Source organism: Psammomys obesus, unplaced genomic scaffold (genome assembly GCF_907164565.1).
Source record: "Psammomys obesus unplaced genomic scaffold, mPsaObe1.curated_primary_1811, whole genome shotgun sequence".
Lineage (NCBI taxonomy): Eukaryota > Metazoa > Chordata > Mammalia > Rodentia > Muridae > Psammomys > Psammomys obesus.
Genome location: NW_026596166.1, coordinates 10,123,908 through 10,251,299, shown reverse-complemented (window position 1 = coordinate 10,251,299; position 127,392 = coordinate 10,123,908). Strand labels below are relative to the sequence as shown.

The 127,392-nt window shown below is 44.2% G+C and overlaps 1 protein-coding gene and 1 pseudogene across 1 annotated transcript; both read right to left on the bottom strand.

Annotated features, from left to right (window-relative positions):
- Nucleotides 1–5,914: 5,914 nt before the first annotated feature.
- Trim9 (tripartite motif containing 9) lies at nt 5,915–68,952 on the bottom strand. The gene is made up of 5 exons (XM_055595316.1): nt 67,764–68,952; nt 18,834–18,929; nt 16,828–16,950; nt 7,246–7,356; nt 5,915–6,127 (listed from the first exon to the last, which is right to left on the bottom strand). Exons 1-5 carry the CDS (start codon nt 68,583–68,585, stop codon nt 5,915–5,917), a joined length of 1,365 nt encoding a protein of 454 aa, XP_055451291.1. The 5' UTR covers nt 68,586–68,952.
- Nucleotides 68,953–70,499: 1,547 nt separating this feature from the next.
- On the bottom strand, nt 70,500–97,545 carry LOC129667648 (heat shock protein HSP 90-alpha-like; annotated as a pseudogene).
- Nucleotides 97,546–127,392: the final 29,847 nt, after the last annotated feature.

The window sequence follows — 127,392 nt, the reverse complement described above, 5'->3', positions numbered from 1 at the left end:
AAAAAAAAAAAGATTTTTATGGTGGATGTTATGTTACCATATTTCACTTTATTAGGTATGAAATAAATAGTTTACAAGGAATGCAAAGCATTTTCAATCATTCTGTATTTTATAGATTCGCCATGGATAGAACACAACAGTTTCAAGATTGCTTTACTTTATTGAAACTTTTGTGTGTGTGGTTCCCTTACTGTTTCAGTCTTTGGATCTTGGGTTCATTCTGAGATACCTTTGGTTTTCCCTTTACTATTTGTTTCTCCTGGTCTGATCACAATTGCAGCATTTAATATTCTCTTGGCTTATAAGCACAAGCTACCAACTGAAAAGTCTCTTGGATACAGTATGCTTCTGTGAAAGTCCACCTGGTAGAGCTGTGTCTTAAGGCTATATGTCCTACCACAGTGCCTTCTGTCAATATTTTCAAATCTCGCCATTTGAAGGCTGCTCTCTCCTTATTTAACTCTTCCTCTAATTCTCCAGGTCATGAACACTGACACCCTTCCAGAATTCCTCTATGAAATGAACTGGAATGTGTGTGGGGGGGGACAAGGGAGAAAGGAGGCTGGCTCCCCACTCCCACACAGACCACACACCTGAAAGGATGTTTTATGAATGAATACTCAGGGCAGGTAAAAGGCTTACATGTATTCACCAATGGGATTTTTCTCAGCCACCCTCTTCTATCTCTGTTTCATAGTCAAAGAAACTGAAACCCAGAGAGGTATCATGGCTGACAAGTGGTGGGACTGCGACCCAGAGCTTAGCTGGCTGGTTCTGAGGCTGTGGGTTTGGAACACCATCAGCAGCTCCTGCAGCTGGGGCTCAGGGGTTTTTACTAGAGCAACAGCCCTAGGCCTTATATATCATTCCAGATGTTTCTTTCTGTTCTTATATGGTGGATGGCAAAGGTCCCCAAGCATTGCTACTGTCACTGTACCATTCAAAGCTACAGTGGTCAGGAACCCAGCTCACAGCCTCATCTTCTCTGACGGTTTAACCTGTCAACCATTCATTCCTCTCCTCTCTACGGTGGCTGAACAATATAAGTGGCATCTAAGCTTTAGAGCAGCGGTTCTCAACCTGCGGCTTGTGACCCCTTTGGGGTTGCATATCTGATATCCTGCATGTCAGATATTTACATTGTGATTCGTAACAGTAGCAAAATTACAGTTAAGAAGCAGCAACAAAATAATTTTATGGTTGGCGGCCACCACAACATGAGGAACTGTATTGAAGGGTTGCAGCATTAGGAAGGTTGGGAACCGGTGGCCTCAAGGATGCGCAGGGCCTTTCTAGAAAGTTCTCACTGGTCCACTGGAAAGGATGACCATCACACATGTTCTGAGGGCATTCACGTGCGCCAAACCTCTGCACAGGAACAGATTGAGTGTGTGTGCTCACTCATCCTCGCCCCTCCCCCGCCCCAGCTCTTCCCCTGCATCACAAAGGCAAGTCTGTTCAGATCACTCTGTCCTTGACTGTGACCTTGGAATATATAAGGGCTGTTGCATTCAAGAGGAGTTAATGAAGATTGACGTATCCTCGGGGAGGAGAGGCACTTAAAGGAATTAACAACTCTTTGTTCTATGTGCTAAGAGGCTGGTGTTGTTTTGGGGCACAGCTTTGTCCTGGCATGGATTTAACATGTGGTCATTTGATTCCAACAACATGATTTTGCTGCCCTATGCGCTCACGAAATGCTAGGGTAATAGTCTTCAGAGAAAGTAACGTCTCAAATGTATTTTTACCCATACAGCAGAACCTTTACATGACCATGGAAAGACTCTCAAAATTCTATTCCCATGACCCAGGAAAAAGCTGGCAATACCAACTGAGAATCTGGAAAAAAAAAATCTTAAATGATCTCTGATAAAAGCAGGTGACAAAACTTGGTGTGCTGTTTTTTTATGCAGTTGAATACAGGGAGCTCAGACCCCGTTCCCAGTGGTTTGGGAAGAAGGTGAAGTGGTTTTCCAGTCAAGGTACGGCCAGAAGCGGGCCAGACAGTTCAGGCACCTGAACAATGAAAGGCCAGTGTTCTCTAGATGGAGTTCAGGGTAACAGAGTTCAGGGCCATGCAGCTAAGTCCTGAGCTAGTGAGGCAGAGGCCTCGGAAGCGGCTAAGCACCAGCTGCCTGAGAGAGACCTGTGGATTCCCACAGGAGACTATCTCCTTCCACAGCAACGAAAGGAACAGCTGCGATGAGATTTCAAAACCAGGAAGGTGTGAAAAAATTTTTTGTCAGGAAACAAGCAGATATTGTCTCCATAAAAATGCCAGAAGTTTAAATGCACACTTTAAGTTACTTAAAAAATATTTTAAGTTTCTACTGTGTCCGTGTATCATCGTCAGAAAACTGTGTCTAATGACATTGTTATTTCCTAATGGTCAGATTACATTAACACTGTTCTGAGAGCTATTTAATTTGGATCTTTTGTACTTGGACATAGGATGCAGTTTTGGGGGACTATTTTTTACTGACAGGTTGTGAAGGGGTGGTTCATTAAGTAGATTAAGAACTCCTTTAGAACATGAGCAAGCTAACAATTCAGTAGGAGCAGCTGTCTGTGTGTTCAGACACCCCAAAGGCCAATGGTGTCTTCAGCAGCAGCCTGTCAGCTGATAGTGTGTCACAACCTTGGGCTTTTTCTGTTTGTCTCAAGTATCTGACAGGTAGAAATTATTCAGATGAAACAGGACCAGGCTATCACTGAATTGATTAAGCTTAATGAGCACAAAGCAAGACACACAAATTAACAAGGCAGAGAGAAAATAATCAAAATTGAATTCAATTAAGGGAAAGTGTTAAACAGAAAATTTACTCTCACACCAAATGTTCTTTTCTATTAATGTCATAAAGAATTGTTCTGGATGTTCTGTGTACCAGGTCAGTTGCTGCACTTAGGGTGTTTTGCTTTTTAGCCTGAGGTGCAGTTGGCATTCCCTGCTGTGCAGACAGACTTGAGTAGTCTACACACAGCTTCTCCCACCTTACCTCTGTGTGCACTACTAGGTCAACACGTGACTGTTCTTAGAAATGTGGTCTGTGATACCCAGCACACGGACCTCAGTTTTTTCATACCAGCTGTAGGAACTGCTCACTCCAGATTCATTTTGCCACCTAGCTTGGACTCCACAGGGGTCAGATGGATGGACCAGACTCAGAAGGGCAGCCTGTTCTGCCAGCCAACCAAAGCATCTCAAAGTCATGAGGCTTCTACCTTCTAACTTCCTCCCGCCCTGTCAGCAAGGAGAACTGGGTTTTCTCCTCTTCCACCAAAAGCCTTTCCACTGCTCTTTTATGGTGTTACTTGAGACATCCCTTCCTAATGGTTTCACTATGTTGAAAAAGGATTGGAGATAGACAGAGGCTGGATAGGGGTAATTAACCCGGGGCTCTATATTCTGCAAGAGATGGATTAATGGCTCTACCATGTAGGTGTCTGAGGAAGCTTTTTAACAGCCATAAAAGACTGTTGCGATAAACACACACACACACACACACACACACACACACACACCACAAAATGTATAAAAGGAAATTGTCTACTATTTAAAGAAACTACACTGGAAGGCACTAGTTTTGTAGAAAAAAATTGCAAACAACACTAGTGCGTTGCTCTGAGGTTACTCCCTGGGGCATCCTGGCCCCACTACTTGCTGTGACATAGGCCTCCTGCGCCCCAGTTTCCTCAGCAATCGACTATACAGAGGTGAGAACAGAGGTGAAAAAAGTCACTGGCACTTGGAATAATGTCTGAGTTGATTAACTTTCCCTAAGTGCCCGTAGGTTTTGTTGCTACAACAAAACATTTAAACTTACAACTTATGTATGAGATAGGCATTATCTCAAAGCAACGCCTATCAATTAAAAAAATGAGGAAACTGAGAAACCAAGAGCAAAGGGTCATGAAAAGAAAAACGTATGAGCGCCAAATACATGTATGAGTTCACCCACAATGGCAGTCCTAATGGTATTAAAACTTCTCTGGTTGTAGGACTCTCCTAGTGATACGTAGAAATAGGTAAGATGTTCTTTCTAACATACACAGTTTGTAAAGCATCTACTTTTAGGATTAATATTATGTGGACGCTTAAGCTGAGAGGTGAAGGGTGAAAATAAATTTCTCCAGTTTGAAAAAAAAAACAACTTTACTTTTATTTTTACCTATGTGTGTGCGTTTGGGTTTGTGATGTTTCTTCTGGCTTGCAGAGGCCAGAAGAAGATGTCAGATTCTCTGGAGCTGGAGTTTCTGACAGCGGTGTTCTGCCTGACTGGGTCCTGGGAACCAAACTCTGGCCCTCTGCGAGAGCAGCACAGCCCTTAATTGCAGTCTCCTCTGTGGCCCCGAAGAATATTGTTTTCATTTTTGAATTGTTGGAAAGGTTTATATCTACTTTGAGACCAAGCTGGCCCGGAACTCTTCTGCCTCTTGAGTGCCAAGATAGGGAATGTACCACCATGCCTGGCCCAATTTCTTCAGTTTTTCAATAAAGGAGAGAGTGTTGAAACAGTTAATGGTAGGGTTTTAGGGCAGAGCCACAGTGGCCAGGGGTTTGAGTGGGGGTGGGGGTGGGCTGAGTTGTGATGAAGGATTTCCTTTCTGTTTTGTTCTTGAGATGGAATCTCAGTTTGCGCTGGTCTGAAATCTCGAGGGCCCTGCCTCTGCCCCCTTACAGCGGGGGCTACAAGCCTTTGTCTTTTCACCTGGCTTTGGAATAGATCTTTCCCTTGATTGCAGTGGTAGCTGTATGAGTCTGCATGTATCATAAGATGTCACAGAATTATGCATACACTCCCTCACTGTCAACTTTAACTGTTTTGTTACCGTGTTGTAGTTATGCAAGATGTAACCACTGGGGGGTGGGGGGGGAGATAAATGGTACAGAGACCCTCTTACTATTTTTGCAGCTTTCTATGAATGTGTTTTGAAACATGAAAGTACAAAAAAAAAAAAAAAAAAAAAAACATCAGAAATGGTTTTCATAATGGTTGCCATAAATAACACCATTGCTTAGCTGGCTTGAATTTCTAACGGAAGTACTTACACTTCCTTTTGGTGTCCAACGTTAAAAACAACAACAACACAAGAACAAAAACTTTAAGCAGATCTTGCCATAGTGTTTAGTTCCATAAGCTAAACCTTTAAGTTTACCTCAGGTCTTTATTCTCTCCCAGGCTCACAGTCATCCTCTTACCTCCTCAGCACCTGGCTTACTCTCTCCATCCAAGAGGAAACTTCCATTTCAACGCCAGATTTCCTTGATATTTGACACAATTTTGGGGTCACTTCTTGTGGGAAGGTCCTAGCTATACACTGTGACATCCCTCCTCACAATCTCTGTGTCAACTCTTCAGAGTTGATTGTCAGTGAGTCTAGAGTTGAGTATATTTGAGTTTATCTGACTTGCTCAGCTTACAAGCTAGAATGGAGGTGTTTTCATTACCTGGTAGAGGTAATTGTCACTCTAGATTTTAAAAAGATTTTATCCAAGGGGAAAAAAAAAGATTTTATCCGAGTGTGTGTGTGTGTGTGTGTGTGTGTGTGTGTGTGTGTGTGTGTAAGTGCCCTCAGATGCCTGAAGGAGGCATTACAGGTAAGCTGCCCGAAGTGGGTTTTGGGAACTGAACATGAGTCCTCTGCAAGAGCAGCAAGCTCTCCTTTTCTTTTCTTTCTCTTCTTCTTCCCCTTCTGATTCTTATTCCTCTTTTTTAGGCAAAGTCTTACTATGTAGTCTTGTCTGATCTGGAACTCTCTGTGTACAGCAGGATGGCCTTAAACTCATGGAAACCTGCCTGCCTGTACCTCCTAAGTACTGGGATTACAGGAGTGCACCACCACACTTGGCAGCAAGTGCTCTTAATGGCTAACTCCATTTCTCCAGGCTCACTCTGGATGTTAAAAATCTTTGTCACAGGGTCACCCACAGTGCTTCAAGCAGCAGCACCCGCTCAGGACACAAGGACACACCTTTCACTTGCACAAAGTCCAGCTGGTGAATGGACTGGAGCAGAGGGCTGTTGTCCAGGCTCAGGTCAAAGTCCGTGGTCATTCTGGGAGTGAGTGTGCCTTTGCCCCACTGGTCCTCAGTTAAGTGAACCCGCCTTATGAGGGCATCTGAAATCTAATCACAAAGACCACATCCTAAGAAACACAGAGTCATCTTTAAACCACAACACTGCTGCCGGACTCTTTGTGAGTGTTAACACCAAGCCACGAGGAGGAACCTCAAGCTCTTGCCATCTCAGTGTGCTTGGTGAGAAAGGCTGTATCATGACTGGGGTAGCCCACAGTTTCTGAACCAAAGCTGAACATTTTTTTTCTTGAGTCACAAGGAGGGCACTAGAAATAATTAGCAGCTGTTAAATGACTCATGCTCATACATTTATTACTAAGATTCCAAATGCTGTCAACTCTGGAAAATATGATACACAATGGAAACCCATTCATCCTATAGAATCAACAGCTCTACTCTTCTGTTTCAAGGTGTGGGCAGCCAGACAAAATCCAGGAATGAGGTTCACAAGCCAGAAAGGCTGCTCCGTGTCCTCTTACATCTTCGTGTGACTATCCCTTGATTCTTGGGAAAAGACCTCTTTCATTTCTCACACTCAGCCCCATCTGTCTCTCTCAGCTGGTTGCAGAATGCACTGGAAAAAAAAAATCTACACGTCCAAAAAAAAAAAAAAAAAAAGCTCCCTGTCATTGGTATCAAAAATGTAAATAACCCCCAGGCTTACACCACAGCACTTCAAAACTGACAATGAAAAACAAACAAGCCAAAACCAAAACAACCTCTCTAGTACCACTGAAAAAAAGAAACTAATTTGCTGAACAGAAGCAGTGGCAGCAAAGTAGGAAGGAACCCTGAACATAAAGACTTCAGCTGACAAAACTGCTCAAGATGGTTAGGGTGAAGGCCCAGTTCTCGGGCGAGACAATACTTTCTTCTTTGGAGGAAATCACAGAGAATTATGTTTTCATGATTAAGCCTAAGAACAGAACCTTCCCATGCGCCCCTTCTGCTCATGCGCTTCCTAGTCTTGTAGCGCAGGATGCCAGAGACTTCCCGGAAGTCGGTGGAGCTCTGCAACGGGTTCCCCGACACTCACTGCGCATGCGGGTAGGTTCTGCTATTGAGGGACTCGTGGTAAGCCAGGCAGCTGGGTGCCCCATCTTTGTGTCCTCCACTCAGTGCTATGGGATATCTGAAATGGGAGGCAGAAACTAGTAAATACCGACCTGCAGAAAGCCGCTGGGGTCGTTCTCCTTAATCACTTCCAAGCAGTACTCCATGAGGCCCGTGGTCTGGCGCAGTTTCACTGTGCAGTGAGAGATCTGGTCCCGAACCACCTGAGGTTGTTGAGACAACAGAAAGGTGGGTGCGACACAGCAGAGGGTAGAACAACGGGGCTTTGGAGAGCTCCCTCAGAGCAGAATCCAGGGACCTCATGGGAAGGGGCCTACATGGGGGAGAATGCTTTGTGTCGCTCTCTGCGAGGACACAGGCCCCGGAGGACGGGTGGGTGAGGTCCTCACAGGAAGTTGCTAACAACAGGACCCTTCATAAGAGAGTGACAATATTGAACCTGTGGATCTGGTGACCTTGGTGCACAGGACCTTGCGGACGTTCTTCTCTGAAGTCGACACCGTCGTGAGCTGCTCTTGGGGTGAAGGCCTGAGCTGGCTGTCAGGGGGCTGCAGCTTCCCCGCAGGCAGAGGCCCGGCCACTGGCAGCTCTCACCGTCTTTGTTGGCCCGTTATCTCATCTAAAGGGTTTCCCCACCTGAGCCCCAGGTCATCTGAGTCTTTCCTGAGTGGATGGGAGGGCACTGGACGGCTGGGCGGGGCCTGTACAGCACGGAGATGATGGCAGCAAGTGACAGGGACAGAGGGACCTAGGTAAGAGTCACGGTGTCATTCGGGGAGCGCCTCTCCTGTTTGCAGACCTGGGGGTCTGTTACAGCCCGCGTGGACTTTCCTTCGGCACGCATTCTGCCTCCAGGAAGCAGTTTTTGCCCAGGGACGGAAGCACGGCGCTTCCTCCATTAGAGGAACTTGGACGTGCGCCACCTCCGCCCAGCCAGAGGCGTTCATCTTTGTGACCTCTGCCAGTGAGCTGAGACCTGAGGGGCACTTGAAAAAAATGGAATGAAACCGCAAGTTTCCCAGAAACTGCAGACACTTGCTTCCTTGATATTAATACAGCTTTGTCGAAGCCCCAGAGTTTCAGCGTTTTAAATTTTACGTATACTATGGAAAGGGTTAACAAGTGTTAAAAGCTTTTCCTTGCTCCTTTTAATTTCCGGTTTTCAGTTCACCTTCCGCTAAGGATTATTACACCTGTTTCCCAGAAGAGCCAAAAATAGATGGAGAGCATCTCAAACCACCTCAGCAACCTGATGGAAAAAAAACCTGCAGCACTTCGATACTTCCTGTTAGTTTTTCCCTGGAACCAGACTCACTTATATTTACAGACTCAGCGTTTGACATTTTACCTCCCCACACTCAATACTGTACATCATAGGCATTTCGGTGAATGCTGCTGGCTGTGTAAATATCCCAGTGAGTGGGTAATAATGATTAATTCCTATTCCTCTGTTATAGGGCATTTAGTGTCTTCATCATTTTCTACCCACCCGTTCACTCGCTTCTGGCTTTTATTCTTGTATTGTGACAATTTATGGCATGCGTGTACTGAAATAAGGATGCCATTCAACACCCTAAAGTTCTGTGTCTGCTTTTAATTTTTCCTTAAGGTGGTACAGACAATGGTGGTACATGCCTTTAATCCCAGGACTCAGGAGCCAGAGGCAGGCAGGCCTCTGGGTTCGAGGCCAACTCGCTTTTAAATTATCCTTCGTAAGGAAGGTTGATTTGGGTTTGTTTTTTGTTGTTTAACAAGTGTGCAGCTCTTTGCCAACTCCCCCAAAGCTCGTAGCTCTGCCCTAGAACTGGTGACTCTTCAGCGTGCAGAATAGGAACGGGCTCCCCAGCTGCCTCTCCCAAGGACTGATTTTGTTCTTCTTGCTACATTTTCATCAGCCGTCCAGAAGAGCGATGAAAAATCACTGCTAAAAATGAAGTCAAGCAGGGTTCTCAGGACAGTGGTTTGGGGGTATTCTGAAATTGACTTTCTGAACTGAGATTTCCTACCTTGTGGAGATCAGCCAAATAGTTAGATATTTAAGGAGTATAATCACTTTGTAAAATCTAAAAAAAAAAATCTTATTTAATTTTTAATTGAAAAATTTTCAGCCAGGCAATGGTGATGCATGCCTTTAATCCCAGCACTCAGGAGGCAGAGGCAGTTTGGTCTCTTGAGTTCAAGACCAGCCTGGTCTACAGAGAGAGAGAGTTCCAGGACAGCCAGAGCTACACACAGAAATGGGTCTTGAAAAACTGACCAGTCAGCCAACCAGCCAACCAACCAACCCCCTCCCAAAACGAAACAAAAAACCCCAACTGCATGTATGTGCATGAGGTGTGTACATGTGTGCATACATTTATCTATGTACATGTGCCTATGAAAGCCAGAGGCTGACGTCAGATGGCTTGAACCCAGAGATCACCAAGTCAGGTAGTCTTGCTAGGTAGTCAGGTAGGCAGGCTTGCTAGCTTACTCCAGGAAATCCCACTGTCTGCCTCCCAAGCTAACATTAGAAGCCAGCCAACACACCCACCCAGCATTTTATGTGGGTGCTGAGGAGCTAAACTCTGCTCTCCACACTTGCACATCAAAGTCCCTGGTGCATTAAGCTGTCTCCCCAGCCCTAGGGATGAGGCTGTATTTTACCCTGTGGTCAAGACTTTTCTCAGCTCTTTTACCTCTTAGCTTTCTGGTCAGGCTGTTCTTTCCACTCTTTATTGTCCTGTATTTTTGCTCATGGTTTTGTTGAAGTCCCTTCTTAGGAAGCAAGACTGTCTCCCCCTCTGCCCCTGTTTGAGTTACACATTTTTTGGACTTTGATGTTGGTGCCCCAGAGAACCATTTGGCACTGTTTGCAGCTGGCAGGAGTCAAGTCCCTTTCCTTGGGTACAGTGCAAGTCACAGGAGTGACGAAACTAGGTCCTGGGAGAACAGTCCCCCCTGTTTTCATGTGCACTGGCACCTAACCCAGTTCCCACGGGAGAGGGGGTTGGATTATACCCCATGATTCCGGGGGATCATGAGAATTTGAGAATTTGATCAGAAGAGCAGTGGTCTCTACAGACAGCAGGTATCTAGGGATCATTTTAACGGTTTTATTTTGATAGATGGCAAAAGTAACGAGGGTCACTCCTCTGGTCAGGGTGTGACACTAGCACCTGTTTGGGAAAGGACAGTCTAAGAAAGGTCTGTTGTTTCTCTGGCCTCTCGGGCTTTTTCAGTAGCGCAGAGCCACCCAGGGGACTGTATATACACACAGGCAGAACATGTTCTGACCACACCACATCCCCATCAATAACAGGCTGATGGGATTCCTGCCATCAGCTCATGTGGTACAGCCCGCATGGAGGCATGGTGTGGGGGAAGAGGATTCCACTGTGTCTGAATGTGAACAAGATAAGTCCCGACTCTTGAATTCCATCGACCTCTCCATTTTTCACATGTCTATAATTATTTCTCTTTATTTATTCTTCAGAATAATTTTAAGTCACGCTCCCTTTGTGGATGCTGGAGGGAGATCATTTAGAAGTTGTCACCCTGAGTAAATGATAATATTCTTTTTCCTATTTCACTCTTTTCAAAATGTAATCTATTATTTCTATCACAGTTTAACCCCCCCCCCCATAGCGTAGCCCTTTAGCCCTTCTTACTTTTTCTTTTCTATCTAAGCACATGAGCTTTCAAGACTCAAGCCTAAAGGATCTGCTTCCCACTGTTTTTGCTGGTTGGTGGGGAAGTTTCTGTGCAGCCAACCATGTTTTGAAGAACAATGACCAACTGAGGATGCTCTGAACGGTCTCACTAGGAGTTAGAGGTGAAGTGTCCTAGCTTGATTAACTAAACAGAATTCTCCTGTTCCCCACCCCTGGAAGTATATTATTTATCATTTTATCCTTTAAAGAATAAAATAATGTATTCCTTAAAACTTGGAGAAATTTAAATTAAAAAAGAATGCTATATATCATTACTTTCCCACAGGGTTTTGGGCAAATGTTTTTATTTTATTTATTTATTTATTTATTTATTTATTTATTTATTTATTTATTTATTTATTTATTTTTGGCCAGAGTGTGCTCCTTACTCACAGGGAGCCCTGACTGTGTGTGGTGGCATCTTGGTGATTCTTTGGGGACAGTGGGAACTCTGTGTACACAGACTTTTTCAGCTCTATTCATATATGGGAAGCAGAGGACCATAGAACTTGCCAAATGAAACTTGGCAAGTAATTCTGCATTAACGACAGGCTTGATTCAGTGATGCCTATAGTTAGGTTATTAGTGTTGAGCCTTCTCAACTTAGGGTGGGTAAAGATTTCAAGTTGTTCTAAAGACTGTACACAAGTCTTTATTCCAATGTCCAACTGATTCTCTGCATTGGTCTTATTACATTTACCATACTGGGCTGGTCCTTGGGGAATTAATCTCTTTTTCTTGCTGACACTAACTGTACCCTTAAATTTCCTTATGAGTGTGCTTATATTTCCTTTCTTTCTCCCATTCCTTAATCAAAGGGTCATCTTTCTGCTGGGAAACAATAAGAAAATAGCCTGATTCAGCAGTTTTATAAGCCAGTAGCACTTATCACTCATGATGGAAGTTTTGCTGTTTAGTGACATGGCCATATAATGGATTGTTTTCTTTCTTTCTTTCTTTCTTTCTTTCTTTCTTTCTTTCTTTCTTTCTTTCTCTCTCTCTCTCTCTTTCTTTCAGAACTATTCTAAGAAAACAGTACAGTAGGCTTGAAAAGGAACCATCCTACATATAACCATGGTGCTATATGGAGGCCCTACACCAATATGGAGTTAACCCAGCAAGCGTTATCATTACGGCTTCGCAGAGTGATTTTTCGATATCCAAATTCACCAACTGTGCAAGCACTTTGAAGATTAGACTGCCCCTCAAATAATTGTGAACAACCATGCTTATTGCTTCCAAGGCCTCTCACTGTTGGTAGGGAACAAGGAGATGTCTATCAGCTTGTACTTTTCAACCTGAACCATTCTAAAATGCTTGAGAGAGAGAACACATTTAAGATGCTTTTAGAATGAAATCAAGTTTTGAGAACATTATAGACAAAATTAATTCCCAGGGAGCACACTGAACTTTCAAAAGGAAGTAGAAATGTGTAATTTTTATAAAGTGCAAAAAGTATTGATCTCATTAATGGCAAATTTCGATGTTGTCACAGACTCCCTGTGAGGCTGTCAGGAAAGTGGGGACAGTTTGGGGCTGTGCCCAGCAGAGAAGGACCTGGGAAGGATGATGACAGAACACCCTCTGCTGATGTCACAGCACTGCACAACTGATCCACACACGAACAAGGAATCTTTCCTGGAAGGCCACAGAGACTTTTCTGTAATGCCTTTCTGTCATTCTGTCATTCACTTCAGCCTATCACAACCTGAAGCAGACACACAGCTCCGTGCACTTTTTTCAAACCACAGACAATCAGTAACTTCAATTTACATCTCAAGCAAGTCCCAAATACAGCTGCACCCGCACATCTCTCATCTAAGCCTCCCTGCTTCCCGATTTTCATAAAACATCTTAAACAGCACAACAAAACTGCCAAAATAGCTCAGAGAATAATCAGGCCACCGATTTAGTGGCCACAGGCCACTAAAAAAGAATCCCATGTGTTTGAAGGGAGTAACGGTCTGTAGTTAATTCTGCCTACGTACAGTGTGTGTGGAAAATAAGTTCTTCAGTGTGATACGTGGTATCATAAGTCCACTTACTCTCCCAGCAACAGAGGTGAAAGTTAAAACTTGTGTACTCTGCAAAGTACTCTACAGTGCTGCAGACTGAGCACAGTCTTAAGTGCTTTCCAGTGTCTGATAGTGAGGACTGTGCTAAGCACCCATATCCTTTCGAATTGTTGAATACTGTGATAAGTGCTTGACCATAGCCCACACGGTGAGAACAGTACACTCTCTGTCTCACACACAGAGAAACCACAGCTTCCCCCAAGTCAGAGAGCTAGTTAGTGCCAAAGTCGGACCTCTCACCCAGCCTGGTCTCTGTAACAGGGATTCTAGACTTTTCCCCAGCCGACTCCATCTTGTCTCACCAGAACCCTTACATCTGTTCAGGCTGGCAGTGCTCTAAGAGATGGGCATGAGAGAGCACTAACACCCATAAACACACAGTGGCTTCCCAGAATCCCACAGCTTTTGAATTGCTCGCGCGCGCGCGTGCACACACACACACACACACACACACACACACACACACCACGCATTGCCTCTTTGTCAGTGGAGAGCAGCCCCTGGAAACAGAAGAGCATGAGACTGCTGCCACACAGCCAACAAAGAAAACAGCGCTGGGGCTTGGTGGGGATGTCCTTCAATGGCCAGTCTCCCCTCACAGTCTCAGCAGCGACAAAAACAACAGGAGAGAGGACAGGCAGGACCAAAGAAGAGACCTCCTGGAGGCTGGGATCAGTAGCTATGGCAGCAGTGGCACCGGTGGCGACAGACACAATTGGCTGAAAATGACAGAGCCGAATCGTGGAGACGGAAGACAGAACAACAGCTTTGCTGCCGAAGGCAACAATAGGCCACCTGCCTCTTCCCATCATTCTCTGGAGTCGGAGGAGGGTGAAACGAGGGCATCGGTGTCCTCTGCCCAGTAGCCCTGTGGCAGCTGTGTGGCCCACAGCACAGCCCTTCTGTTGGGGGGGGTGATGAGGACAGTGGGAGGACATGGAGGCCCCGGGGTGTGGTAGATGCCATTCCTAAGCATCTCCTGCATCCGGAGCAGCTAGCTACTGCACAGGCCGTGGGTGATATTCTCAGTCCCATCCTGCAGAGATGGTACCAAGTAAGGGGCACAGGGGCCTGTCCTGCCCTCTGATGTTTGCTGACACGATGTAGATCAATGACACTTTTCCAGTCTCTGATTCCTTCTTCCATAGAGATTACGGGCCCGTGTTTCTCCCAAACAGAGCATCAATAGTCACCTCTACAGGGACTACACAGCCCCACAAAACACTCACTGTGCTCACGGCTGCAGGGCCAGTGTTGGCTATGTTTAATAAAAGGAGACTCCACTGAGGAGAAGGTGAAGTTTTTACAGCCCTGGTTCTCTGCAGGGTGACAACAGCTGTCCAGCCCGTGCCCCAGTGACAGCCACAGCTTTATTCTACACACATCAGCATGACTTGGATGGTATTTTGAAGCCAGGTCTAGTGACACAAGTTGTGAGCACCAGTAGTCTAGGGACTGAGGCAGAAGGGTCACAAGTTCAAGGCCTGCTTATGCTAGAGTGTGTACAAAGCCAGCCCGGGCAATTCAGCAAAGACCTCTGTCTCAAATTTTTAAGAGGAGGGAGTGTGGGGAGTGTAGATTGGCAGTGGAGTGCTTGCTTAGTGTGTGATGCTGTAGGTCCAATTCTCAATAACACACACACACACACACACACACACACACACGCGCGCGCGCGCGCGCGCGCAACCTCCGAAATGCACAAGATACTCTGAGGATTGCTGTAAAAGCACATTTCTGCATTTCTATAGGGAATTAAGGGAAGGGCTCCAGTAAAGGTCACTCAGTGATGTCAGAGCAGGGGATGGCAACAGAAGTCTCCATCAGTGGTGGGGACTGACGGACGGTGAAGATCACCCCCATCTTCCCGGGCAGCCTCCCTCCTACAGGCAGGAGTGCAGGGCCATTAGCACCCACCTCCCACAGATTAGGCAAGCATGACGCCAGCTCTCCCACAGGGTGTCCTGTGACCGTTACAGTTGCCTGTGTTTTTTCCTCACAGCGTCTATGGCACTGACCACTTCTCCCCCAGAAGCTTGCTGCTCACTTGTGCTGGGGCCATGGTGGGTAAAGCTCAGTGCTTCCAGAAGGTCAGGGCTCACCCTGGGTTACCACTGTATCCCCTGACTCCTCTGTACCCCTTCTCAGCACTCTAACCTTGCATTGGCTGGCTGCGGGGAAATGCCTGGTCTCTGCATGGAACTTTCATTATGAGCAGTGTGGGGCTTTTGTTCAGATTCTGGGCCCTGCAGCTCCCTGGGGCCAGTCCTTAATTCACAATGTTATCACTCCCTCCTCTCTGGAATAGGAAGAATGGTGTTTGTGACCTCATAGAGCTACCATGAAAATTATTGAGGCGATCCCTGTAACATAACTCGTATATTCTTGTTGCAAAGAACATCTCTCCAGATTTTCACTTTTGCTATTATCAAAGGCAGGGCCTGCTCATCCAGGGTGCTTTCCAGTGTTGCTGCTGGGTGACTGCAGAATCATGTACCACAGAAGGCTGAGGTTCGATTTCAGAAAAAAAAAAAAAAAAAAAAAAAAAAAAGAGTCTTTTAAAAATCACTCAGATCTAACCTGACTGTGAGAGAAAATGTTTGTCAAGTCAAGCTGTTTTTCAGACTCGGTAAACCTGTAAGATAGATACTCACAATAACACTTATCCAACAAACAGTTGGGGAGGGGCAAGTGCGGGGTGTTCGTGACTTCCCTCAGTTTCTCCTGCATTTAGGAAATTAGTATACAGTTTGCCACAAGCCCCTTTAAGAAATCCACAGGTGAGTAAGTAGATACCGGAAGAGGTGGTGACACCCAGCCAGCGGACATGGCCAGGAGAGGGCTGTGGGGACTCCATCATCCAGGACTCTGTGGGCTGCCATGCACAGGCCACAGAAGGTGCACCCCGGGGAAAGCCTGGCCTCCATTCAGCAGTGTCCCCTAAGTGACAAGCCAAATCAAAAGGCAGGGGAGAAAGGTTTTCATTCCCACTGCACTGCCGTCCTACCCTGACCTTGGTCAGGGAAGCAGCATCTTTGTAGCTCTGAATGTATCCTTGGTTCACCCACCAGGATCTGATTTGGGAAATAATATTTCTCGTGTTCTCAAGGATCAGGGGTTAGGTAACTGGTCTGCTGGGTAATATTTGTCACCGAGCCACTGACCTCCCTCAAAGTGACCCGTGCACCTCTTGACACGAACACAATGGCTTTGAAGGTGGCTGCTTCTCCCACTTTAACCCCAGCCAGTTACTGCACACCCTGCCCCTCCCCAGGCCTGAGGTTTGCTGGCCATGTGTGTGGTCCTGAGCTCACTGCCAACCACTGGACTCCCTTCTGCTCCCACTCCCCATCTTGTTGCCAGTGGGTGACAGGCAGGTTATCACAGGCTGCAAGATCCGTCCTGTCAATGGGACTTACAACACATTGGTTTTACTGTGTGGCCAACGTCTCTATTGAAAAGTTTACAGACAAATTTTATATGTTTATTTGTTTTAGAAAACATATATTCCAGTTACCTCCTCAAGAATACATTTTGCCACCCTCATCTAAGCTTTCAATCCAGTTCCTGGGATTCATAATCTCTTCTTCTTGACTTTGAAAAAAACTAGCCTACGGTATACTTTCCTTGGATGCCTTTCTTAACATTTGCCCCTCCTGGGAGAGTAGAACGAACGCAGATATATATTTTTTTATCTTGTTATTTCCATACCCACTGCGTATCCCAGCCCAGAGAAGTCACTTAGCAAATGTTGGTTAGGAAGCTGAAGGAGTAAACGGAGAATGAAGGGATGTGCCTGCTCCTGTCTGGCCAGACCATGCGGGTGAGGCATGTTACCCTCCCATGACAGCCCACCACTGCCCCGGGAGGTTGGATGGTTGCTCCCCACTGGCCCTGGGCTGCTGCTCACCTTCAGCTTGTGCTCATGCTCCTTGTTGACCCGGGCCAGCAGCTGAGCCTTCCTGCGGTTCAGGGCATCAATGAGAGCATCGCACTGGGCCACCAGGCAGGCCTCAAACTCCACACTGTTTTCCTGAACAAGAGAGCACACGTCTCAGGCACATGGACGGGGAGCTTGGGTATTCAGAGAAACCACGGCACCCTAGTCCTCCCTACTGAAGAGCCTGGAAGGAGCTCTGTCCTTAGAGTACATTGAGTGTTTCCAAACTACCAGCAAACTGTATTCTATAGTGCAGGTGTTTTGCTTTAAATTTTGATGTGAAAAGGTAGGTGTTTGTGACTTAAGTTGACTTCTATCAAAAGAAACCATCTCCACAGGTTGAATTATAATAAGTACGGTAAAGCTTTGGCTTGTACGGTGGTACGTAAGTCCTTCAGTGGGTGTTTGCACTCAGCTCTGCAGGCTGAAAAGTGGTACCTAGGAGGAAGAGGGTAGAGTCAAGGCAGGAGAGAGAAAGGATTCCTAAATGTAACAGAAGAAAAAAGAGGGGATGGGAAACAAGGATCCAGTGTTGCCGCCCAGCGACAGCAGAAGTACATGAGGTCTAAGAATAATGGGCGAAAGTAGTTATCCTTTGCATGAAGAAAGGCAACAATGGAGAAAAATTTATATTGGCAACAGCGTTTTCTCACTATAAAATCAGATAGGACATACAGCTTGCTGAGGAAAGGGGGCTACAGAGAAAAATGAAAGCAGTGTGGCCCTGTGGTATTTAAAGTAAATGCTGGCTATAGCATTTTTACTTGACTTTAACCCATATAATTCTTTTTTTTTTTTAATTTTTTTTCATATAATTCTCTTAATTAGCAATTCTGAGTTCTAGGCAATTACTAAAGGGCCTCGGATACTTAATTCAGCAACTTTCTTCAAATACAGGGTCTTTGTCTGAGACAGCATTAGGTTGAGCAACAGCTCCTATGGATGCTAATTTCGGCTCTCCTGGCAACAGTCTTTGAATTCTCAGAGAAAGTCCTTGAAGAGGACTCTCATCATTTAAGAGCCTCTTTCTGTGCCTTGTATGGGGAGGGGGGTACAGGGGTGGTGGTGGTGGTGGTGAGAAGCCTATTGTTTTCTTATGGAAAGAACACTCTGATCTGATGGAGAGGCAGGGCAGGGGCAAGCCTGGAGCTGCATAGTTTGTGCCAGCAAACGCAAAGAAAGGGCTGATTGATAAACTCTGCTGCTTTGGAAAACAGAAGGAAGTATACAAGACTGCTAGGTAATCAACAGTTTTAACACAGGCATGCATATAAAAACAGGCCAGCGGAACCAGTGTGTGAAGCTTTGAAAGGCCGGCTTACATTAAAAACCCGTTTCTGCTTTGACTCGGGTTAAACGGTCTTTCAGAAAGCCAATTTCCCGGAGGGCAGATTTCTGTGAGGCAAACCTCAAGACATGTAAGAATGGTAAACAGTGCAGAAGGGTCATTATTTTAGCGTCTCATGCGTTTTATGGTTTCTCCCTTTCGGAAATGTATGTGTTCTCAAGTGCTGGCTGGTCACTGTGTCAACATAAAGCGATCTGAAAGTAAAGTCACCAAGGGGACCGAAGCTAGAAAACAACCAGTGTTCCAGAAGAGAAGAAAGAAGCCTTAAGACGGGATGGGGAGAAGGGAGTGTGAGAGAGGGAAGAAGACCAGAGTTGATTAGTGAAATGTTACGTAAAATGGGGTTTGGAGACATCTTTGCAAACAAACAGGCCTCTGTCTAAGTGCATTGCAGTAGCTACTCGGGGGTCTCAGAGCGGATGGCCGGAAGCACCTGAGGCAGACAACACTGGCTTGTGGACCAAAAAGCCTCCTCAAGAAGGGGCACGTGTGAGGCCGGCCTCTGTGTGTGTTTGCCAGTGCAGAGAAGACGGAGCAGAAATAAAGAGGGATTTTCTCGGAACACACTGTGTCAGAGGGCCCCTCCTCTCTTTGGCGCCAGCTCCCCGCACCCTTCCCACTGCTGTACCTGGATCTGTTGCACCATGCTTCGGAGTTGCACCAGGAACTCCTTGGCTTCTTTGGCCCTGTCTGATAATCCGTTCAGTGCCTGGGAGAGCTGGCTCTGTGGAGAGAAGGAAAAAAGGTCTGAGCTGCCGTCACACAGGGCCACGTGGGGCTTACTTCAAAGCCACAGGCCCCCAAACCCAGGAGCCATTAGCTTGCCCTGAGTCCTCTTGTCTGGGATTGGGCCTTTGAGGTAACATGGGGTGGGGGTAGGGTTCTGGTAGACAGGCAAGCAGTCCTTCCCTTTTGCTCCTGAGAAATTTTTTTTTCTCTGAAGCGGTAAGTGTTCCTGGCCACGGGAGTAAAGGCCTTACTACCTAGAGAACACTCACCTCTTTAGTTAATGGATCATTTATTTGATCTGTTGTGGGTAAAAGAAAAGCTTGTGAGTCAATTGAGCTATTGACAGTCCATTGGTCTGTGGTGGGGCGGAAATAACGAAGCCGCTCAAGTGCAGGAGGAAGAAGGAAGGGTTGGGCTCTGGTGTGACGCTCTGCAGCCACAGAAAATGTTAACCATAGAGATGAAGGCCAGGAAGGTATTCCACCCTACCAAGGCCCTCTTCCTTCTCCCAAGCACACATGCTCTAGTCCGCCCCACACAGGCCTCCTCACCAAGGCCAAGGCCTGCCGGCTTCCTAACTCTTCCACCACCAAACTACCTGGCAAGGTGTGTCCAGCCAGGCAAGCACTGCTTTCCAGCCTTGGCCTCTGCTGAGGTGGCCAACACCCAAGCTGCTGATCAGCGAGACATAGGGGAAGGCCTATTAGGGGAAAGGAGGGTCTAGGAAAGCTGACGTGGGAGCAGTGTGGCCCTGTAGCGTCTCCTCTTTGGCTTCTGCGTTTGATGCAGATCAGTGTCTTCTGAAGAATAGGTCAGTGCACTAGACATGGAAGGGTAAGGACACAGGATTCTGAGTCAGTATCTGAGACCCTTCTGTACCTCAGGCAACAGCAGGCCTTCCTTATCTCTCCTCTTGAAAGTCCAAAACCCATTCTTCTCTTCAACCAGCACAGTGCCTTCCTTATCCTTTCAGTAAAAAGACAAAAGCCTCAAGATGGTATCTTTTGGTCCCGTGACTTTTTTTTCTGTTACATTTGTCTTATTAAATATGAAATGGGACACTGCCTTTTCTTTAAAATATGCAGGCCGAATGCTGGCTGGGTGGAAGCAATATAGGAGGGTAGAAAAAGCAGGATTTGAAGGGGTTAAATTCTGGCCCCACTCTTTACTAAGTGACCCTAAGTAAACCACCTCTATGTGAAATCTAGTGGGTAAAATGAGCGCTGAAGTAATACTTTGTCGTTGGGCTCTTACGAATACAGGCCTGTTCTTAAGGGAACTATTCCATTTCATAGATGCTGCCAACTACCGGCTGTTTAAGCATTTATACATAGTTTTGCCTCCTGCATAAAGTGAGAATTCTGCTTACTCTTGGATGGGATGGGCCTCACCCGATATACTGTATTTAATGGCCAGGACCCTGTAAGCGCAGGTACATACTTCATACATGTTGGGTGGCTTTAACTCATGTTTACTTTCTTCATTTCTATGCACGTAAATACCCGATGAAGAGGGATTCAAAGGACAGATTCCTCACTAAGAGCTGCTGGGAAACATCTTTGTTCACGCGTCCTTTGCTGTGTATTTCAACCCTCAGAGAGCATTGCCAGCGCAACCAAGAGAAAGAGCACAGTGAGGCTCTCTTTGCAAGGGGCCATTCATCTCTCGTACCGTGTCTTGGTAGTACCATCATGTGGGGATAAATTTCCTCTTAAGAACTTGTTTCCAGGATCTCAGGAAACAGAAGAAGAAAAAGGGGTTCTCCGTAAAAAGCATACTAATAAAATGAGAGACCGATTTTAAGGGAATGCTTGGTTTTCACTGTTTTCCTTAGAACTCCTGTTTCTTCACCTTTCCAAATGAGTGAAGGTTGGCTGGCCTACAAAGAATTTTTTTTTTCCTCTCCTTAGTAAATGCTCTTGGAGCTTTGGGAGCAGGAATCAATCTCGTCTGTCTTTATATGATAGGTATTCTTTGCTGACAAAATGAGCCAATTCAAGCCAAATTAAAGTATAAAGGCAGGTTTATTGTGGGCAGCTCTTGGGCAGATTCACAAGTCCCAGGAACAGGGTACAGAGAGAGAGAGACAGAAAAGAGAGAGAAAGTGCATGCAGAGAGAGAGAGAGAGAGAGAGAGAGAGAGAAAGAGAAGAGAACCAATACTGAAGACCTCCAAGCAGAGGAAGCCCAGCCCCTGGGCTGGAAAGTTCAGGTAGGGAGTGAGGGATGCTGGGAGAACCTTTGGTTAGATGGGCACCTATCCCAATGATACACACATTAAGCTACCTGATTTACATTCCAACTTCAAAATTTACCATATTTGCATAATATATATTATTACATTAAGCCATAAAGGTTTGTTGACTGCATACTGTTCCATATTATAGAGAAAGCTATGGCAGGGGTCTGGGCACAACTCAGTGAGCAAGGTACTACTCAACACCTACAGAAAAAGCCAGGCTTGGCGGCACATGTCTGTAATCCCCCTGCAAGGGAACCAGAGATGGGAGGACTCCTGGGGCTTTCAGGCAAGCTAGTCTAGCTGAATTGATGAGCTGGAGGTTCGATGAAAGCCCCTGCCTCAAAAATAAATAAATAAACAAACAAACAAACAAACAAATAAATAAAGACGGGAAGCGATTGAGGAAGCCGGCCAGCATCACAGCTGGCCTCTACACGTTTATGTGTGCGCACCCCAGCCAACACAAACATGTACAAATACCCTCCCCCCACGTTTTAAAAATGAGCCCCCAAATCAATTTTTCTTCAGATTCTGTCTCTTTGTGTCTGCGTCAGAGGCTGCGTGCCCTCTGCCTGGCTAACAATCATTCAGTATTTGAGAAACAGCTATGCTCTAAGACAGAGATCTATAAACCTTTCTCAAGCTTTGTCCACTTGCAGAATTTTGCAGCAGAGAATAACCCTGGGTGGCTATTTATCAGCAGAAAGTATCGTACTGTGAGGACTTATATGTGTTGTTTTCATAGGATAACTTTCTGAGCATGTTTATAAGTCAAATCTGATTAAATGTCATTATTTATTGATTTTTTTTTCTTTTGAAAACATCTGTATTCAAGCCTGTGCTGGCAAAGGTGTTCTGTATTCAGGACTGCAGAGCTGCAGACCTGTGAACTTCCTGCCAGTACACCGGAGGTGCAAATCCCAGGTGTGGGTTCTTTCTTGGCATCCTCGGCTGTGTGTAGTCCCGAGAAGAAAAAGGTGCAGTTCTATAATGCCTAAGATGAGGCTCTTGGCTATCTGGGATATTTGTTTTCTAATTTGCAATGGTTTCTGAAAGTGAAGGATAGTGTTAAAATGAGGCAGCTACCGATACCCTGATGGATTTCTGGGCTTAGGACATGCTTGGAATAACCAAGGCTTCCCTGGAGGAGGCATATTGTTTGAGCCTGAACCAAAGAAACACAACACAACAAAACAAAACCCACCCCTCCTTTCTTGCTCGCCTTTCCCTGGTCCTCTGAGATGTTTGTGTGTGAGTTCGAAATGTGTGCAGTTGTAAGATAGCCCATAGGTGGGGGGAGGCTCCTGGCTTTGGGGGAAGCTGCTGTCACAGAGGTGCTGTGGCTGGAGATACAGTAAACAAATTTTACCACGCCTATTGTGAATCTGATCCTGAGCTGTGGGTAGATCCAGGGACTGCATATCACATACACTTTTCCCAGTGTCTCAGTTACATTTCCCGTTGCTGTGATGAAAAAACAAAGAGACAAAAACCCTGCCGCCGTGACTTCTTAAAGGAGAATGCTCTTTTTGTTGTTGTTGTTGTTGTTTTTTTGGTCTTTCAGTTTGAAGGCACAGTCCATTGTGGTAGGGAGTTCAAGGCAGCTGGGCACACTGCATCATAGTAAGGATGTGGAGATCAACAAATACATCTACTCACTTTGCTTTCTCTTTAAATTAAAAAAGTATCTCTGGTTGTTGTTGTTGGTGGTGGTGGTGGTGGCGTGCACGCGTGTATGTTTGCACATTTAGGCACATGTACCACCATGGCACACATGGAGCTTGGAGAACAGCTTTGTGGAGTCCATTCTCTCCCTCTGCCTTTTTATGGGTTCTAGGGATTGAACTCAGGTTGCTGGGCTTATGGAGCAAACCCCTTTCTTTACCCATTAAGCCATCTTGCCAGCCCATTTCCCCCTCTCATACGGTCTGGGACCCAACCCAGGGAAACTGTGCAGACAGCTTTTAGGTTGTGTCTTTTGATTATGATGAACCTATCAAGGTTACCCTCTAGGCTGCTCTGCTAGATAACTGCAGGTCATGTCCAGCTCACAATCACACCCATCTTCATTGCTAACTTGATTGTGACAAAGACTGTCTTCTTGCTCAGCTTTAGCAAGGCTCCTTGGAACCTCCTTTTCTGTTAGGCCTCAGCCTTGGTTTGTAGGACTTGGGTCAACACAGTTGTCTTGTATCCATATGATGAACCCCTCCACCACCGGAAGCACTTGCTTGATAAAACCCAAGGTCACAAAATACGTTATCCAACACCTGCAGACAGATCCTCATCTATCAGTCTTTGTGGCAGGGTGGGGGCCGGGGCTGACTAACTGTCCGTGAGCAAACCTGGATGGGTTTTGTATAGATTAGCTGTCTCCTTGCTACTTTTTACAGTTTTTTTTCCTTACCTTGACTCTACTGAGCTCCTGTTCACCCCTCTCTGCTCCCAACTTCTCCCTTTAACACCATCCCTCAGTCACCTTGGTACAAATGAAAGTTGGGTTTAGTTCTTGCTGGGCTGTTTTCTCTGTTGCCCACTAAGAACCTATCGCGTCCTTAACTAGCTTCTGGCTTTGTTTCCTGTTGGCAGTTGCTAACCCTGGTGTGACCCAGGAAGATCCTGCAGTCCTTGGGTGATGAGCTTCCCCCCAGAAGGCACCTGAAGCATGTGTGAGAGGGCATCCCTACAGAGGGATGCCAGCTTCCGATCAAACCCTCATACTTTACACTTTTCTCACACATCCCACAAAGCGCAGCGTGCTTATTACAAACCCGACTCTGACTTGTGTGTGGGGCAGGCAGATGGAAGGCTTTTAACCTGATATGCCCTTACACATATCCTCCTATCTTTATCCCTCAACTTGCATACATAAGCATACAGCAAAAGCTGGTGAACGCACAGTTCCATTTTCTTCCCTTCCTTCAACAATTCATATCCGAGTGTGCCAATGTCTATTGTGTGATCACAGTCACATTTCTGCCATGTACACTGAGGTGCTCTGCCCAGTGTTTGCTCTCCTGGTGTTTTGTGTGTCCTCAGAGCTGCTGGGAGCACTCGATGCTCACCGATTGCAGAAGGCAGTACTCCCGTTGCCATAGGAACCAGAGCTGCTGTGATATAGGCTGTGCTCCCATCCACAGGTGTACCAATCCCAAAGGACTACCCTTCCTGTAGAATTCCTAAAGATTGCCTGAGGTCACTAGAGGTCAACTCCCAGCTCTGCTCAAACCTGGCTTCTCCACCTCCTTGCAGATGGAGATGCCGAGCAAGAGCACTAAAGAATGGCACACCTAAGCAGTTCTCGGCGTCGGTGTAGGGAATCCAATCTCAGCCTCAGACTCTTCATCATCAACACGAGGACAATAACAGTATGTTTATCGAAACAGTAAGATCAGGAAGACAGCCAGGCAGGCAAGGGAAGTGCTTCTAGCAACGCTGGGCACATCAGAGCATTCACTACATCACGTTCCTTTTCTAAGGATAAAATGAAACGTACATCCAGGAACCACTGGGCACTTGCACCGAGTGCCCCTATCTGGGTTTCAGTCAAGAACAATTCTTCAAACACTGAGGTATGTGGTGGGTCTTTGGTCATATGACCTGCAGTACCTCCTGCAGAGCCCTGCCCCACTGTTGTTCTTAGTGAGGTGACTTCCCTCGGCTCTTTTGTGACACTGTGGTTTTGTGCAGCTCTTTTGCTTGTCAACATTCAAATCAGTGTTGTATGGCTAAATCCGTTCTCAAAGATTATCTTTATTTGTAGCTTTTGACGGTTTTTATATGATAAAGAGCTGACTTTACAAGATGACACCGCTGGAGCTGGTCAGAGACGTTTTTGAGTTGTGAGCTGGTGTACGCCAGCTTAGCACAGCACTGGTCTTATCTCAGAGACTGGCTGAGAGCTTCAGAATGAGGAGAGGTGTAGGACAGAACCTTAGGCTGCCTGCCACACAAAATGAGGAAGAAATTAAGGCACTGTGATGGTTGTGCCTGAATCAAGACCAATGCAGAAAGCAATTATAATTTTTCTTTTTATTATGTATTAGCCTAACCAATGTGTATAAAATATGACCACGGCAGATAGTAACTTGTGCCAGGAAAAAAAAATAGCTAGGCTCGATAGCATAAGCCTGTTAGTCCTAACGCCGCAGGCTCTAGGCCAGTCTGGAATTTAGAGTAAATAGGGAGAACCTGAGCAAATTAGTGAGACCCTTTCTCAAAAGGGTAAGTGAAAAGAGGCAGGTCTTAGAGTTCAGTGGCAGAATGCTTGACTAGCATATATGATGCCCTAAGTTCAATCCTCAGTACCACAACAGCACACACAGACACACTCATGAACACACACACACTCAGGCACACACAGACACACAAACATCCACAGACATACGTGCATGTACACACGTGCACACAGACAGACACATAGACACACACACAGAACAAGGAAATCAGACATAGGCGAGGGCGATGGAGCACAGCTATCGCAGCTCTTGGTAAGTAGAGTCAGTACAATATAGAAGCCAGCTTGGGCCATAGAGCAAGTTCACGACCAACCTGAGTTACAAAGGGAAACTGTTTCCCCAAATCATGAGCTGGGCATATAGTTCAGGCATGGTGTGCCTGCCTAGCATAAACAAAGCCTTGGGTTTGGATATAAGCACTGAAAAAAGTAATTGTAAATAAAAATTATATTTATTAGGATAGTCTAAAAATCAGACACAGAGCTATAGCTTCTTCTCTACCTCTCAGCAAAAGCAAAAAGTATTATAAGTAAATAAAATAGCTGGGCAGTGGTGGTGCACAGCTTTGATCCCAGCTCTTGGGAGGCAAAGGCAGGTGGATCTCTGAGTTAGAGTCCGGCCTGGTCTATAGAGTGAGTTCCAAAACAGCCAGGGCTACACAGAGAAACCCTGTATCAGAAAACTGATGATGATGATGATGATTAAATAAATAAATAAATAAATAAATAAATAAATAAATAAATAAGGTGCCCACTTTTCCAGCAAGACACAGCCAATTCTGATAAACAAAATTGTACTCCGGATATATTCTTCAGGCTCTAAAACTAGAGACCTATTTCTATATGAGAGAGGCTTTTTTCTTCATAAAGATAAAAGGTGTTACTTCTGGGCTCAGGAAACAATAAAAACAAGCTGCCACTTTGCTCAGAGCTTATAGTTTCTTAGGTAAAATTGACTGGCCAGTTTCCTTGGCTCCTGGCCTGGCATGCTTGGGGCAATAAGTAACTTTACACAGGGTCTGCTGTGACAGAAGGCAGGAAACTAAAAGAGTGTCCGGGTGCAGGCTGTGACAGCAGCACTTCTCCCAGAGCTGGGCAGTCTTCGGATAGTATAACCCAGATATGTGTGCTGCTGGGCAGTTAGCAAGAATGCACAGCGTGGGCTCAAAAATGTGTCCCTCTTGGGCTAAGAGGTGTGCAAATGCTGGATTTTATTGCTCTGGAGAGAGGGTCACCACTTTTCCACACATGCTGCCTTCTCCTGTGGAAAGCTGTCCCCAGCCGACTTGGATTTCCTCTGGGTTCCCCGGGCCACCCTTGCTGCCTTGTTGTTACACCCTACACACTGTTCCTGCAGCTGAACAGCGTTGTGTTGTCTGACACTGTGGGGAACAGTTCTGAGATGAGCAAACAGACTTAGAATGGTAATTCCTCAGCTCCCGAGATGAAAACTCCCCGTTAGACAATGAGGACTTGTGTTGACTAATTAAAAGCTTGCTATTAGAAACCACTGTGATGGAAATGTACTTTTTACATAGGAAGGCTTTCCCTGCTTCCTTCCAGACTCAGGGTTAAGTGTTAAAACAGGGAAACCTACTCATCAGCCACTTGAGTTTCCAGAGAGGGAGCTAGCTAGCTAGAGTTTTTATTTAAGAAATTGATTTTTTTTTCTTATTTTAAAAGCAGAATTCATTTCAGGAAAACTAACTAATGAATTTGGAAGCACAACCTCTCAGTTTAATCAGAGACAGAAGAAATAACTTTGGAAAAACATCTTGATACTTACCTTTGAAACCTTGTATATGTTTATATGCAGATCGACATGTCCCTAAATAATGAATGCCATCAAAACTGGGGTCATGCAGGTTATCAAATGCTGTCTCAAAACCTCCCTTTTGATTTAGTGCAACACAAATATCTTTCTAGTTTTGCAATAGCTACAAAACACTTACCCAATAGTGACTATATGCCAGTACTGTCTGTAATATTTTAAATATATTGTCTCATTTGGTTTTTGAGACAACACCAAACTGAAAGGTTAAGAGTTCTGAACTCATAATACTGTTAAGCCTAGCAGGACTCCCAGGGCAGGCAGTCTGGGTCCAGAGTCAATGCTAGCAACTTCAAAGCTACAGTGTAATAATCACTCTACACATCAGCAGAATTTCCATAAGTAGTTTCTTATTTCACAATTTAGATTGCTTTCACATCGTTACAAAGAGCTGAAATGAAATTCATGTTGTTACTGTTTGAATACATTGTAAATCATTCCTACTTCTAGAGGTGGACAGGCCTGATCAACAACCACTCATATTTAGAGAGTTTTGAAAATCAAGTTGCCAAAATTCCCCTCGAGGAATTACCATTTTCATTCCCACAAAAGGTGGTAAGAGTGATCCTTTCAGACAGTACCAGTAGCACCTTTGCATGTGCAGTCTGATAGGTAAAACAAATAAATGGAAGAAAGAAAGATCAATCAATCACTCAACCAACCGAACAATCAGTCTTGGGGCTGGAAAGAGGCTCTAAAATTAAGAGCACTGGCTCTTCTTGCAGAGGACCTAAGTTCAGTTTCTAGCACTCATGTGGTTCACAACCACCTGTAACTCAAGTTCCAGGGGTCCAACACTCTCTTCCTGCCTCTGTAGGCTCCCGCCACACACACATAGACACTCAGCCCCCCCCCAACAAACACACATAAAATAAAATAAATCTTATAAAAACATTAGAAAATGGAATCTCAGTTTTCAAATTTACACTTAAACATTGCTGGTGTGATATTTAATATACACATGGGAAAAGAAATAAGCTTTGTGGGAAGGTTTCCTAATCTTTTCCTTGGCTAAGGGGATATCTCACTGGTGGTATTTGCAAAGCATTTGAAAGGAGTCCTGGCACACAGAGCGCTGCCTAAACATTTGTTAAACAAGCTCTCCAACCTGTTCCCCACTGTTACCACTCTCAAGACTGGCTTTGTGAGCTGGGTGGTGGGGCTGAAGCCCTTTAATCCCAACATTCAGGAGGCAGAGGCAGGCAGATCTCTGAGTTGGAGGCCAGCCTATTGTACAGAGTGAGTTCTGGGACAGCCAGGCTAACACTGAGAAACCATGTCTCAATAAACTAGAAAAGGCTGAGCACTGACTTGGAAGAGGCAGTGTCTGTTGGAGAGGAACTGAAGTCATGGTGTTCTTGTTTTAGCTGATCATGGTCAAAGATCTGGTCCAAAGAAACTCATTATTTTGTGGATAGATGCATGTTTATGATCAGTTCCAGTAGGCACCCAAGAATAGGTTCTCCTCTTACAGATGGGCACATGACACATGCTTCAGAAATATCACTGAACTGACTAGTTGGGTTACTCAGGAAGCTTCAGTTTTTCTCTTCTGATTTCTGAGTTTTAATAGATATCAAACAAAACCTTCAAGCCTCTTAGAGAGATTCACTCATCTCTTCAGAACTGGGTACATGGAGCAGTCCTAGTCAGGAGTCAGCTGTCCAGAGTTATTTGAAGGATTCTCAATTTAGGGGATAGCTCAGATCACATTGGCCTCTGGCCGTGTCTGTAAGGAACTGTCTGGATTGATGATTAATGAGGGAGGGGTCAGCATGCTGTGGGTCCTACCATCCCAAGGCACGTGGGCCTGGGTTGTGCAAGAATGCTGGCTAAGCATGAGTCCAAAAGCAACCCACTAAGAGCATTCCCCCATGTTTTCTGCTTCTGGCCACCCTGCCCTGACTTCTCTCAGGATGGATGGTGACCTGAGAGTGTAAGCCAAACAGACCCTTTCCTCCCCAAGCTGGCTCTGGTCAGTATTTTATCACAACAACAGAAAGAGAAGTAGGGCAGAAGCCTTCCTCGCAGAGGATATTGCTGCCTTCAATCTTTCATCGGATCTTTCATTGGGGTCAGCAAAGAGGGAATTGGGAAAGGAGGCATTTTCTCAATGAGACAACCTACAGCTTTCAAACGCTTGTGTTTCCTCAAGCTGTCTGCCCCTGGTGAGTTAAAACTAATCTGAAGAGCATCTGGGGACCCCAGACTAGCCACAAAGCTAGAGGGCACATCAATGACAGCAAATACAACTAGCTTCACCTCCCTGGTTCAAAGCTAACCAAAGCGAAAAGTGAACTCTCAGTAGTAAATTTAGTTGGCTATCTCCCGCCTCAAATACGCATCCTGGGCTGGAGAGATGGCTCAGAGGTTAAGAACACTGGCTCTTCTTCCAAAGGTCCTGAGTTCAATACCCAGCAACCACATGGTGACTCAAATATGCATCCTGAACTTGGGGCCACAGAGAACATCCTGTAAGTGACAGAAGAGTTAAAACTGACAGAAATGGAATGCGGTTAATTGTTTCTTCCCTGGTTGGCCCATTTGGCATAGATAGAAATCATCTTGAGCAGTCTCAGTTTTCATCTCTACACCAATAAAAGTCTCAGTGGACAGGCTGAAGCACCAGGCTCTTTGCTATCTCCTGGTATGCCCATTTTGGCCCTATAAGGTCACTCTTCTAGTTGAACTCTATTTAAGTTTCCCATCTTTTCCCTCTGATTTCTAGTTTTTGGAAATATGTTATAGGAGAGGCATTCTGATCCTTAGGTAACCTCACCCAAGAACCAAGCTGATGCTCCAATTTCTGGGTACAGTTCCCCACACCAAGCTGCTAGCTCTCCTTCTGCTGCTGGGACCCAGAAACATTCCAAACCTAGTCACATAGCAAATGTTGTTTCTGTGAGGCTGAGTCTCTCCCACAAACACATGATTTTACTCATGCCTAATTGGAAATGTGGTTGTGATCCTTGATCTTGACTGTCAACTTGGTGAGAGTCAGGGTCACCATGGATACAAATCTCTGGATATGTCTATGAGAAAGTATCCAGATTAAGCTGAGGTAGGAAGAGCTACTGTACATAGGAGTGGTGCCGTAATAGGCTAAGATCCACAGTTGACAAAAAGGGGAACAAGGCGAGTGCCACATTCATCTTTCTTTGCTTCCTGACAGTGGATACAATGTGTCCACTGACCTCCTGTCTCCCTGTTTTTTTCCTACCATCTACTCCAGGTGTTCCCTACCATCTGTTCCCTACCATCTGCTCCAGGTGCTCCCTACCATCTGCTCCAGGTATTCCCTAAAATGTGCTCCAGGTGTTCTCTACCATGTGCCTCAAGTGTTCCCTACCATCTGGATTGTGTCTCCTTCCTTCCTTAAAAGTTGTATTTGTCAGATGTTTTATCACACCAATGAGAAAAGTGACTATGGTGGAGGCAATTCTTTAGGGGGTCAGGAGAGTCTAGACTCCAGAGTGAGGAATGTCACATGTACACACCTTCACCCACCCTGAGAAGTGAGTATTCTACCCCTCAGAGTGGTGCAAACACTGTAAGGCCTGTGCCACAAAAGAGTCCCTCCTGGCCTAGTCACGATGCCACTAGTTTGTAAGGAGAGTGTGTAGACACATGGGGTTCATTCCTGCCTTTGCCTATGAGTCGAAGACATTTGTTCCTTTCCTATCAATGGCAAAATGCACACACTTCTTCTCTGACAATCCTAAAATTAAATTTAAGAAGCTCAAATAGTCAGAAAGTCAGTCGTTCTTAACACAATTCTCCCTCCAACCACCATTTCACAGACAAATTAAAACACCATCTTATTCTAACAGCTGACAAACTTTGGATGTCTTAGCTACTGTGTACATTAGAGTTGGGTTTTGCCTTACTAGGATTGATAGCTTTGCTAGGATCCAGTATTTACAGGCTGATTTCTTTCTACAATGGCACTAATAGAGACCATCAATATTACCCAGGAAAATGGATTTAACGGTGTCTGACTTTTTCTCCCTTCTGTTCAATATCTCTTATCAACCTGTTTCCCTGCAAGTGAACTGCAGCTCCATCCTAGTGAAAATAGGAATGGTTTCCATGACAACAGTTTTCTCTCAGTGAGGTAGAATCTAAGGTGTGGCTCCCATGGAAATGCATCTTATGGAGGGACCTGGCTGATTCTGTAAGTGACTAAATAACCGTGTGATGATTTCCAAAGAAGAGCCTGCAGCAGGGTGCCCAAGCAGGGGCAGGTGAGGTGAGGTAATGGTTGAACCTACTGCTGACATCACACAGAAATATGCCGGATATGTTGGGTAGGTGGCAGCTCTGCTTCCTCCCTTCTAGGATTCGAATGAGAACTGCAGTGATGGTTCGATCTAAGATGGAGAGAAGGTTTGCTCTAAGGATATGTTACCCACCACGTGCCTTTCCTCTTATTTCCTCAAAAAGACAAGCGCTTTCCAGCGCTTTCCAGAGCTGTTCTGAAGGCAACCAGGAGGCAAGAATTTCTAATTATCTGCCGCTCAGTTAAGGGTGTCAAAGGTTATGGGTTACTCCTGTGTGTTTACCTCCATTTCTTCCTTTTAGCAACCCCTGTTATTTCATTACATTACTTTAAAAAAATATATCAAAACGCCTCATATTTTTAATTGAATTAAAAGTCTAGAATGGTAATAAGTGTTTAAATGACAAAGAGTTAAATGATGGCACATACACTAAAAGGATGGCTTTAAGCGCTTCTGTGAGCAGTTACCTAACCTGTGCTGTCCCCACCCCCCAGCAGAACACAATGGCTTCCATGAGTGATAAGTTCTGCCCTCTCCACATGGCATCATGCCCTTGTCCTCTTAGCCCATCCCTTGGGGACATCTCTACTCCTCCACTAGAATCCCATTATCCTTTCAAGGAAATTCACATGAAATTTTTATCTAAACCAAAGACTTCCCTTTTTAAATCTTTCATTCTGCTTGTCAAATGAGACTCTGTAGTTCAAAGAACTTCCAAGAGTTGGAACACTGTTGGTGAGAAAAGGAGCCCTTGAAGTCACTTTAATGTCACTACCGGCTAAAAGGCAAGCCTGACTCAGTCTTGTAGGATGAAGTCTTTTTTTTTCCTCTGACATCTTCCTCTTTGGGCAGGGATACCCTTCTGAAACCACTGGCAGCCTGGTCCTACCAGAAATGGTCACATCTGCTATTGTTCTTCTTCATCTGAATGTTTTCATCAGAGTACATTGGGTTTGCTTGTTTTTTTTTTTTTTTCTTCTTTTTTTTGACAAGTGTCTTCTTGGTTGTTGTGGTCACTTAAATATGAAAGGTCCCTCACATCTTAGGTATTTGAATGCTTGCGTCCTGGTTGATGGCATTGTTTGGGAAGGATGTGGAGCCCTTAAAAGGCAGAGAGTTTTGTGAGAAGAAGTAGGTTCCTGGGGCCCACCTTGGAGTTTTATAGTCTGGCCCCACTTCAGTTCTCTGCCGAAGCTATGTGACCAGCTGCTTCCTGTTCCTGCAGCTGGCAGCTGCCATGATCTCCTCATTATAAGGCAGAATGAACCCTTCCCCCTTCAAACTGTTTCTTGCTCAGGTGTCTGGGCACAGCGGTGAGAGAAGTAAGTGGTAAATACTTCTATCTGCTCCTTTAAAATAAACTCAGGTTAACTAACGGCCAATTGAATGGAGTTAAGTATGAGGAATGGAGGGGAAAGGGAAAAGGCAGGATCTAAAAAGTGTAGAATATATTTTATTTTGAGTTGAAAGAGGCCAAAAGGAGGAAAACAGGGATGCAGGAGAAATAGAGAAGAAAGAGTGAATGAGGCAGAAAAAGAACCAGGCGTGGGACCCTGAGGTAGCACTGTGGTGTTTAGTGACCACAGAAGATCAATTCTGAGTTCCAGTCCTGGCCGGTTTGCAGCCCAGAAAAGCTAGGTAGTGTTAATGCAAAACAAACAGACAAGGACAAACCAAACCACCACTAACAAAACCATAGCGTTCACCTTAAAGGGAACAATAGATATTTGTTCTGTAGCCATTTTGAGTGACTATGGCCCAGGGACACAGATTTAGGTTACCCCAAGTTCCATGTCACGTGGAAGTAGTTTCACGAGGTTTTATAGTTCTGCAGAACAAAGAAAGTTATAAATCGAGGCGAGTTTAGAATACATTGGTGAGTACATCAGAGAGGCAATTACAGCGAGCTGTGGGAAGCTCTTCTGTAGGCCCAAGATGCTATCTGATGACATTTTTAGCTTTGGGGCTGGTGAAGCCAGTGGCTCTGCTGAGTTAATACATCCCAGAAGGTCTTTAGGATGTTAGTTCTGACACAGAGGTGGGCAAGGAAAGGCCGTTGGGAGGGTGCTGAAACTTGCCCAGGGTAAGGCAGACTCCAGACCAGTAGCATTCCAATCTCTCCGAAGTACTGTAGTTGCAATCAGTGTCTACAGACAGTCTTCTCACATTCACTCTCCCTTGGGGTCTGAGGCTGAAGAGCCAGAGAGGAAGGGAGATGGCTAACACAGGAGCATCATATGAAACTGGCTGGAGGAAAAACATTAGGCAGGTGCATGTGAGTGCGTGTTTGCACACGCTTGCACGGGAATGTGTTGGTACCATGAAAGAGACCCCAGAGTCTACAAGACATTTTTATCACCTCACTGAAGTGCTAGAAGTGAGATGGGGTTTAGCCCATCCTCAGGGGCCCCAGCTGGTGCTTGTGTGTGTCAGCTTTCTCTCACTCTCCTCCACGCCACACCCATCTTTCCTGCTTGCCCACCCACTCACTCTGTGGCCTGCAAGCTCGCAAGATCACTGTCAACAGTTCCTCCCTCGGTGGCATAAAGTAAACCCGTGTCAGTTCTTCTATTCCCACCCCTCTTTCTTCCCCTCTGTTCTTTCATCTTGCCATTTAGTAGATCTTTTACTGGCTTCAGTTCTTTGACAGAACCCTACCCAATAAAGAAGGATAAGATGGTGTGGAATGCTCCAGTAGGTGGCCTCACGCCAAGGGGTACGTGGGTAGCACAGATCAGATATGATGGGTCCCTTGAAAAAAAAATAGAAGTTGGGCATGGTGGTACATGCCTGTAATCCTGGCACGTGGGGAGGTAGAGGCAGGTGAGTTTGAGGCCAGCCTGGTCTACAAAGTGAGTCCAGGACAGTCAAGGCTATACAGAGAAACCCTGTCTCAAAAACAAACAAAAAAAGAAAAAAAAGAAAAGAAAACATCATGTATATATGTATGAAATTCTCAAGAAAATATAAAAAATATGTACTTTTTAAAGGGGCATGGAAGCCATCTAATTCTAGGATAAGCAAATTCACCGTGCATATAAATAATTAGAACACAAAGCTCACTTTACAGCCACTAGGATGGAGACAGTAAAGGAGACAGACAGGATGCTTAGGTCTTACCAGTGAATGTGTAACAGTGCAGCAGCTACAGAAGACTAAGTGGTGGGTTACCCCAGGGAGATAGAGTTAAGAGACGACTTAGCAATCCATTAAGGTTTTACAGTAGCTAAAGCAATCCAAATGCCCTCTAAGTGATGAATGGCTCAGTACAGCGGAATGCACTACATCACATGTAGACAGCCGCACGGATGACTCTTAAGAGCGTGCTGAGCAGAGGAAGCAAGATGCAGAAGGCTGCAGACCCATAGTTCTGAGCAGGTCAGATGTCCAGGAAAAAACAAGTACATGAGTGGTCAGCCACAGGGGAGAGCGTTTCCACAGAAACAGCTGCTCGTGGACACTAGGGTTTTCTCCAGGGTGGTTGAAAAGCTCCTCATTTAGGTGGCTGTGATATTTGTCCAAAGCAGTGACTATTCTAAAACCTACTAAACTAGTGACTTTTTTTTTTTTATTAAGTGAATCATCTCTGTAAAGTGATTACAAAAATCTGGATGTCTCCCTGGTGAATGTAACAGGCTCAGAAACAAACAAACAAATAAACAAACAAAAACCTAAATGCGATTGGACAAGTGGGAGGCTCCACTTTCCATATGAAGCGGTCAGATCACGAAGCCTTGAAGCTTTTGCTGCGAATAGAGCTCTGCTCGCTTAGAATGAAAACTGCAGTTCCTGGAAACCATTGTGAGTTCACACGAAATAAACACCACCAAACCAACTGTCATGTGGTTACACGAAGATGGTAATGAATCTGGTACAACGTCCTTGTGGAAGAAAGAAAGCAGATTTAGCTAGCTGAGTGCTTTTCCGATGGGTTACTGCCTTTACAATGGCAAAGGGAATTTATGTGTGTGTGTGGTACATGCATATTAGTGTGTAAGCGCACTAAGAAATTTATCAAGGACTTTAGTGTATTACTTCATACAATTGCATCTGAATTCAAAAGGAATATCACCTCACTTTAAAACGAGAGCAGGCTGGCAAGGTTGCTTAGTGGGTAAAGGGACCTGATGAGCTGAGTTTGGCCCCCACAACCCATCTGATGGAGAGATGCAGTTGCTCCCTGACCACAGTAGACATTCTGTGACGTGACATGCCTGCATTTCTCCCATGTGTATATGTGCACACACATGCAGAGAGAGAGAGAGAACACCTCTTCAAAAGTGAAAAGACTAGAGCTTCGATAGTCTTGGTCTTCTGTTTTGCAATAGAACTTTTCAGTGTTTTACAGAGGACCTGGGAGGCCATCAATAACAATTACTTTTCGGGTTGAGGAAGAAGAGTGCAGGTATAGGCTGCCTGGAGTTGAACCCTGGCTCTCCTATGTAATATGAGTAACTCTGGGCATGGGAAACCTTGGTGTCTTGGTTCCTTCCAGCTGGGCTAATGGGAATGCCCATGGCATGGAGTCCTAGAGATGAACCAGCTCAGCATTCGTACGGGGTTTGCAGTAGCACTGCAGAGCACACTGAGTGCCCAGCACAGTGTGGGGAAGTTTGAAGACAGCAACGGTAGATGGTTTACTAGGGTAGACATAGGAAGAGAGAGATTGCCCAAAAGGCGTGGGCCAATAAGTGATCCCAGATACCGTTTGATGCCCAATGGGCATGGTGTGCCATTGCTCAAGTCCTGCCTGTGGGCCATATTCACCCGGAAGGGGCTGGTGGCCTTGAGGCTCTGGGCCTGTACACACTCAGCCTCTTCCCGGAGTTCCCTCCCCTGTCTCTTTTCACTGAGCTGCTGTCCTGGCTTGTCCCAGGTAAGAGGTGCTCACCCCTCCAACAGCACCTTCTTCTGCCTCTGCTGCTGCTGCATGCCTTTGCCCATTCTCTTTCTCAGCACAGTTCTGGGGATGAAGACGAGTGTGCTGCACAGCAGCTGACACAGAGGCATGGACACAGCTTGGAAAACCATTCTGTGGACGCTGTGAACATTGTCCCACCAATGGTACTACAGAAAGCTACCCGACTTCCTCTGCTTCCGTGTTCACAATGCACCCAGTGCCAGCAAGGTTGAGGTCTGACCTTGAAGGGCCAAGAGAAGCAGGATGGCGTTTGACTCAAGGGCTATGAGGCCTCATTTAGGAAAGGCATGTGTGTAGACATCTGTAGCTGGTAAGGAAATACCATAAGAGAGGTACATACCAATGCCAAGGGGGAAACTAGGATCAGTTTATAGTTTTATCTTTGTTTTAACAAGGGAAAACATACAAATGTTGGCAAAACTTTCAACTGGGAGGTATATGGCTTTTAGTGTAATTTTCAATATCATTCACAATGAAAGAATGATTTATTTTGGATACATACATACACACATATATACATACATGACAATACATGACTTGAATGAAAATTGACGTACATGACATATACATGCATACCCCCCCCACACACACACACTGAGAATTCCTGAAAAGAAGCTTTGCCTACAAAGGCTGATGGATTCAAACTCCAGTGACTGTGGACAGTTTGGAATGTTGCAGTTCCATGGCCTTAATTATACTTTTTTCCTGGGCTGGGCCTTTAACTTTTCTAAAGAGCCATTCCTTTTCCATTTCTGAGTCAGGCATAACCTTCTGATATAAAGATAAAAATCTATTGGAGTGTATTAACTTAGAAAATCCTATCCTACTGCAATCAAATGGCAAAGGATGCTATCAGATTGCATCTGGGGCCTATCTGCCTGGCTGTATCTGCCTCTCTAATGTTTTTACCGATGTGTTTTTAAAATGTCTTGACTGTTCTGTTCTGGGTCTATTTCCACAAAAGCTCTGTGAAACTCTTTTCATGCTAGAACATTGAAATTGGGGGTAACCTAAGTCTGTGTTCCTGGGCTGTGGTTACTCATATTTGGCTCCAAAATAAATGACCTCTTATACCCACTGAGGTGAGACTTGTGTTTCTGCATTAACTTATTCCAATTGAAAAATACACTTTACAAACCTTGTATCTGCATGTTATACACTCCCACGGGCATATTTTCCTCTCTGATTTGACATCTTGCTCCAAAATGCCATTTCCTAAATTTTACTCACCCTTGTTAAAGTTCAGACATTGAAAACTCAGCCGTACCAAATTACACTCACCAACTGTTTTGCAGAACAGAGGGCTTTGTGGTTAAATGATTTTCTAGCAGCTTAAGGGGAAACCATTGCAGTTTTGAGCAGTCTCTGCCTTTTGAACATTGCACGTCCATGAAGGTCAGACTGTGCTGAGTGCAAAGGCCAGCCCTGGGGAGGCTCGCCTCAGAGGTCTCACAGACGGGGACATGTTCGCCCTGACAGTCTAGGAAGAGAGCCACCAGTCCTTTCCCCAGCGCAGAGTCGGGGTGCTGAGGGAGCTTTTCATGCTTTCTTCCTGAGGGGATGCAGTTAGGAGAACTCACGTGTGTCTATTTCCTTCCTGTCTATTTTGGATCCTTCCCCCAGTATGTCCTGAGTGAAAGTCATTGGCTCATTCCTTTAAGGCCCAACAGAACCCAGGAAGAGGCGCAGGCAGGCAGGCACACACACACACAAAATGGTGTATGAGTTGTGCAAGCATCAGTGACTGAGAGTGGCCATGTGTGGTAGGCACACAAGGTGCTGTCAGGACAGCATAAGACAGCAGCAGGCTCTAGTTTGCGGACAGGGTTTCAGAGAGGCCTTAGAGAGAGCTGAGGCTCAAGAGATTTCCCAGAGAAGGAAGCTCAACAGGAATAGGCAGGAGGGTAAGTGGACTAGCCAGGTGGGGGCTAGGCCATGGAAAGAGATGGTGCAGAGGTGCCTGGATGCTTCTGTTCCCTGAACCATCACCATGATTAACTTGTCATCAAACGTCTCAACTAGCAACCACACACACTATTCTTGGTTCGTATTGTGCTAGCTCAGGGAAGGTCTGGAATACTGCCTCACTAGCACAGCTCACCTGTGTCCGGGGCTCTGCCAGGCAAGCCTTCCAGCCCACTGGAATACCTACTTACCCCAAATGATGAGTCCTTTGATGATTTTTGAGTTTAGCCTGAGTGGTTGAGAAATTTGAAAGCAGACGACTTTGCATCCAGAACCTATAGATTAATTCTCATCCCATCTCAGCATATCACTTCCAATAACATAGCTTGCATAAACAGCATGATAGACGTTTTGAAAATATTTGCTTCTCCAGTCTGAGAAGATCACTTCGGGGCTCACAGTGACTTGCAGCCGAGTGAGGGCTTCTAAGCAGTGGGCTCCTGGCTCAGTGGGGTCCTGCCTCTCTGGTCTCCCCATGTGTTTATTCCAGTGCTACGATAATCCTTGAAGCACCTTGGAAACACCCTTAAAAAGAGCAGTCCCCATTGACTGTTCATACTTGATTTTATTAAAAATATAGTATTAATTTATTAAAAGTATAGTATTTCAATTATTGTTCATAATAAAAAAAGAGAGTATGTTTGGAAGAGATTATGGGTGAAAGTCTTCTTCTGGAGACTGGTATGACACGAATTAACAGTTAAACAGAATTACAAGGATCTGACTCCTGAAAACCTGGCCAAACAGAGTGTGGTATTTTCTGAAGATGCTCACACACAGGTATTAATCCTTTTCCAACAGGGAAAGGATTATTTCCAACAGGGTGTATTTCCAACAGGGTGATCCACCTTCAGGAGGGGTATGTGTTCTGGAATTTTGAATCTGTTCCAATCTAAGAGATGTGACAGAAATAACCTTATGTGTCTTCTAAGTTTGGTTGCAAATCTCTCTCCTGAAAGCTACATACAAGGGTGCATTAGAAACTCCGGTCCACACAAGGGATGGAGAAGCTGGATATACCTTGTGGGTGAGTCAATTGAACAGGCCAGCTCAGGTCCACCATGCTGCAAGCCAGCGAAGCCTTATTAATGCTAGGAAGGGCCCTTCCCCTGCAGCCCTTTCTTGGGGGTGGCTTTGTTTACATGGGAGCTCAGCTTGTTTCCATTCTCTTAAGTTCTTTCGTATAATAAAACTCCTTTCTAAACACTCACCTCTTTTCATAAAATTAATTCTTCAAGTTTTTAAGATGATGGACCTGGAAGCCACTGGTACGGGTGGCTTCAGCGGCTGTTGGTTCCATGATGTTCACCGAAGACAAGAAAGACTCCACTGGACTTGGGATTCCTGCTTTTCTCCCCTGATATCAAGGGACCTGTGTTGTTCTGAGCCAAAACTGTGGCCGTGGAGACAAGTTATGCAGCGGAATCAGGCTGGGTTGGATAAGAGATAGCAGGCCTTACCTGGAATGCCTCCACTGCACATTGAGGGTGGGAGGATTTTTATACAATGCCCCCTAGAAGACGTACATTTACATAACTCACTAGAATGGGTGTAATTAGCGGAGGAACATAATACAAATAGCTTAATTTTCCTAAGCCACCATTGTTAATGAGCTATAAATACGGACTTGCTAAAGAAAAAGATGGAATAGGCAAGCTGTCCACATTTAAGGTCTTTGATATAATAGTTGCAATGATCCAGCTACTGAATGCCAATGAAACTCTTATATAGTTTAGTGTCCAATTAATTCTCTCAACATTTTTTTTTTTTCAAAATCACCAGTATGGTTTAAAAGAGAGAGAGATGTTTACCTATGGACATTGTAAAGCAAATGAACTGACTCCATAACACTAGAAGCTTTTGATAGTGGCATGATCCAAGGTCTGTGCCTATAATTAGGAGCTAACTTTTGGAGTTAATAACATGTGTTCAAAAACCTTTTTCCATTTCTACTGAGTGCCTGCTAGAATTTCTCTTCTCCTGGGAATTAAATTTGATGATCAACATTTCCAGCCCTTGGAGTTATTTCTGGTTACTGTTGCTATTGGCAACATGAAATTTATCTTTAATCCCTATAGATTTAATTTTGAGAAGGAAGGAGAAAACAACTGCTATGGCCCGTTTGCCTTTCTGAATGAAGATCGAGCATCTTACCCAGGGTCCTCCTCCTTGATTAGCTTCGTTAGGTGTACAGATTTCAGTATGATTATCCTATAGTATATGTCTAATATCCACTTATAAGTGATAGAATCTTATGAGACAACCGTCACACATAGTCTATTGTTGGCTGCATGCCACTCAATGACACACAGCTGTTTCCTTTAGAGTCTTTGGGGGGGGGGTTAGGTCTCTGAAGAACAGGGAAAGTGTGCAGTGCACACTGATCTTTGGGGACGCTGCCTTTCAAATGCAGAAAAGTCCATTCAGCACTGCCTAAGAATCTCTCAGACATGCAAGTTCAATGGGAAACTGGCCATACAGGTATTCATATGGATGAGACATTATTATCAAAAGGTAAAGATTGGCTATAAAGTGTAAAAAGGGGTTCAGGAGGTAGCTCAGTCAGTCAAGTGCTTGTGCAAGAATGGGGCTCTGATTCTGATTCCTCAGCATCCAGTTCTTGAGAAATAATTCCTCAGGTTTCCCTTTGAACCCCACATATGCAGACATATGACCTGTAAAAACAAGCCACCCCCCAAACACACACACATACACACATACCCTAAAAAGAAATATTACAAACCAGAGTTTACAAGGAGCCTATTGCCTTAAAAGTCTATTCAAATGTACATCATCACCTTAATGAGCTAACATCACTAGAGAAAACTGAGCGTCCATCTGAAGAGTTAAAAACTGCCTGCTTTAAAATTTGGTAATTGAAGTCCAGGAACTGAGCACAGAATGAACTTATCTTTCTGTGGAAATAATTCTGACACCTTAAGACAGTGATTTATGATTCGAAGAAGAGAATTGGATCAATCCTTATGTGTGCTCGTGTGACTTATTACTTTGAAGTTACTATCTCATGGAATTTGGGAGCCCTGAGTTGTGGAAGTCAATCTTACTTTATGTTCTGATAAGGAGAACGTTGCCAATAAACCGTGAAGCAGCATCTTAGCACGTTTACTGTAAAGCATGTCGTTTTAAAGATTTATTTTATTACTTTTAATTGTGTATGTGTGTGTCTGGGTTATGCACTTGAGTACAGGTGCCTTGAAGTTCAGAAGAGAACATCAGGTCTCCTGGTTGGAGAGACACCTGATAGGTGCTGGGAGCCCAATTCTGGTCCTCTGCAGGAGCCACACCTGCCTTTAACCACTGAACCATCTCTCCAGCCCCTGTCCTACACATTTTGATTGGTAAGATTATACAATAGGGAAAAACCTGTAGTAGGTAGAATAATGGCGTTACAAACATGCCCATATCCGAATCCATGGAGCCATGAATATGTTAGGTTATAAGTCAAAGAGGAATGAAAGTTGCAGGTGAAATTAAGTCTTATGGAGGAAGAGAGGAGTGGGGTTAGAGGGATATGGAGGGGACAGGGGTCCCACAAGGAGACCAACAAAACGAAAAGATCTGATCCCAGGGGGTCCTGTAGAGACTGATAAACCAATGGAGGACCATGCATGGAGAGGACCTAGACCCCCTGCTCAGATGTGGCCAATTGGCAGCTCAGTCTCCATGTGGATCTCTGAGTCAGGGGAGGCAGGGGCTGCTTCTATCATGAACTCAGTTGACTGCTCTTTGATCACTCACCCCTGGTGATGCAGCCTTGCCAGGCCACGAAGGAAGAGGATCCAGGCAGTCCTGATGAGACTTGACAAGCTATGGGCAGATGGCAATAGTGGAGAACTCCCCCTTTCAGTGGACTAGGGGAAGGGGATGAGGGGAAGAGGGAAGGAGGGTGGGACTGGGGGAGTTGAGGCAGAGACGAGGAAACCAAGACAAAGTAACCCTGGAACCCATGCGTACAAATTTGAGGCGACGATACTTATATTTCATTTGGTACTTAAATTCATGAACTTTACACAGTTATTATTCACTAAGTATTTTAAACAATCATGAAAAGCATTACAATGCACTCGGTAAAGGACAGCTTCCCATGAGGTCTATAAAATAAGATGGGCATGTTTTGACACTAACCTATGACCCAACACTCCACTTACGTCTTGGGTGTTCAGGTCACTTTATTACAACTGTGGAAGAGCAAACCTTTACCAGAGAACACAATTATGCCCATGGATTAATCATTTTTTATTCAGATTAAAAATAGAATATTCTAGAAGAGTTTTTTTTTTCCAAGCCCACCTCTCCAGGTAGATCGGAAATTAATTTGTAATCAGGGACTAAGCTATCAGGGAATAAAAAATAGTGATATTTATTTGCTTTTAAAATTAGAAAAAAACACAAATTTTTGTCTTAACCTTGGGTCCCAGTACATTAGCCATTAATTCTATTCAAATCTGCTATTCTCAAAGGCACGAAATCCAATGCTGAGTGTCTGAAAACAAAACAAAATAAGGGAATTTAACCTGAAATAATCCCTCTCATAATCTCACCTATAAAGTTTGACATTCACCACACAAGGTCAAGCATTGTCCAGCAGTTTGGAAATGCCATTTCACAGGTGCGGCTAGCTTTCTGGCAAGGGCTGCCCACTTAGGAAATGAAGTAACTGACCCAGGCACTTGCATCCACACTTAGCAGATGAAATAAGAAAGGCTTGACTTCCCTCTTCTTATGCATATTCCTGCTTTCCAATCTCAGGGTTTCAGTCTTTTAACGCATCCCGTCTTCAGACAGTCTTGCTTTTTCCATCAGCTTCCTGCCCCACCCTCTTCATTTCTTTGTTTCCTTAGTCACTGCTGCCCTGTCCAGCTTAATGCAATCTGCTGGAGCCTTCTCTTATATTTCTTCAAATCAAAAGCATTGCTGCTTTAGGTTTTAGGGTGAGGAAGCAGATATTCATTAAGCAAAATCGAGATTTGAGGCCATGTCTCACACATGGTAAGAATCATCCTGCCCTTGGCCCAGCTTTCACCTGTCAAATGAAAGAGCGAGTAAATGAATCTGTCTCTCGTGCATTAACAAAATTACTTTGGCGCCTTCTTTTTTGGAGCAGTCATTACTAAAGCTCTTTGGTAACAGGACTCAGCAGTGCTAGCTGTGCGATTGTTGACGCTGTACAGGGCTAGGCCTCCCAGTTCTTACAGGCATCGCCAGCCATGAGATTCTGAAACCCCCGATGCAAAATGCTGCCACTGCTTTCACTGAGATACAAACGACTGAGTGGCCAACAGCTACAGAATTATTCCGCCGCTGCTGCTCATCTCGTTATACCAGTGCTGCTCTTTTTTTTTTTAAACAGAATTGAGATGTGTTTATCTTCTAGAACAATCAGGAGCAATTCGAAGAGTTCCTTGAGCTGCTCATATCACTTCCTAGGGGAGGCGGGACTTGTTTCCTAGCAGTCACCATGATTAGTATTCTTAGAATCTGGATTTTTTAATCTCTTGTAGTGGGACATTCTACCCACTGAAATAGACTACACTGATGTTAAAATACTGATCTGTCATGTTTTAGTTTTTTCTTAAATTTTGGAAATTTTATTGCCAACTGTTAACTTGTGACCCACTCAAACGGTGAGAAACAGATGGAAATAGTCCTGTGCATGAAGACACTTCAGAAGGCATGAAAATCAGGTTGACGTGCCCCATTTTTATTGTAAGATTAAAAAAAAAAGGTATTTTAATCTGAATTTATTTACATTTCTCCTAGTAATGTGGACTGTTGACTAAAACTTCAGCCACACTTATAAAATCCATATGCTCTAAACATTTTGACAAGAAACCATACATATAAAAGGCTAGAGCTAAAAGTGAAAAATATTTGCAGAGAGAAGTGGACACACACATTCATCCACGAAGATGAACCAAAGATCGCTTACTCAAAAACAGACCTCTGGGCCCAAAGTCCAAGCCAATTTTACCATAGTTTTAAATCAAATCCCAACAACCGAGATGATTCAGTTTTTAAACTCACAACTAATGACAGAGGGTGAGCCTCTAGACCGATGACAGCAAGAAGTGACGGCCCGGCAAGTCACCACAAAAGATGCTGGGGGAAAGCGGAGAGCTGAGAAGAGTGGCTGGGGAGTCTTGGACGGTGGGCTAGTCCCTGTCACCTCCTACCACAAGGCTTCCTGCGCTGCCCCATACTCTGGAGCTCAGAGCAAGGCTCAAGCGCAGCCCACACATTGTTGGCACTTTCTAGCTCGTGCCCTTGACCGGGTTCCAGGCGCTTTGACCTTCACACCCACATGGGGAAGTCTGTCTTCCCAGCAGCGATGCTTCTGCCTGAGGAAGCCAAACGAAAAACCAGGTCTATAACAGATCTCTTTACCCAGCACAAAGACTGCATTTCTAAGCCTCTCTTCAGCTGTGTGTGGCCCTGGGACTAACTTCTGACCAAAGTGATTAGAGACAGAAGTGGCACATGCCACCTGTGGGGCATGTCTTGTTCCCCTTCACCTAATGTGGAGGTAAGAAGGCAGATTTCACTGTAAGCCACCCTGGACCCTGAAGGTGACAGAGACAGACTGAAGATGCTAGACCCCCAAAGATGGCTTTAACAGGACACTCGGCTGAGTGTTACAGGAAAGTAATGATGTAACCTTCTTCAGTAGACACTTATCACACTAGTTCAAGATGACATATGCCCTGAAGATCATGGAAGGGATTTGTTATGATATTTTATAGAATGTAAACAGTGCTGCTGCTTTTACATTTATTGAGACGTGCAAAAGGAAAAGTGTTCATATGATCAGCATTTTCCCTCAGAGGCTGCAGAACCTGTGAAGTGTTTCCTTGCTATGTACTGTGTCTGTGAGGGAAGAACTGATAGCAGCACAGCCTCCCTCCCATCCCCCCACTCCCACCCCTGCCCCTGTGTCCTGGGAAACCGGCTCTTCCCTATGGGAGGAAAGGAACAGGGTGGAGAATCAGAGCACAGGGAAAGGAAAGATTTTTCCTTTCTCCTAAACACTCCTGCAGCTTGCCCCCATGTTACTATGGTTACTACATGGCTTCTGAATTAGTTTCTACAGAAACAGCCATTGTGGGAGCCGATAAGCCTCAAGTTTGCCCAGGTGCCTTCATTAATAACAAGAAATGCTGGCCATCTGTTGAAAATGCACCCACTTGAGGGAGGCTTTTCTTTCAACGTTATTCTTTTTCTGTGTGCTCACAAGCATTCAAATTGGGGCACAGAATGGGAGTGCAATGGAGAATGACTAGATGATTGCCCACTCCTGCCGAGGCTGTCTAAGCCCCAGGCAGCCTTCTTTAGGCTCCCAGGTTAGGGCGTGGCACAGTGGTAGTGCCACTAACGTTACTGCCTAACATACTAGGATCTGGGTTCCACCTCCAGCGAAGCAAAACCAAACAGCTAAATAACAATAAACAACAACCACAGCAAAAGTGCTACATAATGTATTAAAAAGAGAACATGGAGTAAATTCTCTAAAACAAATCTGTTCTAATTTTAAGATTTTTGTGGGTCTTTCATTCATAGATGAACCAGCTTCTCTCTGGAACATGTCAGAATGAGAATGACCTTCCCAGGTCTGTGTCTTCCTTCCCCACATCAGGCTGTCCTTGTTATAGAATCACCGTGTTATTTACCTGCTGAGATTCCATTATTAGTTTTTATTTGCTCATTTCTTTCCACCATGGCTAAGTCTTCAAAGCCATATGTCAGTTCATCTTCCTGTTGCCGTTTATTAGGTCAGTGTTTTAGCAAGTCTGTGCATGTATCATACTAAAGAGCCAGCTTAGAAACCTTCTTATGGTAAAGACAAACTAGATTCATTTCTGTTGATGATTAAACCTTTGCAAGGATTGGGCTATGTCCCACCTGTAAGCTCAACTAAAAATGGTTCTGTACTTCATGTTCTAGGAATGGCAATCATGTCTTTGTTTCAAAAAGCTGTTTCTAACCATCCTGCAACCCTACCTTGTTTCAAAGTTTATGTGACTACCTTGTTATGCCCACCTCACAACCATGTCTTTGTTTCAGGAGGTCATTAGACTTAACTTGTTATGCTTATGTTCTGCTCCTGTAACCCCACCTAATTTGCTCACCAAATCCCCCATTTGGAAATCCCCTACCCCTGAGCTATAAAAGCCTTGTCTTCCTCACATCCAAGGCTGACCTATCAAACCCTGCCTTAGGGGGAAGCAGCCCATGAACACAAATAGAAAAGCTTGCTTTAATTGTTGCTTGTTATAATTAATTTGGCCATGGTCTGTGGTCTTTCTCCTCCCATCTTTGGAATTAGCAATGCCATCCTCACTTGTACAGAGCCAGACAGTATGTATAATGTGTGAGTTGCTTTCACTCAGTGTGATGTTTTTGAGGTTCACACACTTTGTAACTGGACTGGACTGTAAGCTCACTCTTTACTTACATTGGTGTTCCATATTGAATTTTTTGGTGGTGGTCTCCATCTTATGAGATAGGACCTTTGGCTTTGAATTTGCATAATCCTTCTTCCTCCAGAGGGCTGGGATTGTGGGTGTGACCACCATGCCCCAGCTTCTTACAATATCCATCTACCCATACTTCTGCTCAGATGCTTGGGTTTCTCTGGTGTTAGATCCTAGTATTAATACAGCTGTGGACAGTCTTGCAAGTCTTTATGAATGTATATTTTCATCCTTCTTGGGTAAATTCCTAACTGTGGCTTTATTAATTTTTTATATAAAAAGTAAGTTTTCCAAGAGGCATTTCATTCTCTTACAATAATGAGGGTTTCCTTGTTCCGTGTCCTTTCTATTATTCATACTTGGTAATGGCTAGTGCTGAGAATCTGTTCATGTTCTAGGTGACATTCCTGTGTGTATATATATATATTACAATGTGTGTAATTCCTTAATATAATATCATATTATTCCTAGTCTATACCTTCCTACCTTCCTATGTCCTCTCTATGGATTTTTTGCTCATCCCAAATTGCAAAAATATTCTTCTGTGTTTTTCTTTATAACCATAATGGTTATACTTACATTTTTGATGCTATGATCTAGTTAAAATTAATGTATGTATATATTAATATAGCAATTGACATCCTTGTTAATTATTATTTTCCACAAACTACTTGGTTATTTTAGCCTCATTTATCCTATCTGGGATTCTGTTCACTTTTTAGATCTGAGCATTGAAATAATGTACTAATTTCTGAAAATTTCATAATCATCAGTTTTGTTTTTCTTTATCACCCTCCTCCTCTACTTTATGGAGTATAATTATATTTTATGAAGCTAAATATATGATATAAAATATGTGAGATGAACTATTATTGCTGTTTGTAGTGTGAATGAAAATGGCCCCATAGGCTCACAGGAACTGACACTGTTGGGAATTGTGGCCTTATTGGAGTATGTATGGCATTGCTAGAGGAAGTGTATCACTGAGGGCAGGCTTTGAGGTTTTAGAATCTCAAGCCAGGCCCAGTGGCTTCACGCTTCTTCCTGCTGTCTGCTGATCCAGATGTAGAACTGTCAACTACCCCTCCAGCACCATGTCTGTCTGCATGCCACCATGCTTCCCGCCATGACAATAATGAACTAAACCTCTGAACTGTTAACCAGCCTCAATTAAATGTTTTCCATTATAAGAGCTGCCATGGGCATGGTGTCTGTTCACAGCAATAGAAATCCTAACGAAGACAAACATGCATCAGACAGTAGGCCACACAGACTACAACTCTCCATCTAAGATGCTTGTTCTCACATGTAGAGTCTAGATTTAGCTATATAAAATGTATACACATGGATGTATCTGATATATAGGCACATGGTAGATTCCTACAGTCAAAGATAAACAGAAAACCATGACATTTTCCAGGAAAGACACACGGCATGAATGAGGGCAACAAATAGCAGCTGACATCCTAACAAGAGCAAAGAAAGACAGACTAGAAATAAACCATTAAAATGCTAAAGAAAAAATTTCCAAATTTTTATGTCCAAGAAAAAAATAACTTTCAAAAATGATGAAAAAAAAATAAACATATTTTGAGTGGGACATGGTGGCACACCCCTTTAATCCCAGCACTTGGGAGGCTGAGGCTGGAGGATATCCGTGAGTTTGAGGCCAGCCTGGTCTACAAAGTGAGTTCCAGGACAGCCATGTCTACACCGAGAAACCCTGTCTTGAAAACAGCCACAACATTTTATCTTATATTTAGTGTATGTGCATGCATGTGAGTGTGTGCATGTATGCATGCGTGTGTGAGTGTGTTCATGCTACAGCATCTGTCAGGTCAGTGGACACCTCTCACAAGTTGGTTCTCTATTAACACCTCATGAGATCTGGGCATTGAACTTAGGTTTCCAGGCCCGGATGCTGAGCCATCTCTGGCCCAAAATAAAGGCATTTTAGAAAATAAACAGCAGCTGAAAGAGTTTGTCTCCAGTAGACTTTCACTGCAGAAAATGTAAGGATCTTTAAGGGTGCAGAGGAATGATGTAAGATGGCAATTTTAATCTACCGGAAGGAATAAAGCACCAAAAACGGGCATAAATATTCATGGGTAGCAGAGGAAAAGACTACATGTTTTCTCTCCTAATCTACTTAAAAAGCATGTGATTGCTAAAAGCAAGAATGCAGGCCTCTGCTTTGAGGTTTACAGCATATGACAGTATAATGCACGTGAGAGCAATGGTGCAGAAGGCTGGAGAAGCCACCTGAGCTGCAGCAAGGCTTTAATGATCTACGTGGCTCTTGGCCTCTGCCGCAGGAGTCAGTCAGCAACTACAGTAGCCCTGTAACACACTGACCTATTGGCAGCACATTACATAACACCCGAAACAGCCACTAAAAATAAGCTCAGACAAATTCACCAGAGTTTAAGAAGAACAGAGACAAATTATCAGGATCCTCACAAGCAGGCACATTATTTCCAATGTCCATTTACATGCAACAAAAATGAGGTTCAGCAAGGTTAAGAAACAGTGCCAAGGCGGAAAACCCCTGCCCCAACCAAGCCCATGAAAAGAAAATATAAACAGTGGTCCCCAAGGCAAGTCAGATAGAGTGAGATAGAGTCTGTTTCATGGTGGTGTTGTTTACACGTAAACATTCTGTGTGTGTGTGTGTGTGTGCCTATGTGCACATGCAGAGGCCATTGTCCAACATCTGGTGTCCTGTTCCATTGCCCTCCTCCTTATTCCTCTGATATAGGTTACCTCATTGAACCTGGAGCTAGGCTGGGGGCCAGGCAGCCATCCTGTCTCTGCCCTCACTGGGGTTACATGTGCAGGTGGCCACTTCCGCTGGGAATCCAGACTCTGGTCTTCATGCTTAGGCAACAAATGTCTTACCCACAGAACCATCTCCCAGTCCCTTAAATGAACACTCCTAGAACAAGAGAGGCCCCATTAAGATTAGCCAGACACTGGGCTAACCTTGGAAGGTCTGCATACCGAGTCCACGTTTCTTTGAAGCAGCATCTCACTGTAACTGGAGGCATCTCTCAGCTTGTCAGTCTTACAGCCTTCATTTTCTCTCCAGTCACCAAGCCCCAGCACCATGTTCTACTTGTTGCTGTCCTTGTACTGTTATTTTCCTCAGACTGAAAGAACAGAGTCAGTCTTTATCACTTGCAGAGTCTGTGTTTGCAAATGGCCCTCTTGTGAAGTGAAAATTTCCACACGGCACTCCCGTGGTTATTCACAGGTAAAGCAGTGAAACCCATGCTGCTCCAAGCGTCCAGCTGGGGATGGGTGTGTACTCTGCCTTCTGTGTACCCTGCCTTCCGGCTTTGGCTCCCCCAACAGTAATGAAGGCAATCCAAAAGCTAAGAATGCCATCAGATAGCATCTTGAGCCTACGAGAAAGCTTCCCCCATCTCACTGTACCTGCCTCTCTGATGTACCCTTTACATGGACCCAAATTTGATGTATTTCGAACTTGCCTTGATTTGTGACTTTTTCTATTCTGGAAAAAAAACCCACAAACAAACAAACAAACAAACAAAAAAACCAAACCAAAACAAACCTTCATGCAATGGCTTCTACATTGGAACACAGATTTAAGAGTAACCTAAGTCTGTATTTCTGAGCCATGGTCACTCAATATAGCTCCAGAATAAACGATCCCTCATTTCCTGTGCTTTTTGTGACAACAAGAACAGGGAAAGTGGTCATGCTATTAGAAGTGGAGGTGTTGCCAGGAAGTGGTGGAACATGTCTTTAATCCCAGCACTCCAGAGGCAGAGGCTGGTGGATCTCATGAGTTCGAGGCCAGCCTGGTCTACAGAGTGAGCTCCAAGACAGCCAGGGTTACACAAAGTAACCTTGTCTCAACAACCCTCCTCCCCAAAAAATAAAAGAAGTGGAGGTATTGGATGCCTCCACTGGGGAAGGGCTGCTGACTGGAAGGAGGATGAGAAGCCCTTCCTCAGCTTCGGTTTTCTGATCCAGTGCTAATTACCTAAGCGTGACGGACTGGTAAAAATCCCTCATACTATACATTCGTGGTTTCTACACTGAAATTTTCTGACTTTTTTTTTTCTTTTTTGCAGCTGCAGGCTTCAATAATTTTAGAAAACTTGCAATCTTGCATTTCCTTCGGTCTGATGTAAACCTAAAGAGTAACAAGCTGTGCTAGGGTTGGCTTATCTCAGTCCTTCCTAACTCCGGTGATCTCGGGCAGGTGGTCAGAGGCCAGCCAACGTGCATGCCAGGATCAAGGAGTTTTTGACACTGAGTATCAGCAACAGGCAAGGACAAGGACATTAAACACAACGACTGAAGGCAAAATATTTGCTCTCTACGATGAACATCACTTTATTCCTTATTATTATCATCATCACCACCTTATCTATTCTTCGTCTTCTTATTGTTATTACCCCAAGGAAAAGGACACCAGGTTCACAACCCAGCTCAGTACTAAGTCTCCTGCTCAGAGGGACAAGGCAGGCACATTTTTACCCATTTTGCGTTCACTCTTTGCTTTTTTTAAAAAAAAAATTATTAATTACACTTTATTCACTTTGTATCTCCCCTGTAGCTCCCCCCTCCCCTCCCCTCTCTGCTTCTTATTTTAGAAAGTAAATGGTCAAAAACAGTCTTTTAACTCCCTTCTGCCTTTCCTGTGCCTCCGTCTTTCCTTGTAAGGCAATGACAGAGGGTATGGTCTATTGGGGTCATTACTGATCAGCCTTTGGGTTTTAACTCTGCAAGGAATGGGAACCAAGTTCAAAGTCAGTTGGCATGTGGCCTCCTCCCTCTGCTGGGCTTCTTTTCTGCCTCCTCTCTTTCCTTCCCTCTGACAAGGGTCCAACAGGGCTGGAAAGCCCTCTGGAAACTGCCAAGCCCAGGTGAAGAAGATGCTGCTGCCAACCATCCTTTGATCCCCAAGAGTTGAAGCCCCCTACTGAGAAACTTGAAACACTGGCAATGTGATGTGTCTTCACAAAGACAGCAGCAGCCAGCAGCAGGCAGTTTTATCTAAGAGACTCAGAGAAACATCAGCACACCCAGATTCTAAAGACACTGGCCTCTGGCTGAGACCTCCCTCTTCCTTTTGTTGTTTCTTCCTAGGGAAAAACATTTATAAATCTGTTGCTAATTTGTTGGTGTCTTGGATTCAAGGTAATGTATTTATGTGTTTATTTATATATGCAAGCATACAGCAAAGATGTATTCATACCGAGATGGTCTCCCATGAGGTTAAATCCTCCTCCAGTCTACACAAAGGGTTTGGAAACTCACACTGTCTTAGGATTGCATTCCAGAAGCACCCTGTTAGCTGACAGCTTGCTCCTGCTGATCCTTCTTTCCATTTTTGCTGCTCTTCTTGAACCATGGGATAAATCTTTAGCAAACCCATTGGTACACATGAGTCAGAGATCTTGAACAGAATTCAAGGAAGGAAAAAAGAATGTCACTGGCGATGGCTGAGCTATCTAAGCTCTCTAAGATTCTGGAGTTGGGTGGCTAGTCTGATCTATCTGGATTTTTTTTTTTCTTTCTTGTTATTGGCCAACTTCTGAGTAACGTGTCTTCCTGCACGTGGTACAAAACCTACTGGCTGCAGAATCTATTGTGGGCTCTTTTGCCAAGTAAAAGCTAAAAGGATATTCTGGCAAGTGAGTATTAAATAGCCTTTACTTGGTGGGCAGGACTTTAAAGATCTGTTTCCTATGGTCTGCTGCTAAAGTCAGTACGGGAACACCAGAGCACCCATATAGACAACAGGTGAATGGTTTTAATAATATGAGCTGTTGTTTATTGAAAACATACGAATGCCTAGGTTCTCAATGACACGCTCTGGGGCCTGCTTCAGCAGGTCCATCAAACTCACCTGAGGCACAGACCAGTTCTGTCAAGTAAATAAAGAGGTTTCCTGGATCCTAGGTCCAGGCTTCTCAGAACTCACTGGCCTGCTGTATTCAAAAGAATGGCAGCATTCACGGCCAAGGGTGACCTTTTGTCTCTTGGATCCCTTCCCTGTCTGTATCTTCACCTTTTGTGTGTGCTCTGTGAAAAGGACTCTGCCTGGCTACTTGATTTCCCCTCATTCCCAGAGGAGGGACTCATCTGCTCAGGAAACCAGCCATAAGCAGTGCGCGCTATTCTCTCCAGGCTTTGTGTCGACAGAACATATCTAGAATAGAGCCTATCTCACAGGAAGGAATGTTTTACTTTAGCTCACAGTTTCAGAGTTCAGTCTGCACTAGCTTGGTTCCATGTTAACGGAGACTGTCAGCATCATGATGGACAGGAAGCGGAGAACAAGGAAGTGACGTACGAAGGCGTGGCCCTGCAGTCTACTTCCGGCCAGACCCCACCTTCTGAAGTTTCCAGACAGTCCCTAAATAGCGCCACCTGCTGGTAATCTAAGCTTTAACACATTAGCCTACTGGAGGCCGTTGACCTTTCTTCCTCATCCCAATGCTTGGAGGTGGCATCTGATACAATTTCCATTTCCGAGACAAGGACTGGGTGTCTGCTGTTTTCATCAGGACAACCCTCTTCATCAAGCCCTAGTCCTTTGGCCCGAACTCTGACTTTCACACTTGCTATAAAATGACTCAACCAGAGGTTAAATTTTGCATCTCTGCCGTGTCCATTCTAGTCCCGGTTTCTCATATTTTCTTGTGGGTTCATCTGAATTCCTGAAGGATATCTCATGTTCTCCTAGTTATGTAGAGTGTTAAAGTGCTGGTTGTGATCTGTACTCAGTCAATAAGACTCCAATATATAAGACATTCTATGAGTTTAGGCGAGGCACCTGTGACCTGTCCGACTTAAGCACTGGCCCTCCTCAGTCTCCGCATCACATACACAAAGCCCTCCTATGCTGATGCTATCGAGCTGCCCTGCCAAATCATAAAGAAGTCCACGGTGACAAAAACACCAAATGAGATCACATCTGATGGTAGAACCCTGCTCCCAATCTCAGTTTTAGTATTAAAAGAACCAAGTTCTCAGAGGCATCTGGGATTGAAATGGCCATGCACCATATTCTATGTAAGCATTCTCCATATTATTATAGGAAGACCATGTAATATATATATATATATATATATATATATATATATATATATATATATATGTTATAGCTTCCTATCCCTGGGCGTATAAAAGTGTGTGCTTGTGTAATCAACTAGACACCCCTGTCACTGCACAAACTTCTAAGCAGCTGATCAACCTGGGGAGCAACGCCTGCCACATTGCCCGCAGCCTTGTTACCAGCACCTGAACTTGCATTAACAAGAACTGAGCTAAGTGTAGCCTCAAGTTAGTCACAGTAAGTTTCAAATCCAATATCTGTAGGTTTTCTGTTGATCTTTTCGGGTTCAATAATTTCTTCAAAAAACATTCTGGGATTCACATGCACAATAAGGTATGGAAACCAGCTAAGTGTGCACTAGTATACGAAGAGATTTTAAAAGCAGTGTATACACACACACACACACACACACATACACACACACACACACACACACATTACTCAGCCTTGAAAATTAAATTCTTCCATTTGCCACAATATTGGGTGGGTCTGCAGACATTGTTCTAAGTGAGATAAACTAGACACAAAAAGAAATATAGTACTTGGGCTGGAGAGATGGCTAAGTGGCTAAGAGTATCCTCTGTTCTTCCAGAGTTCCTGAATTCAATTTCCAGCAACCACATGGTGGCTCACAACCATCTATACTGGAATCTAATGCTCTTTTCTAGCATGTAGGTATACATGCAGAGAGAGCACTTACATATGTAAAAATAAATAATCTTTTTTTTTAAGAATATAATTTCTCTAAAAAAAAGAAATATATTGCCTGTCTCACATGTGGAATCAAAAAAGTCATGGATGCATAAGTAGAAGTTAATACACCAAGAGGAATTAGGATGTGTGGGTCAAATGATAAAATATAACAGATTCACAGAACAAGTGAGTCTCAGGATTTAGTGTACAACATGAGAACTGCAGTAAAGAAAACTGTGTTATGTAGGACCTTTCGCTAAAGGAGAATTTGCTGGGGTTTTTGTTTTGTTTTTGTTGTTGTTCTGAGAAGTGCTTCTCTGTCTAGCGTTTGATAGACCAGGCTGGCCTCAAACTCACAGATATCTGCCTGCTTCTGCCTTCCAGAGTACTGGGACTACAGGCGTGTGCCGCCACACCCAGCTGAATTTGCTGTTCTTATCACAAAAAAGTAACAATGTGAGGTGTCAGGCATATCAATCTGATTCACTCCAGTTTAACTGTGACACGTGTCTCAGAACATCATGTTATGAACCCTAAATATACAAAAAAAAAAAGTATATCTAAACATAGAATAAAATATTCGATGACTATTTTACCATATAACCCTTTATACTTACCGGGTTTTATAAAACTTAATAATCGGCAATCTCAAGCTAGACCTTGAAAATTAAATAATGGAATGAAGCTGAGCTTGATGGTGCACACCTATAATACCAGCACAAGAGGATTGTGTGCGCCTGAGGCCAGTCTGGACTCCATCAAGAGATCATGACTCAAAATAAAGAGAATCTTAAAAATACATTGATAATATTGTTATAAAAATTAGCTGATTAATGGCATGAAAACATAATTGAACTCTTTGGCTATACGCAGAAAGAATAATTAATTGGCCAGTCTTTATCAACCTTCGATTTAGCTAATAATGCACTATTGACTAGTTCAGTCATTTCCCACTTGCAGATGAAATTATGAATTTTTTTTCACTCACAGTCCTCGCTTAACATAAGCAGAATGTCCAGGTTCTACTCAGTGTCTGCTCTAAGGTGAGCAGCGTGGCGTGCGCCTCTACGCCCAGCCACTTCGGGGGGGGGGGGGGGGGACTGAGGCAGGGAGGAGAACGGGAGTTAGTGGCTAGTTGGAGCAGCTTCGCAAGACTCTTGTCTCCAAATAAAAGAAAAATGAATAGGGATGTAGGTCAGTGGTTAGCGTGCTTGCCTAGAACCCATGAGCCCCTGGGTTTAATCCGTAGAACCATCACCACGAGCAGCAAAAATTCTATCCTATTTCATACTTAGCCACGTAGTAGCTACATGTTATAGATTCTGTGCTGCATTTAGTGCTGCTTTATGACACCTTTCAAACTAAGACGTATGTGAGCACATGTTAAATGACCCCGATGTGTACATTGTAATCTCATTTTATCATTACATGTTGTTGGCCAAGTATATTACAATAATATATTGCCGGGATCGGCGCCAGCCCTCAGGCTGCTGCGCACTAGATATGATTTGAGGAGCTGTCATCACTTGGCCCTTCAGTGGGAATGAAGCCAGGCCTGAGAAAGCCAGTGGCTAAGTGAAGGTAGAGGATGCACAAGCCATGTGTGGTGGCTAGGGGGTCGCCCCAGAGGCTCCTGGGTAAGCATCCAGCAGCTGGCTGAGTACAGACAGGCCACTGAAAGCCAGCCTTGGAGAGGACTAAGAAGTCAGGCTGGGGCTTGGGATCCAGCTGAGGGCGACAATGCTTGCCTAACATGCTGGCAGCCCTGTTTTAGTCCCAGCGCTGCAAAACAACAACCACGCTGAGCATGAAGGAAGGTGGCAGAAACCAAAACATTCACGGAGGACCACGGGATAGTGGATAGCGGGGAGGAATGGCGGAAGGACTAAGGCTAATCCTTTTGACAAAGGTTCTGACTTACTGAAAGTTAATATCCATAGAAATAGGCTATGTTAGGATAAACGACATCAGTGTAATGCCATACAACAACAATAACAAAACAAAGTTAGTAAACTTTAGTGACTATAGATATAGAATACAGGAAACCAACAACAAAAAAAAAAAAAAACAAAAACAAAAAAACAAACACCTGTGATTACGTGTCTAGAATCATGGAAGAGTACCCCAAAGGGAAAAATCCTGTTTCAATTGAGCCTCACTAAATAAACAGTCAGACAGACACACACACACACACACACACACACACACTCATGCATGTGCCCAGTTACACACACATTCACATATACACAGAAGCAATTAAAAGTAGGCTCTTGGGTATTCAGAATTCTTAATGTAAATTTCATAAAATAAAGGGGGTTTTGTTTTGTTTACAGTAAGATTGTACCACGTGACTGGTAATTTAAAAAGTATTCAGTTTTTTTTTTTTTCTGAACTGGGAGGGAGTTGGGCAAAAGACGCGTAGGACCTAGTGCCCCAAATCTATCAGTTTATAACCTTCAACGGTGCCGGAAGAATCTTGCACTTTGGCACCTTAACCTGCTTTTCAAAATACCACAGTGGTTACTCTCACTTAGCAGAAACCACAGCATGGCTAGAGCTTTATGGTGTTATACAAAGTAAACTTCATTACTACAGGCAGGAGGTGTGGAACTTGGGGTGAGGAGGAAGGCTGTGATGCCCGGGGAAGCATCTTCTGGTGATGTTCCTACACTTTCTACCAAAGCCAGGCTGGATAGAGCTCACCCAAGCTCTACCTTGGATCAGAACTTTGAGGTTTACTAGACAAGGGACTTGTTGTGGGTCCTGACAAGAAAGTCTACGAATCCCCCCATTCTCAGCTCTGTGTCTGCTCTACCCCTGTATTTTGGAGAGGTAAAAGGTTCACAGTTCTCCCCCTTATGTTTTGAAGCCAAGCAAGTGCTGGGCACATAAGAAACTCTCATAATTCAAAAATAAAGGATAAATAGTCAGACTGAAAATGGGCAAAGGATGTGACTAGGCATCTTCTTAAAAATAAGGAGGAAAGTAGAAAAAAGAGGGGACGAAAGCAAAAGCAAGTGAAAAGACTCCCAACAATATCACCAGTCATTAGAGAAATGGAATTCAAAACCACAAAGATACACACCTTCTAGGATGTCTATAATCGAAGGTAGACAGTAACATATGTGAAAAGGATGGCGAAAAATTGGAATTGCATATACCGCTGATGGAAAGGAAAGAAGATACAGTGTCTTCGGAAAACAAAACACTGAGTCTAAAATGACTCAATAATACCACTCCCAGACACTCATTTCTACTGTTTTCTAATATCAGTAGGTTTTGATCTGAACTGTCTATGTCAGATCCACAGCCTGCCCTCACTTCAGATGTCAGTCACAGGCCCCAGGCCCCTGGCTAACCTGGACTTCTCTCTGATTTGGTTGCAACTTTGGGTAAACTCCCTCTCAGGTGCAACAGTTCTCCAGGGTGACTCAGGGAACTCAGGGAAACGCCATCCTTCAGGTTTCACTTGGAACTGGGAACTCAGAAACATCCGGATGCAGGAAATGGACAAGGCAAGAAGAGAACTGAGCTTGCATGTTCTCTTGGAGTGCTGTGTTCTCAGCACCTACGTACTCACTGACTTGCAGCCCTGAATCTTGCTGTTCAGGAACTGTTACAGAACTTAGCTTTCAACCTCCTTCTATTCCTGTGGGTCAGAAGCCAGGGCGTGGGGTTGGGAGTGGCATATGAAAGTTTCACATTTGGTCTTTCTGGGAGCTGTGTGAGGCTCACCTCATTAGCACAGACTCAGATGTGGGCAAAGGGATTTCTATCATTTAGGACATTTGAGGCATTATGAGCTCTAGGCTAGGAACCGAAAACAAGATCCAAATACGTCTGTTATTGCACACTCGAGATAACTAAGAACATATCCACACAAAAGCCTGTGCACAGAGATCCAAGTGGCACTATGTATAACTTCTGGGACACGAGCAACCATGTTCACGTGTGCGTACTAAGCAACATGATAGGCCTAACTCTACGATTATTAACCAGTAACAAAAAAGGACAAAGCACTGATGTGCGCTCAAAGCAGATGAGCCTTGAAAGCATTCTGAGTGGGAGAAGGCAAAAGAAAACATATCCCCTGACTAAGTTTGTAGGAAACACCTAGATTATTCAAGTCCACAGATGCAGAAAGCACTCGAGAAATCTCCGGGTGCTGGGGACGGAGCGGAGCGTTGAGGGCGTAAACGGGCACGGGGCTTCGTTTCGAGCGATGAAAACACGGACTTTGGGGTGGCGTTGGTTGCGCGTCTCTGTGAATAAGTGGACTGAAAGCTACTGAATTACAATGTAGAAGGGTGAATGCCACAGTGAGGTTTTTGTCTACTGAGAGGGACCGGCTGTCTCCATAGGAAAGTTAGCATCCCTACAGGCTGAGGGTGAGCTTGGGTAGAGCAGAGAGGGCTCCTGTATACCACTGTCATCGCAGTAGTCGATGCACAAAGCCGGGAGCACGGCTCCGCGCCCCTGTGAGCTGGGGGTCTCTTGCCTTCTTAGTCTCGGCTTCATTTGTAATGAGGATGGCCATGGTGTCTGCCTCCTGACGTGGTGAGAAGTCCATCTGTGACTGTGTGGGAAGTCCTCAAGACAGCTCCTAGAGCACCATGTGCTTGGATGTAAGCAAAGCGTCCGGGATTCCCTCTTGGCCTCATTTCCTCGTAGATGACTCTAGAACCTGACTCATTCCTCTACCACGTGAGTCGTTTAGTTCTCTACTGCTGCCATTCTGAAGCACGTTCGAGGCTGAACTACTTAATCTGGTATCTTTAGGTTTGAAATCAAGATTCCTCACTTCGGTACCAGCAGATCTGGAGGGGGGGGTTGGTGGAAACATCTTGGGGGATTACCAAGTTCTTGTACCCCAGATCTAAGGCTCAGAGAGCGACTCGAGGCCTGCAGATAGTAGCAAGCAAGCCGAGAGCACTTACTAACGACGAATGCACTTGAAGGAAGGAAGCACGCCTAACAGAGGCGTTGAGTGGCTCAGAGAGGAGTGGGGGATACAGAGGAGCTTTTAATGGCACACACAGCCTGAGCTTAGCGTGGGCTTTTCTACACACGCCCTGTTACGTTCAGTTCTACATACAACTCCATGTGTCATATGCCTCAGCATCTTAAATCTCCACATAGAGGTGTTCATTTTAGAATTAAGACAACCACAGGCAACTCCGAGTGCCTCTTTACCTAGGCTAAGGGCTCCAGCTAGTTTTAGTTGACAGGCATGCAGCTGGGTGAGAAGGAAGGGCCCAACCCTCCTTCTTCCCAACTTGCTCCTTTCATATGCTAGTTTTTGTCAGGCTTTGGGTGAGGCCCTCAAGGCCTCACTCTGCTCCCCATTCTCTCGTCTCAACTTGACTCCACCATAGAACAGGACCCTTCAGAGCATATGCAGAATAAAAAGAGGCAATCAATGGTTACCAGTGTGAGAGAGACTAGGAGCTCTGCTCTGGGCATGCTAAGCATAAGGCAGCTGTGGTCCATCCATCCAGACGAAGGTTTCGGTGGACTGTAGATGTTAGAGTCAATGAAAATGTTGGATTAATGGCTAAACATGAGCTCAACCATAATCCCAGTTCCTTGAGAGACTGAAGCTGAAGGATCACAAGTTCAAGGCCAACTTGGGTAACTTAGTGATACTCTGTCTCAAAACAGAAAAGAAAGAGGCTGAGGACATAGCTCAACAGCAGAGCACTTGTCAAGCATGTGAGAGGCCAAAGGCTCCATTCCCAGAGGCATCTTTCACATAATCCATGTTCTATGCTAGAGATACACTCGCATGTGCCATTTTGGGTCTGCAGGGAATGGTCAAATATGGCACCCTTGAATAACGAGCTTGGTAAAGCCAGCCCGGAAATCCAGTGTTCATACAAGTTTCAACCCTCTACTTTTTTTGTCCCTCAAAATGGAAGAACACATATTTAACACCATCCCATGTTTTCGCTCCATCAACGTGGAGTGCTTCCATCACGGCAGAAAATGTGCCAGATACCACGGGCAGGTTGTAAGCCGCACACTTCTCCATGTGTTGAAAGCTGTTTATCGTATTTCCTTGCTAAACCTTGGCTAGATGATTGATGGTCAATAAAATCAATAACAGCTGCTTGTCAGAAGCCCGGTGAATTTATCTCTGCCGTAAAAGATTTATTAGATTGGGTCAAAGTCTGGTTTTACATCTGACTTTATGTGACGAAGGCTCTGGGGATAACATTTCACAGGTGTGAGAGGGAGGATGGTCCGCAATGATGAGTACACATAGCTCATTGCTTCTCAGAATATAAGCTTCAAGCAAAACAAAAGTAAAGAAGAGGAGGCAATCTCTCAGGAAAGCCAAACGGTGGCCATCGGGGAAGACGTCAGCTTCCTATGAACACAGCAGCAGCAGCAGCAGCAGCAGCAGACGAGATTAACCGTCTACGTGCTCTGAATCTGTGCTCACAGAAGTTGTTCCCACACCCAAGAGCAAAGTTGAGCAAAACTTTGCAAAGTGAAGTCCTTAAGGAACAACTTCTTTGATCAGAGCTGTTAGCAAAACCATGTGGCTTGATTTCATGCAAGTCTCCTTATCCGTTTGTGCTGCTGTACAGAATACCACAGACAGGCTAATTCATAAGGAACGGAAATTTATTTGGCCTGGTTTTGGAAGATCAAAAGTTGCCTCTGTTGAGGGCCATCTGATCCATCGTGACACAATGGAATGCACGTCATGAGTGAGCAAAAGTGAGAGAGCGGCCAAATTCACCCTCTCACCAGGAACCCGCCTTCTCAGTTACAGTCCAGCTATCCCTTCGTGATGCCACCAATCCGTTCCTGGTGGCAGAGCCCTCACACCCTAAAGCTGCCACCTCTCAACTGCGCTGCGCTGGGGAATAAACTTCTAACACGGGGACTTCGGGGGACACCTTCACAGCACAGCAGCAAGGCTTATGGATCACAATTTTTATTTGGCAGAGCTTAAATCTGTTCCTAAGCCAGGACCGCTCATGAGCGGGACTAGCCACGGCTTCCCTAACTATGGGCCGCAGCTCTAGGTGGCACTGAATGTGTGGTCACAGATAATTTGGGGACAGTAAGAGGCTTCTGGACATAGGGTGACTAGAGGCACAAGAGGAATCCGGGGCGATTGTAGTGCCTTGCTTCCCCCGCAGCCCTGTTCTGCATATAGAGCATTCGCACTTGGCACCGTGTGAGCGGTCAAGCCAAGCAATGTCAGCAGAGCACCTGAGGCAACTCACTCAGATTTGAAGCTCCTGCATGCTATAAAATGTAGTGTTTGTCCTGTGCCTACAAAGCCTTCTGCTCTTATAAAAACAGGATATTTTAATCGCTGAAAACAAAGACTTTCAAAACATTTTCCGACCGAATTCATGAGCCCGTAGGTATCAAATGAGTACACCTTTTTGGGTTACAGTGTCTAGTATTGAAAGTTGACATCTGAGTTTCATTAAGAGTTTGTTGAATGGATGTCTTAGAGTAGGACAGAATTTTCCAGCATTTGAATGCCTGTGTATATGTATTGTGTGTGTGCACGCACATACAAATAATAAAAAGAGTGGATTCTGGGTTTCTATGCATAATGAGAGGTTTCTAGTCTTTGAAAACAAATAAAATTCGTAACTGGCAGAAATTTGATTATTGATCCAGTATGCGCAGGAGACGAACCTTTAAAAAGGCAGCATCAGAGAGAGCACACACTGAGTATTTGGAGTTCTTTTAAATAAAGCTTCCCTTGGATTTCTTTACAAACAGCTTCACAATAAAAACAGCCAAAGAAATTAGCTAACAGAAGTGCACAGGTAGACTTATGGCATTTTTGCTTGGCTCAATAAACATTGCCTCTGCATTTGTATTTATAGCATCAGAAATCAGCCGTAAGACTAGTGTCCCAGAGACAACATCTGGAAATAAACACAGTTAGAATCCTCAATGCAAATGGATAATTGTTGTTTTTTTTTTAAATCACACAGTTTTGTCACTCGAGATTTCTCAGTCTGAAAGAAGCACATAAAACATCATGATAAAACTAGCTAAAGAGAGAAAAAAGGGACCATGACATTGACGTGAGTGAGGAACCAGTTGCTCACTGAGGTTTGGAGATTGTTATCACAGCATCACTTGTTCCGAGCTGACTGGCACAGGGGATGAAACTTTGGCATGCCAGTTTCATCCCCTTCGAAAGCAGATTTTGTTATACTTCCCATAAATATTCTTACATCACCCAAACTGGCTCCTGTTCTTTACAACTAGCGGTCTCTGATAGAATTGACTTTAAAATGGTATTATGTGCAACCATGGCACTATTTCACATTTTATTTTCACACAAAAGTTTTTTTTTTTCCTCCCCTGGATGCCAAGGTCTGGGCTAAGCATCTCTAATTTATAAGTCTAAAGTCTGAAAATGCCTTAAAATACAAACTGGTTTTTAGCTTGTGCACATCACCACAAGTGGCAGCTCCGTGCCTAACTTCAGATGAGTCTCTGTCACAGTACTGGCACTTGAAAAATCCATATAACATGACCCATGGGCTATTTCAATAAAATGTGCATAAAACAAACAATTTTCAGGTTTCAATTTGGATCCTACCCTAAGGTACTTTGCTATGAATACGCAAATATTTCACAATCCAAAAAAATCCGAAACACTTCAAGTATTTTAGAGAAGGGATATTTAAAGCCTGCATAGTGTCATATACACCCCAAGGTCCATTAGCTAATGCAGGTGAGGAATGTGGTATTTGGTTTCTTGATGATAACATAACTTGTTTGTATACATTATTTCTAGCTACCAAACAACAGGTGATAGGAGGGTTATCTCTTATTTTATACAAAGTAAAATTAATAACTTGTAAACATTTATACTATTTTTCAAATACTTTTGAACATATCATTGAAGTTTTTTGCATCCTTGTGTGTGTGAGAGAGGTATGAGACTTGCTTAGTCTTGAGAACAAGCAGCCCTGTCACTTTTGGAGCCTGGACCTCCTTCATTTTAGCACAGTTCACTCTTAAAATGTTCTAAACTTTATTTTCACAAAGTTACAAATAAATAAACACAACACACACACACACACACACACACACAAATAGAAACAAACTTTGAAGTAAGTCTGACATGGTAGTGCACAGCTTTCACCAAGAACCAGGGAGGCAGAGGCAGGTAGATCTGTGAGTTCCAGGAGGGTCAAGGTTACACAGTGAGACCCTGTCTCAAAACAAAACAAAACAAAACAAAACAAAACAAAACAAAACAAAATAAAATAAAATAAAATAAAATAAAATACAACACACTAAAGTTAACCAGACCCCTCAAGGACCTTCTCTATAGTTAGAATGGACATTTGAAACAGAAGCTGTGTGGCTTCACATTTAGCTATGTCCTTTGAGTTTTGACTATATTTTATGTACATCTACCATCAAGCCAAAATATCCAAGACAGAATTAGAAGTAGAAAAAAAAAAAAAAAGAATGCACATAACCAGGTAACAGACATAAGTCATGAAAGGGAATACAAAGTCCATTGTTTTCATTGTGCCTCAATTCAAGAGGGACAATGCTCTCCTCAGGAACAATGTCCTCAGACCTGTAAGAATGTTTAAAATACCACACACACACTGTTCTATATCTACTTCAAATAAATTAATAGAAAGAAACAGGCACAGATGTAAATGACTAAGTACAGTGATCACAGAACATATACTGTAACACACTGTAACATAGAGTTAACTGTGATATTTTAGAGGCATCCTCTAAGACTGCTTTTATACAAATGCTGCAACTAAGCAGATACTCTTCAAGCATAGTTTAGAAATGAAAGTGTAATCAACTTGTGGCTTATTTTAAAAAAGAAGGGACTAGGTTGGAGTTTATGGAAGGAGGATCGAGAGTTCAAAGGCATCTTTGGCTACATAGCAAGTTCAAGAGCAGCCTGGGCTACTTTAGAATCAATCTCAAAACACCAAAGTCAATTAATTTAAAGGCAAAGTAATTTGAAGGACTGTTTGAGATAAGATCAGGATTAATAGTACATGTTTAGGGTAAAAAAGAAAGTCTTTGCTTGACAGCACAAGCCTAGAAGAAAGATGTGAAACATTTACTGATTCAGTGATCTGTAAGCCATCAGGAGTTTGAGACAACTGGGGCTCTTGGGAACTGCTTAAATTACAAAGTGATTATAATAGCAGTTCCCAATGCCTATTTCAAAATGTCTACAAACCCCCTTTGTGTTGCAAGGCTTTCTATCAGTCTGACTTGTATGAGGGGTAAAGTAAATACTGATACAGTATAATGAATGTTACCAGGTATTTGGCTTGGACTATTATTTCATGTATTACTTATGGATTTTGGAGGTTACAAGTATCTAAAACATTAACTTGGTAAACTGGCAATAAGCTGTAACCACTATTAAAACTACTTGAAAACTATTTTGCCTTGCATGTGTAACCTGATGACTTGGGTCTAACAGATATTTATTTATAGAATTTTCTTCAGAAATAGAAATGGTTACTGTCATAGAATATGAAAGAAAATATTCATAACTGAGTGCCCGACTCTGAAAGAAGGAAGTATAGTCCTTTGCCCTGTGTTTTGAAGGTCATAGCAATTCTGGTCCAGGAGCATTCACAGAGGCAGAAGTATTAGGACAGAGTCTAGCTGTGGACAATGCAGCAGAAACCCTATTATCTTGTCAAGGAAAAATAAAGTTAAAGAGTAATGCTTAGTGATTTTTTTAAACAAATGACAACTGAATATTATGATCTACCATTCTTCCACTCAACTTTTCCAGGCCATTTGGTTACTCTGATATTGACTGGACAGAATGATACTGATTTATTATTCTGGAAAAGTGTGTCCCAAAACCAGATTTTCTAGTCATTTTATTCTGTTTCTCATGTTTTTTTTTTTTAAGCAAATATAAAAATTTCAACCATGTCTACTCACAATTTCCATTATCAGGCTTAACAAATGGCTTGACATTTCAACTACACATGGGCATGGCAGAGATTGGAAGGCTCTTTTTGGTCTTCGTGGATGGAGTATGGGCTTTTCTTCACGTGCATGCAATGTTGTGGTTCACACCATCCCAATTGGCATGTAAGACTAAGGTCGTTGTCCAGATACGACGATTAATTTTTTTTAGGTTCTTTGTAGAGAAATACAATAACAGGCCCAACTATGTTCAGACTACAGTTCGGAGTGCAGAATCATAATATGAATGAAGAAATGGCTGAGACCTAATTTTTTAAACTTTAAACTTTCAAAATTAAATGTCATTTTAAAAAAGTATAACCGGAGAGCTGGGCGTGGTGGCACATTCCGTAGATGCCCTGTCACTTGGGATATGGAGGCAGGAAAGAGTCCCCAATGGTTGCTGACAAAGCCTCCATTTGCCCTTTTTCTGTCCCAATTACTATTGCTGTTCCAATCCTAACCGCAGAGCGAGCACCCCTCAAAGTTAGCCCTCCTAGCCTCCGTGGAATGCTGGGAAACTAGAGGGGACACAGCTGAGGTTCTGCACGGCCACGTTCACTGCCTAATCCTTGGACAGACAGCCCTGAGGTAGAAGGACAGTTTCTCCTTTGCCCATGCTGGGCAGCTGCCGCGCCCCTCCCCCACACAAGCACACCGCACACACCCAGCAAGTAAGTGGAATTCTTGAGAAGTAAAGTTGACGTGAAGCACATCTCTGCCAAGTGCTCTCCTTCCTCCTAAGCAGCATAGACATGCTGTTAAGAAGAGCTCTTTCCTCACAAAGCTTAGCTTCCTCTTCTGTGTGTGTGTTGGGGAAGGGACCAATGGATAAGCACAAAAACAGCGTAATTTATATGTGTGGCATGTTATCATGATGATAAGTACTACCGAGAAAAAGGACAGGGAGGAAAGGGCTGTCTGAGGCAGGCGGCACTCTTTGGTCATCAAAGCCTTCGTCTGGGCCTTACTCACACCCGAGCAGAGTGAAGGAGGCAAGGGAGGGCACTGGGCACTGGGGAAAAAGAGTTTCAGGAAAGATCATTCGGTGTAAAGGCGTAGGCCGAGGGCAGGCTTCCGGTGTTGGTTGAGGAACAGCAAGAAACACAGAGGAGGAGAGTGAGGGGGCCACTCAGTGGGAGAGGCCAAGAGGAACATGTCAAGGAGGCTTTGCTAGAATGTTCTAAGGATGGAACCAAAAAAGTCACCAGAGTAGAGGAGTAACACGACAACATGCTAATGGCATATTTTTCCATAGCTCTGGGCCCTATCCAAAGAGGTTCAGAAGATAAATCTGCTAACAGGTGTCTCAAAGTTTGTACATGCAGTTACTGAAGGGGGAAAAGGTTTGAAACCTGGCGGAATAAGGGTTTGGGGGAAGCGATGGTTTGGGGACCCGACCTGGTCCTTCTGCTCGCGGAGGGTCGAAGCCCAGACTGTAGGGCACGGGACCGCTGAACCTCCCTCCCTCCCTCCGGAGTTCTAGGCACTGGGACCTGCTTCCCTTCCGGCGGGAGCTTCAGGTCCAGCCCGGAGCGGACTCATTGGTATTCCGCCCACGGAGTCTCTCCCCGCCCCCGCCATGCAGCAGGGCTTCGCGGAGACAATCTCCCCCACCCTCCCCTAGGTCCGCGCGACCCCACCGCCCCGCCGGCCCTTCCTCCCGCCCCCCTCCCCCCCCTGCAGCGGCGCTTGCCCGGAGGCCTTTGCCACCCGCGCGCCTCTGCCAGGCCGCGGAGGCTTGGCCTTGCGGTGGCGGCGGCCATGGATAGGCTGCCGACTGAAGAGGGGGCGCCCTGGGCCCGGCTCCCAGGCAGAGCGCCCGCAGGGGGAGACCCACGCTCAGGCCCCCCTGCAGCAGCTCCCCGGAGCCGCCCAACTTCCCTGCATTGCCTCGAACGCCCCCCCCCCCCCCGACCAACCCCGAGCCTCCTGCAATGCACCAGATCCCAGGGCAGATGCCGCCGCCGCCGAAGGCACCTGCACTGCGCCCCCCACTGGGATGCGCTGTGACCCCCTAAGAGAAACCCAGGGCTGCAAACGCGGACGACTCGGGGCGCGGGAAGGGGGGAGGGGGTCAGGGAACGGGGTTGCATGGAGCTCACCTTGTGCAGTTTCCACATGGCCCCCAAGGCCTTGACCTCGTGGCTGGAGTGTTTGCCCTCCTCCAGGCACTGGTAGCACACGGGCATCTTGCACTGCACGCAGTACATGCTGTGGTTCTCCAGCTCGTGGTCCGTGCAGGTGGAGACCTTGCGCGGGCTCAGCCGCCGGCTCACGCGGCCCTGGGCCGGGGGCACCAGGCGGTGTTTGGCCAGGGGCCCCCGCGGAGGGTGGCAGCGCAGGCGGCAGGGGTCGCAGTAGAAGACGTCGCACTGTTCGCACATGACCGTGGCTTCCTTGGGCGCCTTCTCGCAGAGCTGGCACTTGAGGGCCGCGGCTTTGCTCTGTTGGTAGCGGTCGATGACCCCTTCCAGGACGCGGTTCTTGGGGAAGCCGCGGAGGCCCCGGTCGTCCAGGATGAGGCTGCGGTGGCACTGGGGGCAGGTGATGCATGAGTTGCGGGGCACCGGGGCCAGGGCCGGTGACAGGTGGGTGGGCGGTGGCGGCATAGCAGGGGGGAAAACGCGGACGCCGTTGGGCGACTTCTGGCACGGGGTGGTGGGGGCGCTGGCGAAACCTCCGTAGGAGCCGTAGCCGCTGTCCGCCTCGCTGTACAGGCTCATCTTGTCCAGATCCAGATAGTCATAGTCAGAGACCCCAGAGCCCGAGGCCCGACGGCTCTGGGGGGACTCGGACTCCGGGGTCTGCACCAGGATGTTGCGGGCGCACGCCTGACATAGGTTGTGGGAGCAGGGCAGGATGATGGGCTCCCGGTAGAAGGAGCCGCACACAGGGCATTTTAACTCTTCTTCCATCTCTTCCATGGGGACCCAGCTGGAAGCGAGGCAGCGGCGGCTGCAGCAGAGGAGGCCTGACCTGGCGGGGCGGCCGGCGGGCCTGCGGCGTCCAGGACCTTGGCCAGCGGCGGCGGCGGCGGCGCCTTCCCGCGTCTCCCAGGCGCCGACTCCCCGCGACGCGCTCTCTCCGCGGAGCCGCTGAGCCTCGGCTTTGCGCGCCAGCCCGGGCCCGCCCCCTCCGCCGTCTGGTCCCGCCCCGCCAGGGAGAGCGGCGTTCTCATTGGCCGCCCGCCCTGTCAGTCTCGTCTCCTCTGCAGGCCACTGGGGGCTCCGGGAATCCGAGCGGGAGCCTCGGCCGAGCCCGCGGGCTGCTGCGGGTTGTCGGGAGGAGGCTGGCGCGCGGGCCGGGGAGGAGGAGCGGGGCGGGATGATTCATCATCCCCCTTCCCGCTTCCTTCCGAGCTGGGGTGCGGTCACCCCGAAGCAGGGGGCGCGAGAACCCCCCTCCCCGGTCTCGAGTGGGCTGCCGCTGCCTATCGCCGGCTCTTGGCGCTCTGCTCTGCGCGCCGACGCACCCCGCCTCTGTAGCGCTGCGCAACGCGGAGGATGCCCCCTTCCTTTTCGACTGCTGGCAGCGAGCGGATGCCTCCCCCGGGCCTTCCTGGAGGCATTTGGGCTTTTCTCCAGCTCCCAGAAGCAGCTGGATAACCGGGGTTTGAGGGAGCTGGTTTTTGTGTCAAGGCTGCACTAGCCGCTTCCTGCGCCCCTCACCCCGGTAGCTTCCCCCTCCCCCCCACGACTGCGGGGCAAAGGCTCAGCATTTCTCCAAAAGTGTGCCACCATCGCTACAAGCTTTAAATGTGCAGAGGCCCCTACGCCTCGGAGTGAAGGTACCTCGGTTTCTCTCACGCTCCCAGCCTTCCAAAAGCTCATCCCTCAGCGTCTGGCTGGGTTTTCCGAGGGACCCCAGGAACGTTAGTTGAGTTGAGACAGGAATAATTTGTGGATTTCTGTTTGCCTATCGTTTGGTAGCTAGCTGTGTGAACGAATCACTGTGGGACTGCAGATTCCCAGTGTTTGATTCCAAACATTATCCAGTGTCACATGTCCTGAGCATCTACCATAAATTCCAGAAAGGGGGGGGGGGTGGGAGTCGTGTATTTCTGCTTCAGTGGAGTGGTGAGGGATCTAATGGTAGCAGATTTCTCTTTTCCCCAAACCTTGCTGCGAATAATGGGTCCTAGTCCTTGACTGCATAGCCCTTGAGATGACGATGACGAAGACGGTAGAATCTTTGAATGAAGGTATCAGCCTGTTAATTAGTGGGTAGACTCTTTGAATCCAGTGACATTCCGAGGAAGTAATTTATCTGGGGGCCATACATAGTTGGTTTTCCGAGTGATTCATGAAGCAAAATGACAAAAATGCTTTTCAAGTTCCGTGGGATCGTCCACATTTTGATAACTTGATTATTCATAGCTACATTTATAATTTAAAAGCACTTTTTTTTTTTTTTTTTTTTTTTTTTTGCCTATGGAAAAGAAGTACTTTCTATAATCTTGCCCTTGGAGAAACAGGACAAATAAACTGGATTATCTTGCAAATATAATTTTTAGTACAATGACAACAGTGGTTGATCATTGGTTGCGTGGGAGGGAAATTCGCATTGTCATTTAAAATTATGTTAGTCACAAATCCTACGGGGTTCCTTTCTCACCCAGATTTCACTTAGTTGAGACAAGAGCTGCTAAAGGTATATGGAGTCTGTTTATAGGCAAAGAGTTTCTTCAGGTTTGATTGGGGCATTAATTGTATTTCAGAAGCTACCTAGACTATTAGTCCAAAGACACTTTGCTCATATTAAGTAGTTAGTTCTTAAGAAATTGGTGGAAAGGAGTATCCATACCTTTGTAAGTTACAGTCTTTTCGTGTATTTTGCATTCACCCACATAAGCCACAGAAGCTGCTGCTAGCCAAGTGAGGCGCTGTCATTCTTCCTGAGTCCTGGCTTTGCCTGTCACAGTCTAGCATGTCAGAGGTCTGGTGATTAGCAGACAGGTTGTGTTTGGTTCCCAGGAAAGGGTGGTCTGCGGGAGTGTCCAGCGGCATGATCCAGCGCCAGGTGCGAACGACCTCAATACAATGTATATGTGGAGAACAGTCGATCTATTAGGAGATAGCTCGAGATGGGTTAACTGGTAGATCTGTTTGGTCAAGAACTAGCTCACCAATGACTGCTGCAAATGAGAGCTCTCAAAATGACTGCCCTTTGTTGAGACGTCCCCTCTCCCAGGCATCATGACTTGATTCAATCCCTGTAATAAGAGCACATAGGCACAATTATCCCCATTTTTCAGATTAGTGAGCTGAAGCTAAGAAAACATACTAGTGTAACCTTTCAAGATCCAATACTGCTGGGGCTAGGGTTTGAACCCAAGAATAAGAAAGGTTGTGGTTCCTTTTCTTCATTCACCAAATAAATACTAAGTTGTATTCTGTCTGGTTCTTTGTCAACAAAACCTGAAATGGTCATTGTTAAACATTTGCTATCCTGCTTATCTTCTCTGAGAGTTTACCATTTTTCTTGAATTCATTTCAGGCCTCTGAAGATGATTTCTTTTTTTTTTTTTTTTTTTTAACATTTTTTTCTATTTTTATTCAAGGCTTTAAAAAATACAGATGTTTTTCCAGGAAAATTAATTGCATAGCTATCTACAATATACCTTTGCCTAACTTTCTTGAATTTAATCGTGCCATATTATAAAAGCAATGCAAAAATTTTTTAAAAAAATAAATTCTTAATGTGATTACTCTGGTCATTTTATTAGCTATTTGAAGATGATTTCTTATGTTGTACTCCTTGACCACAATGTGCTTTAAAGCCCATAAAAAAAATCTGAATACAAATGATGACATTGTAAGAATGCCAGCCCACCGGGAGACTAATTTTTCTGTTCCAGCTGAATGCCTGAGCCCTGGAGTGGGATCACTGGTCCTGCAGTTTCATCATCCCTGGGGTAGTGACTGCAGACATTTTTATTTGTGTCTGGACAGAGTGCTGGACATGATCCCATGAAACTCACTATTCACCCAAATGAAGCTTTTTAGCAGTGAGCTGAGCGGATTAGAAGTGCGCTGGAAACTTTTCCATTTTTAAAGAAAAGATGAATGTTTTCTAATGAAAAATAGAATTGCTTTTGTATTTTTGTTTAACTATAATACTTGATGACTAATTCTGTAGTCTCTTTGAGTGAACACAACGAAGAAGGGATTTTCTGATACTCCCCAACATTCTCTTTTAGAGCCGTTTTTCTTTAAATGTAGTGTTGTGTGTGAAGGGGTGGGGGAAATCAATGAGAGGAGCTGGCCATGGCTTTGATACTTAAGATCCACACTTGCAAAATCATTTAGTATTCATTTAGTACTTATGGACATGGTTCCAGGTACTGGGCTTCTGTTTCCAAACAAAATGTCTTTGTTTGGTATAACTCATCCTGTTAACATGTAACAGGAATCCCAGAATGAGGGGGGAAAGGAATATTCAAGGAAAAATGCTGTTGAAAATAAAATTTCCCTGATCCACAGAAAGATCTGAGATTACAGACTGAATGAATTTTAGATTTATCCCTGTTAAGATCCAGCCATGTACAGATAGGATCCTTGAAATCTGAAAGCCAAAAAAGAACCTGTTACAAACTCCTTAAACAAAAATAAAAAATAATTCTTAATCAAGCAAAAGGAATTGCACTGTAACCAAATATGATGGGCCTGAGTCTCATTTCGTGCAAAGCCCAAAGCAAGCATCAAAGAGCAGGAGAGATGTATCCCCTGCAGCAGGCAAGGCCATGGGAGCATTTCTAAGGCAGTGCCTCACAGAAAGGAAGTGGGGGAATTTTACTTGGGGAGACACATATTCATATGGGAAAGCCCTTCAGGAGCAGGCACATTCCTGAGCATGCTCAGTTAAGGTATATGCTCCTGAATGACGGTGAACACATTGAGGGCTTAACATCATGGGGCACTTGTTAGAAAGATGAAAATGCAATACAGTAGAACTTCTGAGCACACTCACCTTGTACCATAAAGGTGTTGGATGGTTCCTGACATGCTCAGTTTCCTTCTAGAGGTTTGTTTGGCTGGCTTTTAAGATTTATTTTTTTTTCTCTCTCTCCCTCACCTCTCTCTGTGTACAGGTGCCTGTGGAGGCCAAGAGGGAGTGTTGGATCCCTTGGAACTGAAATTACAGGAGTTTGTGAGCTTCCCGATGGTGAGTTTTGGATCTGGATTCTGATAGAAGAGTGATTCCTCTTAGCTGCTGAACCATTTCTCTAGCTCCTAAACTTTTAACTGAAACAAAGTGAAAGGATGCTTTGAAGGTAGGCGATTCCCTATAAAAATCCCTGCCTTACTTAGCAGCTAACAAAATTGGCTCTGGATATATACATGTGTGTGTATATATATATATATATATATATATATATATATATATATATATATATATGGCAAAAAGAATATCAAATTAATGACATAATTTGCCATCTAGTGTTGCTGTAACAGAACAATACAGAAGGGGTAACTTAACAATAAAAAGAAAAAACTGGCTCACAGTTCTGAGAGCTTAGAGGCTGGCTATAACAGCATCTGGTGTGAGCCTTCTTGCTGGGTGCCCATAAAGTTAGGATGAGGGCAGGAGTGACAAGTCAGCGATGACCGTGCTTGTATGTTTAATATGGAATCTGCTTCTGCTGTATGCAAACCTTGCCATAGGGTAGTGTCTCCTTAACCCAAACACCTCCTAAAGGTTCCACCTCCCAGTTCTCCTTATCAAGGATCAATTTTCGAAGGACAGGAGATTTGGGAGACAACATGAAATCATAGTACATATTGGGCATTTTTTTGCGACTAGGAGGCCTTTCTCAAGCCAAAGAACAAAGTTTACAAGATTTCATGGAACGTAACAATCACAAATCTCATACAACAAAAATGCTTGAAACAAGACTTTAAAGCACGTAAGAGTTGATTTTAATTTTGCTTTTTTGAGACGAAGTCTCACTATGTAGTCCATGTCGGCCTTGGAACTCACTGGGCAGGCCAGCCTGGTATCAAACATGCTAATCCTCCTGCCTCATCCTATGCTGGCATAGGGCACAATACCTGGTTAACTACTCCTCTATCCATAAGTGACAAAATCAGGTTTAACTATAGGAAATAACAATTGTCAGCAACAGGACAGGAGGGAGTACAAGTCTAACTACTAAAAGAAGGAAGACTGAAGTGAACCTATTTCCAGCCAGGCTTCTTACAAGACAACAACTCATACAACGTGGACATAGATGTGCTGGGTCGTTTTATATCAACTTGGCAGAACCTAAAGCCATCTGAGAGGAGGGAACTTGAATTAAAAATTGCCTCCATGAAACTGGGCTGTAAGCGAGCCTGTAGGGTATTTCTTAATTAGTGACTAGTGGAGGGAAAGGCCCAGCCCACAAGCCATCCCTCGGCTGGTGGCCTTGGGTTCTATAACAAAGCAGGCTGAGCAAGCCAAGGGAAGCAAGCCAGTAAGGAACACTCTTCCATGGCCTCTGCATCAATTCCTGCTTCCAGGTTCCTGCCTTGTTTGAGTTCCTGTCCTTCAGTGAAGAAAAGCCATGTGGAAGTGTAATTCAAATAAACCCTTTTCTTCCCAACTTGCTTTTTGATCATGGTGTTACATCACAGTGATAGAAACCCAAACTAGGACGGAAGAGAAATCCAAAATAAGCCCACCAGTCACCATGAATTCAAAAGACTGAGTACGGATCTGGAGAAGCTAGAGTTTGCAGAGAAGAAAGGGGAGAGCTGAGGGAGTTTCAGGTGTCTCCGTGGAGGGTGCCTATGGCAGATGTCCGCACCAGCTTGGATAGTAAAAACTTCAGAAAAAAACGAGCCATCACTGGAATTGCAGCATAAACAACTCCTAGAGCAACAAAGGACCAGGACTTTTCATACCCCCACCTTTACTCAGAAAAAAGAGCACTTAGGAGTATAAAAAAAAATCTGCTATTTCTATATATACATGAATGATTAACAATGATATTTAAAAGTAGCATCGAAAAAGATGAAATTGAATTAACAAAATGTATACAAGATCTATATACTGAAAACTATAACATAATCCAGAGGAAAAACAAAAATGGCCTTAATAAATGGAGAAACATATAATGTTTATAGCTTGGCCAACCCAATATGGCTAAGATGACACTTAAACTGATCAGTGGTCCCAGTGCAATTGTGGTCAATACTCCAACAGGTTTTACTCTAGGGGGAAATTGACAAGCACTCAAATATTTACTTGAAGATGGAAAAAAGCTAAATGATTTTGAAAAGGAAGGTTATACTTAGAAGATTTATACTGATTTAGGCCTACTGTAAAGCTACAATAATTATTGTGTTAGTCATTTAAGGATACATAAAGAAAAAAAAAAAGGATACATAAAGATCAGTGAAACAATAGAATGGTACACATCAATAGTAACTTGATTCTAAGTAAGGTTACGGACATACTGAAGTTAAAAATGTGCCTGATCTTACAGTCACCAATTTCAGTAGTAGGAAAGTATGTTATGAAACACATCAACAGGTCAGCCATGGTAGTAGACACCTGTAATCCCAGAACATGGGAAACTGAGACAGGAAAAATTGTGTTTGAGACCAGCTCAATGCATACAGAGAAACCCAAGCTCAGAAAAACAATGTGAAAAGAAAAAAAAAAAAAGAACATCAAAATGCAAGTGTATGCCTGTAGAAAGACTTTAAATTCTTCCCAACCCAATAAAGAAACAATAAATTAATAGCTAAGTAACCTTTCACTGAACATGTTATCAAATAAATTATATTATACCTTACCACAGAATATGGTGAAACCACTTAAATGAATGGATTTGTGTTAGGCAGGAAGTTATATCTGGAGAAATTAATCAACAAGCTCACAAAAGGAGGATGTAAAGAAGAACCAGTGGGGCAACTCAAAGTCCTGGGTGTAAAAATAATGTTGGCAGTTGACTGGTGGTCAAGATACTGGCTGGTGTAGCCCCTTTAGATGGACCTGACCAGGACCTGTGGTGGTTTGAATGAAAATGGGCCCCATAGGCTCATAGGGAGTGAGACTATTAGGAGGTGTGTCGTTGTTGGAGGAAGTAGGTCACTGGGGATGGAATTTGAGGTTTCAAATGCTCAAGCCAGGCCCCATATCACTCTCTCTTCCTGCTGCCTGCCAATCCAGATGTAGAAGTCTTAGCTCTTTCTCCAGCACCATGTCTGCCTGCGTAAAGCCATGCTTCCCACCACGATGATAAAGGACTAAACCTCTAAACCTGTAAGCCAACTCCAATTAAATGTTTCCCTTAATAAAAGTTGTTGTGGTCCTGGTCTCTTCACAGTAATAGAAACCCTAAATAAGAGAGAATGCCAAAACATAATATAAACAATAACTGGAAGTGCCCCTTTTCTGGATGAGCTTAAGCCAGCTTGGGGTCCTGTCACACTTTCTCAAGTAAAGTCTCTACTTTAGGGGTACCAGATACATATTCATACATCTTATAGATCTTATAACAGACTGAATTCTGGGTAAAATGGGCTTCTAAGAAAAGCATTCCCTTTTCCTGGAAGTTCTCACCCAGGCAGAGGCATAGAGAGAAGAGACATGAACGTTCTGCCTCTCTCAAAGATAAGTCACTGTTGCTCAGCTTGTGGCTTCTTCTCCTAAAGAGTATATATATTCTTGCTTCCTTGCGTGCTCTAATTAAACCTTTTTACCATTGCCTCTACTATTTCCCATTGAATTCTTCTCTTTCTGGAGTATGAGAACTGGGTGCTTCTGGCATAGAAACCAGAGGAAAATGGAGGCCTTATCCACATTTGATTATGGGAATGCCCGTCAAATAGTGTTGATTGAGAAAAGTAGTTTGCACTGGAATTGTTTTACTTTCATGTTGCTGGGACAAATACACCTGAGAATAACTGACAGGGAGGAATTATTTATTTTGCTCACAGCTTTAGAGGTGTCAGTCCATCATGGGTCAAAAGTGTAACAAAAAAGAATACTCACATTATGGCTGACAGAAAGCAAAAAGAGACAGGAGAGGACTTGGGACAAGACACGCTCAAGGAATCACCAGTAACTTGTTTCCTCCAGGTCTGTAAAAGGGCATTCTTGACCCACCAACAGAAGAAAGGCACAGAGGATTACTAATTTTTATTATAACTTAGGCATTAGCTTTGGCTACCTCCCAGTTAGCTCATCTAAGCTAATTAACCTATCTATTCTAATCCATTACCCACCACGTGGCCCATTACCCCTTTAACATTCAGTCCAGGCACCAGTTCTTCTCCATGTCAGGCTGGGAAATCCCCCATGTCCGATTCTTCTCCCTCTCTCAGCCCGGAAGTCCCACCTTTTATATTGGCCATCGGATCTTTTTTAAGCCAATCAAAAGGTGAGAGGGAAAGAGTTTTTACAAAATATGAGACAGGTGATGAGCCATGAGAACAACATAAGCAGCATTGGACAGTACTTAGCTCTCTGCCAGTTTAGCAATCGATAATTGACTATACAAAGACACCCTTCACACAGTGTACAAAAGATTATCTCAACACAGGTAGGTACTTCTGAAATGTCCAGAACTTTACAAAATACCACTGACAATAGGGCCCCAGTTTTAATACATGAGCTTGAGTAGAGTATTTCATATTTAAGCCATAACAGGAATATACACATGCTACTAAAAGGTTTACTTAGGTAGATCTGACAATGTCCCTCTTTAAAAATCTCCATATGTGCGTGTCTCTTTTACGGCTGTGTAACCCGGTAGGAACTTATTAAAGCATGCACACCAACCTGAAGATCCCAGGCTGGAGCTGGGGGAAAGGGTAGAAGCTACTCAAAATACCCATTTCCGCTTCCCTAGAAATTAACCTGACCTAACCAGGTAGATGTGGCTTGTATGTTCCTGTAACATCATACAGCTTAGCATGGCCCACACAGAAGTAAAAGGGGAAGATTGGAGGAAATGGGTAGGAAAAAGCCAGGAGTGGGGATCTTGAAAGAGCTAAGTAGGCGCACCATTCTGCTTCTTGTGGCATGTAGTTCCAGCCCCTGTTAGGCATGACATTAATCCGGTTTCGCTGTTACGTGCTCATGAGCCTCTTGCTACCTCTACAATAAACTTTATTCTCTTGGTTAGCTTAAGTTTACGTTTATTGTTTGTAATCAAAAGTCCAACATAAAGTCAGTTAATCAGTCACATTTTATCTGTTTACATCTTTACATCTCCACGGAGGCAGATGGTTGTAGGTAGCCCACCTATTTTTTTAGCATGTACTTTGTCATTGCAAAGACTTATCACAAAACAGCGGTGACTCTTTGAGAACTTTTTTAAAGCAGAGAAGCAGGCTCAGTGCATAGATCAGACTAGCTGAGGCTTTAAGGAAGAATACCCTTAGAAGCAGCACAAGGGGCTGAGGAGAGAGCTCAGTTGATTAAAGTGCCTGCCACGTAAGGATGAGGGCATAAAGTTGAATTCCCAGAACTGCCATGAAAGAAAAAGCGTGTGTTTGTAACTCCAACACAACAAAGAGCAGAGACAGGCAGATCCCTGTAGCCCATCAGCCAGCCAGCCTAGCTCATCCTATGAGCTCTGGACTCAGTGAGAACCCCTGTCTCAAAAATCAAAGTGGAGAGTGATTAAAGAAGACACCATAGGTGTGTCCACATATCTATATACCCAGATACATGTATATCCATGAATACATACATATGCTTCACAAACACAGAAAGAGAGGGGCTGACAGAAAGACAGAACAGACACACTTGCCCATGCATACACATGCACACACACACACACACAAACACACACAGAGACAGAGAAAGAGAGACACAGAGAGAGAATAGCCCAAACAGGTTGCTGTGGTGGTTTGAATAGAAATGGCCCTCATAGACTCATGTGTTTGAATGCTTGGCCTAGAGAAGTAGCACTACTAGGAGGTGTGGAGTTGTTGGAGGAAGTGTGTCACTGTGGAGGCAGGCTTTAAGGTCTCATATATGCTCAAGCCACACCGAAAGCGGCACACAGTCTCCTTCTGCAGCCTGTGGATCAAGATGTAGAAGTCTCAGCTCCTCCAGCACGCTGCCATGCCTTCTGCCGTGCTGATAATGGACTAAACCTCTGAAACTGTTAGCCAGCAGGAATTAAATGTTTTTCTTTACAAGAGTTGCTACTGTCATGGTGTCTCTTTACTGCAGTGAGACAAGTTTCCCAGAGTGGTTTCATAGTTCACCCTGAACTCGATACCTTCTAGACTTTTCTTACTTCATTTACTTAATGGTTCTCTTTTGGAGTAACCCATTAAATAAAATGCTTGCATTTAAACTTGCTTCTTGGAAAAACCTAATCAAGATAGCATTGAGTGAGTGGGGAGGGAGCAGGTGCATGTTGAAAAGGGAACTTTGAGTCATCTGAGGATGCGGAGCAAAAGGAAGTCTCATTTATTGCTGATGGGAATGCAGAATACATCATTTTGCAGAATTTAGCAGGTTTCTACAAAGTAAGACAAAGTTTTACTACATAATCCAGCAATTCTGATTCTTGGTGTTTACTTAAATGTGTTGAAACCTTATACCCATATACTGTTTTAGTCCAGTTGGGCTGCTATAATAAAAGTTCACGAACTGAGTAAGACACTAAACAACAGAAACTTATTTTTCACAGTAGTGGAGCCAGGGAAGTCCAGTGTCAGGGTGTCCATGTGTTTAGGGTTTAGTGAGGGTTTGCTTTTTTGATTTATAAATGACACCCAGCAGTGATCTATAGTGGAAGGGTCAGAGAGTCTCTCTGGGGTCTCCTATGAGGTTAAAGATCCCATTCTTGAAGGTAGAGCCTCCTAAGGGCTCCTGTTCCCAATCCTAGAACTCTGGGGTTTAGAATTTCAACATATGAGGTTTGGAAGACACAAACATTGGACCATTGCATATTGACAGCTGCTTTATTTATCGTTTCCAATCCACATATCCTCCAAGAAGCAAGAGGACAGCCGTTCTGTGGTGCATTCACGGAACAAAATAGTGTTCATTAATACAGAGATGTGAGCCATCAAGCCACAAGGAGAGCCGAAAGAGCGTGCGACGAAGTGAAAGCAGCCAATCTAGAGAGGCCTTGTAACTAGCGGATCACAAGCTTCTGTGGGAAAGAATTCATTGTTCACAGCAGAGGCTTTTCTGTCATACAAAGATGGCAGATGGTTGTGGCCTCAGCTCTTCCCTTTGTGAGTTGTTGAGTCCCTTAAGACTCAGCTTGCCCTTCTATAAGTGAAGATACACACGTGGTCATGGTTTGTATCTGAAATGCCCTCAGAATCTCATGCCTTCAGGCCTAGGCCCCAGGGCTGCAGTGTTCAGAGCTGACTGGAGCGTGAGGGCTCTGACTCTCATCAATACGTTAATCCACCAGCAGACTTCAGGCCAAATGGACTACGGAAGGTGATGGGAAGGTAGGAGGTGGGATCTCCTTGAATCACTGGAGCTGTGTTCTAGACATGGCTTCTCTCCAGCCTCTTCGTTCAGTCTCTCCTTTGTGGAAAGAGGGCATTAAAACCCACCAGTACAGTACATAAAAGTCAGTCTGGCTTCAGCCAGAACAAAAGACAAAACTGGTTTGCCAATATTGCCAGGATCCTGAAGATGGACTTGGGCGGCACCACCGGGTCTCTATAATTTTTCCCTCTTTCCAGTGTGGCCTTGCCAAATCAACATAGTCAGAAGCTAAGAACATGAGCTCCAGGAGAGGAATCTGAAACACCACCATGGTTGGAAGATAAGACCATTGTCTTAGAGTTTTATTGCTGCCAAGAGAAACCAGAACCATGGTAACTCTGAAAAGGGAAACATTTCATTGAGGATGGCTTATAGGTTCCAAGGTTTAGTTCATTATCATTATGGCGGGAAGCATGGTGGTGATGCAGGCAGACATGGCGCTGGAGAAGGAACCAAGAGCATTACATCTGGATCAGCAGGCAGCAAGTCAAGAGAGACACCGGGCCTGGCTTGAGCATTTGAAACCTCAAAGCCCACCACAAGTGACCCACTTCCTCCAACATAGCCACACCTATTGCGACAAGGCCAAACCTCCTAATAGTTCAACTCCCTGGTAACTAAGCATTCTAATCTATGAGCCTGTGGGGGCCATTCCTACCCAAACCAACACAGCCATGAACTCTAGGAGAGGAAGCTCAAACATAGCCATGGTCAGAGGAGAAGCACACACGAGTGAAGTGGGAAAGACTTTTAAAAGCTGGTACAGGAAAAGATGGGTAGTAGCATGGTGGGCAGAGACAGTGGAGGGCAAGGCTATTAATAGCAAAGGGGAATCAGGGCCTCCTCCACATCCTACCTCCATTGCTGTTAGAAGATTATTGCAGGTGGGTAGTCCCTTTCCACCCCTAGAAAATGATGAGGAAATACCCACTCCCTGTAAGAGTGAGTTTACATCTGTCAAGCTTCTGCTCTGGCTCGGGCACTACAGAGAGTTCATGACCTCCTCCCTGGAGCTTGAAATACTCAGTTTTGTTGTTCTTGTTAAGTATTATGATAAAACGACACTTTTCAAAGATAGTACAGGCTAGGAGTTAGATTAGTTTAAACTTCCTTCTGTTGTAGCAAAACCCCATGACCCTTGGTAAACAGAACTGGACACAGCCCACTTTGACGTGTGTTTATTCTGGCAAATGCTCTCTAGAGAGTTTCCTAACAAACAACGCATGAACATTTGCTTAACAGGCACTTTTTACTAACAAAAGCAGTCTTTTTTATTGATGTTATCACTGCTAGAAAGAAAAAAAATTTCCCTTCTAAGTAACACTTCTTAATCATCTCCATTCCCCTACTCAAGCACCCCCAGTCCGCACTCAAGCATTCTCATTACCAGCTGCAGGGTCTAAGAGCGCCATGTTGGAGATGGTTCACCAGTGTGTAGTGTCTGACAGTTGCTCTCCTCAGCCACAGTGTAGCAACTTCTTCCGTTCTGAACCTGCTGCTGTGTACTTGCCTGTTGCTTATAAGGAGTATTGCATTGTGCTTGCTGCTTTTAGTTACACTTTAGCCTCTGATTTACTTTACTACTCTTAGTCAAATGTATGATTAGCCCCTGGAATGTTTTTTACATGGTATCCATATACAGATAGCTTATGAGAACATGATTTCATCACACTGTACAACAGATAACACAAGTCACAGAATCTGTAACACCCTGTGGTGTTAAATCAAATTCTTCTGCGAATCTAGAAAACACTTGAGAATTACATAACTGTTGTATTAGGCCATTAATATTTACTACTAATATATCTTTTAGTTAAGCAGCAGTATTCCTAAACAGCTGTATAAACAAATCACCACACAGAGACTAGGATTTGTTTAATTAACCTAGAACACAATGCTGGGCAATAGTTACTCCATCCTAAACCTCCAAGCCCACATAGTTTCCTGCCATTCAGATTCACCCATTATACTTGTTTTTAGTGTTATCTTAGGTCCGGCTCATTTCTCCACATGGTTCCAAGACCTCTCCTCCAGATTCTCCTCCTCTCCTCGCTCCCTGCTTCCTTCCTCTTCCTCCCACTCGGGACCAGGATGTCCCACCCTATCCTCCCCATTGTTCCTCATTGTGGCTGGTTGTTTTAATTGACAATTTAGAGAACAAATGGTGGCATGTTTACACAAACTTGAGACAGGTGATGCACACAGGAGTAAAGTGGCAAAGCATCACAATGCAATGTCTGGATTGAAACCAGACAGCAGGGTAGAGAAGAAATCAGCATTTGAATGAACAGGGCAAATTGTATACATCCCAAAAGAACATTATACCAACTTTCTTTCTTTCTTTCTTTCTTTCTTTCTTTCTTTCTTTCTTTCTTTCTTTCTTTCTTCCTTCCTTCCTTCCTTCCTTCCTTCCTTCCTTCCTTCCTTCCTTCTTTCTTTCTTTCTTTTATGCAATGTTCTGTCTGCGTGTACACCTGCATACCAGAAGAGGGTATCAGATCTCATTATAGATGGTTGTAAGTCACCAGGTGGTTGCTGGGAATTGAACTCATAATCTCTGGAAGAGCAGCCAGTACAGAGAATACCGGACATCATTTTCTGGCTTCTATACATAAGTACACAGATGCATACACCCATACAATCATGTGTTTCTGTAAAACACACACATTTAATACAAAAACACATATCTAAAAAATAAGCGTTTTTATTTATTTTGTTTTTAATTTATTTTATTTTATGTGGATTGGTGTTCTGCCTGCATGTATGTCTGTGGACCAGAAGTTACAGACAGTTGTAAGCTGCCATGTGGGTGCTGGGAATTGAACCTGGGTCCTCTTGAAGAGCAGCCAGCGCTCCCAACCTCTGAACCATCTTTCCAGTCTGAAAAACAAACATTTTTTTAAACAAAGTAAGAATAATCAAATTCAACTCACAAGGTCATTAAACATAAATGCCTCCTCATTACATCTAAGAGGAGATAGTTGGCCTTGGACATTTCCCTTCTGTTGTAAATTAGTCCCTCCCTGCCAGCAAGTAATTTCCTAAAATGGTGAACCTGATGGAGAAAGCTAGAGGCTTTGCTTCCACCAGAGGTGAGAGAGCCCTGCAGGTCCTTAGGGGCTAGCCTCTCCTACTCTGCTTTTATTGAGGTGGCCAAACTTCTTAAAGACATACAGATGTCATCTACTCTCTGCCTATGTGTTTCATCCTTTCTTGATTCTTTCCCCACTTCTGTTCTGTGCTATTGCTCCATGACTGTCAGGTCCCTCCGTGCTCATCCCTCACCCTCTTAACAAACCCCATGGACAATTCTAAAAAAATAAAGATAAAAAATTAGTAAGCTGCTAGATTGTCATTTAAAGATAAGTTATTAAAGGCGTAGGTAGAGATAGGAATCTAGGCATTGTAAGAAAGCATGAGTAACACTTCATAAGAATTCGCCAAGAGCTGGTTAGCCATATGGAAGACTTCTTCTGGTAACACCCCGTTCTCATGAGAGCTGCTTCCTCCTAAGGACTGCATCTGGACTGCAGAACATGTGCTGCCTGGGAGCCAAAGCCAGTGGGAGAGACAGGAGCTCCCCTTTGCCACCATTCACCAAGAGCTGAAGCCTCATTACTCTCTCTTCTTGTGCTAAATTTGCCATTTGTTCAGAGGAAAAAAAATTAATTCCCAATGTGCTTTGGGGCACCAAGCTTGATGTTACTAATCCTGCTTGACAGCTTGTTAAAAGCTTTCTGAGTCAGGAAGGGCTAATGGGGTTTCTGTTTGCATGCCAACTCCCAATGATTGATTGGTCATGAGGGTTTGGCGAGAACCATCTTGACAAAGTTGTGAGACTTTCATTTTTTTTTTTAACAGAAGGATGCCCTAATCAATGAGTGAGTTCTGCCCCAGGAAATAACTAGTTCATCACATATAAGTTATGTTTTATCAAGACATAAACTCAGGGCCAAAACCTATCACAGCTTCACATTGTTCCAGGTAGTAGGCTAGGCCTGCTACATGTATTATTTATCTTCATGGCTCTTTAGGAAAGGTGCTGTATAACCCCATGGGAAGGAGGAAGAAATTTGATAGTAAGACATCAGCTAGTAAGAGCCAGAGCAGAGACTCAAATCCTCCCAGTCTTGACAGATATTTTGGAACAACCAATGAGTGTTGGGATTATGATCTGAGCTGAGGCTGATGCAGGCAAGGTTGGGGTCCTCCAATTTCTAAGGGCTACAGGGCACCATCTGTAAGACCTGACTGTACCCCTTACTTAAATGTGCCCACAGCACAGCCTTCCTGGCTTGCCTTCATCTGGATCACCTTCCCATGACTGAGTCCACAAAATGCTAAGAAGCACTTAGATTGTGGCAAACGTCTGGGAATGTAGCAGTAAGCAAAATGGAGGTCTCTGCCCTGAAAGAGCTTACCCTCAAGTTGAAGGAGGCAGCAATGAATATAAACAACTGAGATAATGTCAGGACAGAGGAATGCTGTGAGGATTACAGAGGGTGCCGCTGGGCCTGAGTCAGGGGAGCTACCCCAGCCATGGGGAAAGACCTCTCCAAGACAAGAACCTACAACAAGAAGAAGGAAGCTGTGAAGAAATGTGAGAACAGGAAACCCAGACAGGGGAAGAGGAAATGAAAGACCCTGGGCTGCAGGTAGCCATATGTTTAAAGACATTCTCTTGCATTTTTTTTTTCTTTCAAGATGTAAGACGTGGCTGATTGTCTTTGGTTGAGTTTCCCTACACAAAACCAACAGACTAAGAATTAGACTCACTGGAAGGCAGACAGACAGGGAAAGGGGTCAGGGCTAGATAATAAAGATGGTGAATTTCTAAGATGGCCAGCTTCTTCTTGGCCCTCCTGACTCGAGACAACCTGGCCACTTAAAACAAAGGTCTTCTAGGCTTTGTCTCCCATCTGCAGGCCTTCTGCTGATGGACTGACTCAGTAAATTCAAGGTGAGACCAGAAAGATGTGTTAAAGGCAGTTGTGGACCAATCAACCATCCTAGGTTCTTCAAACCGACCAACCCTAAATTAAGGGAGGAAAACTCTTCCTTCAGAGATTTGAACATGTCAGTCCTCAAGAAGAGATTGGATTTTCCCTTCTTTCCCAATCCTCCATCTGTTCAGCAGAGGGTCTTTTTTTTTTCCCCTGTATGTTTCCTCACTGCAATAAACTGCTGACCCTGTATACTCTGGTTTTCGGTCTTTGAGATTTCTCCACTGCCACCTGTTGCACTCAAGATTTTTCCTGCCTTTTAATTCTTTAACTGGCAGAGAAAATGAACCCCAACAAGATCCCTAGACTGTATCAAAACTGAATGGTGGTGGTGATAAGGAAAAATATAATTTGCCTTCTTTCTTCTACATCCTATTCCTTGAGCTTTTGGTGAGTCAAGGAAGGAACACATGGGCAACCCATGCTTCAGCTCTGTGAAGAAACAATTTGCTTAGAGAAGAATGTGAATTTACAGCCTGTCCAGTAGAAAGCATCTTAGCAATACCACACAGGCAGATTAACAAATTAGTAACCTGGAGAATGAAAAGGGAGAATTGCTTTACAAGTGTGCCTCCTACAAAGAAGACATCTTCTGTGTTTGAACCTCGTGGTCCTTTTGAGTTATTGTGAAAGGGAGGGTTAAGTAAAAGGACAGTGGCTTTTTTTCCTGGAATCTTTCTGATACTGATGAGTTAAGCCACATGGGTGATGATCTGTTTTAAAAGAAAGATGTACATTCCATGATTAGCATAAATAGGATTGCTATCATCGGCTAAGAACTTGAGCGTCCTGAGAAAGAAGCAGCTGTGGAGTTGATGTCCCTTTTGCCTTGCCCTTAAGAAGCCAGTATGATGCACTGAATATGTAGTTGAAAATGGCCGCATTCTATGGGAGATAAAATTATAAGCAGAGAAATACTTGTGTATTTGTGTTTGTTTTGTTTTTTGAGAAGTGAAGAGTTTGGGTTAGGGGACAGTAGAAGGAATTCAGGAACAATTCTAAAGCAATTCAGAAAAGAAAAGAAAAGAAAAGAAAAGACAAGCCAGCCTGGCTGTACTGGCTTCCAGTTTTCTTGTTTATTCACATACTGCTCTTTTGAGACGATTATTGATATTACCCCCAGTTCCCAGAAGAGGATACAGACGATCTGAAGGGTCAGATACCCCAAACAGCCAGCGAGGTTGGAGACCTTGATTAGAGGGAAGTGTGGACAAGGGATGACTCCTGCCCTCTCTTGTTCATATACAAGAGGACTTTTGTAAAGTCCTCCTCCTGAGGACTTTAGGGTCTCCCTGTGTGGGTACAAACAGCACTCAGGCAAGACTAAGAACCTATCAGCCCTGATTTTGTTCCCTTACTCGGGAAATGGGGATAAGATAGCGTCTCACTCACGGGTTGATGTGATGTAGAAATGAAGTGTAGATCTGACAACCACGCTCAGCAGCACTGTGAGCTCCCTAACAGAGTTCCTAAGGAAGGGGGGAAGACTGGGGTGAGGAGGGGTTTGCAGCGAGGGGGGTGCACTCTGTTTGAAAGGCTTTTTCCTAGTAGCAGTTGTCACGTATCCACGCGGAACAAATGCCAGCAGGAACTGAATCGGCACATCCTGCTGAGCCTCCACGTGGCACGGTAGGGGGTGGCATGGTGGCTACGTTCGTAAGCCCACCTCCACCCGCCTCCCTTCCACCTGTCAAAACTGCAGGGGCCCGCTTGGCACCACCGGGAAAAATCTCGTTCACAATAAAGTCATCAATAAATACATCTGCCATGCATGCAGGTGGCAGAAACCCACTTGAGAATTGGAAATCCTGGGTGGAGGAGGGTACGAACTCCTGCAGCTTGTTCTGCCACCAGGCGTGATGTCTGAGCACTGTTGCCATCACAGCTACGTTTGTTGTCTGCCAAGCTTCGCTGTTTCCTCTCAAGCGAGAGCTAGAAGGCTCAACAGAAGGAAGCTTTATCAAGCCCCTGCTCTGCAGGAAAAGCCACTGTCCTTGACTATGTAAAGTGGAAGTTTCGGCCTCTGTACTTTTTTAGTGTGCCTTTGCCTTGTGGCCCTGAGGACCTTTCCGATGTCCCTCACTGCTTCCCCTTATTTTTCATTCCCTTCCCCTCCTTCATCGAACTCCTGCCTGTGTAATAGTGAAAGTGAACAGGCCCGCTAATTTTTGTCATCCTCTACACAATTACTGAGTCACATCGCTGCTCACTGGATAACCACAGGCCTGCTTGAAGCCAGAGCCAAACATCTACGCTCTGCTTCCTCTGAATGTGCACAGGGCTGGCTTTCCAGCCCATGGTCACAGCAAACGTGGGTTATTGTAGGAGATGATGTTCTAATTGTATTCCCTAACCCGGAGCAACTAAAAAGAGTAGGAAGTGAGCTGTAATTTAAGCATGGGGACAGTCTAGCTCTAGAAAATTAAGCTCTAGAAATTAACTTAGAGGAATTTTGATGAATATAAATGTTTTTCAAGTGAGCCTTGTTGCGATTTGAGCCAGGCATGGCAGCATATACCTGAAATCCTAGTACTCAGGAAGCTGAGACAAGGGAATTGTGCTTGGGGTCAACCTGGCCCCAAGTTCAAAACCAGTCTGTGCTATATAGTGAGATTCTGTTAGGAGCTACACTCAAAAGAGGAGAAGGGGGAGAGGAAAGAGGAGGAGGAGGAGGAGGAGGAGGAGGAGGAGGAGGAGGAGGAGGAGGAGGAAGAGAAGGAGGAGGAGAAGAAGGAGGAGGAGGAGACACTCACTGACTTTGAAGTCAGCCCCATGTAGGACCAGACTCTGATTCTGGATGTGGGTGAGTCATTTCATCTTTTTTTTTTAAATTTCCTCAGCTACAGACCCAGGGCGATGGCTTCTGAGTTGTAGAGTGGCCATGAGGACTGCGGAGGCTTACTCATGCAAAACATTTAGCTCATAGTAAAATGAGTTTAGATTTCCCTCTCTGTGGATTGCTTCTTTAGCAGAGACGGAAAGAGGGCTCTCTCAGCAAGCCAAAGGATCACAACGTGAGTTTAATTTAATTAAAAAGAAACAGTAGTCTCTTGCGGAGTCATGTGCAGACAAGTTTAGCGAGAGAGGGTGGGAGAGAGGCTATTGAAGAAAAAAAAATGCAGGTTTTAGAGGCCCACCCGCAGCAGGAGCCATTACGATGTGCTAGTATGTGGTGGAGAGATAGGAGAGAAAGAGAAGCTGGATGGCTTGAGCACCAAGAAGACAGGCAGAACTGGACACGCAAGGGTAGAGAGGAATAGTCTGATGTGAGTAGTCTCCCATCTGAGGCCATGGTGAAATCCTGGCCCATGCTGCTTCTAAGGGCCATGTCTGGGTCCATGACCATGCAGCAGAGGGGTCTGTGTCAAAGTCCTTGTCTTACCACCACAGGCCATAGGGACATCCCTGGTCTGGACTGACACCTGGGACCATGTTGATGTCCAAGAGGTGTGAAGAGCTGTCCCCACTCTCCATCACTGACTGTGACACTGCAGTGCTGGCCCCACCTCTTGCCAGCTTCCCTGAATCTCCCCTGGGCATCACAGTAGAGCTGGCCCTGGTGGCAGGGGTGTGGGTAAGCTGGTCTGAGGGAGTGAGGGTTGGGAGAGCTAGCCCCACCTCTTGCCATTGGTGGCACTGGGTAAGCCAGCCAGGTCAGTCCTGGAGAGCCGGCCTTGGTGGTATGGGTGCAGGAAAGCTGGTAGGCTGACCAACTCAGCTACCACGCAGGCCCAGATCCAGGGCTTTGGGTTGGCCCACCCCAACATCTACCTCCTCTATGAACTGTTGCATAAGGATGCCAGTCCTGCAGAACCAAAGCTGCAGGATCTCCATGACACAGGGCAACAACAGGATATCTGAGAGGAGTCCTGGTGAGGATCCAGTATTGATGGTGGAGCAGAAGCCAAAGGCCTTGAACCAGACCAATGACTCCTTGCAGTGAACATTTGCAAGTAATTCTGTGGGAAACACTGTGAGGCGCTACAGCAAGACAAGACGTGGGTTCTTTTTGTTTTGTTTTGATTGGGCGGGGGTTAAATTTTCTTTTGGGAGGAAGGTTGCAAGGGCAGAGGGTGGATACGGAGGGATGGGGAGATGAATGGGATTGGGGTGAATGCTGTGAAAAGAAAATCAATTTTTAAACAGTCTTTTTAAAAACAGTGGAATGCTGCCATGGGGTAATGTTATTTGGGGCTGCCATTACCACTTTTGAAAACTAATTTTTTTTTTAAGAAAATCATTACCCAACAAATGGGTTTGATTAAAATTAGTAGGAAATTTCAGCTCCTTAGAGGAAGGTTCTTGGGTACACCGCACGCTTGCCCAGAGAATGGGCAATGACCAGAGGAGATGGGGTTGCACTTGGAGATAGTGTCTTATATTTTCCTGCTCTGGAGGTTTCTGCTTTCCAACTGATGGTCCTTAGGCCTGATGTCAACTATTTTAAGAAATAAATGGTGCAAATGGGGACCTACTTTGTTAGTCTATTAAGAAGGCCATGCCTGCAGGCTATTCATTAGTGACCTAAGGGTCTGAAAAAAAAATTAGTTGGGGTCGTGACCTTTTCCATAGACTGGCTTTGGAAGCAGCGATTCTGTAAATAGCACTCTTGAAGTTGTTTAATTGCATGCAAAGGTACAAGTGACCGTAGCAATTAATTCTCAAACTTTAAATCTATTCATTCTTTAGAACTATCTGGTCAGCACTTCTTTCCATGTCAATTTTAAGTGTTAGCATATGGAGAAATTGTCAAGTTCCATCCACTAGGTAGATGTGATTTATCCTTCAGTTTTTAACTACACGGCCCAACGGTTTTCACAAAGGGGGCTGAGCTGAATGACTAATGGTACATTTTGTTTTGCGTTACCATAAAGGGAAAGTAACTGCCTGGAGAGCTCACTTGCAAAGGGGTTTTGAAAAGGCTTTCCATCTTCCTAAGAACAAGGGCAGGGTACCTGAGGCACAAATGAAGGTCCCAATCCATCTTTTTTTTTTTTTTTTTTTTTTTTTTTTTTTTTTTTTTGAAAAATTGAAGACTGTTTAAAAGAAGGGGGTGGGGTGAAATACTAGGAAAAGACAGTTTCCAGAAAAAGCATTAAGCAGAGAGACGCTGATTAATTAATTTAAGTGTTGAGGATTTAAAATACTCCTCTCTCCAGTATGGATTTTTCCATAGGCTTTTCAATTGTATGAGGATAATGATTAACTTACTTTCTAATTTATGTCTCCTAACATTGCAAAAGTGGCTGAAGAACTTTTAAGATAAAAATGAAGGCACAATCCGTAATCGTCCGAATCTAGAAAGTTTCTGCTTTAAAAAAAAAATCTTTACCATGGGTAATTCACAGTGGGCACACGTCTTTTTTCTGTATTTGAGACCAGCTGTGTGGCAACTGAGGTCCTGAGCAAACGGGAATAGAAGGGGGAAGTGACAAACAGCCCATAATTGATGACTGTAGGAAATCTTTTCAAATATTTTTCTTTAATTTGTTCATAATTATTTTCTTCTTGATTACCACACTGTTGAACACAATGTAGCCTGACTTCAAAGCCATACTATTCTAACCACTAAATTATTTTTTAATGTATATATTTACTTTACATCACAGTCATAGCCTCCTTCTTCCTCTCTTCCCAGTCCCTTCCTCCCACCCTCTTCATCCTTTTTTCCACTCCCCTTGTCTTCAGAAAAGGAGAGGGCCCAACCCACTCCAGCACATCGGGTCACATCAGGACTGAGCTCCTTCTAATCCACTGAGGTCAGGCTTGGCAGCCCAGTTAAGGCAAAGTGATCAAAAGCAGGCAACAGGGTCCATGTCATAGCCAGCTGAACTTACTAGGGAACCCACATGAAGATCAAAAAGCCCATCAATTCAACCACTAAATTCTTAAAGCATGCATCTCAGGAAACACTTGATTGTTGAGCCTTTTATCTTTCAGTAAAATGTAACTGCATGTGTAAGTGTGTTTGTGTGTGTGAGAGAGAGAGAGAAGAGAGAGGGGGAGACAGACAGACACCCCTGGGGTTCTGATAGTTTAAGTTAGTAAACTTAAGGTGACTCTGGACTTTCCAGGTTAAACATTGTTTCTGGCTGAGGACAGCAGTTGAATCTGTGGAGTCAGCAAAAGAGATTGCTCTACTCAGCATGTTTCCATCACCTAGCCCTTGAGAATCTGAATAAAATAAAGGGGAGGGGAAGAAATTGCTTTTTCCTCTATTTCATGGCTGAGCTGACACCCATCCTCTCATCTTCCATCTTCCTTGGTCTGTGGTTTACACCGTCAGCCACACTGGATCTCGAGCTTTAGGATACCGACAAACCATTGGCTTTTCTCAGGTTCACCTTGCAGGCAATCAGTAGAACAGACAGTCTCTACAATCACCTGAGCCAGTCCCCACCTCAACCCTCTGCCCAAGAGTAATGCAAAAAGAAAAGAAAATAGGCTCAGTTTGGAAATGTCAATCTTTCTCCGGGACTAGGGGCCAAGCCTACAAATGAAAGGACATTCTAGATAATTCCCACTTTTCCCTCATCTTAAGAGATTTATTTCTAGGGGGTTGTTATAATGCTGGTAAAACATACTTAAAACCTACACTTTTAGCTTTTGTAAAATGAGTGCTCAGTGGCATTAAGAACATTCCCAACGTTGTGCAACCACCACTTGGGTCCATGTCCAGAGGGTTGCTCATCATTCCAAGAGAAACTCTGTACCCAGTATGAAGTCATAGTCTTCCCTCCATGAAGCCTTTGGCAGCCACAGTCTAATCCAAGTTTTATGAGCTTGGCTGCTCTAGATGTTAAAGAGTCCAAGAGCCCTGGTGAAAGACCTCCAGACTCAATTTAAATTATAATTAGACAAATTTATTAAAACTGCTAGCAGGGCTGTAACCTCTAAGCCAAATCAGAAATGTGCCACACAGAGATGGATGAAGTAAGGCTTTTTTAAAGGTCAAAACCATGAGAGCTGTTCTGCTCTGCCAAGATTTGATGGTCAAGGTGACTTCAAAACAGTCCTTGAATGTCTGCTGAGTTACAGCAACAACAACAAAAAACCCAAAAACAAACAAAACACCACAGTGTCATATCATAACAAAGCAGATGGTCGCAGCTGCACATTTTTAGGTGAAGGTCAAGGAAGTCAGGAGTCCAGATTGTCAGAGAACTTACCTTCCAGGAATTTGTGTCAGAGAAAAATGGCTATTTGGTACCAAAATAGATGCCTAGCATGACATGGAGTTTCTTTAGCCATCACATAGATAGCTGGTATAAGAGAAATAATGTACTGTTTGCCCTTTGTGCTGGCTTATTTCACTCAGCGTAATGTCTTCCAGGTTTATTCATGCTGTAGCATATATCAGAACTGCATTAATTTTTAAGGCTGAAATGTATCCTATTATATGCTTATCTCATCTCATCTCATCTCATCTCATTCATCCATCCATTCATTCATTCATCAGTTGGTGGTTATCTGGGTTGTTTTCACCTTTTGGCTACTGTGAAGACCTCTACAAGCACTTGACTAAATAAAACTGGAGACTGAAGTGCCTATTTAACATATCAAAGCCAATGCTGGCAGCTAAATTCTCCCAGCATCCCTCAGTCCCTACCCTCCTGACTGCCAGACCCCAACTACTTTCTTGAACTCTCCAGCCCAGGGGGGCTGATCTTCCCTCTATAAACGAACCATTTTGGCTACCTGCTCTTTTTGTACCTTTGAGCCTCCTGGCTGCTATACCTGGTTCCCCTCTTGAAGTGGAAGTTTCTGGTTTCCTTGAAGACTCAATTTTTGTCATGTGATGTTTTGCAAGCTGGGCACGTGATGTTTCACTGGAGGTTGGCTTGTGAGAGGGCATGTGATGTTTTGCTGTGAGCTCTCTCTCATTCAAGGGGGTGACTTTGGCCAGCTAAGAACATCTGTGGGTGGACTCTGAGGAGAGGAGATATATAGAGTCCCTTTCTCCTCCATAGAGTGAGGTATCACTTTTTGGATTGACATCACTGCGATGATCTTCGAGCTTTAACATCAAAGAGAAAAAACATTCCAGAGAACTTCTCTGGGCAATCCAATTGAGTCTTGTGGCTTTTGCTGACTTAGTGTTGCTGTTTTGTGTTGGCCTTTGGCCTGGACTGCTGGTATCCTGATGACTGTTTGGTAATCCCCTAAAGACCCATCAACCCTAATCAGCAGGAAGTAGATAAAAGAGGTCTACAGCCCTTTTCCCTACTGATCTCCTACCTAAGGTTGGGGGGATTGGAGAGAAGGTAGGGGTGTCTAAAAATCCTAAACATGCACATCTCAGAACACTTAAAGTGACAAATGACTGGGTCTACTAAAGAATCCAGCTCAACAGCTAAATACTTCAGACCACAAAGCTAACAATATGTCTTACAAGTATGTTCTACCAACCTGGTGAATCAAACCTATAGTATCACAGTATCATAAGTAGAAAGGAATTTTATCTTCCTTTAGTTTTCATGCCATAGATGTTTTAAATGTTAAAAAAATAAACAAAAATCCTGGAAAATATATTATCATAAGGAATGAGGGAAAGCTTAAGATACGTAGCTCTTCTGGTAAGGCTTAGTCTACTTCTTTCCATGTGTGATGCGCTGTCATCTCCTTCCAGGGGTGTCATTTCTTCAGTCACAGCAGCACTGCTATCATCCACAGTAGGATCATCCTCCTCAAGACCTAGACCAAACTCGATCATCCTATATATCCTCTTAGCATGTGTCTGGGGATCTTCCAGGCTGAAGCCAGAAGAAGGGAGTGCAGTTTTGTACAGCAAGAGGACCAGATCCTTGTCAGCCTCTGCCTTTTGCCTTAAGACTTCAATAATGGAGTGATCAGGGTTTATCTCCAGGTGTTTCTTTGTTGCCATGTAACCCATCGTTGAGTTGTCCCTGAGCATTCAGGATTCTCTCCATGGTTGCTGACCACACATACATGCTTATAACAACACAGCATGGGGAGGCCACCAATTGGTTTGAGACAACCACCTTTTCAGCCTTTTTCTCCAAAACATCTTTCGTAATTTTGCAGAAGTTTTCAAATTTCGTCTTCTTCTCTTCCTGTTTCTTTTTTCTCCCCTTCATCTTCTGGAAGTTCCAGTCCTTCTTTGGTAACTGACACTAAGGTCATGCCCTCAAATTCCTTCACATACTAGTCATCAATGGGCTCAATCAGATAGATGATTTCTAAGCCATGCTCTTGGAGATATTCCACAAACGCTGAGTTAGCCACCTGGTCCTTGGTCTCAGCTGTGATACAATAAATGTACATCTGCTTTGCCTTCATTCTGGTGCAGTAGTCCTTGAGAGGCGCCATCTCATCCCCAGAAGCGGATGAGTAGTACCACAGCAGCTCTGAAAGCTTCTTCCGATTCTGAGAGTCTTCCTGAATTCCAAGCTGAGACTTACATGTCTAGAAAGGACAAAAATTAAGATGGCTTAAGTTTCATCTTTTTTTTTCTTTCATCCCCTGTAGTTTTAATTCTGTCTTAGGAGAACACAAGTTAAAGCAACTTGACAGAGGAATCGCCCTGGTGGCTTGTTTTCCAAAGTACCAAGAACAAACCCTAAGCTTCTTCCCTAGGTCTGCAACTCAGCAAGGCTTGTGAATGGAAATAGTGCCCAATCACATCCTGCTTTAAAAGGTTAATATAGATGAGATAAGAAGAAAAAAAAACCTAAATAAAGTAGGTTTGGTGAAAAATCTAAGCCTGCACCCTCCTCTTTCTCCTCTTCCTTCCCCTCTCCTTTTCTCGTGGCTCAGGGTCATGTCCACTCTGGACTCTCCCAGATGTCCCTGCCTCTGGCTATGTTCTCCCACACAGCTACAATCAACCTTTTCCTTCACCACATCTAGGAGCAGGCATGCTCTTTCCTTCTTATTTATTTTTTCGTTCATCTGGCACCAAATGAATGAAAAAAATAAAAAGAAATAAATAAAAAGAAAAAGGAATCAGGTGTCAGCTCAGCAATGAAAGGGGAAAGGCAATTTCTTTCCTGTCTACCCTTTATTTTATTCAGCTTCTCAGGGCTTGGAGGACAGGAGAATATACTACACTGAGTTGGGCAACCTCCTTTGGTGAGTCCACAGACACAAACACACGGGGAGCACCGCCAGAAACAATGTTTAATCTGGGGAGTCCATGGTCAGCTCCAGCTGTCATAGAATGCACAGTCCCAGAGCTGGAGACGCAACTCCGTGGATAGAGCACTTGCCCAGGGTGCACAAGGCCCTGGCTTCCATCCCAGCACTGTGGAAAGCGCGGGACTGTAATCTCATCACTGGAGAGGTCGAGGCAGCAGGATCCAAAGTACAAAGTCATTCTTAGCTACATAGAAAGTTCAAAGTCAGCCTGGGACACTGAGAAAAGAAAGAAGAAAACAAATGAAGAAAGGAAAAGAGGAAGGGATGGGGAGAGAAAGGAAGGGAGGGAGGGAGCAAGAAAGGGAAGGAGGGAGGAAGGAAGGAAGGAAAGAAAGAAAGAAGGAAGGAAGGAAGGAAGGAAGGAAGGAAGGAAGGAAGGAAGGAAGGAAGAAAAATAACCTGTTGGTGTTTGTCAACCAAATATACATGTAAGGTGCATCCCTTCACCATCTGTATGATAGCTTGTAGTATGTCTAAATGATCCTATTATTACAGTGGAATCAACTGTGCTCTTAGATCAACCATTCTGCACAGTAAAGGGTATGAGTTGACACAGGACCAGACATTTTGCCAGTGGCCAAACACATAGCAGTGGCTGCTTTGTCATGCTTCTTCCAAACAAGCGGAAAGAGCCAAGCTTCTCCCCTTTCGGAATCCCCTGAAGACCCGGGTCAGAGACCTCATCTGACCTTTGTCTCCAGAGTGTCAGCAAATAATCTCAACGCAAGCTGACGAAGGGAGGGGGTGGAAAAACAGTGAACCGTCTTCCCCCCAGCACGGATCGCACACAGACAGCATATGGCTGTGTTATAAACTCTTGAGACAGATCTGCTTCTGGAAGCTTTACATAGTCCTGCTGCTGCCATGGCAACTGCTAGAGTTCCAGGTTCTGCCTGGGCCCTTCCTCCAGCCCTTGGCCACTGAGCTGTGACTGCTGGGTCCTCTGGGAGGACCCAGTAAACAGACTGAAGGGCACTTGGGCGTTGTCACATCTCATAACAAGGTTGTTGTTTCCGTGAGGAGCCCCTGCTCTAAGGACACTGCTCAATGGCTCTAGGGCTTTCCTAGGGATGGGTACCGGTATCAGCTAGAGGAGTAGGGGGCCTGCTCCCCTTCCAGTTCTGCAATCGAAAACTCCTTAGCAGGTGGAGGGGAGAAGCAAAGACTTGAACGGTGTGAAACGACTTCCTCCTCTGGCGTGGTGTAACAGCCCTGTGGGGAGAACACACTGCATGGCAAGGCCTCAGGACAGAAGCCATAGCCGACACTGAAGAAATATCACACAACAATTTAAATAGCACTGCTTTCAACCACACCAACATGACTGCTTATGTCAGTCGATTGAATGGAAGGCTAAGAAATCAAAGTCTTTTTTGGCTTTGTTTTGGCTTTAATTCAAGACCTTTTGAGGTCACTGAGGTGTGTGATTATGATACATTTTGGCACTGGAGTTCACCAACTTCTTTATGTAGAAAAATAATTTTGTGAGAAATGAGTCTATGTCTTACACTTAAAATGGCCCCTTTATACTTTACTTGTTTGTGTAATTAAAACTCATAGATTATATAAAAATCACGTACTGGACCTAGAGCTGGTCAAGTCTTCATGTAGTAAGAAATTAATTTTCTGCATAGAGGTTTAAGAATTGAAATTCATGGTGCTTATCACTAGGCCGAATCCCACATTCTTGCATTGTTTATCACAGTGTATTAATGGCTAGCCATGGGCTCCCTGTGAGCAAAGTCCGGTAAAAGGCTGGCACCATCATTGTCTCAGGTATCTTGTGTATACTGTTTATCCTTTCGTTGGAATTAGGATAGAACAATGGTTTACTTGCCTAAACCAGAGAGCAGGAACAGGAGAGCGGTGAAAATCAGAAGAGGCCAGGAGGATGAAGCAACGCATGCCTATTTTCAAACCTCAGTTGCGTTTCAGCGTGCTGGAGACTGGAAGGCGGGGCTCTTGGCTTCGCCTTGAAATCACGCTGCTCCTGCTGCTGACTGTGGAGATGGTTTATAACACTGAACGCCTCCCCGCTCACATCGCCTTCTGTTTTCTTCACACTGAGCTGTAGCTCTGCGTGTTTGCATTCTCTGTCTCTGGGAGGCATTTGCCTCAGGTGCCGTAGCACCAATGAATTCTTCTATCATAAGGGTGAGGGTCTGGAGCCTAGAAGATATCATGACCTTAGGAAAACGCTTGGTGAATACCCCAGAAACCAAGAGCTCACTTCACCTGCTACTCAACGAACCTTCGTCATCTGCCCCTGGCAATGTGACCTAATGTCCATCAAAGCAGTCATTTTTATATTAGCTTCTCAGGCCTCTAGAGACTGCAGAGTTGGTTTCTGGGTCCCTATTCAAGACTATATATATATATATATATATATATATATATATATATATATATATATGCATATTTAATTAGAACATCTCTGTTTTTGAAACTGAAGTTCGTTTTCACACTTTTCTTAAAACATTCGTTTACACAAAAAAAGATCTGTATAGACGCATATGCAGCAGGGAGAACACTTGCTATTTTGAGATGTGACAGAAACTATGGGTACAGGAGAGAGAGGAGGGAGAGAGGGCTCCATAGAGCGAGGGCAGAAGGAGAGGTCAGGCATGGTCAAGATGAGGGGTGACGTCAGAACGAGTGACGTCTAAGATGCAAATATGCATTTTTTATGGTTCAAAAAAAATCAAATGTTGAAATTCCCCTCCCACCATTTTTCCGATTCAGCCAGATCACCCCAGCTTTCTGTGATCTGCTAATTGAGGGAGCTTTTGGTGTTTCTCTGGACATTCACAGAGTTTATGAATCAACCAGTTTGTTTGTTCATTCAATTGATTGTCAATTGCATTAGGTACAAAATAGACAAAGATCCCACGCCCCCACGGAAGGTTATATTTCAGCTGGAAAAGAGAGAAAGCTAATTTATCCAGATGTGATAAAATTGAAAACAGTGTTTTTATCTGTTTTATAAAACAGAATCAGGACAGTGGTCAGAGGACCCATCAAGCATGTCAGGTCTGAGCAATGGCGTGAGTCAGGGTAGCTACCATGGGGAAAACATCAACCCCACTCACCCTGAGGATGATGAGTTTTACCTAGGCCTGCTATGTGGCAGTGGCATTTTAAAGGACCCGGGGATGTCCAGCACAGTTTTCCTCTCAGAGGTAGGCCCTTTCACTAACACCTATAAGAGCCTCAAAAACGTGGTGACGCTAGTGCACAGCCCTTTCCTCTAGCAGGAGCTGGGGACCGTGCCTGTAGCTTCGCTGCCCCAAAGGCATCTCTGTTCCTTTGCTTTTGGAATCAGTGGAGGATCGGGCTAGGCACAAACTCACGTGACCCTCACAGTAGCTCTGTGTCGCTGTGGGAGAGGTAACTTTATTCTCTCTCGATAGAGCAGAATTTATTAAGGTTGCAGGTGAAAATTTGGGGCTAGGGCTATGGGGGACTGGCCAAGGTCACGTAGATCTTACATGCTGAATTTGGAAGCCTGTGTTTCTGGCGTGGGATGATGGGCTCACTTCGGTCCAAAGCAGATTCCGTGTTAAGGAGTATCTGCGGCCATATATATATGTGGCATGTGTGGAGGTCAGAGATCAGATCCTGGGAACGCCAGTTCCTGCTGGAGGCTCTGGGGATTAAACTCAGTTTGTCAAGCTCGCAAGGTAAATGCTTTTATGCATGTGGGCAGTTCCTCGGGCCTTGACCTTTTATATTTGGAAATTATTTTATACTTTTAGGCCTAATAATGGTATTGTGTGTTTTAGAGAAAAGCTGCATTAAAAAAATACATATAAAATGTTAAGATAATTCGGGATTTACCCTAATATAACCCACTGGGATTAGAGCAGTCAGGGACAGGCATAAGTGAAGCAAACTGGCTGTATGCCAGCGGAGAATCTGACTGTGGGGAACAAATCCATTCCTCTTCCATTCCCTCTGCCTCAGTGAGTACTTGACATTCTCCACAAGACAAAATGTCTCCTATCTCTATGATTTGGATGAGAAATTCGTGGCAAGACAAAGGTGCATCCCACAAATCTTGTATGCGGGTTGTCAGGCAAGCTCCTCTCTCTTCAGTGAACTGTTGAAGAAAGACAATCAGGCGAGCAGAACGTTCAGGGCAGGTGTCAAAACGCCCTTGAGTGCCCATTATGGCATTGCTGCTTCTGTGTCAGGCTGAATTAAAAACAAAACACATTCCACCTTCTCCTTGCGGGGTACTGTGGGTGTGCAGGGCAAGACCGGAAGCCTGGGTCCCACCGCATTCTGCAACGGGAAGGCCACGCCCAGAGCCTGTCCCTGCAGTGCCCCCGCCCCCCCTTTAGCAATGGCTGCTCAGTCTTACGCCAAAGTAAGGCGTAATGAAATGTATGGCTTTCAAGGCCTGGCTGCTTCCATTCCCGGCTGGCATCGGCACCTTGTGCCTTCTGGGGTGTCAAGTTGAGAGGAAAAATGTTTCTGCTATCACCCCGCTGCTTTTCAAAACAACACATCCAGTGAGCCAGCTGTGGTAAGACAGAAAGCAGGCAGCACTTCCGGTGCCGGGTAACCAGTTCTCCCCACTGTAGGATAAGCTCCACGCAGATGGCTTATGGGATGGGATCTGTTATCAACGGGCCGTTTCGAAAGAGCGTCGTTTCCATCAAGAGGTGAAGATTTTTCATTTATCCCGTAATTTTACATATGGTTTTGTTAAAAAAAAAAAAAAAATATAAATATATATATATATATATATATATATATATATATATATATATATATATTTACAAAGTAGTGCTATAAGTTCACGGAGTCACTGTGTGATTCATCTTCCTGAAACTAGAAAGGGGAGAGAAATAAAGGATTGTGTTCTGCACCTAACTATCAGTGTTGAGAACGCAGATCTAAGGAGAGATGGGATAGCTGACAGGTCAGCAAGACTAAAGTAGGGAAGAGTGAGTATATTCCAGTATCCAAAGAATGTGTTCTTCCCAGGGCACTCTGTGCGGCGTTCTCCCATAAAGCAGAACAACGGTGACATTGTGTGACAGCCGTGTCCAGGGCCCCAGCCTATGAAATGCTGCTGCCCACGTCTGGTCTCCACCTAATCAGGAGAATCCCTCACAGGCTTGTCCAGGGGCTTCATTCTTGAGTGAACGTAGATCCTGAGCTTAGTCTTAGTCACCAGAGCTGGCTTAACCCAAGGTCCTGCATGACATAAAGTAAGACATGCTATGATCCAGAGGCACCCAATGTGGAAACTCAGGGTACAGTTCACAAACTAACCTGTGGTACCCTAACCTAGCTCGTAGGCAGGTTTGTCTGCTTCTGTAGTTTTGTTTTTTAACTGAGTTAACTGGAAGTGTATTTTAAATGAAATTACTTTACATAACAATTGCCACCTTTTACTCTTCTCTTAAAAAGCCCATATTCTCACGTGGCAAACAATTGAATAGAATCGATGAACTGTCTCCTACAGGGTTCTTTTTCCCCTTCCACTCTTTCCTCCTTTCTGCCTTCTTTCCTCCCCGTCTCTGTGTGCATATGTACGTGTGTGCATACATGCGTGTGCATGTGGACAGAAGGCAACCTTAGGTGTTGCTCCTCAGACGCCATCACTTTTTGGTTGTTTGTTTTTGTTGTTTGGTTTTAGAGACAGGATCTAGCTTTGCCTGGAGCTTACCAAATGGGCGAGGCTGGCTAAACAGAAAGCTCCAGGGCTTCCTATGTCTCCGCTTTCCCGGTGATGGGATTATAAGCACACACTACCCCATCCAGATTTTCTTAAAGTGGACTCTGGAAGTCCATTTCAGGTCCTTGTCTCCCCTAGACAATCACTCTCTTTCTTGGTTAACTCTTGGAAGCATCATGGATGACCGCAGGCTATCACCTTCCGTTCTTCATTTTCTCTCCCTTCCTGTGTTCTTAGTCCTTGCCCCTACAACCCCCTGGTTCTAACCTGACTTCTTTAGATGGTCTTCTATAGGGAGATATCAAGTTGCCCCGGATGGGAGGACTCCTGTCTATTCGGAAGCTTTATGCATGTCGCTGTGAGCTTGGAAGTTGATTGTGCTCCTCAGTAAGGTGGCCCTCAAAGATGGATCACTGTTGGGTGAGCAAAACCAAAAATCAGCCGTCATGGCTAATGATCTCAGCCTCATCACTAATTCACTGTGGTCAAGGTACTTGAAGATAAAATACTCAGGGCTACCACATTTATATTTAGAGGGTACTCTGTGAACTGGTAATTTATGACAGTTTATGTAATGTGTGTGTGTGTGTGTGTGTGTGTGTGTGTGTGTGTGTACGTACATAAAGGTTCATCCAGGCTCTGGAACACTAGTGGAGATTACAGGAAAACATACAGTAGTCAGTCCTCTCCTTTTACTGTGTGTGTTGTCAGGCTGGACATCAGGTTCCTTTACCCACTAAGCCATCTCACCCACCCCCTGATTTATTTTTTTATAAATCATTTTTGCCTACAACATTATATTTTTGTATGGAGGTGGTGTGTGTGTGCGTGTCACCATGAAAGAGCACAAAAAGTGAAAGTTTCACCTATTTAACAAAAAGATCTTTGCCTTTGTAGTCATTGCTTCCTGAAGTGTTGGGTGTATGTTTTCGCTTGCTTTATTTTATTAGTCCTTCATCCCGTGGCTCTTTACATACTGTGAGGGGAATTTTTTCTGCCTTTCCTAACTCTGGCTTCGTTAATGCCATTGCCTCTGCAGTCACCCACTAGCCTCCTTTATTTCATAATCTAGAAAAATGTCCACCTACATACCGCACCTTAATTGTGTCATCTGCCAAAAGGCAAGATGACGGGGAAAGAGAATCTTAAAAACACTTCCTACACATTCACACATTGTGGGCTTACATCGCGGGCACTCTGGAGTCCCGCTGTGTCTGGAGCGAACTTCAGAGTGATTCATGCAGAAAACAACTTGGGAGAGATGAACTCTGGAAGATTCTCTGAGGTGTGAGTGTCAGAGTTCTGACTCAAAGAAAATCTCCGAAATGGTCAAGATCTCTTATCTCCTCCCCACCGCAGCCGCAAACAAAGGCATTTCATTAATTCATCCACTCACTCATTCATTCATAAAATGGTCAGCAAGGATTCGCTTGAGCGGGTGGCCAGAGTCTATATGTACCGGGTACAAGTGGATGCTGTGTCTTGGGTTTCTTGTGCATAGTCACTGTTTCACAGTTAATAACAGTCAGGTGTTTCCTAGCTCAGGAGCAGCTGTGATGTTGCTGACGATAATAACACAGACCAGGTATTTCATGTTTGCTGTCACAGTGGTTTTGTTTCCTACACACTGGGGAAGAGCCATTTGGCAGCTCACAGGGGTTTCCAGGAAAGGACAAGGAGATTTCACTTGTAGTATGTTGTTTCCTCCTGAAAAAAAAAAAAAAAAAAAAAAAAAAAAAAAAAGATTTTTGTACAAAAAAAAAAAAAAAAAAAAAAAAAAAAAAAAAGGCATCTTTGGATGACAAGTTGGATATTGCTACAAAACTTAAGCTAAAAACTGGAAATTACTTAAAGAATATTTCTAGCTACCACTTCCAGATAACCAAAGAGCATGACAGAATACCAGAAATTAAATTTCTGCCGGAGCCTGCCTGAGCAACTACTACTTCTAATTTCTATAAATTCCAGATTCCAGAGCCCCTTTCTCACAACTGCTGTGGAGTTAATGTCAAGTCCGCTACCCAAAGACTCCTGTGGCTCAGTGACCTTCTAACAAGCTCTCCGGACACCCAGATTCCAGGAAAACAATGCTAGATTTCACACCAGATGCTGCTCAGGTCAGGCTCCATCTCTCCATTCAGCCGTCATAGTTGAGTCTGGAATGCCTACTGCTACAGAGAGAGAGGTGTGAGAGAGAAATAGAGAGGGGAAGGAAGGAGGGAGGGAGAAAGAGAGAGAGAGAGAGAGAGAGAGAGAGAGAGAGAGGTTTTACTGAGTACCTTCTAAGACCTCCCAGGCATCTGGATTTGAGGGAAGTGGTAGGTGCTGTTCTCACTCCCTCCAGGAAGTTTTCAGACCCAGCCTATTTGGCTCCAAAACATCAGCAGGCTACTTGTATAGTAGAAACACCTTAACCAAATGTACTTCTCTCTAAGGCCCCCATCCCCCTAAGTTACACTCTAACAAGATTCCGTCTCTTTCCCAAAATCTTTCCTCCTTTTACACCTGGGCATCAGAGACCACTGAATGACAAGCAGTGCTACGGATCATCAAGCTACCCTTCCTCTGAGACTTGTATAAGTGCCCACATTCTGCCTCGTGGGCCTGAACTCCCCCTCAGCGCCCCACCATGCTGTCTTAAATAAAAATAAAATAAATATTTGTAAACATTTTAAATATTATCTGGCGATTTCCTGGTTAAATTATTTCTTCTATGCTTTCATTATTCTATGTATAAAATATTCTCTTGTTGTAGCCTGCTATTTGAGACAAAGCTGCAGCCATCCCTGTATTCAGCTTCCATTTTGTTTCTAAGGTGAAATTAAGTTCAATATTTTAAACTTTTCAACTCTGCTTCCTGGAAGCGGGTGTTCATAGCTGACCTTGTGATTCAATAGTGTCATTACTCATACTTTATTATCTATTCACTTGGCTACATTCTGGTTGTGCCCTTCTTATCTATGCACCTGGCTACACTTTGGATGTACTCTAGAAGACCCTAAGCCCTGCCTCACTTACCTCACTTAGAACCAATCAGCTTAAAGGTTAGCTGATAATACTTTGTCTAGTTAGCTAAAAAACATAATATAGCTTTGTACAGTTACCCAAAATATGTTACTGCCCTCCCCATGTCTTTGGCATTTGATTCTTTCCATAAAAACCCTGCTGTGAGAACTTGAAGATGTCACAGTTAGACTCCCAAGTCTTTACTGTGGCCCTGATCGATCAGCTTGGAAAAGGTGTTCCAATAAACCATCCATATCGAACTGAGACCAGAGTCTGTGGCTTGTGTGGCTATCCTTATACCCGAACACACACACACTCTCTCTCTCTGTCAGTGGGAATCATGTGTTTTTTATTATGTTATTTTACAGTGTGGATAAGGATATGTTTTCCCCCACTTCAACTTTCTGATCATATGCAGAGGAGGTCTTAAGGAATGCATGGGAATGCTGACAGTGTCAGACCACAAGTCATACCAATGTTTCCTGCATGGGGACCAGTGTCCTTTGACTTGCTGCAAAGGACTAAACTCACGTGCTCTTGACTCAGTCTTTCAGCAGTTAGAGACTAGCCAGAAACCAGCCCTGGAGTGGCTAGACAACAAGAGATGTGCTTCCATAGTGTCCGGGTCAAGCGCTGCTCTTTCTATCCTGTGGATGATTTCAAAGTCCCAGGAAATGATTCAGCACCATGGAATCTCCATTTACCGATGCGGGAAAAGATTTGAAGTGCTAACAGGACAATTTCCAAGCAGAAGTGACTGGGAGGTCACTCTTAGTCAAGTCCCTTTGTCCCCTGGGAGCTGATAGCAGCAATGCAGCTGTGAGAGTTTGAGCAGTTCCAACCACTGAACAGTTTGGGTTCTGTTCCCTCACTTTCTGCATTCGATAAAAGGACCAGACAACGAAGGAGCTGTGGGGGCTGCTGGGCAGAAACCTGAGTGAAACCTATGCTGCTTCTCTGTATCCATGACTGAAAAAGGCATCTGATTTGAGTGTCTGTAAAAACCTGCTCTCTCCTTTCTGGATTTCTTCTTCTTTTCTTTTCTTTGTTAAATGTATATAACGTGAAATCCATCATTTTAACACTTCTAAGCATCAGCTCGGTGGTATCGGGTGCACTCGTGTTGAGACGCAACCACCACTGTCCGCACCCAGAGCACTTCCGTGTCCCCCACTGATATCTGGTGTCATTAAGGCACAACTCCCCACACAACAGAAACCGAAGTAGGACAGCCACTGTGAACATGCCATATTCTGTTTTCCTGTTCATCTGTCAGTTGATATTTGGGTCATCTCTACCTTTTGGCTGTTGTGAATGATAGCTCTATAAGCATGGCTATAAAAATATCTGTTTCTGGATTCATTCTTGGTGGGCATCTATCGCTCTGATTGCCAAAGGAAATGAAGCCCTTCAAAATGCACTTTTTCCCCCCTGACTCTCTCTCCCCTCGCTGACTCTTAGGCTTTGCTTCAGCCGCCTGGGGTCATCCTTCAAGCCACCACACAAATTCCCTGTTTCAGACTCCCAAACCGAGACATTTCAGTTGGAAGTGACCCTGGAAATATCAAAGCCTCAGATGGGACGGCGAGAACAGTCAGATAATTACAGGGGCCCTGCTGCCCTCTGTATGTGAGCTGCAGAGAACCCAGCAGTGACATCTCTCAGCAGCTCAGACTCTCCTGGATGGTGCGTGGGGACAGCGACCTCTCAGAAGTTGCCTCTACTTGTGAGGCGGAGCACTGGACTACTGAGTTGTCTGAGTTGTTACTGGCTCTAGAACCCTGAAGAGAGGGAGTTGTAGAGTGTTCGCCTAGGGCAAGCCATGAAGCCCAGACAGTACATGGCCGCAATGAAGGAATACTTGTCTCCTGCCTGTGAGGGACATTTGTGCCTCTGTGGATGTTGATCAGTCCTCCTTGATGAATGTCCTCTGGCGAAGTCAGAGACCTTGTTCAGAAGCAGCAGGATGCTGAGGCACAAGAAGGCATGTCGGTAGATGTGCCTGAGGATGTTGAAGCTCATACTTCAACATGGATGAAAGAGTCAGTCCCTCCTACTCTGATGGAAAAGAGTAGCTCTCTCTGCCTCCCCCCCCCCCCCCCGCCAACAAACCACAGAAAAATCTCAGCGGCAACACGATTCCTGTTCTTCTCAAGACCTACCCCACCTCCCGGCATTTTCAATCTATTAATTGGATCCCTTCTCAGCAGGGCCTCCGCGGTGTCTGCTGTAGGAGCAGACAGCTTCTCTCTGGAAGAACTGTGGGACATCACTAAGATGTCCTGGCTGGAACTTGAGAACAGGCATAGGAGTTAGTGGGGAAGGAGAGAAAAGCAGACTGTAAAGTTGTTTAGCCAAGTTGGTTACTGACCTACGGCCATCTTCCCTTGACTTAAGGTTTAGCCTCCTAGTGAGCTTCATAGGTTGCCGGTCAGACTCTTTGATGTGTCGACATGATAAGAACCAAGGAAGATGTGTTGCTACTACCCCATCGAGAGGAGAGCCGAGAAGGCGTGTTAGAATTGGCTCACTGCACTGGTTCTCAATCTTCCTAATGCTGCGGCCACAACACTTCCTCCTGCTGTGGTGACCCCCCGCAGACATAAAATTATTTTCATTACTACTTTATAACCATAAGTTTTCTACCGTTATGAATTGTAATGTAAATATCCCACGCAGAATATGTGATCATTTTGGGGGTTTTTGACCCACGGGTTGAGAACCACTAGCTCTCTGGTTTACCGGAAACCCTAATACATACCTGCATTCGTTAGGACGGTCTTTTTGCCAAGATAGTGTAGAACCCAGCAGTAAAGGCTGAGACGTCAGCAGTGGCTGTCTTCTGTAGATTAGGACCGTTTGTCTCCAGGGCAGACCTAAGATAGCACACTGCACTGAGTTAGGGACAGTCTCAGTGTCTTGCCTCAAGCAGGCCAGGGCACCTCTCTGTTTTTACACCAAAGATCTTCTCCAAAGGGCCGATCCCACACAGAGGAGACATTGTAGCAGACTGTGGTAGTTAACTTTTTGCATTGACCTGACTATGGTAAAGGATGCCCTGCAGCTACAGGAGAAAAAAAAAAAATATATATATATATATATATGTGTGTGTGTGTGTGTGTGTGTGAGAGAGAGAGAGAGAGAGAGAGAGAGAGAGATTGTAAGATTTTTCCAGAATTGTTAACATTTGAATCAGTGTATTAAGCTAATATTCCATCACCAATACGCATCAGCCCCATGAGGGCCAGATGAACAGAAGGATGGAAATAGGCATCCTTGAGCTGTGCTAGCCATCCCTTCTCTCTGTTTTTTTTTTTTCTTCTTTATTCTTATTTCTTAAAGTTTTTAAAATTGTTTTCTCTGCTCTTGGAACTTGAGTTTGGGGTCTTTAAGCTCAGAGTGGATCATAGGTCCAGCCTTCCTGATTTTCCAGCTTTTAGATCAAAAACTGTGAGGCTGGCTAGCCTCTGTGACTATGTAATCCATCTCCATAATAAATGACCTTCTCCTCCTGCTCCTTCTCTTCTTCATCTTCCTCCTCTTCTTCCTTTTCCTCCTTCTCCATCTCGCTCTCTGCTCTCTCTCTTATTATCTCTCTAATCTGTTTTTTTATTGTTTCAGAATGTCTTTGGGGGACAATGACAATCTTCAAGGAACAAGGAGGGAACAGAAGTTAGCAAATAAATTCTCTAGCACCTCTTTTCGAGGGTCTGCTGTAGTGATTGAAGCCCTGATGTCCTCACATTCACAATCATTGTGCCTTGACCTTTTACACTAGTTCTATGGCACTCCTTCAGCACCCCACTCCTGGTCCCCAGGATCCTTTCCTAAGTTGACTGCCACACCCAGGACTTGTCTAGGTTGCTTTTAGAGGAGTCTCAGCAGAGGTTCTTCTGTGCTTGACTGGCAAGACCAAAAGACTCATGTCTGGGTGGCCTGGTATTCTGGGTACCAGTCAGTGTATTTTTAAAAATATCATTCAGAAAACATGACATAGTTCAGCACTGATTGACATTTGCATGCTCAAAACCCTACAACACATCTTCTGTTCTAAAAACTATTTAGAGGGAAAGCAATATTTGTTCTGTGCTTTCCCAAAGTCCTCTGGAGTTATTAATGTCAAAGCTAAATAAGGCTCGCCATGTGTGAGAGCAAAACCTAGAAGTTCCTATGAGGATACCTAGGCACAAGGATGGCACAACTGGCAATAACTGTGTTTTCTCATGTATGCATAGCCAACACCTGAGCTATTGTTCTCTACATAGCTCCCACCAGGCTGTAGCTCAACCACCCACTACAGCCTGTCTTGCCTAAGTTTTTGTCATTCCTATTTATCCCAGAGCTTTCATTCTGTAAAACACTAAATGGCTCACTTTACATCTTTATCAGAAACAAACAAATAAACAAACAAACAAACAAACACTTCCATATTTTAAAGCCCAGTTCTTGAAACGGTAGCCCTGCAGACCTCAAGCCTTGCCATGTCATTGCAAAGCTTCGGGAACCTCATTTCCCACACATCTCGTCTCTGAGGAACAGGTTGTGGACTGTCTCCAGCCTCCAAGTTGAGCATTTGTCATTGCCCTCCTTTCCTGCTCCCCGAGTGGCAGCCCTTGGCAGGCGCTGAGGCACAGGCTGGCTGCTCAGATGCCCCTTTGTCCTCCCTGCCCCTCACTTGGAAATTCCTGGACATTAAAAGTGATGACTCTGTGTCTCAGTTCCTGGCACATGCTACTGCGGAGAAGCACTATTAAAACAGCAGTTCAAAAAAAATGAAGGTTGAGTCAAATATAAAGTTTGGAAACATAAAGGAACAAGTTAAATTGTGAGATTTTAGCATCTGAAAAACAAACTGTAGTTTGTGTGGGATTTAGGGAAAAGGATCACATGGCTCTAATGTACCTAACAAGCTGAACCAAAGGTCACTTAAAAACACACAGACAAGTGCACACCTTTAACTCCGGTACTCGAAAGGCAGAAGCAGTCATACCTCTGTGAGTTAGAGATCAGCCTGGTCTACAGAGTGAGTTCTAGGACAGCCAGGGCTGTTACATAAAGAAACCTTGTCAAGAAAGAAAGAAAGAAAGAAAGAAAGAAACCCAAACAGACAATAAGTTATTTGAGATGTGGAACCACTCTTATTTTAATATAACGTTGAGTACTCTCCAAGGCACTGAGCATGGTGATATCCTAGACCATCACCGATGGCATCCCTTTCTGTTATCTATACAACCCCAAGCAAGAGAAATGATGGCACTGGATGGCAAGCAAGTCAATGACTATTAAACTCTGATGTGACAATAGGAATTGTCCACTGTAACTTCTCAACTTTGTAGTTTTAGATACGATGGTTGAAGGTGCTTGCTTATAAGAGACTCAGCTAGTCAATATGAAGCTTCTGACACTATGTGAGGAGAGAGCCTGTGGAGGATTTTTTTCTCTCAGATACAGACTTATGGGGGGTGGGGGGAGGGACCAGGGATCATTTACACACAGGAGAGAATTCTGAAATACAGAGAAGCTTTATGTATATGGCTACTTACAGTAGCCAGAAAAAAAAAAAACAAACAAAAAAACAAACAACAACAACAAAAAAAAAAAACACATCTAAGGACAGAGCACAAGGCATACTAAGTAAATAATGAGGTAATTAGAAAATGGAATGGTGGGTAGCCATTAAAAATACAAACTTGTTAACGTGTAGTGAAAAAAGATGCTAAGTCTGCGTATATAGTGTTGTGTGACTCTATGTGTTTGCAGAGCGCATGCACGAACACATGCACGCACAAGCAAATGCGTGCACACACAAATGGTTTCACGCTTCAGTTGTAGATCCGGCAAATAAGTGATGTTAAATGTTCAGATTTGTTTTCTACTCTATTTCTACTATCTCCCTATGAATATTCTTATTTTTTTTTATCTTTAATGGTGTATAATTCACAGACAATGTGAGTCATCTGATAAACAGTTGCCAATATTAGATTTGCAAGAAATTTGAGAGAACCCTGTGAAGGAGAAGGGGGAAAGAGTGATAGTGGATAAAAAGAGCCTTCAACCACAGTCTAACGCCTGTGGAAACAAGGCTGCACGACAGTCCCCAAGCCAAAGGCAGTCTCAGTCCACATGTGTTACTCTAACAGAATACTTGAGATTCGATGTTATGGTTTGAATGTGAAAGGTCTCTATAGGATCTTGTGTTTGAACAATTGGCCCCACAGATGGTGGCAGTTTGGAGGCTAGGGACATGGAGCATAGCTGGTTTCACTGGAGGTGGGCCGTGAAAGCTATGCCCATCTCTGGTTCTAGTCTGTTCTGTGTACACCTGTCTACCTGCTGTTTCTAACAAAACCTCAATTGTTCGATTTGACCAATGAAGACTTAGGAGCCAGATGCTGGGGTGAAAGCCTGCTGTCTCAGGGAGGCAGAGAAAGCACCCAGCTGACCTTCCTTCTCAGCGATGCTCCAGAAAGAAAAGGAAATCGCTGTCTCAAAAAAAACCCCTTAAACTAAACGTCCTCTATTCTACTTCCTGTGCATGTCTCTATCCATCGACCCTGACTTTCTCTTACTCTCTATGTTTTTTTTTTTCCTGTGTTCACTCCCTGTCAACTGGTTGCTTGCTCTGCCTCTTGACCTATGGTTGACTTTATTTAATCCAGTTTACAATATTCAAACACAGAAAGCTCTTGGATCAAAGGTGAACTAGGACTGAGCCACACCACAATGAGAAACAAGTTTTTCCAGTAAACAACACAATCTTGGCGTTCATTGTGCGATCAAACATCAAACATCAGCATCTACCACCACGTCTGGAGTCACTGCATATAATCTTACTGCCACCGAGCTGTTCAGCGCTGTGCCTTTTGAACCCACAAACAGAAATGAGAAATAATCCTTTCTGCTCTTACAGTGCTTCCTTCAGGTATTTTTGTCAGAAAAATGGGCAAATACAGAAGTCTCCCAGGAAGAAGTGGGGCATTATTGTGAGGCATCGATTGTATGTTTCTTAAACCATCAAACCTGGGAGAGATGTGTAAGATTTCGGAGATGCAGACCAGAGAAACCCTAGAATGCCAGAAACAGAACCTAGTGGTCAATTCTGGTGGAAATGTGGAAGGATGGAGGGTGGAAAAAAATGCAGAAATAAGGACTGCCCTTACAAGGATTCAGATAGGAGCAAGGACTCTACCAGGCCGTGGGACTACCAGGCATTCCTGATGTATCCTGGTTAAATATCTTGCTGTGTTTTTTGCCTTTGTCCTGAAAAGTTGAATGAGGCTGAATTCAAAAGTAACGGACTAATTTATTTGGTAGAGGAAGTTCCAAGATGGTGTAGTAAGGATATGGCAGTGTTGCTTGTTGAGAAACTATAGAGCAGAAGAGTGTAAAAGGAACCTGCAGTTTGGCAATGGAGAGATGGCGCCTGCAGTAAAACCATTGCACCGTAAGCATGAGGACCTGAGATCGAGTTCCACACTGCACATAAAAATGTCGGGCATGGTGGGGCACACTTGTCATCCCAATGGGGGGTGAGGTGGGAAGTGGAGGACAGGTGGATCTCTAGGAATTCACTGGTCAGCTACTTAAGAGCTCTTGGCAAAGTTCCAGGCCAATGAGAGGCCTTTTCTCAACTGAGAGATGGAAGGTAGCAGAAGAATGGCACTTGAGGTTGTCCTTCGACCTCCACACCCACGTCACGTGTGTGTGCACTCATCCACATGCGTGTGGGCTATACCCCCACATGCAACTTGTCAAGAAAAGGAACATGAATATACCTAAAGTTGTGAGCAAAGCAAATGCTGTGGACTATGAGGTGGCAGCTGCCAAACAAATTAGCCTCATTGAAGGGAAGCCGAACACTTTTTTATCAGGACAATGAAAAAGGTGCCTGGAAGTTGAAATCCTTCCCATAAAATGGCTCAGGGTGAAAAAATACATTTGAAAGACTTTCCTTTTCAGTAAAAGAGTGGCTGGAAATACAGAGCAGCTACAGGGGCTCCCTGCTCAGAAACTGACCTCCTACGGAAAGGTTTTTTCAAGTTCTGTCATGTAGGCACCTAGAAGCTCCTGAAGCTTTGGTTCAAAGCGACATCTCAAGCTACAGCAGAATTTAACCTTGTCCACATGTGGTACTGTTTTTTTGCAGGCTTGCAGAATGCAGCAGCAAAGTTTCCAAGAAAAAAAATGTGGGGACACAGTATGTAGCGAGGTCAGATTCCTCGCGTGGAGCTCCTGAGAGGGCTGTGCATGAGGTTGCAAAAATGAAGTCTAAGTTACAACGGGGACCCCAGGGTGTCGCATGTGCTAAGAAGATGGAATGTCTGCAGAGGGAAGGTGCTGGCACCTGAGTGGCTACCTAAGAGAGACTGTACCCTGCCCGAGCCTTTTGGAGCTCACGTAATGAGATGCAGGGCAAGGAGCTGGAGGGCTTACACAGTTGTGTTCCCTGTTGGTTTTTATCTTGCTTTTTTCTGAGCTCACCTGACTATCTCTCCATCCTTGCAGAACGACAGTGTGTGTTAAAGACCATCCTATGCTGGAAGTATGTGACGTTCTTTTTGGTGTTATAGAGTTACAGGTAAGAATTTGCCTCGAGTCTCAGACAGACCCTAAACTTGACGATTCTGGATAGTGTTCTGAATAGTGCTCCCGGCGCTAAGGCCAGGAGGGCTCCGCAAGGCTTAACGTTTTGTGTTTTGCTATGACCCTGTGCCCATGGTCCGAATAGAGTGGTGGTTTGGCTCTTAAATGTCCCCTACAGGTTCACATGCGCAAGTACTGGTGTTGTTGAGAGGGTGTGGGTCTCTCGGGATGTGAGGCCTGGTTGGCAGAAGCAAGCCTTTACAGGCAGGACGCTGATTCTGGTCCTCATTTCCCGTGACCTGCCCACTGCAATGTGGACTCCATGTCAGATGTACCCACTGCCACAGAACCAACAGGCTGTGCCATCCCCCATCATCATGTAAGGAAAACATCGGCTAGACTAAAAACGCCCTCTGTTATCAGGACTGGGGGAGGGACATGGGTGGGGAAGTTTCAAGACCAAGTTGCAGCAGCCTGGCATGTCAGGACAAGGCTTGTTCCTCGCCTCTTCGCCTCTTCGTTTGGTAGAAGGGAAGGATCACATCCTTTTTGCAGTTCCCTTGTCCAGTCACGAGAGGAGTCCTCATTATCGCCTCGCGGTGAGCCCATTTTCAACTTGTAACCAGGACATCCAAGTGGCAAATTGGCTTCTTTATCGTGTTCAGTAAATTGGCCAGGGGCAGCCATGGGAATTAGGCCCCCAAAATGGTACAAGTGGCCAATGCTTTCCAAGGGGCAGCCACAGGGTCAATGACACTTCTCCCATTGGGACAACTGAGTGACAGATGCTCAGAATCACGGCAGCCACAAGATGTACACCACAAGACACCGATGCTAGCTCCCCATGTCTTTGAAACACAGGCTAAGTGTCCTTGACGCTTTCCTGAGGTTTGCGACTAAGCAGCTGTATCTTAAGGTCGTGAGTTAAAGGACCTGAAAGTGTATTTGAACTTGTGGACCGATGGTGGGTACCATCCTTGACTCCCCTACCCAGCCACAGAAACAGTGTATCTTCACCTAACTTGTCTAGTTGGACTTCGGTGGAACAGGCCACCCATCTGTTCTGATGCACTGTAGTCTGGTCTTTGCCTCTCTCTATTTCCTGTCAAGGCAACGAAGATAACGATGCGCCGCGAACGACAGACCCATTCCGAACATTTCACCGTACTCCTTTGGGAGTCCTGGCTCGACACGCATGATAATTACTGGAAAGCAAACGCGTCAATGGCACACAGTGAGCCATTTCTGCTGTTTCTGAATCGTTTCATCGATTCAGCCAAAGCAATCAAGAAAGCCAGTTGTGTGCTGCTTTGCATCCCAACTACTGAGTTTCTTCAGATTCAATTAACTAGATGATGAGCTGCTGCGACAACAAGGCCCAGCATGCTCAAGTGGCCCAGAAGGTCACAGGACAACACTACGCCAGAGCTAATGGTAATGTGTGATGTGCCATCTCCCCTCAGTTGTTTCACGCTTGCAAACAAAGCACGATTGTATCGTGAATGGTCAGAAACACCAGGAGGTTTGAAACTAGATTGCGTGTGTATTGATTTTTTTTTTTTAACATGATCTTGCTACAGATGAGAGGTGACCTGTCTTTTGAGCCTCATCCCTGGGATCTGTAACAACACAGGGTGCCTCTGTGTTCCCATAACCCACAGACCCTGCATGCACTTCTCAGGGTATGAGCTCAGTGTCTAGTGTTACTCTAGAAAGACTTGAGAGGAACCTGTCCCTGTCAGCCTGCAGCACGTCCTCCAGCGTGGCTTCTGGACCTGGCAGCGTCCACATGCATTCTTGTGAGAATGTAGGTCCTCAGGTCCTCAGGACCAGAGCCTGACATGGTATGGGAAGGGCCAGATGACTCCATGACTGCCAGGGAAAAGTCCAGCTGACACCATCCTCGTGGCCTATTAACAAATGTGATCCCTAGGAGGGATGCCCTGTTCGAGTAAGCTGGGTAAATTCTAGGCTAAAGAACGTAGCATGAATGGAACATGCCTCTTTGGACATCATTTCTCCTGACATGAAGGTACGAACAGGGACCTGCCTAGTGCATCCCATGCCCTTTCTCTAGAAAGCTGATGTTTTACAGCTCTCTGTCTTCCAGGTGGAGAAAACTCTCCTTCTTCAAGTCCAAAGCCCATCTTTCTTCATTCTGTCTGTGCTGGTTTGAACGAAAATAGCCCCCATAGGTTCATAGGAATGGCATCATTTGAAAGAACTAGGATGGATGGCACGTGGCCTCATTGGAGAGAGTGTGTCATTGGTGGTGGGCTTTGAGGTCTCAGAAGCTCAAGCCAAGTGCAGTGGCTCACTCTCTTCCTGCTCCCTTCAGTTCTGAATGTAGAATTATCAGCTACTTCTCTAGCACCATGTCCATGATGATAAAGGACTAAACCTCTAAACTGTAAGCCAGCCCCAATGAAATGCTCTTCTTTATAAAAGTTGCTGTGGTCATGGTGTCCCTTCACAGCAAAACACTAAGACACCATCCAAATACAACTGATGAGGGAAAGTAGTATTGGTTTGATGCCTCATCTCATCTGCTGTAAGGTGGTTGCAGGAATTAAGCAAATTTCCCTTTATTTTTATTTTACTTGGGTGAGTGTTCTGCTTTCACATGCATCACTTGTGAACACTGCCCACAGAAGCCAGAAGAAGGGAGCAGCTCCCCTGGGGCTGGAGTTACAGACCACCATGACTGCTGTGGGGATACTCAGAATTGAACCAGGGTTCTCTGGAAGAATAGCCAGTGTTCTTAACCACTGTGCAGTAATTAATGGGAAACATGCTCATTGAGGTGCAAGCCACTCTTAAGTGGTTACACGGTTGGAACAACATTCAGTTTTATAACTTATATATACATATAAACACACACATGTTTTGTATTTCCGTATATTTAAAAGACACAAACCCGTTCAGCTCCCACCACTAAACTGAAAGCAAGCATCTACTGGAAACAGCTGTATTTATATTATTTCAGAGCTTGCCCTAATCAACATAGAGCGGCTTGCCTTGCTCCTGCCTGCAATGTCAAACCTGATAAGGACCTGCCTGCAGACCACCTTGCGGTTTCCACCTTAGCTCACAGAAATTGGTTACAGGACCCCGGGTGGCAGGCTTTCTGTTTTGGCCACTTAAAATTCACACTCTGTCTGCAGCTGCAGAGAGAGGCTGCGGTAACTTGAATCAGCAGGCTGGCCGCTGCGCAGGGGCTGCTCGTTAAGAACCGAATGAAAGACTCCAAATTACTTTATCGGTCAAGGAAAAAAAAATGCTATTGCTCTACAATTGAAATTTCACGGATGGTTCAATGTCATGTCAAAAAGCAGGAGGACAAGCATGAAGGAAAGGGGATTGCTTCCTGTACTGAAATGACACTCTTTTCACCCTTGGCCTTCATTTGCACGAAGATATAGCCGCACAGTGAACTCCAGCTTCTCGCTGTCATGAAGGGCAGAAGCCTTGCAAACCCAGACCCTATTGAAGGCTTGATGACAGTACGGATGAGATCAAATTTGGAGAACAACTCAAGCATGACCTCAGATTTAAAAGCTCTTATAGAAACTCGGCAAATTACACTAAGCGGCTTGTGCCCGGTTATGATGGGGATCCTTCACTTCTGAAGGAGAAGGGGCGTTAACTTAAGAGCTGTGGGCATGGCAAACAGTGGGTGACACCCCATCCTTCTAGAGCCCATGATAAATTTGTGTCACGCCCGCTTTCCCTCCAGCTTCCTGGACTTAGATTCACGCGTTGCTTAAAAACTTATTAAAATGCATCCAGTCAGGGCGCTGCAGACAACAAAAATAGACTGTTTTTGATGGCAAGCCAAGTAATTTTGGCTCTTTTCCCTCATAGCATATATAAACAAACTGTCAGGCACCCATATGTACAAATAGGAAATTATTCATAGAGGCCAAGGATGGCTGAGGTTCTGAGAACACTTATCACCAGAGGGAATTAATTCACTGACACATGTTGTCTGTGGCGGGCTGTTTTCCTCCTTTAGTGTCATGTCACATCAGCAAATGTTTCATTTCATGTTGTCCACCGCTAAACACAAAACACAAAACTCATATGTAAATTACCACAAAGCAAATATGCTCTGCTTTCCCCTTGTTCCTTTGCTTTTTTCTTCATGAAGAAAACTAGAGGAAGATGTAGGCTAATTTTCCTCTGAGTTTGGAGGTCAGGTATTAGAAAATGATCTTTAATAAATCATGTCGAGAAGGGACCCACCTGCCAGCTGAATTGCCCCACTCGCTAGGCTTGGTTCCAAAAGACTCATTCTACCACCACCACCACCTCACCACCTGCTTCCTGGCTGGAATCCAGACCTTAATTCTGACAGACTCCACTGCTCAGGTGAAGGCCACCCCAGTCAGAAGAGCAGGTAAGTGGCCTGTCTGCCAGGAAAACTGCCACATTCCCTAGACGTGGTTCCCAAAAATCCACTCCACCATTCCCATCCTCCTGGTCAGAGACTCCCTACTGGATCAGAGGTCATTTAGGCCACAGCAATCAGAACATCAAAGAGGAAAGAGAGACCAAGAAACAAAACAGCCATCCAGCAGAGACAAATTCAGAAACCAGCATCTAGACCTATAATTATCCAAACACGGATGCCTAAACATCATGCTAAGAGTGCAATCAAGACCAACCAGGGTGATATGGCACCTCCAAGCACAGCTATCTTATGACAACAAGACCTGAATATTTCAATACAGCTGAAGCACAAGAAAACAACCTTAAAAGAAACTTTATGAAGATGATAGAGGTCCTTAAAAAAGAAATGGGGGGGGGGGGAATCTCTTAAAGAGATCAAGGGAAAGACAAACAAAAATTGGAGGAAATCAATAAATCCCTTAATAATAAATATTTTAAAGATATAAATCCCTTAAAGAAAGCCAAGAAAAACCAAACAGTTGAAGGATACTGTTCAAGACCTAAGAATGGAAACAGAAGCAATAAAGAAAACACAAACGGAGGAAATCCTAGAGATGGAAAAGTCTAGGTAAATGAATAAGAACTACAGATGCAAGCATCACCAACAGAGTAAAAGAGATGAAAAAAAGAATCTCAAGTGGTTAAACATACAATAGAAGAAATAGATTTATCGGTCAAAGAAAAAGTTAAATCTAAAATATTCCTAGCAAAAAGCATCCATCTGGGACACAATGAAAAGACCAAACTGAAAAATAATAATAAGAATAGAAGGAAAAGAATCCCAGCACAAAAAAAAAAAAAACCCAGAAAATATATTTAACAAAACCATAGGGAAAAAAAAATCCTAACCTAAGGAAGAACATGCCTATAAAGATAAAAGAAGCATTCAGAACACCAAATAGATTTGACCAGAAAAGAAAATCCCTGTGCCACATAATAATCAAAACACTAAATGAACAGAACAAAGAAAAAACATCAAAAGATGCAGTGGAAAAGGCCAAGTAACACATAAAGGCAGACCTAGTAGAATTACACCAACTTCACAGTGAAAACTCTAAAATCCAGAAGATCCTGATTGGATCAGATGTCGTTTAGACCACAAAGATCAGAACATCAAAAAGGAAAGAGAAACCAAGAAACAAACTACCCATCCAACAACGACAAATTCAGAAGCCAGCATCTAGACCTATACTCATCCCAAACACAGATGCCTAAACACCATGCTAAGAATGGAACCAACACCAACCAGGGTGATAAGGCACCACCAGGAGAATTACACCCAACTTCTCAGTAGAAATTTGAAAAGTAAGATAGATGTCTTGCAGATTCCAAGAGAACATGAATGCCAACCCAGACTACTATAACCAGCAAAATTTTCAATTACTATAGATAGAAAAAGCAAGATATTTCATTACGAAGTCAAATTTAAACAATATCTATCAACAAATCCAGCATTATAGAAAGTACTAGAAGGAAGACTCCAACCCAAGGAGGTTAACTACACCTATAAAAATATAGGCAATAAATAACATCAACAAAACCTAAAGAAGGAAAATATGCACACACACACACACACACACACACACACACACACACACACACTACCAACACCGCCACCATTAACAAGAAAATAACAGGAATTAACAATTATTGGTCATTAATATCTTTCAATCAATGGACTCAATTCCCCACTAAAAAGTCAGGCTAGCAGAAAGGATATAGAAACAAGATCCATCCTTTGCTGTACACAAGAAACACACTTCAACATCAAAGATAGACATTAGCTCAGAGTAAAGGATTGGAAAAAGATTTTGGGTCCAAGAAAATGGACCCAAGAGGCAAGCTGGTGTAGCTATTCTAATATCTAACAAAATAGACTTCAAATCAAAATTAATCAAACTAGATGGAGGACTTCAAATCAAAATTAATCAAACTAGATGGAGAAGGACATTTTAAACTCATCAAAGAAAAAGACCACCAAAGGGGATTTTTCAGTTCTTGACATCCATGCCCCAAATACAAGGGCACCCACATTTGTAAAAGAAACATTATTAAATTATAAATCACACATGAACCTCACCCATTAATAGTGGGAGACTCCAACACCTGACTCTCACCAGTAGGTCATCCAGACAGAAAGTAAACTGAGAAATAATGGAAATAATAGATGCGATGCTTCTAATAGACCTAACAGATGTCTACAGAACATTTCCCCCAAACACAAAAGAATATATACCTTCTTCTCAGCATCTCATAGAACATTCTCCAAAATTGACCATATACTTAGTCACAAAACAAACCTCAACAGATAGAGGAAAATTGAAATAACCCCCTGAATTGTATCAGATCACCATGGATTACAGCAGGACTTCCACAAACAGAAAGCCTACAAACTCTAGGAAACTTAACAACTCTCTACTCAATGACCACTGGGTCAAGGAAGAAATCAAGAAAGAAACTAATGACTTTCTAGAATTCAATAAAAATGAATGCACAGCATACCCAAACTTATGGGACACAATGAAAATAGTGCTAAGAAGAAAGTTCATAGCACTAAGTGTCTTCATAAAGAAATTGGAGAAATCTCACACTACCAACTTAACAGCACACCTGAAAACTCTAGAACAAAAAGAAGCAAACACACCCAAGAGGAGTAGACAGTAGGAAATAATGAAACTCAGGGGGGAAATAAGTGAAATAGAAACAAAGAGAACAATACAAAGAATCAATGAATCAAAGAGTCAGTTCTCTGAGAAAATCAGCAAGATAGACAAACCCTTATCCAAAGTAACTAAATGACAGAATATACAAATTAACAAAATCAGAAATGAGGGTAAAGGGAGACATTACAACAAACACAGAGGAAATCCAAAGAATCATTAGGTCATATTTCAAAAACATGTACTCTACAAAATCGGAAAATCTAAAAGAAATGGGCAATGTTCTTGATAGATACCACTTACCAAAATTAAAGGCAAGATCAGATAAACAATTTAAATAGACCTAGAATGCCTAAGGAAATAGAGGCTGTCTCCCAACCAAAACAAACAAATGAACGAATTCAGAGCCAGGAAATTTTACCACAAAATTCTACCAGACTTTCTTTTTTTTTTTTTTTTTCTTTTTAGTTACAATTTGTTAACTCTGTGTCCCAGCAGTATCCCTCATTCCCTCCCCCTCCCCAACTCCCTCCCTGGTCTCTTCCCTGCCCCTTTCCAAGTCCACTGATAGGGGAGGACCTCCTTCCCTTTCATTTGACCCTGTTTTATCAGGTATCTTCAAGGCTGGCTGCAAAGTCCTCCTCTGTGGTCTAACAGGACTGCTCCTCCCCTGGAGGTGGGGGGGAGGACAAAGAGCCTGCCCTTGAGATCCTGTTAGAAATAGTCTTTGTTCCCCTTGCTTTGGAAAACTACTTGGTTACTGAGCTACCACGGGCCACATCCGAGCAGTAGTTCTATGTTATATCCATAGATGGTCCAGACTTTCAAAGAATGTCTAATACCAATGCTCCTCAAATTATTCCACAAAAATAGAAACAGAAAGAACATAGCCAAATTCATCTTATAAAGCCACAGTCACCATGATATCCAAACAACACAAACATTCAACAAAGAAAGAGAATTGCAGATCAATTTCTCTCATGATGCAAAAATATTTAATAAAATACTCACAAACCGAGCCAAAGAACGCATCAAAAACATCCACTATGATCAAGTAGGCTTCATCTCAGAGATGCAGGGATAGTTCAACATATGAACTATGTAACCCACCATATAAACAAACTAAAAAGGAAAAAAAAAATAACATAAGCATATCATTAGATGCTGAAAAAGCCTTTGACAAAATATAATACCCCTTCATGATAAAAGTCTTGGAGAGATCAGGGATACAAGGGACAGACCTGAACACAATAAAGGCAATATGCAGCAAGCCTAAAGCCAACGTCAAATTAAATGGAGAGAAAGTCAAGGCAATTCCACTAACATCAGGAACAAAACAAGGCTGTTTGTCCCCTCTCTCCATATCTACTCCATATAGTACTTGAAGTCCTAGCTAGAGCAGAGAGACAACTAAAAGAGATAAAATGGATACAAATTGGAAAGGGAGAAGTCAAAGTATCACCATTTGCAGATGATATGATAGTATACATAAGTGACCCCAAAAAGTGACCAGGGAACTACTACACCTGATAAACACCTTCACCAAAGTGTCTGGATACAAGATTAACTTTAAAAAAATCGGTATCCCTCTTATATACAAATGACAAATGAACTGAAAATGAAAACAAGGAAAAAACACCTTTCACAATAGCCACAATAACATAAAATATCTAGGGAATGACTCTAACCAAGCAAGTGAAACACCTGTATGGTAAAAACTTCAAGTCTTTGGAGAAGGAAATTGAAGAAGATACCAGAAGATGAAAAGATCTCTCATGCTCATAAATCAGCAGGATTAACATAGGAAAAATAGCCACCCTACCAAAAGCGATCTATTGATTCAATGCAATTTCTCTCAAAATTCTAACACAAATTTTTACAGACCTAAAATAACAATATTCAATTTCATATAAAAAAAAACAAAAAGCCCAGGAGAGCTGAAAAAATCCTGAACAATAAAAGAACATCTGGAATTTTCACCATTCCTGAACTTAAGCTTTACTACAGAGTTATAATAATAAAAACCACATGGTAGTCATAAAATGGGCATGTTGCTCGATGTTATCAAATTGAAGAGCCAGATACAAATTCATACACCTATATACATCTGATTTTTTATTAAAAAGCAAAAACTACATAATGGGGAAAAAAGAAAGCATCTTCAACAAATAGTGCTGGTCTACCTGGGTGTTGGTATGTAGAAGAATGCAAACAGATCCATATTTATCAACCTGCAAAAAACTGAAGCCCAAATGAATCAAAGACTTCAAAACAAAACCAGAAACATTGAGCCTGATAGAAGAGAAAGTGGGGGATAATCTTGAATACATTCTCACAGGAGACAACTTCCTGAACAGAACACCTATCATGCAGGCACAAAAATCAACACTTAATGAAAATGAAGTGTTTTAGTAAGGCAAAAGACACTATCAACAGGACAAAGTGGCAGCCTACAGAATGGGAAAAGACTTTCACCTAGCCTACATCCAATAGAGGGCTAATATCTAAAATACATAAAGAACTCAAGAAACTAGATATCAAGAAACTAAATAATCCAGTTTTAAAATGGGGTACAGTTATAAACAGAGACTGCTCGACAGAAGAATCTCAAATGACTGAGAACACTTAAAGAATGTTCAACATCTTGTGCCATCAAGGAAATGCAAATCAAAATGACTTTGAGATTCCATCTTATATCTGTCAGAATGGCTAAGATAAAAAAAACCTCAAGTGACAACACATGCTGGCGAGGATGTGAAGCAATGGGAACACTCCTCCACTGCTGGTGGGAGTGCAAACTTGTACAGCCACATATATGACTATATGGCAGTTTCTCTGAAAATTCAAAATTGATATACCTCAAGACTCAGCTATACAACTCCTGGGTATATGCCCAAAGGATGCTCCATCCTATCACAAGGACACTTATTCAACTATGTTCATATCAGCTTTCTTCATAATAAATGGAAAAAAAAACTGGAAACAGCTTAAGTGTCCTTCAACTGAAAAAAAAAAAGGATAAAGAGAATGGGATACATTTACACAGTGAAGTATTACTCAGCTGTCAAAAACAATGATATCATGAAATTTGCAGGAAAATGGATGGGGGTAGAAAAAATCATCCTGAGTGAGGTAACACAAATCCAAAAAGATAAACATGGTATGTACTCACTTACAAGTGGATATTAGCTATAAAGTAAAAGACAATCATGCTACAGTCAACAGACCTAGAGAGATCAATTAAAAAGAACACCTTAAGAGGGAATGCAAGGATCTCCCTGGAAAGGGAAATAGAAGAGATTTCACAGGTGTACTAGGGTTGGGCAGGGTAGGGAACAGAAGGGATCAGATGGTGGGAAGGGAGGAAAAAAATGCTGGGAGAAAAGACTGGAATTGGAGGGTTATTTGGGGGGAAGCAGGGTGAAAACCTAGTGCAGTGGAAACTCCATGGAATCTGTGAGAGTAACCCCTTCAGGAACTCCTAGTAATGGGACACGGAGACTGAACCAGCCATCTTATGTAGCCAGGCAAGCCTTCAAGTGGAGAGACTGAGAAACCAACCCAGCCACAAAACCTTCATCCTATGGTTTGTCCTGCCTGCAGAGTATTCTATGAGCGAAGCCCAAGCAGAATCATCATCAGAGAGACCAGAGGGACTTCATCCAGCAACTGATGGGAGCAGGTGCAGAGCCCCACATCCCACAGTCAAACATATGGCGGGGCTTGGGGAGTCCCGTGGAGAAGGGAGAGGAAGGACTGGGGGAACTGCAGGGGTCAGGGACACACCAGGAGTACACAGCACACAGAAGCAGCTGACTGGGACTCATGGGACCTTGCAGAGAGCAGAGAGCCTATCGGGGCCTGACCTAGGTCCCCTGCATCTATGCTATGGCTGAGTAACTTGGGGTTCTTGTAGGAATCCAAACAGTTGGGAATGGGAGCTGTCCCTCACTCCTTTGACTACTTGTGGGACTCTTTTCTTCCTACTGGTCTGCCTTGTCCAGCCTTGATATGATGGTATGTGCCTGGTCTTACTGTAGCTTGTTATGGCATGTTTGGTTGGTGTTCTGCTCTTTTCTGAAGGGAGGCTGAAGAGGGGTGGGTCTAAGGGCGAGGGAAAAGGTGAGAGAGGCTAGGGGAGGAAGGAAGTAGAAACTGTGGTCAGGATGTAATGTACAAGAGGAGAATTTTAAAAATACACCAAGAAAAAGTCATATCTATCAAATGGGAGATATGAAACACCGAAAACTCATTTGGGAGTTGTTTAGCCCTAGAAAAGTAAGAGCAGTACAGGAACACAGCTGGGTTGAAAGAGTGCCGACAGATGTGTTAGTCAGCACTGCGCTACTGTGACAAAAGAACTGAGCTAGCTTATGAATAACAAAGGTTTATTTGGCTCATGGGTTTAGTGGTTCCGGTCCAAGAAAGGGGTGAGGGTTGATGTAGAGAGAGGGAGCAAGTAACAGAGCAAACTCCCCTACATCACAGATCTGGAAGCAAGAGGAGGCATAGGTCCCATGACCCTCTTCAGAGCTATATTCCCATGGAAGTCAGGATATTCCACAAGTTCACACCATTGAAAGTTCCACATCCTCCAAATACTGCTGCCCTGGGGCTCAAACTTTTAGCAAATGGACATTTGAGGTTAAAAAAAAAAATCTTGTTAAAATGCATTGACTCAGAGCATTTAGCTAAAACAAAGCAATATATCAATGGTTTTAATTGGGTTGCATAAGGAATTAGAGTTGCCAATTTAATCCTTACAGCATGTTACAAAGTCAAAATTTCAGCTGAAGCAGAGGCTGCCAGAATGTCCCCAAATAACCATCCTTTCTATTCCATACTCATGGAATTTGTAGCCATTATATGACTCACAGTTTGTCCCAAAAGCACAGGCCCTCTTGGAAGCCAAGTGTGTGCCGTTGTTAACTTGACTGCAGGAAACATCCAGAAATGATGTCTTTGGGGATGTCTACCTGAGGAGAAGGGCATCCTCTTCTCCTCCCCCTCCTTTCCATTGACTGAGCCCTCAAGGTGAGGGCAATGTCCGGACCAGCAAGCACTCTGGGGAGGGGTGTCTTGAGCCCTGGGACAATGGAGTTATCACACAGCCCCAAGGGAAAAAAAAATCTCTGTTGTAGAGAGAAGGAAAAAGAAAACCTGGCTCATCCGGTAAAAGTCAGGTAGAAACACAGCATGTAGGAAATATGAAAAACAAAGAATTTAATGTCAAGAATGGGACTAAAAATAGGTGGTTGAAATAAATGTGAGTGGGCTAACTTTCTCCACTAAACACGTTAACACTCGTCACGTAAGACGATGAGTCAGGCCTTCCTTGCTAGCAATGAGCTGTTGGGAAATCTGGGGCATTAAGACAAAAAAGGGAAAACTTCAGAGGAGCAACAACAGAGAGGATTTGGTGTGGGTAGCGTTTTCCCAGAAAATGAACTATTCGTTCAAGAAACTCTATAATTCGGGTATTAGTAAATTGACTAAGAAACTGAGTAGTCCTTTATCCCAAAAGCAAGACAGAACAAACCATACTTGCTCCCTGAATAAGCCAAGGGGCCCTTAATTCTCAGGTAATTCTCGGAGAGAGAGGGGAGAGGTAACAAAGTCGGGTCTATAAAGTACATATGTCAAATTCAGCCCAATGAGGTCAAGTGCAGGGAAAGCATGCAGCTAGTGTGTTTTGTTGACCTCGCCATTCCTGGATATTTAGTGAATCCTACATAACTGTGCCAGGAAGGGGCTCCTTGCCACTGCTGACATACAGACAACATACTTAATTTTAGCAGGTGAAGGAGAAACGCTCATCCTCTGGGGTAGAGAGAATGAGGAATCCCCCAGCTTTTGGATGTCTCCAGGCTTCTTCTTGTGGGCCACCCCATTGCTAGCACCTGCTTTGAGACCCTATGCCCAAATGCAAGCCATTCTGCCTTTGTAAGACTACACAAATTCCCCCAGGCAGCCACAGAGAGAAATAAAAGAGCACCGCCAGTCAGTAGGTGCCACACTGGCTTGAGTGGGAGATGAAGAAGCACAGCAGCAAACTCCTTCTCATCACCCCTTGGAATCACTTCCAAAATAGTGAAGGGAAGCTGTCTAGGTCAGTGCCGTGAGATTCACTGGAATGTTACAGATTACGCTTTGAGTTAATAGTCTTTTTATCAGTTAGTTCCTTCGGGATTGATGTCCTGAGGGTTGCCTTCTTGGAGCACGGGTATTAAAGATTCCAAAACGAAGCATCTGTGTCCATCAGCTGTGATGATCCAATGGAGAGAATGAGCCAGGATGAACTGCCTCCTTTCTCTTCCCACTAGGCTCCTCTTCTGTGCAATAAAGATGACCATGCAAAACAGTCCCCTAACACTTGGTCCTGAGATAAAGTTCAGCACCCATCACAATGCTATACTCCAGTAGCCTTGTGAGACATTGATCTATCTCTGTTGCTACTATTTTTGAGGTAAAAGACAGAGAACAAGGGTCTCACGTTGTTACAGCTAAATCAATTTTGCTGCTATTGTAGCGTCACTGAAATTAAAAGGTGACGTTAAAGTTTAGTCCAGGTTTTAAGAGTCAGATCTGTGTTCCTTGAGATCAACATTGATTTGTGAATCTTTACAAAGATGAGCACTAACGTTTTCTGGCTCCCAACACGTGGAGACCGCACTAGTGAAAAACTGTCACAGGATAGTGTTGCAGGCACCGGAGTTCATCTTCAGATGTTGTTAAGGATTGGTTTCTGGACTACCAATCGCAGGCTTCCAAACCACATAAGCGTACAAATGATAGAATTGTGCAATGGTTTATAATAAGGATTTTATTTGACTGGCTTCTGGAAACTTGTATCTCAATTATTAGTTAAGGTCAGAAATGACACCCACTAGGCCTGGGCACATTTCTTTTTTAAATTTAAATTTATTTTTTTTATAATTTATTCACTTTACATCCCAATTGTAGCCCCTTTCTTTTCCCCCTATATTCCCCTCCCCTATTCCTCATAAAGGGGGAGCTCTCCTCCCCTACCATCTGACCTGACACATTTTCTTAAAAGCGGGTGTTACATAAAATAAAAGCTAGCAAGATGTTGCCTCTTCCAAAGCATACATGCACCTGTTTAGAATCATGAGTAATCAATTAACCTGACCCCAAACAGTGGTTACCATAGTAATCCCGAGCACAGTATGACGGACGGGGGTGGGGAGGATGACTGTCTTTTGATATCCCCCAAATTACGCTTTTAGGATGGCGTTTCTGCAGGCCTTCCTTGTACTTGGCCCAGTAAAGCACAGCTTGCATTGACTGCTGGGAAGAGAGGCTTTTGCTGAAGGTGCCCTGGGGAACTAGGACAGTTGGTTTGAAAGAGCCAGCTAGGAACACTCCAGAATTGTGTCAATATCACCTACGCCAGCCTGGAAGGTCACACAGGAAGACCCTGTGAAGAGAGGGAGTGGAGGAAATCTTATCAACAAACCCCTGTGATATAAATATTCAAACTAGTTTTCATTGGTCTAAATCCTATTTTTGCATCTGAGATGATGCCTTGTGGGAAAAAGGAAATCAAGGCAACTAGGGCATGCCTAGACGCACCTGGGATTTTGTAATAGTTCTAGTTCTAAGGAAAGGTTCTATTTCTCTCATTCACCCATCCACCCACCCAACCTAATTCCTATCTAGTTCTCTCTTAGAAGAAAACCTTTTCAAAGGAGTCATC

Excerpts from the sequence above, each read along its gene's own strand:
- Trim9 (XM_055595316.1), bottom strand. The coding sequence starts at position 68,585 with ATGGAAGAGATGGAAGAAGAGTTAAAATGCCCTGTGTGCGGCTCCTTC. Across the intron at positions 16,951-18,833 it reads GCATGGTGCAACAGATCCAG|GAAAACAGTGTGGAGTTTGA; the intron begins GTACAGCAGTGG and ends TCTCTTGTTCAG. Across the intron at positions 6,128-7,245 it reads ACCCCAGCGGCTTTCTGCAG|ATTTCAGATGCCCTCATAAG; the intron begins GTCGGTATTTAC and ends CTTTGTGATTAG.